The following is a 144,179-nucleotide window of genomic DNA, read 5'->3' on the forward strand; positions in this document are numbered from 1 at the left end:
AACTCTGAGATTAAGCGTTGGAGCTAAGAGTTCAGGCAGACCAAGGCAGTTAGAATTGATAGGACAGTAGACCCAAGAGGAGAATACATCAAAGAGAGAGAACAGGGGAGAACTTCAGAAGGTCCTCTTTGAATCTTTAGCAGATCACTCAGCAGTGCATGCACATGCTGGGAAATGTATCAGAAAACAATGTCTGGTCCTCTTGCGGGGCCAGGAACAGTGCTTCCTCACCCTAGCCAGACTAAAAAAACTCATGATTAACAGGGAATTAAGTTGAGTATGCAAGAAAATATTGCTCTAGTGGTGGAGAATAATTAGTTATAGACTGACCACTGCTCTGGACCTGCTAACAAGTCATAAAAGAAATACTTGAAAGGATCAAGCTGCTTCCAGGTAACTATAGCCCAGAATGAAGCTCAAGACAACTTACAGAAATTCAAAATTATCCAGCACCCACCTAAGTAAAAATCATTATATCAGACATCCAAAAGGAGATTATTAGGTATATACCAAGAAGCAATAAAATGTATCCCCACCAAGAGAAAAATCGATCAGACCCAACCCAGAAGACATACAGATGTTAGAATTTGCAGATGAGGATGTTAAAAGCTGTTGTAACTATATTCCTTCTATAGATATGGAAATTTATTTAAAAATTCATAGAAAACTTGTAAAGATGAAAACTACAATGTTTGAGAAGAAAAGTAACCAGGATGAGAGTTAGAAAAGATTACACATGGCAGAGAAAAATGAATAAACTTGAAGGTAGAGCAATAGGAATTCTCCAACAAATAAGAGAAAAAAAATTTTAATGTAAAGATGGGTGAGTTATGGAACAATGTCAAGGGGCCTAATGTAGAAATAATTGGAAAGCAGGATAAGGGCAGAGAGGAAGTCAAACTGAGATGCAGTTGCAATAGAATACTTAGTTGATTACACAGGAGTCAAAAGCTGGGATGGCTTTTCAGGGCTGTCACAGTGATCTGATGCAGGCTATCCCCAGGGAGGGAGCAGACTTGGAGCATTACCATGAGCAGTATCTCAGTGAGTCACTTTCCTTCAGCCTAGGGCAATTTGTGTGGAGGACCTTAACTATGAGACTTAAGCAGGCACCCACCCCAGCCAGTTCAGGGAATAGAAATCTTGGTCCTGAAGTGTGGTACCTGGATGGTACACCACAGCATCCATAGTAACATTGTAGGACCTTTAGCCCCAATAGAAACTTTGCTTAGTAATGACAGTTTCTAGGCCATCAGTATTCTCTGTGAAGTGTTCAGTTCAGTTTAGTCGCTCAATCGTGTCTGACTCTCTGAGACCCCATGAATCGCAGCATGCCAGGCTTCCCTGTCCATCACCAACTCCTGGAGTTTACTCAAACTCATGTCCATTGAATCAGTGATGCCATCCAGTCATCTCATCCTCTGTCATCCCCTTCTCCTCCTGCCCCCAAGCCCTCCCAGCATCAGAGTCTTTTCCAATGAGTCAACTCTTCACGTGAGGTGGCCAAAGTACTGGAGTTTCAGCTTTAGCATCATTCCTTCCAAAGAAATCCCAGGGCTGATCTCCTTTAGGATGGACTGGTTGGATCTCCTTGCAGTCCAAGGGACTCTCAAGAGTCTTCTCCAACACCACAGTTCAAAAGCATCAATTCCTTGGTGACCAGCTTTCTTCACAGTCCAACTCTCACATTCATACATGACTACTGGAAAAACCATAGCCTTGACTAGATGGACTTTTGTTGGCAAATGATGTCTCTGCTTTTGAATATGCTGTCTAGGTTGGTCATAACTTTCCTTTCAAAGAGTAAGTGTCTTTTAATTTCATGGCTGCAATCACCATCTGCAGTGATTTTGGAGCCCAGAAAAATAAAGTCTGACACTGTTTCCACTGTTTCTCCCTGTATTTGACATTAAGTGATGGGACTGGATGCCATGATCTTAGTTTTATGAATGTTGAGCTTTAAGTCAACTTTTTCACTCTCCTCTTTAACTTTTATCAAGAGGCTCTTTAGTTCCTCTTCACTTTCTGCCATAAGGGTGGTGTCATCTGCATGTCTGAGGTTATTGATATTTCTCCCAGTGATCTTGATTCCAGCCTGTGCTTCTTCCAGCCCAGCGTTTTTCATGATGTACTCTGCATATAAGTTAAATAAGCAGGGTGACAATATACAGCCTTGACGTACTTCTTTTCCTATTTGGAACCAGTCTGTTGTTCCATGTCCAGTTCTAACTCTTGCTTCCTGACCTGCATACAGATTTCTCAAGAGGCAAGTCAGGTGGTCTGGTATTCCCATCTCTTTCAGAATTTTCCACAGTTTATTGTGACCCACACAGTCAAAGGCTTTGGCATAGGCAACAAAGCAGAAATAGATGTTTTTCTGGAATTCTCTTGCTTTTTTGATGATCCAGCGGATGTTGGCAATTTGATCCCTATTCCTCTGCCTTTTCTAAAACCTACTTGAACATTTAGAAGTTCACTACCAGCTATAAATTCAGATATCATGCATCCAAGTTATCTTACACGTCTAGTATATAACGAAAGACTTAAAATTGTAATCTGGGGGCCAAATGCCTTGGTGAAATAAAAAGGGTGTCTGTCTGCCATTTCTCCATTGTCTCTGTGTATAAGCTACAGTGAGCAATACAATGTCATTAGTATGCATTAAGTTATCATAACTCAAACACTCTGGATCCTCCTAATTTCATCATGAACTATCTGTTGAATAATTTAGTCTGGATTTTGTTTTTTCCAGGAATCAGTCTCACCCTTGTTGATTCTCAATTTCCAGGATCCTGTCTCATCCTGTGTCTAAGCGGAGTGTTGTTAGTCGCTCAGTCTTGTCAGACTCTTTGTAATCCATTGACTGTAGCCCACCAGACTCCTCTGTCCATGGAATTTTCCAGGTAAGAATACTGGAGGGGGTAGCCATTCCCTTCTTCAAGGGATCTTCCGTACCTAGAGATCAAAGCTGGGTCTCCTGCAACTGCGGGCAGATTCTTTACTGTCTGAGCCATCAGGGAAGCTCAAGCAGAGTGTACTTTATTTCATTCACTTTTCTTCTTTAAAATTCCTTAACAAATTCTTTTGATGTCCTTATACCAGTGCCAAGACTTTCTTCCTTCTCTCTTCTTTTCATCAGCAGAGTCAAGTGTATTCTGTTAAAAGAGCTTCCCAGCATCCTCCACTTAGGCCAGGCTTCTCTCATTGCTTAACCAATTTTCAGTAGTGGGATTCTTACCATTCCTACTTAATATTTGGAAGAGAAAAAGGAAAGAACTTATCACTTATTGGGATATTGAAGTGATGCATCTTAACTCTGTTAGTAAAAAAGCCATTTATATTTTGTTATATTAGGATGAACACATGGAGGAAAGCAGATTATTTCCAGAAATGCCAATGGCAAGCCCAGTACTAATAGAGGACTCATCCTTGAGGAGGATGGGAAGTCGTAAACATACATCTATGCAGCAGTCATGAGAGATTTCTCTGAATGAGCACATTAAGAATTTGTGTGTTGTTTGGATATATAAATTATTATTAGCTTTTATTAATCCTTGAATTATGGTATGAATGTGAGAGTGATTACACTTCTGAAAAGTTTAGATAAAACATTATGAGAAATTAAGTGGCTAATAAACTAGAATATGTGATATGACAAAGCTCAGTGGGTCACACTTTTTATAAATGGCACTACTGAAAAATGATTATTTATGAAATTATGAGAAGTGCACCGTTTAACGTACCATTTCGTCCAAAGCTCTCGGGGGACTTAATATTATTTTGTGCACCAGACTGGTCTAATAGAATAATAAGCTTAGCCCCATAACATCTATTTAAAGATAATACTTATCAGCTAAAAATCAGCTACAAATTGTGAGTGTTTTATAACTATAATCATTTTCTTCCATTTTTAATTACTGACTTTGATAGGAGCTCTCAATGACATCTAAGTTACCTGGTATTTCTAGCTGTAGTCAGCAAGTCTACAGAGTTCCTGGACTTGTTCTAACAGAGCAAGGAAATTTGAGTCTCTCTCTTTCTTTACTCTGACTTCAGTCCTATAGGGACTAAAAAACCGCTTGAATTAGATGAATGTGTCTTGCATACAGCTGTGAAAATTTTCACACATCAGGAGAAATCAGCAACATGCACTGCTGAAAGAAGGGAAAAAAATGTTACTGCTAAGTGAAGCTTAAAGGAAACATAACTTGATGTTTGTGTAGGCAAATGAGTGGATGCAGATCCTAGAGTCCCTAACACATCACTTTTGTGAATTATTATGCATGATTTGTCCGTACAGGCAAAATGATTAACTGTTTTGCATCTGTAAATTCATGACCCCAAACAGATGGAAAGTAAAAATAAAAAGGTAAAATTTGTACTTGATTATATAATTCTGACATAAATAAAGGCATCATAAGAAAAAAAATCTGTGTAGGATAAATTCATGTCAATTTTCTTATCAGCCACCAGAACAACCTTGCTATTCTTTCAAAAACTGATGTTATGATATTAATTATCTGTGAAGATACATGAGGAAGATATTTAGGGGCAGAATTTTTGGTTGAAAGAAATGGGTAATAAGAAGTTATAGAGGGGCCCAGCCTCAGGAAAGAAGAGCTTTAAATAGAGCTCATCTAATCACCTACAAAGTGGGTGAGCAGGGAAATGATTCTTAATACTTAAGGGAACCTTCCAATATATTCTGGCTTTAAAGAAACTTGCAGGTTCTTCGCATTTTATGTTTCCGACCTCAGAGAGGAAAATATGGAATACAAAAATCTGAACTGATATTTCTCAAACAGATGCTACTATGAATAATTCCCTTTCTTATTTATCATTGTAGGCAAAACAAAAAAAATCCTAGGAAATTTATTTAAGGTGATATTTAAGATAGTGTAATTCTGGAAATGTGGGTAAATTTAAAACTGTAGAAACCTAGATGATAAAACTGAAAACAAACAGACAAACCTGAAAGGTAAGGACACATAGAGAATGGAGTGGCTCTTGCCTCAGCATCTTAGATGTGTTTTACCGACAACACCATAAACATTTTCTAAAGATAATAATAGAAATATGGAAATTCCAGGTTTAATACTTGATTCAAAAGTGATTATAGTATAGTTCTTAGTTCTAGTTATTTAAATGATATCCAGACCAGTGTCTCCCACTTTAGATGTATATAAGTGATTATCGAGGGTCTTGTGAGAAAGGACTTTCTAATTCAGTAGGACTGAGAGTCTGTATTTCTAACAAGTTCCCAGATGACACTGATGTGGAAAGTCCAAGGGCCTTGAGAGGCATAGATTTAGAAAATTACATTGTTCCTTGGAACAGTTCAGAAGAGCATCTAAGGGATGTGCTTTGCTGTACTATGTTTAGACAGTCATGTCTGAGTCTGCCACCCCATGAACTGTAGCCTGCCAGGCTCCTCTGTTTATGAGATTCTTCAGGCAAAAATACTGGAGTGGGTTGCCATGCCCTCCTCCAGGGCATCTTCCCAACCCAGGGATCGAACCCAGGCCTTCAACATTGCAGGCGAATTCTTTACTGGCTGAGGTAGCCGGGAAGCCCCATCTAAGGGATATTAATTAACAATTGATCAATTAGATCTCTGAGAAAAGGTGATGGCTTTTGGGAAAAATAATAAATGTATGAAAAGAAAGAATCATGAATAAGAGGGTCAAAGAAAATAAATGGCTGTTAGCAGAGTTTTCTTATTCTATAAGAAGCAGAATTACAAGTGAGTTTCCTGATAACAAGTCTATGCAATATCTGGAAAAAATATATGACAGCTAGAGGTGCTAAATATAAAATAGTTTACTCAGAAAGATCAATCTCCTACGAAGAGTTTGGGGTGATTTAAGAGTTGTTGTTCTTCCAGAAAGATGGATTTTCATCATTACTTTTGAAAAACCTCTTCCTGGTTAATGTGTGTAGAACAATCATATCAGTTTGGTAATTTTAATAAGACAGGTGTATTTAAAAGTGATTTGGAAGCCAATTCTAAATATCAGAACTAAGAGCAATTCTCATCTACAGAACGATGCTTGGTTATTTGATTTATGTTGGTGGTACTGGAAGATTTCTCTCGGAGGAAGGCATTTATTAGATCACTTTACATTGCATGGGAAAGTCTCTGCATTGGCTTCATTCTCTTGTTTTACCAATGGCTTACTAGAGGAAAAGTGAAAAGATATACTACTTGAATTTATATCATTTTTAAAATAGAACTGCACAATTGATGAATGAAAGATGCAAAAAAATAGTCTACATTTTAAAAAAAATGTAATAATAGAAGACAGAGTGGCAGACACAGAAAGAAGAAAGAAAAATAAAGATGAAAGAAAGGGAAAGAGAGAAAAAGAAAGGAAGGGCAATTTTGAGAGTGAATACTTGGTTAAATCGTTATGTTCATTTTCCCATCCTTCACAGAAAACCTTTTTCTGTTTTCAAAAAAGCTTTGTGTTCAAATGGTGCTTTGAGAGTTGTGAAAAGGAATAAGAAGTCATTATATTGTGTTTTTTTCATAATTTTTCACAGACATCTCTTATGATCTTTTCTAACACTAGGCTTCATGAGCTTAGTACTATAGTAGAAGGCCAAAAAGGAAAATATAGGTAATAAGAGCTAATGTTCAGCAACAAGGATAGACCTGGAGATTATCATACTAGGTGAAGTAAGTCAGACAGAGAAAGACATTATGATATGTCATTTATATGTGGAATCTAAAAAGATTAAGCAAATGGACTTATTTACAAAGCGGAAATAGAGACACAGAAACTATGGCTATCAAAGGGTCAGGGGGAGGGGATTATTTTAGGAGTTTGGGATGAAAAGATACACACTACTATACATAAAATATATAACCAACAAGGACCTACTGTGAGCACAGAGGGCTATACTCAATATCTTATACTAATTTTAATAGAAGAGAATATAAAGAAAGATAATATATATTAATACATGTATAACTGAATCACTTTACATGCATCTGAAACTAATACAACACTGTTAGTCAGTTATATTTCAATAAAAATTTAGAAACTAATGTATACAGTGCTCTTTTTGCTAGACCCTATTCTATGTGGTTCTTTTATATTAACTTGTTTAATAGATATAATGATATGGGCAAGCTTCAGTAACAAAAGAAAAAATAATCATATGCAACATAAATAAATATGTGCTTCAAAAAAATGGAAAAAAGAATGTGAGGAGTACTTGGGATAGCTTTTTATACATCTGATGAACTTCAATGACATTGGCAGCTAGAAGGAACTGAACACAGGGATGTGACAGAAGAACTGAAGGCAGAGGAGTCTGAAGTGAATTCAAGTGTTTCCAAGCACATTCCAGCAATGAATTATTAACATCTCTGACCACAGATCCCAAGGCAAATGCTGGCTGGCACACTGGACCTCACTAGAAACTTACTCAAATTATTCTGTGTATATTTCTACCTCTATGATTCAACAAAGGGATGAATATATTTTTGGAAAATTTAACAATGTCTGTTGACCCTTAGAGCAGAGAGTAACCCCTCTTTCTTGCCTTCGCTTTCTCCTGAACCCCAGTGTTACATACCACAGCAAATTATTAAAGGTTAAATTCTACTTGTGATACTTCTTATTCAAAGGTTTGTGAATAAGTCCTACACGATAAACCCATTTGAATGCAGAGTTCCGAAGAATAGCAAGGAGAGATAAGAAAACCTTCCTTAGCAAACAATGCAAAGAAATAGAGGAAAACAACAGAATGGGAAAGACTAGAGATCTCTTCAAGAAAATGAGAGATACCAAGGGAACATTTCATGCAAAGATGGGCTCAATAAAGGACAGAAATGGTATGGACCTAACAGAAGCAGAAGATATTAAGAAGAGGTGGCAAGAATACACAGAAGAACTGTACAAAACAGATCTTCATGACCCAGATAATCGTGATGGTATCATCACTCACACTCACCTAGAGCCAAACATCCTGGAATGTGAAGTCAAGTGGGCCTTACAAAGCATCACTATGAACAAAGCTAGTAGAGGTGATGGAATTCCAGTTGAGCTATTTCAAATCCTGAAAGATGATGCTGTGAAAGTGCTGCACTCACTATGCCAGCAAATTAGGAAAACTCAGCAGTGACCACAGGACTGGAAAAGGTCAGTTTTCATTCCAATCCCAAAGAAAGGCAATGCCAAAGAATGCTCAATCTACCACACAATTGCACTCATCTCACATGCCAGTAAAGTAATGCTCAAAATTCTCCAAGCCAGGCTTCAGCAAGACTTGAACCATGAACTTCCAGATGTTCAAGCTGGTTTTAGAAAAGGCAGAGGAACCAGAGATCAAATTGCCAACATCTGCTGGCTCATTGAAAAAGGAGAGTTTCAGAAAAACATCTGTTTCTGCTTTATGGACTATGCAAAAGATTTTGACTGTGTGGACCACAATAAACTGGAAAATTCTGAAAGAGATGGGAATACCAGACCACCTGACCTGCCTCTTGAGAAACCTGTCTGCAGGTCAGGAAGCAAGAGTTAGAACTGGACATGGAACAACAGACTGGTTCCAAATAGGAAAAGGAGTACGTCAAGGCTGTATATTGTCGTCCTGCTTATTTAACTTATATGCAAAATACATCTTGAGAAACACTGGGCTGGAAGAAGCACAAGCTGGAATCAAGATTGCCGGAAGAAATATCAATAACCTCAGATACGCAGATGACACCACTCATGGCAGAAAGTGAAAAAGAACTAAAGAGCCTCTTGATGAAAGTGAAAGTGGAGAGTGAAAAAGTTGGCTTAAAGCTCAACATTCAGAAAACTAAGATCATGGCATCCAGTTCCATCTCTTCATGGGAAATAGATGGGGAAACAGTGGAAACAGTGGCTGGCTTTATTTTTCTGGGCTCCAAAATCACTGCAGATGGTGATTGCAGCCTTGAAATTAAAAGACGCTTACTCCTTGGAAGGAAAGTTATGGGCAACCTAGACAGCATATTAAAAAGCAGAGACATTACTTTGTCTACAATGGTCCATCTAGTCAAGGCTATGGTTTTTCCAGTGGTCATGTATGGATGTGAGAGTTGGACTATAAAGAAACCTGAGCACCAAAGAATGGATGCTTTTGAACTGTGGTGTTGGAGAAGACTCTTGAGAGTTCTTTGGACTGCAAGGAGATCCAAGCAGTCCATCCTAAAGGAGATCAGTCTTGGGTGTTCATTAGAAGGATTGACATTGAAGCTGAAGCTCCAATACTTTGGCCACCTGATACAAAGAGCTGACTCATTTGAAAAGACCCTGATGCTGGGAAAGATTGAGGGCAGGAGGAGAAGGGGATGACAGAGGATGAGATGGTTGGATTGCATCACTGACTCAATGGACACAGGTTTGGGTAGACTCCAGCAGTTGGTGATGGATAGTGAGGCCTGGCATGTTGCAGTTCCTGGGGTTGCAAAGAGTCAGACATGACTGAGCGTCTGAACTGAACTGAACATGTATCCATGTGTGCTTAGTTGCTAAATCGTGTTTGACTCTTTGTGACCCCATGGACTATAGCCTGTCAGGATCCTCTGTCCTTGGAATTCTTCAGGCAAGAATGCTGGAGTGGGAGTTGCCATTTCCTCCTCCAGGGGATGTTCCCAACCCAGGGATCCAACCCAGCTCTCCCACATTGCAGGCAGATTCTTTACCATATGAGCCACCAGGGAAGCCCAAGAATACTGGAGTGAGTAGAACATCCCTTCTCCAGGGGAACTTCTCAACCCAGGGTTTGAGCCAGGGTCTCCTGCATTGCAGGTGAATTCTTTACCAGATGAGCTCCATGGGAAGTCCTCATATTTCCATATATATCTATAAAGCAAAGCTATACTATGGTTGGGTAAAAATTAAACTGATCAGAGAAAAATTCCATTGTCATGAAAAGTAGGAGTAAGAAGTATTGAGGAAGTACTTTGGGCCTTGTAAGTTGTCAAGAAAGGAAATCCATCACAACTTGGGGTTTTCAATTCTCTTTTAATGCCAGGGACAGTAGCACATATTCTCTTTTCAATGGAGTTAGAGATGTTGAGGGGAGGGGGATAGGCATGGAGAGACATCTGCTCTCAAAAGGCACTTGAAATGTACCCAGGCTAGAGTATGGGGGAGTTGGGGGAGGCATGTGTGCAAAGAGAGGCAGATGACAGACAGACATGCAGACAGCCTGACTGGAGGGAGATGGAGAACTAGTAATAAGTCAAAATCCAACAGCTTGGCTAGAGGTGCCCTGATCTCTGCTCTTTGGCTTTTTGCTTTTGGAAAGCTGGGAATGCAATTCAGAATTTAAAGAAATGCCAAAAGCCATCTCCTAGGTGTTAATATCCAGCCATCCCAGAGCATGCTGGGTGCTTAGATAAACATTTCAATTATAAGGCTCTATCTCTAATTTAGAACTATTCAATTTTAACATATAAAACATGAATTTCTAAACCAAATTAAAAAAAAAGATCCTGCTGAAAAAGCTTATTTGACAGGTTAGTAAATTAGTTCAAAACTCCCACTTTGGGAAGAAAAAGTAATTTCTCACAATTAACATTATTAATAATTCCTTAGCTGTGAGACTTCCATGCCTGCTCAATTAAAGGGATTCAGAATCTTCCAAATATATAGTCTCTGTGTTAAAAATAATAGAGACTACTTTGCCACCAGTATGTGGGTGGCAGGAGGAAGTGGAAAAAAATTCACAATGCCTAATGATTTATTAATGAGTTTCATCTTTTCTTTGGAATGTGGACCACTAATTACATGTGTGTCTAATTACCTAGTGGTGGATGGAAAGTTTTCAGTCATCAGCTCCAGAGACAGACACACTTCATTATTTGAAAAAGGGAAACTTTGCAAGTGACACCCCTTTATCCATGCTCAAGCCTCCACATTTGCAGTCATGCTGGCAAACAAAAATTGTCCTTCAGGCTTTCCATCTGGGCCCACTAACTTAGATGAGTAATTGAAAGCAGGGTTTGTTTGTTTGTTTGTTGCTTTAGAATTTAAGAGCAACCCAGTTTTATGCTAATAATGATGTATCATTATTTTGCTGAGTAAAAGGGTCCAGAATAAGCCCATTGCTATCTTATCATCATCCCAGAGATGAAGGGAAAAGTCCACCATCCCCTGAATTTCTAACCAATTAATTAAAGAATTTATTCATTCAATAAATGTGGAATTAATGAAGAACTGGATAATTTTAGCATTTAATATTGTAAGGATCCCCAAGAAGTAATCTTTTCTTCAAACAGGCCCATGCTTTACTGTCTGTGTCAATGGTTATGGACCTCCAAGAAATAATTTAAAGATATAGTTGCTCAGAAAAATTACACCAGTTCTTTCTTGTTGATGTTTTAAACCTCTTAACAAATTCTGTATTAGGTGCTTCAATCCCTTTCATTTCTCTTCCCCAATTATCTTCATTTTTTGTTACTGTCTAGTGGAATCATCACTGCTATTAGACATGTATATTTATTTGCCTATTCACCCAACTTTCAAACTGTTCCTCTGGAATGTAACCAGTAGCCCTCACTTCTGCAAGTACTTAAAAACATGTCAGGCACAGCTCTAGATGCTAGGGAGATTGTTGTTGTTCAGTCACTCAGTTATATCTGACTCTTTGCAACCCCATGGACTGCAGTATGCTATGCCAGGCTTCCCTGTCCTTCACCATCTCCCGGAGCTTGCTCAAACTTATGTCCATTAAGTTGGTGATGCCATCCAATCATCTCATCCTCTGTTATCCCCTTCTCCTCCTGTCTTCTGTCTTTCTTAGCATCAGGGTCTTTTCTAAAGAGTTGGCTCTTTGCATTAGGTGGCCAAAGTCTTGGAGCTTCAGCTTCAGCATCAGTCCTTCCAATGAATATTCAATGATTTTCTTTAAGACTGACTAGTTTGATCTCCTTGCAGTCCAAGGGACTCTCAGGAGTCTTCTCCAACACCACAGTTCCAAAGCATCTATCCTTTGGCACTCAGCCTTCTTTATGGCCCAGCTCTCATATCTCTACATGACTACTGGAAAAATCATAGCTCTGACCATACAGATGTTTGCTGGCAAAGCGATTTCTCTGCTTTTAATATACTGCGTAGATTTGTCATAGCTTTTCTTCCAAGGATCAAGCATCTTTCAACTTCATGGCTGCAATCACTGTCCACAGTGATTTCGGAGCCCAGGAAAATAGTCTCTCACTATTTCCATTGTTTCCCCATCTATTTGCCGTGAAGTGATGGGACTGGATGCCATGATGTTGATTTTTTGAATGTTGAGTTTTAAGCCAGCTTTTTCACTCTTCTGTTTCACCATCGTAGGATTGAATAAGACAAGGCTTTTGCCCTTGGCTATTTGGATTCTACTGTATGGAGCTTACAGTGTCCTGCTCTTCACCAAAATGGTTTAGTCTCTTCAGAATTCTGGTTGCCTTGTTCCTCCACTGAAGTCTTTCAGGATCAAGTCCAAACAGTGGACTACTGGATGGCAGAAGTCATTTGTTTTTGTATCCAGTGTGGGGGGGAAAAATGGTTGGCACATGGTAAGTGCTCTGTGTTTGTAGGAGGAATAAATGATTCTATCCAATCTAGCCACTCCCTGAGCTTGTGTATGTAGCTGTACCTTCTCTCATTTGACCCTCTTTATTTTTCTACTGAAGTAAGTGAAGCAGTTATAACCACCACAGAAACTGGAGCTCAGCAAGACTAAATAACTTGCCTAAGCTCACAAAGCTATTGAGCAAGGAAGCCAGGATTTTAGAACACTCCGTATCACGTGTCTTATTTGTGTAACTTTGTTAATATTTGTTGTTTTCTTTCCTCCAATCAGTGATTCTCACATTTTGTTCATTATAATCAGATTTTGGACCCCAACTCTAGAGTTTCTATTTGGTAGGTCTGGAGGGGGACCTGATGCTTTGCCTATTTTAACAAGCTCCCAGCTATCTTTGTGCTTTGAAAACCACTAGCTTAGGCTATAAACTCCTTTAAGAACAACCATTCTTTTCTCTTTTTTCAGTCAGCTGTCCTCACTCAGTTACTGTCACACAACTGCTTTGTTGTGCCACCTTTAACAACTAACTCAGTCAGGGAGTTCTTTTTTCAGTCTGGAACCATGTCTCATGCAGTTTAAATGGATTTCACTTGTTTTGTGGCAGAGATTCAGAACAGCTGTGTGGGCTCCTCTTATACTTATTTAGTAAGCATTTCTCAACTTGTTTTTCAACAAGTGTGGTCCAGGAACCACATGCAATAGCATCATCATGGTGCTTAACAGAATTATCCATTCCTGAGTCTGAATTCAGAACCACCGAGTCAGAGTGTGTGGAGTTGGAGTGTGTTAACAAGTGCCCAAGGTAAGTCGCTTCCATACCAGAGTTGCAAATCTCTGCATTAAAATGATTTTAAGATTCTCTTTTCACTTGTATCTCCTGCTAAATGAAAAACTTGGGTTTCTTTAAGTTTCCCTCCTAAAGTTAATTTTCCAGATTTTCTCTGAACCCTCTCCAACTTGTTTGAGTAGCAGGGGATGAATTTTTGGGCATGTTTTCAAAGAGTTCTGCATGCCGTTCCCATGTGTGGGTTTCTGCCCAGTATTTACAGAGAAGTTTTTTAATAGGCAGTGTTTGGAAAGTGACTACTGAAGATGTGAAATGGACTAGGCAAGGAAAATGAAAAAGTTGCTTTAACTTTCACATAAGACTCTTTTGAATTTTCTATTTAATCTTCAGCCTGAAACTTTGTTCTTCATAATAATTATCTGAATGAACCTGATTCTATAAATACTGCTTAAAAATATGTAATTTATTTATTCACTTTAGATCTCAAAGTCCTCCAAATTCCCTTCATTACTGACTATGATTCATGAATTTTAATTGGAAAAATAACATTGTTTCAGGGAATATATATGTACTTTCAGAGTAAGCCATTAGACATTAGACTAAGTCTATGAGTTTGTTTTATTGTTTTTCCAAGCCAATGTTTTCAAAAGTGTGGGAATTACCTACTTAGTGAGGAAACATTCTTTAAGGTGTCTTGGGAATTCCGAAGTGACTATAGTGAAAGATCATTAATTGGTCTGGAGTAGCTGATCTTACCAGTTTCTTCCTAGGACTTAAGACCTTGAAAGTAAAAATATTTTGGCTTATTCCAATGATAAATATTTTATTTGACTTAGTAGAGAGTTGGTAGACCTCTCATATGATCCTCTGCCTCCTTCTTCCACATTTAAGGACCCTTATGATTACATTGGACCCACCTGAATAATCCAGGCTAGTCTCCTTATCTCAAGGTCAGTTGACAAGCAACTTTAATTTCTTTTGCAACTTTAATTGCCCTGTACCTTGTATTATAACATATTCATAGGTTTCAGATCTTAGGATGTGGCCATCTTTCAGTTCAGTTCAGTCACTCAGTCATGTCTGACTCTTTGCAACCCCATGAATTGCAGCACGCCAGGCCTCCCTGTCCATCACCAACTCCTGGAGTTCACTCAAACTCACATCCATCGAGTTGGTGATGCCATCCAGTCATCTCATCCTGTCGTCCCTTTCTCCTCCTGCCCCAATCCCTCCCAGCATCAGAGTCTTTTCCAGTGAGTCAACTCTTAGCATGAGGTGGCCAAAGTACTGGAGTTTTCAGCTTTAGCATCATTCCTTCCAAAGAAGACCCAGGGACTGATCTTCTTTAGAATGGACTGGTTGGATCTCCTCGCAGTTCAAGGGACTCTCAAGAGTCTTCTCCAACACCACAGTTCAAAAGCATCAATTCTTTGGTGCTCAGCTTTCTTCACAGCCCAACTCTCACATCCATACATGACTACTGGAAAAACCATAGCCTTGACTTTAAGGGGTGGTTATTCTGCCTGCCATAGATCCTGTTAGAGAAACAGTTAATAATTATAACTTAACTTCTTAAAGTATGATCCCTGAGCTAGGAGCATCAACATTACCTGGGAACTTATTAGATATGCAAATCTCAGGTTGTACCTCAGATCAAAAACTGGGACTGAGGTCTGGCAATGTGTATTTTAATAAGCCCTTCAAATGTTTCTGGTGCACACCAATATTTGAGAATCACTGTTTTAAGTACTACCTGCTGGTGGCTCAGATGGTGAAGAATCTGCCTGCAGTGTGGGAGACCTGGGTTCGATTCTTGGGTTGGGAAGGTCCCCTGGAGGAGGGCATGGCAACCCACTCCAGTATTCTTGTTTGGAGAATCCCCATGGACAGAGGAGCTGGCAGGCTATAATCCATGGGGTTGCAAAGAATCGGACATGACTGAGTGACTAACACTTTCAGTTTTCACTAAAAAATTCAAGTGAACTCTTTATTGTGACTTAACACTGTCAGTTGATTAAGGACTTCACATTTTACTTAGTATTTTTTACTTGAGATTTAAGGTTCCAGGAACCCAAAGAATTCAGGAGATGACTTGGGATCTCTGAAGATGCATGCATGACATCTCCATCTTCTCCATACCACATTGATTTTTATTATTATTTTCTTCTTGGTGGAGGGTGAGGGCAATTGTATATAATTTCATTTGGAAAAAGTTAACATGGCAGATTTTTTTCTGAAAACAGCTAAATGTATTGAATGTTAGTTACAACTTCATGATTTAAGTCCAGCCGAGTTACTCTCACATTTTTTGCTGTTGACTTTTGCTGTAGGTCTAGCTGAATAAGATAAAACACAGAAGAACCTAGAACCTTTTATTAACATACTTAGATAAGGAAAAACAATTTGAGGAGCCATCAACTTATCATTTGTGGCAGATTGTGATATCTGAATGAAAAGATGATCCACTAAAAAAAAAAAAAAGAAACTCCAAACCCCAAAACACCCAAATAAACAAAAACCTTGTCCAACCACTGTTTGCCTGAAGCTGGCATCTGAGAAGAATTTTCCCAGGAACAGGCAGCACCTGAAATTACCAAGTGTAAATATGATGGGAAGAAATGAGCATGAAAGAAGTTTGAAAAATCCATGGTTTTCGTGTTTGCTTCCTACAGCTTTTCATGAGGGCCTGGTTTCCTCTTTAACCTGCAGAGCTCTTCAAAATAAAAGCAGTAAGTGGACCTCTCTAGGACTCTTATACCCTTCTCAGACTTCTTCTGTCCACTCCATATCTGCAAGGTGACTATCTTAAATTTGTTGAGTTTTTCTTCTTTCTGTTTATCATTTAGGCCTCTTTGACTTATATCAAGTCTTCAAAGTTTTCCTCAATTAAGTCAAAATTTAAAAAATATTAATTGAAATATTATGTGATGTTCTTAGCTCTATCCTGGGGTTATAGGGATGAGCCAAACGGACATAATTCCTGCTCTTACTAGGTTGAAATAAGGTCATCTATTTCCCTGTCATCTGCTATTGGATTATGCTCTCTGGTAGTCAGCTGCTCTAACCATTGTGTGTTGTAACATATTTGTTGTTTTCACATTTATCTCTGATGTACACACATTTTCAAAGCTCACATTATATTAGTCTGAAATTATATGGTATTTTAAGAAAGATTATTTACCTTATATTTCTGTCTTCAGGCTGTTTCCATTTTATGTGAGCTTCTTCCTTTCCTTTGTTTTCTGAACTGAATTAGGCTTGAGAAGCATCGTGAAATAGGTCAAATGGGTTTGGATTTGAGTCTCAGGTCTCTCTCATATATGTATATGTATATGTGTTTATATTTTGTTATATTTATGTTTATATGCATATATAAAAACAATTTTAATGTAATATTTCTCAGCTTCCATTTTCTCAGTTAAAATAGGGATTATGTATGACCCTGTAAGGTAGTTGTGAAGATTAAAATGTATGTACATGTGTAAAGTACATATATGTGTGTAGATATTGCTTCCCTGGTGGCTCAGTGGATAAAGTATCCACCTGCAATGCACGAGACACAGGTTCAATCCCTGGGTTGGGAAGGGCTATCCACTCTAGTATTCTTGCCTGGGAATTCCCATGGACAGAAGAGCCTGGTGGGCCCCAGTCCATGGGGTTTCAAGAGTTGGACATGACAATGACTAAACCACAATTGCCACCATATTGTACTTTAAAATGGAGAGAGATTTATGACTTATATATAATGTAATAAGCATCATTTCTCACATCCCCACTGCCTCCCAATTAATTATGAAATATGAACTCTTTTGGTTCTTTCTTCTCAATCCCATCACTATAAGTCAACTGTAGAGATCCCTACATTGACTTCCTATTCTTTTTCTTTCTAATCCTTCACCTGTAATTTTTCTAAAATGTTATTTTCACCACATTACTCCCTTGCTTCAGTGTACACTGTAAACACTGCCCCTTGAAGGACTCTGGTGTTCTTCATGCTTTACTTTCCTTTTATCGTTGATAAAACTGCTTTGTCATCTCCATTGCAAAAATCTGTTCACCCTGGTGATACTTGCTGCTTTTCGCCCCTTAAATGTACTATGCTGTTTTACCTCTGACTCTGCTTGTATTGTAGCTTCCCTAGTGGCTCAGACAGTAGAGAATCTGCCCATAATGCTGGAGACCTGGGTTCAATCCCTGGGCTGGAAAGATCCCCTGGAGAAGGGCAAGGCAACCCACTCCAGTATTTTTGCCTGGAGAATTCCATGGACAGAGGAGCCTGGAGAGCTACAATCCATGGGGTCACAAAGAGTCGGACACAGCTGAGCAACAAACACACACACACACTGCTTATATTGTGCTTGAAATTTAAATTGTATGTAAGTCCATCTGAAGTTTGAAAGAAAATACTTGAAAGTTCACTTACAGGCTACATATACTTAATAAGATTTATTAGGTCTCTTTGATTATAAGATATAGAAATCAAGCTAGGTTTAGGCCAGAAAGGTATTATTATTATTTCATGGAATCCAAGTACAATTTGTACAACTAAACTAGGAGAATGAGAATTCAACAGAGTCATAGGAGCAGCTAGAACCAGAGACCAGACATACCTCAGGACTCATTCTGTTTCTCATCACTGCTTCTCCTCTGCCTTTTGGTTTTACATACTCTCCTTGCAGGCTTGGTTCTTCCAAGTTTTTGGCCCCTCACCAAAGGCCCTTCCAAAGCAGGAAGCTGACTTTCTTTTAAGGACTCTGATTGGTCTAGCTAAGGTCGAGTGTCTACTCCTGGGTTATTTAACTCTAGCAGCAGAGTCATATAGAGGTACGGAAGTTCCCATACACTGTGTATGCATGTATATGATGGTGTATGCCTGGGAGCATTTCCCAGCTTCAGAGAGGAAAGAATGCTAGATGTCAGTACTATAGATGTATTATTATTAACAAAGCTCCTGGATACTTCAGGGTGGATTCACTGTGCTCTTTTGAGTTTGTCATCATGGAAGATGATGTTATCTTCCGCAACATCTCCTTTGATGTAAATGAGAGAGATGTTATACTGATCTTGATAGTCCACTGGCATGACTAAAAATACATTTATTATACCTCTGCTTGCAAGTGCTTTATGTGATGAGGTTGCAAATATAATTAATTATTATTGATTTTTTTAGATGTAATCATCGGGCTTCCTCCATGGCTCAGTGATGAAGAATCCCCCTGCCAATGCAGGAGGCACAGGAGGTGTGGGTTCGATCCCTGGGTCGGGAAGATCTCCTGGAGTAAGAAAGGGCAAACCACCCCAGTATTCTTGCCTGGAAAATTCCATGGACAGAGGAGCCTGACAGGCTACAGTCCATGGGGTCTCAAAGAGTTGGACATTACTGAAGAGACTTAATACACACCATTTCTATAATATTTATAATAGTGTCACATAGTTTAAACCTAAGGTTTCACTTGTTCTGAACATATACTTCTACAGCAAAGTAACATGTGAAGTCATCTATATTCTCTGTCAATTATACCTAGGCCACTGCTAAACACCAAATGACCCAATGAATAAATACAATATTTTAATAACTGCCAGTATTTTAAAAACTATATCAGTCTTTATTTTAGATAATGTCTTTTTTTTTTTAGAATTTTTGAAAAGCTTTTTACTTTATATTGAGGTATAGCTGATTAACAAACAGTGTTGTGATAGTTTAGGTGAAACAGCAAAGGGACTCAGCCATACATATACATGTATCCATTCTCCCCCAAACTCCCCTCCCATCCAGGCTGCCACATAACAGGATAATGTCTTTTGATACATTAAAAATATTGCAAAGAACAGGAGTGGTAGTTTGGGACCAAATATTTATTTTCCAAAATGGAATCATTCACTTGATAAAGTTGATTCTAGTCACATATGGAACTTTAATTTAGCTTTGCAATCTTTTTCATTTTGATGAGACCCTTGAAATTTAAGAAAATCTTTGTTTGCATCTGTCAAAATTAAAAAAGCAAACAAAAGAAATGTAGGCATCTAATATAAACTTTAGGTTTCTAATGATCCTGTCGTTTTTCTCTACCTGTAAGTAAGTTTGATAACTGAAATGAAATGTTAGTACTTAACAGTTGGAATCCTCTTTGATTTTGGTTACCTTACTAAATAAGCTGCTGACACAGCATGAGTGCTTGTAAAAGATAAAAAAAGATCGTCTCTGGTATGAACTGAAACACCCTCTCCTACTGCTTTGCCTTGCATATGTCTGTATGGGGCTAAACATCTGGTGGACCACTTATTATTTGTGAATGAGGGCAATTATCCATGGCACAGGTGTGTTATCCTCTGAAAGATCTTATTTCATTCTAATATAGACATGTCTGCAAATAATTTATGAGGTGCTCTTAATTTATAGTCATTTTTCCCATGGAGAATAATTGCTAAGCTGCTTTTCTTCACTTTACCTTTCATTTTTCTAAATGAAGGATTGGACTATGACATTTTTAAGCTAGGATGGTTATTGTAGCATATTTGATGAACACATAAGTGCTAAATAAGACACTGAATTTTCCATATAAACCTTAGAGGAGTTGCTATAATTTTCAAAATTATCTATGTCAAGATCACATTACCTTTGCAGTCAATAGGTTCTTGGTAGAAGCTCTTGGTAGCACTTTCCTGTAATTTTGGCCATTCTCTCTTTTTACTCTCAATATTGGATATAGAGATCTAGAGCCCAGCAATGCACTCATTCATTTTTTTTTAATATGTGCATATTCTGTTAGCTTCACTTTTGTTCCACTCTATTGTACATAGCTTGATTCTGTGACTGTTTCTTTGAAAGTCAAGGAGCTTCTAATTATTTGAAATTCAAAAATTATTATTTGTATTTCACGTGTTCACAAATAAATAATATTATTCATTAACAGACAGGGAAGACTTTTGACTCTTTCCCTAGCAGGCCACATTCTTCTTAAAGTCCATTCTGAATTACTTGAAATTAAAAACAATGGAATCTTTCCTCTCTACAGAAGCTGTGTTTTTCTATACAGAGTATCTTCAATAGATATTTATAAATGGAATCAGAAATTATGGGTCAAAACTGGTGCTTAGTAGCCAGATAACTCTGGACAAATAATCTTTCAGAATTTAGCAAGCTTTTTAAGCATATGGACTCTAAAAACACAGACCTGGGTTCAAATCCTGGCTCTGTTCCTTCACTCACTATGTGACCTCTCTTAAATGTCAGTTTTCTAAATATAAAATGGAGATAAAAATCATGCTAATGTAAGATTTGTCTACAATGCTTAGCATAGTGCTCTACAGAGGAAGTATCTGTGCTTACTAACCATTGCCATTAGGAAATACAAAACGAGAATACCTGCTCTGCCTGTCTCAGAGAGTCTTATAATTGTCAAATGGTGACATATGTATAAAGAATTACATAAATGTAAGATACTATTTTAATATTTTGTAAGATATATCTACCCTGTGTAAAAGAATCCTTGGTTTTAGCAGTGCCAAAATTTTGAAGATTCCGTCTTGTTCACTGTTGTATCCATGGCACTTAGCATGGTGCCAGGCACATTATATAGCAGTTCCAGAAATTCTTGTTGAATGAGTGATTGCGCTGCTTACTTTGCCACTTTCTGAAGCTTGAAACAAATTCTTATCCTCTCTTCTACCAGTGAGGTTTTTAAGTTTCACTTTGTTGGAAATCACTGGGAAAATTTTGAGGTTAAATCTTGGGTTTTTCTATTTGAAGGTCTGGAGAAGCAATATAATACAGTATCTTTGAAGGTGAAACAAAAGCAAATCGGAAGGCAGCTTCATTCTTACCTTCTCCAGCTTATCAATTAGTTTTGAGTGGACTTGACTGGTAAGGGGAATAAGAGTAGAGAGCCTTCTGTGACTGAGTAATCAGGTAGAACAGGAGAGCTGGCTAAGTCAGGCTTAAGGTAAAGACTTAAGCTGCTTTGTATTAGAAAACATTAAGAAGAAAGACATAACATTTTAAAGACTACCTTTCTCTCACTTTTACTGAATAGAGCACAAAAACGTTATTACAAAATCAAATGAAAATAGGTGACAGGAAAAGAGAGGAACCATTTTTGAATAGTTAAAGAACATATGATCTTTAATTTGTTGCAACAAGTTTAAACACGTTTGGTATTTGGTTTCTTATGGGCCTAGAATATTCTTCCAAAAATATGGTCACCCATCCTCTCCATAAATTTAAATTTTCCTCTATATCAAACCACAGCCATGTCTCCTATGATATTTATCTGGAGGGGCTGAATAGAGAGTGATACAATGACCATTTTTGGCTTCTCTATCGGGCATTGTTTTTGTTGAATGAAGAGATCACTGGAAGCCTAGAGATTGTCTAATTTAGATTAAATAACAATATTGATTAAGTAATCCAGTGGTTTTCAACCTGAGTTGGGCATCATAATTACTTGGGAAACTCCTTAAAAATAGATTCCTTTTCAGACTTCCTTATTCAGTAAGTTGAGGAGTTGAGAGTGAAAGAGGCATTGTATTTTGAAAAGATTCTAATGCAGGAGATTTTGATTGTGGAAACCAATGATCTAGCTCAATATAGCCTTTTTAAAAAACAAACAAACAAACAAACAAAGAATTTTGAACCAAGAGAAGGGAACTGATTTCTAAGAGTGTGTTGCCCAACTATTGAAGAGTTGCCAGTGCTCTAAAATAAGGTTAGGAGAATGCACAGCATAAAGAGGATGAATTTTTAAGGTCAATAAGAGATTTTGTCTCCTACCAGAGGCCAGAGTCACTAGCAGATAATGAGTAAATCCTCAAAACTGAACTTTTTCTCTCTTCATTCAGATTCCCAGCCATTGGCTCCCACCCAGCATGTGACAACATTGTTGGAATAGATAGGAGCTCAAGCATAGTGAAAAAGAAATTAATACCTCACCTGCTGGAAACAAATGCAGGAAACTGCGAGATTCTCATGTCTCCTTATGTAACCTGTGTTCTTATTAGTTAGGATTTTGAGGGCAAATCCAAATATTAGTTATCTTTCTCCCATTAATTATTGTCACACAGATTTAAAGGGTCAGAGACTTCGAAGTTAATGCCTGGTTCAGTGTGGGAAAAGTAACACTATGCACTTTGGCTGCTGTTTTTCTTTCTGGCTGACTGCAGGCCAATTGTTTCTGCCCCATCTCAGCTGGCTGGCAAAATGCTAATTTGTATAGAGCAGCAATTTTTGTGGTGGGAAGGGGCAACATCAAACTCACTCTTGATTTCAGGTGAGACTCTGGATCTCAGAACTTATACGCAAAGTATCCATCATGTTTTATGCCCACCCTTTTTCTCTATAGAAGACATCTCTGGGTGTTCCTTTACTATGGCTATTCTAGATTTCTTTTATGGCAAACAATTTTCTTTCCTGCAAACTAATTAAAGAAGTCCAAAGTACTTGTGTCATTTTATTTAGAGGCAGGTGATACAGCATGGGGTTAGGAAGTTAAAACAAACAAACAAAAAACTAGGCTGCAGTGTTAGTTAGCAGTGAGTTTTGAGCCTATTGATTATGCTTTCATTGTCTTGGATTCCTCATAGAATGAGAACAATAGTAGCTGCTTCTCTTATCACATAGATTAACTGAGGATTTTGAAGGTGAAATGGTAAAGCAAGCAATTTTCTGTGCTAAAAACTCTGTACTCAATCTTGATCATCCCGTCATTGATTGCTCTTCACAATGGGATTGAATTTTCCTAAGGATTCCTTTAGAGAAATGACACTTCTATGCAGCACATTAAAATCCAGTTCAAAGTGAAGAATACACTTGAAAGAGTTGAGGAGTCAGTTCTTAACAGGTGGTAAGATCTTATGAAGATACCACCAAACATGTGGACAGATCAGCAGGAGAGCATCATCTGGCAGTCAGGAGGAACAGTGGCTGGATATGCTCACCTGGCAGGAGACAGGTGGAGAGGCAGCAGGAGAGCCACACCATTGGCTCCAATGCTTGACATTAATCACATTCCTATGGAAATGCTGTGATTTTTATAGTATGCTCATGGAAGAAAACTGTCAAGTTCTATTGGATGTTCACTTACACTTTATCTAAGAATAAGACAAACAAATACGTTAAATCACCAAATAAGTTTGTCCCAGCAAAATACTGAAACAGAATGGAAATAATATTAAGTTTATCACGGTGGCCAAACCTTGAGAATCCTATAACGTTTTGAAGGCATAGACTTCTCTTTTGTGGTAAAAAAAGATTTTTGCCAGAAAAATACTGGCTAGTATGCAGTTTATTTCTTTCTTTGAATGCCCTCTTAGTTGCAGGATGGAGTTTAATATCCCCTAGAAGCACTGGACAGTGTTGCTTCTAGCCAACAGGATTTTACTTCTTTGCCTGTTGAGGGAGCAAAGTGGTAACCGTGAATAGAATGACAGAATAATTTGCTCAGGCAGTGCAACTCCTTGGTTTGCTCCTACACCTCTTGGTTCACATTTTACCGTAAAATAAAGATAGATTCATTTGACTATGGAGGTTGCCTGGATACATGTTTAATAAAAGTTTATTACTGAATGAAGGAATGAGTAGTATTTCTATTGCCTACTTACTGATACAACCATTTGCTTTAGACTTCTATCCCAGTAGTCTTAACACCTTGTTAGTGAATGACAAGTCTTCAGCAGAAGGGCCTAGATTTGCTTTGCAATTCAATGAAACCACCAAGGATCTGAGCTTCTTGCTTTGTCATACTCAGTGAGTTGATAGTATCTCCCCTCGTAGTCTCAAGATGAACTATTGCAGCTCCAAGCATAATTTTGGAGCAGAAAACAAGGTTGGAGGAAGAGAGGCTGTTCTTATCATGGAAGAAAATTGTTCCCAGAAGTCTTCCAAGGCTACTTAAATCTCACTATCATGAGATTCCATGTCTATCTCAGGAGTCATTGGCAAAGGGGAATGGGATTCTTAACCATTGTCTTACATAGTCATGATTCATACTGGGGTTAGGTAAATTCTCTCTTCCATAAAAAATTGAGATTTTATTCAAAACGAAGAAGTAGAAAATAGCTACCATCACTGTCTATCATATTTCTAGATGGTAGAATCTGCATCATATTGTCTAGCTATACGTAAGCATCTACCATAGTGTTTGGTCAATAGTAGAGTTTCAAGAAGTCAAGTAAATAGTAAATGGATGAATCCAGAAAGTGAAAGTGAAGTTGCTCAGTCATGTCCAACTCTTTGTGACCCCATGGACTGTAGCCTACCAGGCTTCTCCATCCATGGGATTTTCCAGGCAAGAATGAGAGCTAATCAATTAAAAAAAAAAAAAGTCCAATAATATGTTGTGTTTATTGAGCAACTAGTATATTCTAGGCAGTAAGATATATAATATCTAATTTTTATAGATATTCTATAAGGTGGATTTTAAAATCTTCATTTTATTTACAGAGAAACTAAGGCAAAGAGAGCTTGAATAATTTGCCTAAGTTCATATAGCTAGAAAGTTGTGAGTCTATGTGGTTCTAAAATCCAGTCTTCTTCCATAATATCATAGTGTCTATATTTGGATATAATTTTTGGTTCTTGGCCTGCCTGATATAATTATCTCTAAGACTAGAGAATCTCTGATAGAAACTGAAGTCTTAGCTTATATCTTCTCTAAGCAACCATATCTGTAAATCAAGCTGAATGGGAAAGTAGTAGGCAAAAATGAAATATAGGTAATATACCAGTTTCTAGAGTAATTTTCCTATTCACCTTTTCAATTTGTTCAACTCAGCTGCTTAGTTGAAAAACAAGCCACCTTAGTTAGGAGAGAGAATATATAGAATAAGACTTCTTATTCCTGGCCAATAGAGATATGAGTAATTTTGGATTTCATGAGAAAACTAGTCAGTTCTTACTTAGACCACTGCAAGGGCTGGGCTGTGTAATTGGTACTCTATATCCACTTGGGTCTTTTTCCAAATGGCAGCCTAAATGATTTTTCAATCAATGTGCCACTCACTAGCTTAAAATTTTCAGTGGCTTCTTAGTGCACTTAGAATTAAAACTATAAGTCATGTCCAACTCTTGTGATCCCATGGACTGTAGCCTGCCAAGCTCCTCTGTCCATGGGATCTCCCAGCAAGAATACTGACATACATTGCCATTTCCTTCTCCAGGGAATCTTTCCAACCCAGAGGTGAAACCCAGGTCTCCTGCATGGCAGGCAGATTCTTTACCACTGAGCCATCAGGGAAGCCCTAATGAGACTTTAATTCTCTGATGCTCCATTAGAACTGGCCTCACCTTGCACTACTCCTTCCTTTTTGCCTTTCAGCCACTTCAGTCTCAGTTTATTCCCCACACTCACCAGACTTCCTCCTCCCAAAGAGTTTTCATACACTGATCCCTGACTGGAAAGTTCTTCCCTGATGCCACGTTAAGTTACACTCAGGTTTCATGGCTTAAGTGACATTTCTCTGACAGCTAACCCCTCCACCCCCAACCCCAAGGTAAGACTTCTTTATCCTGTGTTCTCTTTGAACTCCATTTCCTTTCTTTTCTAGCAGTTATCTCACTTTGTGATTATACACTGATTTACATAATCATAGGATTGATGTCTGCCTCTCCTCATAATGCACTAAGGGTGAAGAGCATGGGTGATGGAGCCAAGTGACCTGTGTTCAAAGTGCAGTTCTAACATTTAAACTAGCTATCTGACATTGAACAAGTTACTTTCCATGCCTCAGTTTCCTTAACTGTAAGATGGGGACTATAATATCTACTTCTCAAAAGTAGTGAGGATTTAATAGCTTAAAGTGAAAGTATTAGTTGCTTAGCCATGTCTGACTTTTTGTGACCCCAGGGACTATAGCCCACCAGGCTCCTCTGTCCATGGAATTCTCCAGACAAGAATACTGGAGTGGGTTACCTTCTCCAGGGTATCTTCCCAACTAAGGGACTTTAACCCAGGTCTCCTGCATTGCAGGTAGATTCTTTAATGTCTGAGCCACTGGGGAAGCCTGTAATAGCTTAATACATATATAGAGTATTTAGAGCAGTACCTACTACATTTTAAGTATTATTTAACATGATTAGCTCTGTAAGAAAAGAACCTTGTCCACCCAGCTCACCATTGTAACCTTACTATATAATCTCACCAGAAAGCACAGTGTCTTCATATAGTAAATGCACAGCAACCATTTGTTAGGTGAATGGATGAAGATAGGGACAGCTACTTAAACACAAATATCACTTCATTTTTTTCAGTCATCCTTACAGCTTTTCCATAGGGTGTAATAAAAAAGACATGTTATTTTTTGTTGTTTGAGAATGCCAGACCTTAATATCCATCCATCCAGGCTATTTGGAACCCAATTAAATCTTTAAAATTTGCCTCACTACTGAAATACATTGGTGTTTGAAATGGGATAGGCTTCCAGTCCATGTGGACAAGGTTATCTCTGAACTCCCTTACAGTTCTAAAATAGGGCCGATTTACTTTGCTATATTTTAACAGACTTGTCAATAACATTTGACTTTCTAGGTGAATCTCTTACTTTTCTGTTGGAGAGCCCCCAAATTTGCATGGTCTAATTGGTTGACCTTCAGAAATTTACTGAATTTTCTGGCAAGACTGTTGATGAAGCAAGATAGATTTTTTTCCCAGCATTTTCATTTACTTCATCTTTGACTTTATTCTTTTCCTTTATAATATGTATGGTCTCTACCCACAGACCCTTTTAGCATCTGTATAAAGGGGATGGGTCACTAACGTCATCGATTTGCCTATCAATCAGCAGGTAGAATGGATTGGGCTGTTGGTTCATTTGTTGTTCATTCATTCGTTTTAATTTTATCCATATGGAAACCACTAAACGTAGGAATCCTGAGATGAAGGTCATGAATATTATTGCAATAGCTGAGATACAAAAGGTTGTTGATTGAACCCTGATAGGATAAGATTCAGGGAGTCACATGGTCAGGTAGGAGGGCAAGGTAGGAAAGAAAAAGAGAATGAGACTGAGAAGAAATCGGCCAGTGAATGAGTAAAATTAAAAAAAGAAAAAGTAAACTCTTTAGAAACGTCCTTTAAAAATGTCAGCCTGTACAGACAAGCTTTTCTTTTACAGGCAGCAATGGATCTGAAATGCATTATTCAGAGAAGACAATATTACTGAAGTCAACATGTATGGTGACAACTTTGCCTTGTTGCAGAAAGGAAAAAAATAGTGATGTGGAAGGGCTTCAAGTAAATGAAAATGAATCCAGTTCATAATCAAGTAAAAATGTTATGGGTCCAGAGCCAGAGAATATTCTTATAGTGGGCTTTTTTCAGCACCCTAAATTTAACCAGATGGAATGCTTTTTAAAGCACCACCCTATTCAAACTTTGGAAGTGAAGAATTTGTCTTTTAATGGTAAATTTGCATTCCATCAGAAGATGGAACACATCATCCTCAGCTTACTTTATTGCCCAGAAATAAATTATAATTTATTTTACTTTATGGTCTATGATGAATACCTAGATTTCAGAAAATTTATTTAAGACATGATCCAGTAGAGGTATACAAACAACATGGGTTGAGAATATTAAAAATGTGAACTCCATTCCTGGTATACTGAAAACCATGTAACCACAAATTCTTGTTGGTTTTAATATGAATATCCTATTTCACAAACCCCAAATAGTGAGGTTAGAGAGAGAATACTACCCTGAATATGGAAAAATTAATGTAGCTGAATTATTAGCAAGGGAGGATCTAGTTGCCGAAATGCAAATGGGTCAACAGCAAGTTAACACAATCCAACAGGGAAGCGTGGGGACTGTCAAAAATTCTTGGTTTGGAAATAGTCCCATATGCTACTGAAACAGCATCTTGATTTTCTGATAGCTACAACAAGTGGAAGCTATAGTGGTGGAATTAGTGCCCATGTTGTTCTGATTTTTATACAATGGGCTACGCCTTTATCAGTTTAGCAGGTTCATTTAGACATCTGTTGGTGCAAGGAATGTAAAAGCAATTTTAGGTCAACAAATTTTGATTGAGTGTCAAATATTAGGGTCTGTAATAGACCCTAAGATCATGAGAGGTGGTAGATACAAAGGGAATTGAGACACTTGCTTATTCTTGTAGAATTAACAAACCCAGAGAAGGATCCAGACATGGAAACAAGTCATCATATTGTGATTCAGGCTTTACTTGAGATTTGCATGCAATGCAAGGGGGCTCAGAAGGCAGCCACTACTGCTTCTGGGGTGAAGGAGGGAGCTTTAGCCAGAGAAGTTTACATTTACATGGGCCTTTTCAAGTGGCTAGGACATTGCCGAGCCAAGAAGGAGAAGGCAGAGTGTACAGGTAAGCACATTGGATAACTCATCTGGGAATGGCAGACTAGTTGATGTGGCTGGATCAGAGTTTATGAGAGGGATAACATCATTACTTTTGAGCCTCAAGATAATCCTGGGAAGTAGATGGCTATTAACATCTTTAGTTCACAGATGAGGAAGCTGAAGCCCTGAAAGCCTGAGTGACTTACCCGACCTTGCCCAGCTGAGGGTTGTTTCACAGCTTCAGCTTCATAATCTTGAGAAGTAGTTTCATAGATAGAACACAACTGAATTTGTTCAGTGATATTAGTGGGAGAACATTGATATTAAAATGCTAAAATGGGAGAACATTTTATTATGATGTCTTAATAAAAATAATGCTAAACAGGGTAAACCATCAAATGCTTGAGAATGAATTGTTCATTACATAGAAGCCTGTCTTTGGAGAAGGAACTGGCAATCCACTGCAGTATTCTTGCCTGGAGAATCTCATGGACAGAGGAGCCTGGCAGGCTATAGTTCATGGGGTTGCAAGAGTTGGACATGACTTAGCGACTAACCCCCCCCCACCCCCGCCCCACAAGCCTCTTACATCACCAGGTATATTTTTGCTTGCCTACTTTCATCAGATAATGATCTTTCTTGGAACACATTAGATGAGAGGGTTCTTCCGAGATCTCCTTCAGATATAGTTGGTTCACTTAAATTCATTTGAATGGTCTACTAAAGCATACTGTTGTACCTTAAAAGGAAATTTAACCTTTGTGATAGAAGAAGGAGATTGAGAGATGGGGAGTGGTTCCTGGTCTGGGGGCATGAAAAATAATTCCTCACAGTTAATAGGAAAGGATGAAGGAAAGTTTAATGTGTGGGAAAAAATAAAAGACAAAGTCTTAATTTATCATCTAGGAAATGGAGTCAGAAAATAAAGCTCAGGAATATATAGTCAAGGGAATATCAATTATAATGAACTCTTAAGTGGCTTATTGGAGTCCAGGCAGAAGAGGGGACAAAAGGGAAAACACATTAGGAGAATGGGCTTTATTATATTGCTATTGTAAAGAAAAAAATACAAGTGGGAAAAATTGGCCTGTTTAGGAAGAAGAGAGATAAGCAGGCTCAATTCTGGGATAGGTTGCACTCCAGTGCTCTGTGACAATCTAGAGCGATGGGATGGGGTGGGAGGTGGGAGGGAGTTTCAAGAGGGAGGGACATATATAGACCTATAGCTGATTCATGTTGATGTATGGCAGAGACCAATACAATATTTTAAAGCAATTATTTTCCAATTAAATTTTCTAAAAATTGCAAATATTCAGATTTATCTCTTTGAAAATAAATTTTAGTGATTTACTGCAAGTTGTGTCCAACTCTTTGCAACCTCATGGACTATACAGTCCATGCTATCCTCCAGGCCAGAATATTGGAGTGGGTAGCCATTTCTTTCTCTGGGGATCATCCCACCCCAGGGATCAAACCCAGGTCCCCCATATTGCAGGTGGATTCTTTACCAGCTGAACCACCAGGGAAGTCCAAGAATACTGGAGTGGGTATCCTATCCCTTTTCCAGGGGATCTTCCTGATCCAGGAATTGAACTGGGGCCTCCTGAATCGCAGGCAAATTCTTTACCAACTGAGCTAACAGGCAAACCCCTTAAGCCCAGGTAAAAATACAGAGCTTCTCAAGTCTTTAATTGTGACTTCTAGGTGTGGTAAATTTTTCTCAAGTCTAACTTCAAGATCTCTAAATTCTTTTTAAATAAAGCTAAGGTTTTAAAAAACTTGATGTCTTATCACCAGAAAAGACAGTTGTCTGCTGCTGGTTTATTGTTTCTACTTAAATAACAATTTTTAACAATAATAAGAGGGTGGAACAAATTGAGAGCATAGCATTGAAACATTTACCATTACCATATGTAAAATTAGACAGCCAATGGAAATTTGCTGTATGATGCAGGGAGCTCAAATCCAGTGTTCTGTAACAACCTAGAGGAGTGTGATGAAGTGGGAGATGGGAGGAAGGTTGAAGAGGGAGGGGACTTACATATACCTATGGCCAATTTGTGTTAATATATGGCAGAAACCAACACAATATTATAAAGCAATTATTCTGCAATTAAAAATAAATTTTAAAATAATAATGAAACTATGGTTCTACTGCTGCTGCTGCTGCTAAGTCACTTCAGTTGTGTCCGACTCTGTACGACCCCAGAGACGGCAGCCCATCAGGCTCCCCCATCCCTGGAATTCTCCAGGCAAGAACACTGGAGTGGGTTGCCATTTAAGCCACCATTTTTTTGGTAGAAATCTGTATGTACCTGGATTTGGTCTGATCCCCTAACAGTACTGCTATCACCTGGCACAGCATCTTCAGTATCATCAAAACACAACATCATGGCCATAAATGGAGACTTCATGATTTTCAAGGCCACTCTGATCTGGCTCAGGTTTGGCAGAACTGTTCTGGTAACAACAGATTTCAGAGAACACTGGTGAGTAATCCACCCAAAACCAAGCCAGTACCTGACATATAGGGAATACAGTAAAATATTGGTTAGTGATCCCCTTTTATTGAGTAACTTTTTTCATCCTGTGCCCTTGAAGATCTTGTCCTAGTCTCCTGCTCACTGGATAAGAGGCAGGGGAAAATGGATAGAGCTCTCACAATGGCAGTTGGGTGACTTGAGCTCCTCCTGAAAAGTAAACAATGTACTTCTACATAACTAAGGGCCAAAGATGAAATTAAAAGATGTTTGCTCCTTGGAAGAAAAGTTATGACCAACCTAGACAGCATATTAAAAAGCAGAGACATTACTTTGGCAACAAAGGTCCATTTCGTCAAAGCTACGGTTTTTCCAGTATTCATGTATGGATGTGAGAGTTGGACTGTAAAGAAAGCTGAGTGCCAAAGAATTGATGCTTTTGAACTGTGGTATTGGAGAAGACTCTTGAGAGTCCCTTGGACTGCAAGGAGATCCAACCAGTCCATCCTAAAAGAGATTGATCCTGAATATTCATTGGAAGGACTGATGCTAAAGTTGAAACTCCAATACTTTGGCCTACCTGATGTGAAAAAATGACTCATTGGAAAAGACTCTGATGCTGGGAAAGATTGAAGGTGGGAGGAGAAGGGGATGACCAAGGATGAGATGGTTGGATGGCATCACCGATTCAATGGACATGAGTTGATTAAACTCTAGGAGCTGGTGATGGACAGGGAGGCCTAGTATGCTGCAGTCCAAGGGGTTGCAAAGAGTTGGACATGACTGAGTGACTGAACTGAACTGAAGGAAAAAAAATCACAGGATAAATTAGAAGATATTTCTAAGTATATGATAATGAGAGCACAACATAACAAAATGCAGGGGTATTAGATAAAAGAATGCCTATAGGGAAGTAAGTAATACGTAAAGCTTGTATGGAAAGGAACAAAGGTTAAAATCAATATTCTAAGTTGCCACCTCAAAAATAAAGAACAGATTAGATAGGTCTGGAAAACAGAATAATAGTAGACAAAATTAAGAAAGCTAAAAGTTGGTTCCTTACATTATGAAATTTAATAAGTATCTGGCAAAGAATGATCAATTTAAAAACACAGAAACTATATAAAATTTCAATATCAGGAACAAAATAGTAAATGTCACTGTAAATCCTATAGATAATAAAACAATGAGCAAGAAATATTATGAACAATTTTAGGTCTATAAATTTTGCAATTTAGATATAATGGACAAATTTTCTAAAACATCAACTTATTAAAATTGACATAAGAAATAGAATATCTGAATATCCCTGAATCTCTTAAAGAAGTTGAATTCATTATTCAAACCTTCCCCCCCCAAATAAAAATTGAGGTCTAGTTATTTTCATTACATATTGAAAGGACAAATAAGACCACTCTTTATAAATTGTATCAGAAAATAGAGGAGGAAAAAATATATCCCAGTTCATTTTTTGAGATCAGGGTAGCACAAAAACTCAAGAAAATAAAATTACAGAGAAATGCCACTTATGACATCCTTATAAAAATACTAGCAAACTGAGTCTAGTAATATAAGAATTATAGGCCAAGATGACCAAATGGAACTTATTCTCAGAATACAGTTATTTTCACATTCAAAAACCAGTAAAATTAATGGGAACTAAAAAGACATATAATCATCATAAGAGAGGCAGGGAAAACATTTGTCAAAAGTTAGCTCCCACTTGTTGATATAACCTCTCAGTGAACTAGAAATAGATGAGAAATACCTTAATCAGATAAATCTTATTTATGATGAAATGATGAATGCTTTCTTCTTAATATTAGAAACAAGATAGGGATGCCTCTTATCACTTTTGAAAGTAAAAGTGAAAGTCACTCAGTTGTGTTGGACTCTTTGGGAGCCCACGTGCTGTAACCTGCCAGGCTCCTCTGTCCATGGAATTCTCCAGACCAGAATACTGGAGTGGGTCTTCCCAACCCAGAAATCAAACCCATGTCTCCCGCATTGCAGGCAGATTCTTTATCACCTGAGCCACCAGGGAAGCCCAAAAATACTGGAGTGGGTAGCCTATCCCTTCTCCAGGGGATCTTCCTGACCCAAAAATCAAACCGGGTCTCCTGCATTACAGGCGGATTCTTTACCAGCTGAGCTTCACTTTTAGCCAATATTATATGCCCAAACTCATATATTAAGACAAGAAAAGATCATGAAGACTGGAAAGAAGGAAATAAAACTATATTTTTGGATGAAATAATTATGTAGAATTCACAAATTACCATTAAAGGTGTGAAGTTAGAAAACTTACAGGGGACAAGGTCAATATACAAAAACAAGTGTATTTTTATACTAACAGAAAATAATTGATAAACACAAAACTCAGTGCTATTTATAATGCCTCCATAAATTAAAAAAATGATTTTGGATTAAATTTAGTAGGAGATGTATAAGACTTCCACACTTAAAATGGAAAATTATTGCTGAGAGAAATTAAAGAAGACCTAAAGAAAGAAATATCTTTTTCATGAATTTGAAATCTGAAGAATGTTATGACATCACCTCTCCTCAACTGATATTTAAATTCAATGCAATTCCAATAAAAATTCCAACAAACTATTCCTTGTAGAAAATGACACTTGACTAAAATAGATATGAAAAAAAAAAAAAAGGATTTAGAGTAGCTCAACAATTTTGAAAAAAGAGCCAAGCATGAGGACGTTAAGAATTACCATAAATCCATAGTATCAAGAGAGTGTGATATTCTTGTAAGAATGTGCAACTACGTCAATGGAACAAAACAGATTCCATCATTAAACCTGCATTTCAATGGTCCATTGGTTTTTAAAAAAATAGTTGCCAAAGATATTCAATGGGAAAAGAAAGTTTTTTATTAAATGATTCTTGAATAACTGCATATGCACATGGAAATGCATGTAGAAAAAATGAACTTTGACTTATACCTCACATAATACAAAAATTAATTTAACCTGGATCATCAGCACAAATACAAAAACTCAAGCTTTTTGGAGGAAAAGTTAGAATATCTGTGACTTAGGGAGAGTGAAGGGGCTTCTCTTGCGTTTCAGCTGGTAGAGAATCCGCTGCAATGTGGGAGACTTGGGTTTGAAATATTCCCTGGATAAGGGAAAGACTACCTATTCCAGTATTCTGGGCTGGAGAATTCCATGGACTATGTAGTCCATGGGGTCACAAAGAGTCAGGCATGACTGAGCAACTTTCACTTTCAGGGAGAGTGAAGAGCTTTTTAGACCGTTCATAGAAAGCAATAGAATAGAAAAACATCAGTAAAATGAACTTCAACTTTTGAAGTTCATATTCTGAAGTTATGAACTTCAGTTTCTCAAAACGCCTTCCAAAGAAAATGAAAAGATAAGGTATGTGTTGGAAGAGAATAGTCTCAATATGCATGTCTGACAAAGGACTTGTGTCTGGAATATATAATGAATTCACACAAATAAATAAGAATAACTTGAAATCACTGGTAGACATGAATAGGAACTTTGCAAAATAATATGTACAATGATCTATAAGAAAGGTACTCAATATCGTTAGTCACCAGAAAAATGCATATTAAAACCACAATGAGATATCATTTTATATCTATTAGAATGACTAAAACTAAGAAGATTAAATTATCCAAATGTTATTTAGAATGTGAAACAATTGGTGCTTCCATATATTGTTGGTGAGAATGGTACAACCACTTTAGAAAACTGGAAGTTTTAAACAATAGATTAGCCATCCTAGGAATTTATTCGCAAGAAAGGAATACACATGTCCATAGAAAGACTTGCACAAGACTACTCATAGGAGTTGTATGTGTTATTATTCCCAAATAGAAAGCTGAAAATGTTTGATCCTGAGGAATGAATAGATAACTTTCTATGTGTTTCATACAAGGAAATGTTCATTAGCAGGTTAAAAAAAAAAAAAAGAATGAGCTACTGTTTCATGCCACAACACAGATGATTCTCAAAAGCTTTGTGTTGGAGAGAAGCCAGACACAAGAGTATATTTGTATGATTCAATGTATAGGAAACTCAATAATAGGCAAAACTAATCTGTAATAGTAGATATCACCATGGTGGTGATATCTAGAGGGGTGTGGTGGTTGAATAGGAGCCCAGCAGAGATTACTGGGGTAAAGAAACAGTCTATAACTTTGTTGTGGTTATATACATTTTTACATTTTCTTCAGTTCTCATTGAATTGTACATTTCTACATTTCACTTACTAAAAACAAAACAAAACTGGACAAGGATTACCTTTGAGTGAAATAAAAGCATTCTAAAACCATGTAACTACTTCTGAATGCTAACTGGCTTCTTAAGAATCCTTTGATGTCTTAGGAAGAGCAATTGAGACTATATTAACAGAGATTGCACACTTTTACTTTCAGTAAACAGGATTGTTAACAACTTTCAATTGCTCTTCTTCCACCTTCAAGGCATCTTCTGCTGCTACTCAAAACCAAGATTTAAAGAGGGGAAGTTGTGTGGGACAGTCTCAAATTCCCCCAAATTAAGGTCCCATGGGAGTGGGTGGTAGAGGAAACAGTACCAAAGGAGAAATGGGAGCAAATTTGGTATTCAGCCTAAGGGGGGAAAAATGTGTCCAAACAAACAGAGATTTTGCTTAGCATTGAAACAGCTTGTAAAGTCCAGATATGGAGCATGAGTGAACCAAGGAATTAGAAGCAGGGAGCTACTCACTAGCAAGTAAAAAATGTTAACTATAAGCATCCTTCATGATCTTCTGATATTTAATAGATGGCAGATGTTATAAAAATACCTGATATTTGTCAAACTCCAGGTGAAATAGCCTTTTCTGTTTTTAAAATGTCAATAGTTCCACATATTGTATGGTGATGTTCTGAAATTGATTGTATTAGTCTGAATATACTAAACACTGTTGAATTGTACATTTTAAATGGGTGAATTACTTGGTATGAGAATGATATCTCAATAAAGCTATTAAACATTCCAGCTTAGTCAGCAATTACTTTTAATTGTTGTTAAAAATTTTTTTCACCAGCTAAAAATATTTGCTTTTGACAACCTCAGTCACATCACCAGAAATGATCATTGATAGACTCTTAGATTATCTCATCCTTTGAGGGATTAAGGAAAAGGGAGAACAGTCAGGGTTTAAGTTGCTTTTCTCTCACCTGAAAAGGCTTTTGCAGCCCCACTGTAGTTTTACATTTCTCCCAGAGGTCTTCTTGGAGCTTCCAGGATTACACTAGAAAGAGTGAGCCGAGGTACCTGAGCAAAAGTGTCCATCACATACTGGAAGTAAGAGAACCTGTGTTTGAAATCTTTCTGGCAGTTTTAAAATCTGCTAGTAAGCAATTGAACTGCAAACATGCAATTCCTGTTGTACCCCTATTCTAAAAAATGGAGGTGAGAACATACATAGTGTAGCTCACAGAGGGACTTATTACATTTTATGCCTTATCAATGGTCATCACACTTGTTCAATAAAAAGTTGAAAGACCATGTGCTATGAAAAATTATAAATTGCCATTAAAAATGTAACATATTAGGACTGTTTCATAGCTCTTTATATCATTCACAGTGACTTTAAATGTCATGTGTAGGACCCAAGGGACTTAGTAGAAAGAGCGAAGGTTTGGGTACTAGACATGTCTGAATTTGAATCCCCTCTGTCCCAACTCTACCAAATTACTTAATGTTTTAAGCCTCTATTTCTTCATTAAATGGAAAGCTTGTAACTCATAAAGTTATTTATGTATTTAATGGATGGAAAACATTACTATCCTATTCAAAATATAGGTATAAATTATTTCTAAATCAAGCATTTAATTAAGTTGTATATTATCTATGGAAGTGTTATGATAAAATTATTCTTAAAAATATTTGGTATGATCAAATTTTAAATGTAAACATGCAATGATAAAAATTCTAGAAAAATATACATAATTTAATGAAGACATACAGAAGATCTTTATAAATATGACAGGAAAACAAAGATGCAAAGGGAAATATTGATAAAATACCTGGAATTTAAATTTGTATATGCAAAAACCATAGTAATCAATATTGAGAGAATAACTACAAACGTGGGAAAATATTTGACAAAGGCTTCATATTCCTAGGGCTTCCTTGGTAGCTCAGATGGTAAAGAATCCGCCTGTAGTGTGGGAGACCTGGGTTCAATCCCTGGGTTGGGAAGATCCCCTGGAGAAGGGAAAGGCTACCCACTCCAGTATTCTGGCCTGGAGAATCCCATGGACTGTATAGTACATGTGTTCACAAAAAGTCAGACACGACTGAGCAACTTTCACATATCAGTCCCCTGCACAGCAATAAAGAGTCAATCAACTAGTTTTTGACAAAATTCAACATCCATTTATGATAAAAACCCTCCAGAAAGCAGACATAGAGGGAATATACCTCAACATAATAAAAGCCATATATAATAAACCCACAGCAAACATTATCCTCAATGGTGAAAAATTGATAGCATTTCCCCTAAAGTCAGGAACAAGAAAAGGGTGCCCACTCTCACCAGTACTATTCAACATAGTTTTGGAAGTTTTATCCACAGCAATCAGAGAAGAGAAAGAAATAAAAGGAATCCAGATTGGAAAAGAAGAAGTAAAACTGTCACTGTTTGCAGATGACATGATCCTCTACATATAAAACCCTAAAGACCGCACTAGAAAATTACTAGAGATAATCAATGAATATAGTAAAGTTGCAGGCTATAAAATTAGCACACAGAAATCCCTTGCATTCCTATATACTAACAATGAGAAAACAGAAAGAGAAATTAAGGTAACAGTTCCATTCACCAATGCAATAAAATACTTAGTAATAAATCTACCTAAAGAAACAAAAGACCTATGTATAGAAAACTATAAAATACTGATGAAGAAATCAAGATGACATAAATAGATGGAGAAATATACCATGTTCATGGGTTGGAAGAATCAATATAGTGAAAATGATACTACCCAAAGCAATCTATAGATTCAATGCAATCCCTATCAAGCTAGTTTTCAGAGAACTAGAACAAATAATTTCAAAATTTGTATGGAAATACAAAAAAAAACCTTGAATAGCCAAAGCAATCTTGAGAAAGAAGAATGGAACTGGAGGAGTCAACCTGCCTGACTTCAGACTATACTAGAAAGCCACAGTCATCAAGACAGTATGGTACTGGCACAAAGAAATACAGATCAATGGAACAAATTAGAAAGCCCAGAGATAAATCCATGCACCTCTGGACACCTTATCTTTGACAAAGGAGGCAGGAATATACAATGGAGAAAAGACAATCTCTTTAACAAGTGGTGCTGGGAAAACTGGTCACCCATTTGTTAAAGAATGAAACTAGAACACTTTCTAATACCATACACAAGAATAAACTCAAAGTGGATTAAAGATCTAAACGTAAGACCAGAAACTATAAAACTCCTAGAGGAAAACATAGGCAAAACACTCTGACATAAATCACAGCAGGATCCTTAATGACCCACCTCCCAGAGTAATGGAAATGAATGCAAAAATATACAAATGGGACTAATTAAACTTAAAAGCTTTTGCACAATGAAGGAAACTATAAGCAAGGTGAAAAGATGGCCTTCAGAATGGGAGAAAATAATAGCAAATAAAGCAATGGACAAAGAATTAATCTCAAAAATATACAAGTAGCTCACACAGCTCAATTCCAGAAAAATAAATGACCCTTTCAAAAATGGGCCAAAGAACTAAACAGACATATCTCCAAAGAAGACATACAGATGACTAACAAACACATGAAAACATGTTCAACATCACTCATTATCAGAGAAATGCAAATCAAAACCACAATGATGTACCATCTCACACCAGTCAGAATGGCTGCTGTCCAAAAATCTACAAACAAGTGCTGGAGAGGGTGTGGAGAAAAAGGAACCCTCTTACACTATTGGTGGGAATGCAAACTAGTACAGCCACTATGGAGAACAGTGTGGAACTAGGGGGGAAAATAGGAGTGTTAGTAGGACTGGACCTGCCCTCGGCACGTGGGGGAACTGAAGCAGGGGTCCGATCCCCACATTGGGGCAAAGGTCTGAGTCAGAGAAGAAACATTTAAGACTGAGAGTCAAACTGCTGATCTGTGGCAGCCTAAATGGAATGAGAATCAGACAGTCGTTGCCGCAGCCATACATATCCCAAACAGGAATGCAGGTCTCCTGGAAGGTGCAGCGGCTGGGATCTGAAGTTTAGGGATTGTGGAGCAATCCCAGGGCGAGGGCTGCTGTTGACTGAGGAAAGGTGGATGGAGGGGAGGTGACAGAAGAGATTGTGGTGGGAAATGCCTGTGGAGGAAAGCCCGGCAGCCACAGAAGCAAGGTGATACTGCTGAATCACACGGAAGGCCATCACCATAGCCTCTTTCTCCCCACATGCCAGCATTGGCAGCTGAACAATAGAGAGGCTGACCCATCAAACACATGACGCACTGAACTACAGAGTAGGACCCCACCCAGGGGAGCCCTTGAAGTTCCTGACGTGCCGATCTCCAGAGTAGGACCCTTCTATGTGCCTGACTTGCCAAGAAACAGAGAAGGACCCCAGGCAAGGGAGCCCTCTAAGTGCCTGAACAGCGGAGCTACTGAGAAAGACTGGCCAAAGAGGCCTTCTGATTACCAGCTACAAGAGGCTTGAAAAAAGGACTCTGATAGGGCCTTAACTCCTGTGGTGGAGTCAGTCCATGTCCCTGCACACTTGGCACCGCCAGGGTCCCCACAAGCCAAGCAGCTGAGCCACCTTCATGCTCAACTCTCACTGGGGCAGAGCTGCCACAGGCAAAAAAAGGCCTGTGTCTATGCATGCAGGGTCACTTCGGTAGTGTCTGACTGTTTGCGACCCTGTATAACTTCAGATATGTAGATAACACCACCCTTATAGCAGAAAGTGAAAAAGAACTAAAAAGCCTCTTGATGAAAGTGAAAGCGGAGAGTGAAAAAGTTGGCTTAAAGCTCAACATTCAGACAATAAATATCATGGCATCCAGTCCCATCACTTCATGGCAATAGATGGAGAAAGAGTGGAAACAGTGGCAGACTTTATTTTTGGAGGCTCCAAAATCACTGCAGATGGTGACTGCAGCCATGAAATAAAAAGACGCTTATACTCCTTGGAAGAAAAGTTATGACCAACCTAGATGGCATATTAAAAAGCAGAGACGTTTTCCAGTAGTCATGTATGGATGTGATAATTGGATTATAAAGAAATCTGAGTGCCAAAGAACTGATGCTTTTGAACTGTGGTGTTGGAGAAGACTCTTGAGAGTTCCTTGGACTGCAAGGAGATCCAACCAGTCCATCCTAAAGGAGATCAGTCCTGGGTGTTCATTGGAAGGACTGATGTTGAAGCTGAAACTTCAATACTTTGGCCACCTGATGCGGAGAACTGACTTATTTGAAAAGATCCTGATGCTGGGAAAGATTGAAGGCTAGAGGAGAAGGGGATGACAGAAGATGAGATGGTTGGATGGCATCACTGACTCAATGGACATGAGTTTGAATAAACTCCAGGAGTTGGTGATGGACAGGGAGGCCTGGTGTGCTGTGGTCCATGGGGTCACAAAGAGTCAGACACAATTGAGCAACTGAACTGAACTGAATTGAACTGAACTGAGACTGTGGCCTGCCAGCCTTCTCTGTAAGGGAGGGGTGTTCTCCAGGCAAAAATACTGGAGTGTATTGGTCAATACTGGTTGCCATACCCTTCTAGAGTGCTATATTTCCTGATGCCCTAGCTGCCAACTCCCCTGAGTACCTGGTGCTGCCAGAACCCCTGTGACCTGAGCAGCTGCACCACCTCCACACCTGGCCCTCACAGGGGCAAACCCAGGTCATCCACGGCAGCCTCAGGAGCAAACCCCAGTGGACAACCCACATACAGAGGTGGAAATAAAACCACAATTGAAACTCAGGGGCAATGTGGCTAAGGAAGAAGACCCAAAACCTTCCCACCAGCTATATAAGCTGCAGATTAAATCCACATGATCAGCTAGGCAGACTCTGTGTCATTGAGAGCTCCCACAAAAGAAAATGCACTAGTTCTGATAGCTGTGGACATTGGAGGCAAGAACAGATAGGAGTAGGACCAGATTAGAATCTGATCTACCCCCACAGTAGATCGAGATCAGCACAGTGTTAGAGGGCATCCTAGGGAGGTGAGGTGGACTGTGACTCCCAGCGAGGGAAAGGATTCTAACAGCAGTGACTCAAGAAAAACATTTATTATTCTTATGTTTTGACTTGTTCTGTAGATTCTTTTGGATTTTTTTTCCTTCCCCCCCCCGCCTTTGTTGTAGTTGTTGATTTTATTGGCACTATGAAATCTAATTAACCTCTTGAGCTCTTTTTTCCTTTTTATTAATCACATTTTTTTTATTGTTGTTATAAACCTCTGCCTTTGTTGGACTTTCATAGTTCTGTGGCGTTTTCCTTTTTTTCTTCTCTTTTTTAATTTTAATTTTGTAAACCTATTATTATTTTTTCTACATTTATTCTTTTGTTGGATTTTCCTACTGTTCTTTCCCCCTTGTAGTTAATCTTTAATGTATATAAATCTTCTTTATCTATCTCTATTTAACTTTGCTTATCTATTCTTTCTTTCTTTTCTTTCATTCCTTTCCTCTCAACATACTTGTTAGTTTTGTTACCATTGTTTATTCCCCAATTGGCCCCTTTCTTTAGTTTTGTTGTCCAGTTTGTGCTTTAGTTAGTTTTGTTCTGGTAGAAATAATTTTTGGTTTCCTTTGTTCACTGCGTCAATCTATTGTACTTTATTTTTGTTGGACAGTTTTGATTTTGCTTGTGGGTGTATATGTATATGTGTATATTCAGTCACAGTTTTTATTGTTGTTATTTACCTCTGCCTCTGTGTTGGGCTTTTGAAGTTCTGTGGGGTTTTTCTTTTTTTTCCTTCTTTTTCTTTCTTCCTTTTTTTAAAAATCATTTTTTTATAATTTTAATTTTTTAAACCTACTATAATTTTCTACATTTATTCCTTTGTTTGCCTCTCCTACTGTTCTTTTCCCTTGCAGTTAACCTTTAATGTATATACTTCATCTACCTCTATTTAACTTTGCATATCTATTCTTTCTTTCCTTTCCTATCAACGTATTTGTAAGCTTCATTTTCATTACTTTATTTCCCACTTAGCAACTGTCTTTAGTTTTGTTTTCCAGTTTACACTTAGTTAGTCTTCTTCCTAACTGGTAAATATAATTTTTGATTTCCTTTGTTCACCAGGTCAATCTACTCTTCTTTATTTTTGTTGGACTGTTTTGACTTTGCTCATGGGTGTATATGTATATATGCATATTCCATTATTTTAATTATTATTCACCTAATTTAGTAACTGCCATTTGTCTTGGGTTCATCTTTGGTTTCTCAAATTTGGATATTTGTTTTTTTCTCACATGCCGTAACAAATCACTTGTCGAATCTTCATTCCTGACCAGAGATCAAGCCTTGATCCTTTGAAGTGGGAGCACTGACTCCAAGACTCTAGACTATCAGAGAACTAACCCTAGGGAGTATCAAATAGTGAGAACTCACACAAAGGGAACCACTTGAATACAAGACCTGGTGTCACCCAACCACCAGTAGCATCCTGTGCAGGACACCTCATCTAAACAAACAAACAACAACAAAAAAAAAACCCCACAAAAATACAAACCCAATCATCAGCAGACAGGATTACCACCTCAATCAGCCTTGCCCATCAGAGGAAAAACAAACAGAAAGTCCCCACAAATCTCACCCTATAGGAATCTTACATAAACCACTGGACCAACCTTAGGAGGGCAGAAAACAAAAGGAAGAAAGAATTCAAACTTCTTCAAGGAAAGAATTCAACTTTCCTTGAAACCTGGGAAAAGGAGACCTCAAACACAATAAGTTAAAAAAAAATAATGAAAAGGCAGAGAAATACTACACAAATGAAGGAACAAACTAGAAACAAAGAAGTCCAAATAAATGAAGAGGAAATAGGCAAACTACCTGAAAAAGAATTCAGAATAATGATACCAAAGATTATCAAAACCCTCAAAAACAAAATGGAGAAAATGCAAGAATCAATTAACAAAGACCTAGAAGATTAAACCTACAAACAACACAATTGCTGAAATTAAAAATACCCTCGAAGGAGTCAATAGCAGAATATCTGAAGCAGAGGAACGAATCAGTGAGCTGGAAGATAAAATGGTCGGAAATAACTTCTGAAGAGCAGAATAAAGTAAAAAGAATGAGAAGAACTGAGGACAGTTTCAGAGACCTTTAGGACAATGTGAAACACACCAACATTTGAATTATAGGGGTCCCAGAAGAAGAAGAGAAAAAATAAAAGGTATGAGAAAATTTTTGAAGAGATTATAGTTGAAAATTTCCCCAACATGGAAAAGGAAATAGTCAATCAAGTCCAAGAGGCACAAAGAATACCGTAGAGGATAAACCCAAGGAGAAACACTCTAAGACATATACTAGTTAAACTAACAAGTCAAACTAACAAAGACTAAACACAAACAAAGAATATTAAAAGCAGCAAGGGAAAAGCAAGAAGTAACATACAAGGGAAACCCCATATGTTTAACAGCTGATCTTTCAGTGGAAACTCAGCAGGCCAGAAGGGAATGGCAGGATATATTTAAAGTACTGAAATGGAAAAATCTAGAGCCAAGATTACAGTACCTGACGAGGATCTCACTGATGGAGAAATAGCTTTTCAGACAAACAAAAGTTAAGAGAATTCAGTACCACCAAAGCAGCTTTATAATAAATGTTAAAAGGACTTATATAGTCAAGAAATACAGGAGAAGAAAAAAGATCTACAAAATCAACCCCAAACAATTAAGAAAATGGCAATAGGAACCTATATATCAGGTTATATATTATTATTAATTGTTATATATCAACAATTACTTTAAATGTAAATGGATTTAATGCTCCAACCAAAAGACACAGACTGACTGAATGGATAGGAACACAAGACCCATATATATGCTCTCTACAAGAAACCCACCTCAGACCTAAAGACACATACAGACTGAAAGTGAGAGGATGGAAAAATATATTCCATGCAAATGGGAAGCAAAGAAAGCTACAGTAGCAATCATCATGTCAGACAAAATAGAACTTAAATATTACAAGAGATAAGGAAGGACACTATATATTGATCAAGGGATCAATCCAAGAAGAAGACACAACAATTGTAAATATCTATGCACCCAACATAGGGGCATCTCAATGCATAAGAAAAACACTAACAGACATAAGAAGAGAAATTGACAGTAATGCAATAGCAGTAGGAGTCTTTAACACCCCACTCACACAAATGGACAGATCATCAAAACAGAAAAATAATAAGGAAACACAAGTCTTAAAGGATACATTAGATGAGGTGGATCTCATTGATCTCTTCAGGACATTCCATCCAAATGCAGAAGAATACACCTTCTTCTCAAGTGCACATGGAACATTCACCAAGACACACCACATCTTGGGTCACAAATAAAACCTCAGTAAATTTAATGAAATTGTATCAAGCATCTTTTCTGACCACAATGCTATTAGACTAGATATTAATTACAAGAAAAAAAACTGTAAGAAACACAAATGTGTGGAGATTAAACAATATGTTTCTAAATAACCAGCAGGTTACTGAAGAAATCAAAAGGGAAATAACAAAATTTCTAGAAACAAATGACAATGAAAACACAACAACTCAAAACCTATGAGATGAAGCAAAAGCAGTTGTAAGAGGTAAGTTTATAGCAATGCAATCCTACCTTAAGAAACAAGAAAAACATTGAATAGATAACCTAACTTTATACTTAAAACAACAGGAAAAAGAACAACCCCCTGCCCCCCAAATTAGTAGAAGGATATAATAAATATTTGAGCAGAAATAAATGAAAAAGAAATGAAAGAAACAATAGTAAAGATTAATAAAACTAAAAGTTGGTTATTTGAGAAGATATACAAAATTGACAAGCCTTTAGCCAGACTCATCAAGAAAAAAGAGAGAAGAATCAAATCAACAAAATTAGAAATTAAAAAGGAGAGGTTACAACAGAAAATGCAGAAATGCAAAGGATTATAAGAGACTATTATGAACAACTATATGGCAATAAAATGGATAATGTGGAAGAAATGGACAGATTCTTAGAAAAGTTCAATCTTCTAAGACTGATCCAGGAAGAAATAGAAATTATGAACAACCCAATAACAAGCACTGAAATTGAAGCTGTGATTAAAAATGTCCCAGAAAACAAAAGCCCAGCACCAGATGGCTTCACAGGAGAATTCTATCAAACATTTAGAGAAGAGCTAATACCTATCCTTCTAAAACTCTTTCAAAGAGTTGTAGAGGAAGGAACACTTCCAAACTCATTCCAGGAGACCACCATCACCCTCGTACCAAAACCAGACAAAGACAACACAAAAAAAGAAAACTACAGGCCAATATCACTGATGAAAATAGATGCAAAAATCATCAACAAAATTTTAGCAAACAGAATTTAGCAACAAGTCCAAAAGCTCATACACCATGATCAAGCTGAGTTTATCCTGGGAATGCAAGGATTCTTCAATATACACAAATCAATCAATGTGATACACCATATTAACAAATTGAAAGATAAAAACCATATGATAATCTCAATAGATGAAGAAAAAGCCTGTGACAAAATTCAGCACCCATTTATGATTAAAACTCTGCAAAAAATGGGCATAGAAGGAACCTACCTCAACAAAGTAAAGGGCATATATGATAAGCCTATAGCAAACATTATTCTCAATGGTGAAAAACTGAAAGCATTCCCCCTAAGATCAGGAACAAGACAGGGTGTCCACTTTTGCCACTGTTATTAAAAATAGTTCTGGAAGTCCTAGCTACAGCAATCAGAAGAGAAAAAGAAATGAAAGGAATCCAGATTGGAAAAGAAGTAAAGCTCTCACTGTTTGCAGATGACGTGATACTATACATAGGAAATGCTAGAGATAGTATCAGAAAATTATTACAGCTAATCAGTGAATTTAGCAAAGTTGTAGGATACAAAATCAATACACAGAAATCATTTGCATTTCTATATACTAACAATGAAAAGTCAGAAAGAGAAATTAAGGAGTCAATCCCATTCACCATTGCAACGAAAAGAATTAAATATCTAGGAATAAACTTGCCTAAGGAGACAAAAGAAATGTACGCAGAAAATTATTAGACATTAATGAAAGATGACATAAACAGGTGGAGAGATATTCCATGTTCCTGGGTAGGAAAAAACAATATTCTGAAAATGACTATACTACCAAATGCAATGTACAGATTCAATGTGATCCCTACCAAATTAGCAATGGCATTTTTCAGATAACTAAAACGAAAAATTTCACAATTCATATGGAAACACAAACGACTCCAAATAGCCAAAGAAGTCTTGAGAAAGAAGAATGGAGCTGGAGGAATCAACTTTCCTGATTTCAGATTATGCTACAAAGCTACAGTCATCAAGACAGTACGGTACTGGCACAAAACCAGAAATATAGACCAATGGAACAAGATAGAAAGCCCAGAAATAAACCCATGCACCTTTGGGTACCCTATTTTCGACAAAGGAGGCAAGAATATACAATGGGGCAAAGGCAGCCTCTTCAATAAATGGTGCTGGGAAAACTGGACAGCTACATGTAAAAGAATGAAATTAGATTACGTCCTAACACCATACACAAAGATAAACTCAATGGATTAAAAACCTAAATGCAAGACCAGAAATAATAAAACTCTTGGTGGCTCAGATGGTAAAGTGTCTGCCTACAATGTGGGAGTCCCAGGTTCGATCCCTGGGTTGGAAAGATCCTCTGGAGAAGGAAATTGCAACCCACTCTAGTACTCTTGCTTGGAAAATCCCATGGATGGAGGAGTGTGGTAGGCTGCAGCCCGTGGGGTCGCAAAGAGTTGGACACGACTGAGCAACTTCACTTTCACTTTTATAGGAAAGCATAGGCAGAGCACTCAATGGCATAAATCAAAGCAAGATCCTCTATGACCCACCTCCTAGAGTAATGGAAATAAAAACAAAAGTAAACAAGTGGGACCTGATTAAACTTAAAAGCTTTTGCACAGCAAAGTAAACTATAGGCAAGGTGAAAAGACAAGCCTCAGAATGGGAGAAAATAATAGCAAATGAAACAACTGACAAAGGATTAATTTCCAAAATATACAAGGAGCTCATACAACTCAATGCCAGAAAAACAAACAATCCAATCAAAAAGTGGTGAAAAGATCTAAACAGACATCTCTCCAAAGAAGACATACAGATGGCAAACAAATGAAAAAGACATACAGATGGCTAACAGATGAAAAAATACTTAACAGCACTTATTAGTAGAGAAATGCAAATCAAAACTACATTGAGATATCCCCTCACACTGGTCAGAGTGGCCATCAACAAAAAGTCTACAAACAATAAACGCTGGAGACGATGTGGAGAAAGGGAACACTCTTGCATTGTTTGTAGGAATGTAAGTTGACGCAGCCACTATGGAAGACAGTATGGAGGTTCCTTAGGAAAACTAGGAGTAAAACTACTATATGACCTAGCAATCCCATTCCTAGGCATATACCCTGAGGAAACCAAAGCTGAAAGACACATGTATTGCATTGTTCATTGCAGCACTATTTACAATAGCTAGAAGATGGAAGTAACCTAGATGTCCGTCGACAGATGAATGGATAAAGAAGTTGTGGTACAAATACACAATGGAATATTATTCAGTCATAAGAAGGAACACATTTGAGTCAATTCTGATGAGGTAGATTAACCTAGAACCTACTATACAAAGTGAAGTGAGTCAGAAAGAGAAAGATAAATATTGTGTTCTAACACCTATATACACAATCTAGAAAAATGGTACTGAAGAATTTATTTTTAGGGAAGCAACGAAGAAACAGACATAGAGAATAGACTTATGGACATGGGGAAAAGGGAGGAGAGGGTGAGCTGTATGGAAAGAGTAATATGGAAACTTACATATGTAAATGGATAGCCAATGGATATTTGCTGTATGGCTCATGAAACTGAAACAGGACCTCTGTATCAATCTAGAGGGGTGGGATGGGGTGTGAGATGGGAGGGAGATGAAAAGGGAGGGGATATATCTATGACTGATTCATGTTGAGGTTTGACAGAAAATAAAAGAATTCTGTAAAGCAATTATCCTTCAGTTAAAAAAAAAAAAAAGCAGAGACTTCATCACTTTGCTGACAAAGATTCAGGTAGTCAAAGCTATGGTTTTTCCAGTAGTCATGTACAGACATGAGAGTTGGACCATAAAGATAGCTGAGTGCTGAAGAACTGATGCCTTCAAATTCTGGTGCTGGAGAAGACTGTTGAGAATCCCTTGAACAGCAAGGAGATCAAGCCAGTCAATCCTAAAAGAAATCAACCCTGAATATTCACTAGGACTGATGCCGAAGCTGAAACTCCAATACTTTGGCCTCCTGATGTGAAGATACAACTCATTGCAGTGGACCCTGATGCTGGGAAAGATTGAGGGCAGGAAGAGAAGGGGGAAACAGAAGATGAGATGGTTGGATGACATCACTGACTCAATGGACATGAGCTTGAGCAAAGTCTGGGAGTTAGTGAAGGATAGGGAAGCCTGGTGTGCTGCAGTTCATGGGGTCACAAAGAGTCAGACATGACTTAGCAACTGAACAACCAAAGAAACAAGCATCCAACAGAAAAATTATTTTAAAAAGCTAATAATCATAAAAATGGTATTTACTAATAATTTTAAAATATCAATTTAAATTTGAGATTCATTTTTACCTATGTATTTTGCAAGATTAAACAGTGCTGTCGGGAATATATACCAAACTAGACTATATTCTAGGTCACTAAACAAATATTAACAAATCTGGCACCATTAAAATTGTGTCTTTTCCTTTTTTAAAAAAAATTTTATTTTTACTTTATTTTACTTTACAATACTGTATTGGTTTTGCCATACATTGACATGTGTCTTTTTCTGATCAAAATAGAATTAAATTAGAAATCAATAATAGAAAGATAATAGAAATGTTTCAAACACTTGGGAAGTAAAACAATGCATGGCTAAATAACCCAGAAATCAAAGAATAAGTCCCAAATAAAATTTAAGAATTACATCAATTGAATGAAAATGCAACATACCAAAATTTGTGGGACTCAGCTAAATTTCACTCTGTACCTAGGGTGAAATTTATAGCATGAAGTGCATACATTAGAAAAGATGAAAAGTCTCAATTCAACAATCTAAGTGCCCCTCTCAAGAAGCCAGAGAAAGACGAAAAATAAACTCAAAGTGGATAGAAGGAAGGAAATTATATATATATATATATATAAAGCAAAAATGACTGGTCCTAACCAATGAATATGATAAATTTTCAGGATAAAAAATTAATGGACAGAAATCCTCTGCATTTCTATACATTAATTATGAGAGATCAGAAAGAGAAATTTAGGAAACAATCTCAATTACCATTGCAATAAAAAAAATACCTAGGAAAAATCCTACCCAAGGAGGTAAAAGACCTGTACTTAGAAAACTATAAGATGCTGATGAAAGAAATCAAAGATGGTACAAACAGATGGAGAGATATACCATGTCCTTGAATTAGAAGAATCAATACTGTGAAAATGGCTGCTGCTGCTGCTGCTGCTAAGTCGCTTCAGTCATGTGTGACTCTTTGCGACCCCATAGACGGCAGCCCACCAGACTCCCCTGTCCCTGGGATTCTCCAGGCAAGAACACTGGAGTGGGTTGCCATTTCCTTCTCCAATGCATGAAAGTGAAAAGTGACAGTGAAGTTGCTCAGTCGTGTCCGACTCTTCACGACCCCATGGACTGCAGCCTACCAGGCTCCTCTGTCCATGGGATTTTCCAGGCAAGAGTACTGGAGTGGGTTGCCATTGCCTTCTCCCATGAAAATGGCTTTGTACCCAAAGTAATCTAAAGATTTGATATAATCCCTGTCAAATTACCAACAGCATTTTTCATAGAATTAGAACAAAAATTTTTACAATTTGTGTGGAAACATGAAAAGCCCTCAATAGTCAAAGCAAGCTTGAGAAAGAAAAATGGAGCTGAAAAATCAGGCTTTCTTACTTCAAAGTATACTGCAAAGCTACAATTATCAAGATAGTATGGAACTGGTACAAAAACAAAAATGCAGATCAATGGAATAGGATAGAAAGTCAAGAGATAAACCCACTCATCTGTGGCCACGTAACTGAAGACAAAGAAGGAAAGAATATATAATGGAGAAAAGATAGTCTTTTCAGTAAGTGGTGTTGGGAAAAATGGATAGTTACAGGGAAAAGAATGAAATTAGAACACTCTCTAAACCATATACAAAAATAAACTCAAAATGGATTAAATACCTAAATGTAAGGCTGAACACTAGAAGACTATTGAAGGAAAAGAATGGCAGAACATTCTATGACATAAATCAAAGCAAGATCTTTTTTGACCCACCTCCTAGAATACAAAAAAGATCTTCACGACCCAGATAATCATGATGGTGTGATTAGTCACCTAGAGCCAGACATCCTGGAATGTGAAGTCAAGTGGGCCTTAGAAAGCATCACTATGAACAAAGCTAGTGGAGGTGATACAATTCCAGTTGAGCTATTTCCAATTCTAAAAGATGATGCTGTGAAAGTGCTGCACTCAATATGCCAGCCAATTTGGAAAACTCAGCAGTGGCCACAGGACTGGAAAAGGTCAGTTTTCATTCCAATCCCAAGGAAAAGCAATGCCAAAGAATGCCCAAACTACCTCACAATTGCACTCATCTCACACGCTAGTAAAATAATGCTCAAAATTCTCCAAGCCAGGCTTCAGCAAGAAGTGAACTGTGAACTTCCAGATGTTCAAGCTGGTTTTAGAAAACTCAGAGGAACCAGAGATCAAATTGCCAACATCCACTGGATCATCAAAAAGCAAGAGAGTTCCAGAAAAACACCTATTTCTGCTTTATTGACTATGCCAAAGCCTTTGACTGTGTGGATCACAAGAAACTGTGGAAAATTTTGAAAGAGATGGGCATACCAGACCACCGACCTACCTCTTGAGAAACCTGTATGCAGGTCAGGAAGCAACAGTTAGAACTGGACATGGAACAACAGACTGGTTCCAAATAGGAAAAAGAGTACATCAAGGCTGTATATTGTCGTCCTGCTTATTTAACTTATATGCAGAGTACATCATGAGAAATGCTGGGCTGGAGGAAGCACAAGCTGGACTCAAGATTGCTGGGAGAAATATCAATAATCTCAGGTATGCAGATTATACCTCCCTTATGGCAGAAAGTGAAGAGGAACTAAAAAGCCTCTTGATGAAAGTGAAAGAAGAGAATGAGATAGTTGGCTTAAAGCTCAACATTCAGAAAATGAAGATCATGGCATCTGGTCCCATCACTTCATGGGAAATAGATGGGGAAACAGTGGAAACAGTGTCAGACTTTATATTTTTGGGCTCCAAAATCACTGCAGATGGTGATTGCAGCCATGAAATTAAAAGATACTTACTCCTTGGAAGGAAAGTTATGAGCAACCTAGACAGCATATTAAAAAGCAGAGACATTACTTTGCCAACAAAGATCCATCTAGTCAAGGCTAGGGTTTTTCCAGTGGTTATGTATGGATGTGAGAGTTGGAGTATAAAGAAAGCTGAGGTCTGAAGAATTGATGCTTTTGAACTGTGGTGTTTGAGAAGTCTCTTGAGAGTTTCTTGGACTGCAAGGAGATCCAACCAGTTCATTGGAAGGGTATTCATTGGAAGGGCTGATGTTGCAGCTGAAACTCCAATACTTTGGCCACCTGATGCAAAGAGCTGATTCATTTGAAAAGACCCTGATGCTGGGAAAGATTGAGGGCAGGAGAAGAAGGGGACAACAGAAGATGAGATGGTTGGATGCCATCACTGACTCAATGGACATGGGTTTAGGTGGACTCCAGGAGTTGGTGATGGACAGGGAGGCCTGGCATGCTGCAGTTCATGGGGTCACAAAGAGTCAGACATGACTGAGTGACTGAACTGAACTGAGCTAGAGTAATTAAAATAAAAACAAAAACAAATGGGACCTAATCAAACTTAAAATCTTTTGCACAGCAAAGTACGTGATAAACAAGACTGATGCAAAACTGACAAAGGATTAATCTACAAAATATATAAGCAACTTACATAGCTCAATGAAAGAAAAGAAGAACACAAACAACCCAATCAAAAAATGGGCCAAAGACCTAAATAGATATTTCTCCAAAGAAGACATACAGATTGCCAACAAAAACATGAAAAGATGCTCAACATCACAATTATTAGAGAAATGCAAATCAAAACTACAGAGAGGCATCACCTCACATTGGTCTAAATGGCTATCATTAAAAAAAGAAATCTGCAAACAATAAATATTGGAGAGGGCGTGGAGAAAAGGGAAACCTCACACACGGCTGATGAGGTATAAACTGATACAGCCACCATGGAGAACTTTAAAAACTAAAAATAGTGTAAATTGAAACAGCCACAATGAGTGTACCTTAAAAACTAAAATTACAACTATCATATAACTCAGCAATCCCACTACTGGGGATATATCCTGAGAAAACCATAGTTTCCTGTACCCCAATATTCATTGTAGCACTATTTACAATAGCCAGGATGTGGAAACAACCTAAATGTCCAATGACAGATGAATGGATAAAGAAGATTTGGGTGCTCGCTTCGGCAGCACATATACTAAAATTGGAACGATACAGAGAAGATTAGCATGGCCCCTGCGCAAGGATGACATGCAAATTCGTGAAGCATTCCATATTTTTTTTTTTTTAAAGAAGATTTGGTGCATATATACAATGGAATATTACTCAGCCATAAAAAGGAATGAAACTGGGTCAGTTGTAGAGATGTGAATTGACCTAGATAATCATGCATAGTGAAGTAAGTTAGAAAGAGAAAAACAAGTATTGTCCATTAATGCATATATGTTGAATCTATAAAAATGGTACAGATGAATCTATTTGTAAAGTTGAAATAGAGACACAGATGTAGAGAACATGCATGTCAACACCCAGTTGGGAAAGGGAAGGATGGGATGAATTGGGAGATTGGGATTGATATACATACACTATCAGACTGTAAAGCGTCTTCCTGCAGTGCAGGAGACCCGGGTTCGATCCCTGGGTTGGGAAGATCCCCTGGAGAAGGAAATGGCAACCCACTCCAGTACTCTTGTCTGGAAAATTCCATGGGCTGAGGAGCCTGGTAGGCTACAGTCCATGGGATCACAAAGAGTCAGACATGACTGAGCGACTTCCTCCTCCTCACATATAAAGATAGCTAATGAGAAACTACTGTATAGCACAGAGAACTCTACTCAATGCTCTGTGGTGACCTAAATGGGAAGGAAATTTAAAAAAAAAAAAAGGAGGGGCTTCCCTGGTGGCTTGGTGGTAAAGAATCTGCCTGCCAATTCAGATGACATGGGTTTGATCCCTGGTATGGGAGAATCCCACATGGCATGGAACAGATAATTTGTGTCCCTCTTCACACCCCAGCGCCCAAGGACCCAGATCTGGGGTGGGAGACAGACTCTCCTGGTGAAAAGGTCACCATTGCCCAGCTTTTAGGCATGCTGCTTGGGTACAACTGGGCTTCTGCAGGCCTCTTCTCTACCATGGGCACAACATACTCTGGAACCTATGAAACCCCACCCTGGGGTGCTGCCTGCCCACTTCTCCAAGGGAGCCTCCACCCCACTGTTGGGCTTGCAGATGGCTCCTGGGCAGTCTGTGCTGACCAAGGCAGCCTAGCCGAAGGCTGCCTGCTCCTCTCCATCCAGCTCTGGGCCCTGGTGGCTTCTACCCCTGCCTCTACTACATGACTGAGCTTTACATGTTCCACTAACCCAGGCAAGCGGTGGGTGGAGGCGCCAGCCTTAGGCTGCCTCCAAGGGTAGAACCTGATAGCCTGATATCACTAACCTGATAGCCTGACCTTGGCAGGCTTGCCATGCTTGCCCCAAAGGAAGAAATTCTAACCTTGAAAGAAAGAAAAAGAGGAAGGAAGGAAGGAAGGAAGGAAGGAAGGAAGGAAGGAAGAAGGAGAAGGAATGGAGAAGGTATTTGATAAGATCTACACTCAATGTTGATAAAAACTTTCAGTAAGTTAATATTAAAGAGGAATGACCTCAACTTGAGAAAAAATACTGGTGCACTACAAAAAGCTACAGCTAACATTCTGCTTAATTGTAAAGGAGGTTATAGTTTCCATCTAAGATGAGAACAAGGCAAGAATGTCTGCTCTTACTGCTCTTATTTAACATACTTTTAGAAGTGCTTTATTTATAATAGCACAAAATTGGTGACAACTGAAATAGGGCAATGGTTGAACAGTGGTATTTCATTCTGTGGAATACTGTGCAGCAATAAAAAGGGGGGAAAGCTATTAATGTGACAACTTAGATGAATTTAAGGCTATTAAGGCTGAATGAAAAAGAAGTCTTAAAATGTTCCATACTATATGATTCCATTTATGTAACATTTTTGTAATCACAAACTATAGAGATGGAAAACAGGTTTCTGGTTTTCAGAGATTGAAGAGGGGATTGGAGGTAGAAGGGAAATAGATGTGGCTATAAAAGGGCAGCATAAAGAATCCTATGTTGATAGAAATGTATCTTCACTGTCAGTGCCAATATCCTGGTTGTGACAGTATACTGTTGCTTTATGGTACCATTGGGGAAAATTGGGTGAAGGTTATAGGGAGTCTCTGTGTATTTTTAGTAGGACATGTGAATCTATTAAGATAAAAAGTTTAATTAAAGATAATAAAAAATAATGCTATGAAAAAAATGGGCATTATCATATACTTTTGGATGAAAGATTGGTTCAACATTTTAAAGGAATGTTGCATATTTTAAAAACTGCATATCTTAAATAAGAATTCTACTTTTAGGACTTTATCTTAAGAAATTCCTTCATAAAATGCTTATTTTAGCATTTAATGCACATAATGCTATAAATTATATATATATATATATATATATATATATATATATATATATACTTATTCCTGGCATTGCTTTCCTTTTTCATTAGATATGTTTCTATTTATGAAATAAGCAATAAATATCCACATACGATTTTAACATTAGAAGAGACATATTTTTAGGTGTACAATGTCATTTAATAATCAAACAGCCAATCAAGACTGTGTCCTTTTGAAAGCCTATGAAAGTGAAAGTGAAGTCACTCAGTCGTTTCTGACTCTTTGCAACCCCATGGACTGAAAATCCATAGGATTTTCTTTTTTTTTCTATTTTCTTTTTTTAAAAAATTTTTATTTTTACTTTATTTTACTTTACAATACTGTATTGGTTTTGCCATATATTGACATGAATCTGCCACTGGTGTACATGAGTTCCCAATCATGAACCCCCCTCCCACCTCCCATCCCATATCATCTCTCTGGGTCATCCCTATGCACCAGGCCCAAGCATCCTGTATCCTGTATCGAACATAGACTGGCAATTAGTTTCTTACATGATAGTATACATATTTCAATGCCACTCTCCCAAATCATCCCACCCTCTCCCTCTCCCTCAGAGTCCAAAAGTCCGTTCTACACATCTGTGTCTCTTTTAAGCGATCTTGAGAAAGAAGAATGGAACTGGAGGAATTAGCTTGCCTGAATTCAGGCTCTACTACAAAGCCACAGTCATCAAAACAGTATGGTACTGGCACAAAGACAGAAATATAGATCAATGGAACAAAATAAAAAGCCCAGAGAGAAATCCACACACATATGGACACTGTATCTTTGACAAAGGAGGCAAGAATATACAATGGAGTAAAGACAATCTCTTTAACAAGTGGTGCTGGGAAAACTGGTCAACTACTTGTAAAAGAATGAAACTAGGTCACTTTCTAACACCACACACAAAAATAAACTCAAAATGGATTAAAGATCTAAACATAAGACCAGAAACTATAAAACTCCTAGAGGAGAACATAGGCAAAACACTCTCCGACATGGGATTTTCAAGGCAAGAGTCCTGGAGTGGGTTGCCATTGCCTTCTCCAGGGGATCTTCCTGACCCAGGGATCAAACCCGGGAATCCTGAGTTGTGGGCAGATGCTTTTACTGTCTGAGCCCCCAGGGAAGTCCCTTGAAAGCCTATAGAGTAGGAATAAACGCCTACCACTCCTTCAGCAGGTGTCCTTTAAGGGCTGCACTACACAGTTCAATCTCGAATGGCTTGCGTTGCATTCAGGATGTGTTTACACACTACTACATTTTCTTCAGGGTGAGTCTCGTATATACTCAGGGAGAGTTTGTGATATTGAAGGCAGGGCCATAGAGAGAGTTTCTTTTTTTGTCTCTCCATTGATGGGAGATGAAGTCTTCAGCTGAAAACAAGCCTTAGTTCAGTTCAGTTCAGTTGCTCAGTTGTGTCCGACTCTTTGTGACCCCATGAATTGCAGCACGCCTGGCCTCCCTGTCCATCATCAACTCCCGGAGTTCACTCAAACTCACATCCATCGAGTCAGTGATGCCATCCAGCCATCTCATCCTCTGTCGTCCCCTTCTCCTTCTGCCTGCAATCCCTCCCAGCATCAGAGACTTTTCCAATGAGTCAACTCTTTGCATGAGGTGGCCAATCAGCTTTAGCATCATTCCTTCCAAAGAAGACCCAGGACTGATCTCCTTCAGAATGGACTGGTTGGATCTTCTTGCAGTCCAAGGGACTTTCAAGAGTCTTCTCCAACACCACAGTTCAAAAGCATCAATTCTTCAGCGCTCAGCCTTCTTCACAGTCCAACTCTCATATCCATATATGACTACTGAAAAACCATAGCCTTGACTAGATGGACCTTTGTTGGCAAAGTAATGTCTCTGCTTTTGAATATACTATCTAGGTTGGTCATAACTTTCCTTCCAAGGAGTAAGCCTGAAGGAGTTCACTATCTGGTTTAACATCATCTTTCAAATTAGCATGCAATAGCAGCTCACCAAGAACACAGTGTTCTTTTCAATTGCCTAATAATGAAAGTAAGAGAGGAGAATCACAAAAAGCCCCCAAACTGATAAAGGTTAATATGGAATTCTTGCACCCCTAAACTGAAAGCCATTTTTCTCTGGAAGTGTAATGACATGGCTTAAACCAGCTAGCATCTCATTACTAACATGTTTTTTATTTAAAGATAAAACACTTTTGTCAGCAGCCACATCTATGCTGCATCTTCTATTCATGTTGAGCTTACTTGGCTGCTGTTCAAGTGGGAATTGGACTCTGTCGATAACTTGTCTGACCCTGAAACTGTAAAAGTTCAACTCTTTTACTGTTGGTTTGACCCCTCATTAAAGATTTTGGCTCCTGCCTGCTTCTGGTTATGTTAACCATGGGGTGGGTTTTTCTATGCAGTTATAGGATCAAGACCAAAGTTTTGAAATCTGATCAACATTCATAGTCTTGTTTATGATCTCTTACCACAAATGATCTGTTAGGCTGTCTCTTACTAATCATCGCTTATAAAGGAGGAGGGAGGCACTTTGCCTTATCTTTTGTTCATAGAAAGATTCTCCTTCATTTAACCTTACTGGAGGGGACTATAATAATTATTTCTTTTGCCGATGGGTGGCCATTGTTTTGTTTGCTCTCTCATTCAGGTGGATGGGAGGCATTTACAGTGTGAGCACTCCATTTTACTTGTGGTTGAGGAGTTGAGGATTGGGGTGGGGGAGAGCTAAAGCTAAGGAGGCAAAAGTTACCTCCAGGATGAGATTCCAAAATAAGCTGAAAGGGTTCCATCCTAGCAACCCTCAAAAAATACATAGAAACACATCTGTCCCTTATTTTTTCAGCTTGCTTTATAGTGAGTCATTCAAGTTCTTAAAACCATACAATTACACATGCTAACAGCAGGGGAAAAGAGTAGATAATAAACCTGGCAGGGGTAATTTAACCAAACCATGCGTATCAGTGGTTTATACCAATAAGCGAGATTTAAGAATATTTTTCAAGACATATATACAATTCCCTCCATATATATATATATATATATATATATATACACCTCTCTCTAAATATATATTTATATATAAATATATACATAGATACATGTATATATAAAAATAAAATAGAATTATACAAACATGTATAAACACAAATACACATTTGTATGTATACACACACATATGGACATATATGTATCACATATAATATCTCTGATATGTTCAGAGGAGATAGTATATGGGATATTCTATTGGAGAAATGCAGGGTAAAATAAAAGTGGTTAGACGGTTAAAACAACAAACAAAATTCACTCCTGTATGCTAAATTATCATACTCCTGCAATTTGGCAAAGAAATGTCCCTTCCTAGGAAATTATAATGAAATAAACAATAGTTTAAGCACTAAAAAACAACTAAGTGCGTACAGATCGATTTCTTTAAGGAAATGAGTAGGGCACACAAGCTTCCTATGCACACATAATTTGTGCTAACACTATCGTATTTGTTAAACTCCCACTGTGGGTGTGTATATATACACAAATACACACATACATATATGTGAGTGTTTATACATATAGGTATGTATATATACATACACTTAACGTTGTTCTAAAATCATTTAAAAAATCTGGAGAGTAATACCTCATGGAATGTTATTAATATGCTGTAAACAAATGAAGAACCAGAACTAGTTATAGTTAGGACATTGCTCAAGGAAAGAAATCTAACAGGTCACTGGGTCCCAGGTCATCTCTTCAATATATTCAATATAACTTTATAGGTGTTAATAGTAGTGCCTTAGAAGTTCAGGGAAAGACTCTAATTACTTAAAGTTATCCATGAGAGTAGTGAACCTTCAGTTCAGTTCAGTTCAGTCGCTCAGTCGTGTCTGACTCTTTGCGACCCCACGAATCGCAGCACGCCAGGCCTCCCTGTCCATCACCAACTCCCGGAGTTCACTCAGACTCACGTCCATCGAGTCAGTGATGCCATCCAGCCATTTCATCCTCTGTTATCTCTTCTCCTCCTGGCCCCAATCCCTCCCATCATCAGAGTCTTTTCCAATGAGTCAATTCTTTGCATGAGGTGGCCAAAGTACTGGAGCTTCAGCTTTAGCATCATTCCTTCCAAAGAAATCCCAGGGCTGATCTCCTTCAGAATGGACTGGTTGGATCTCCTTGCAGTCCAAGGGACTCTCAAGAGTCTTCTCCAACACCACAGTTCAAAAGCATCAATTCTTCGGCATTCAGCCTTCTTCACAGTCCAACTCTCACATCCATACATGACCACAGGAAAAACCATAGCCTTGACTAGACGGACCTTAGTCGCCAAAGTAATGTCTCTGCTTTTGAATATGCTATCTAGGTTGGTCATAACTTTTCTTCCAAGGAGTAAGCGTCTTTCAATTTCATGGCTGCAATCACCATCTGCAGTGATTAGACTTTAACATTTATTCTTACAAAACAATTCTAAGTATGAATAGTTTTTGCTTAAATCATGATTTACCACGGACTTAGAAAGTAAAATTCTTGATGTTTTCAATGCTTATAATTATTTTAGCCTTTTATAGATGTTTATTTAGAAGGTATATTTTTGAGAATAGCTGATAAAATGTTACAAAGACCTATATTTACTCCCTGAAATTTGCTTTACCTCTACTTACTAGTTCTTCAGATCTTTAGCTTTCCTATCTCAGCTTCTTGTCCAGAGTAATAAAAGGTAGTGCTAAATGTGTTTCTTACCTGGGATTATTTTCGGTATGGTTAACCGGCTCATAGGAGATATCTATATCTCTATATCTATGTCTCACATATGTATGTACACACCATACTTATTTTTAGTAATCCTAAGGATAATTTAATTCAGGTCCTGAGGTTGCCATTTGTCTATAATGTATAACCATTTATTATATACATTTATTATATGTTGTACTATATATTGTCATGATGTAATTAATGGCTTTTATGCATTTGACTGCATATGATATTGGTTCTAAGAGTATTTCAAGGTACATTTTTTTTGGAGCTGAATATGAAAGCCATCTGAATTTCAGTAGCATACTTCAAATTAGAAGCAGTTTTACTCATTTTCCCAATTAAGAGTACTTTGAATGTTATGTGTGTATGTGTTCTGAGAAAAGAATTTATGCATGAATCTGAATTCAGGGCACATTAAAAATATATCTACCCTAGAGCATTTTTACCTTAAATGTATTTCTCTTTGTACATATGGCATCATTTCAAAAACTTCTTTATGTAGTGCATTTAAGTGGTAGTTTTCCTTTGAAACAAAAAATGAGTAAAATTTGTTTTGTTCATGCTTAATATACTTATAATTGAAATTTAGAGATTATTTTAAAAAATGTTTCCTATAAGAATTTTCATGACATAAAAATTTAGGAGTGTCAAATATATATACTTTTTATTATTGTGAATTCCTTATTATTGATGAATGAAGGAGAGTTACAAACTGAACTCCTTGAGTAATTTGTTACTCACCCTCCATTTTACCCAGAGCCCAGTAAAAGTCTATCTGGAGACTTTCCTGTTGAACACGTAGCTAGGACTTCACACTCGCAATGCAGGGGGCCCAGGTTTGATCCCTGGTTGAGGAGCTAGATCCCACATTCCACAACTTATTAAAAAAAAAAAAGATGCTGCAACTAAGACTTGGCACAGCCGAAATAAATAAATATTAAGATATACCGGACTTGTAAGTTTTTTATTTTGTGGTGTATGATATCTCGGTGTATTTGGGTCAAGTAACTAACTTAACTGGATTGCTGAGTTAACATCACACTTGCATCAAATGGTTTATAAATGCAAAGCAATAGTCATGTGTGTAGCAAATAACCAGAGGATGTCAATGGCATCCAATAATAAGCATTTATTCTCATACTCATGGGTCAGCTGGGGTGGCTCTTCTTTAGTCTTGGATCTATGAGACAGCTGGGAGAGCTTTGCTTCATGTATCTAATTTGGGAACCCAGAAACTGTTAATACTGGGGCAAGTTTTTCTCAGGGCAGAGGCTGAAAGGGAGCTAAGAGAACCCACGCTTCCTAAGGACTGGAGCATTGTCACTTCTACCCATATTCCCAGGTCATATAGCTAGTATCAATGGAATGGGAAAAATAATTTGCCTAATAGTAGGTAGGACCAAATGTTTGCTAAATTATAATCTGCTACAGATTGTACGTGGGCTTCCCAGGTGGCGCTAGTTGTAAAGAATCCACTTGGCAATTTAGGAAACTCAAAAGACCTGGGTTCAATCCCTGGTTTGGAAAGATCCCCTGAAGTAGGAAATGGCAACCCACTCCAGTAATCTTGCCTTGAAAATTCCATGGGCAGAGGAGCCTGGCAGGCTACAGTCTGCAAAGGAGCCTGGCAATCGTGTCTGAAAGAGTCAGACACTACTGAGCAACTGAGCACAATAGCACAAAATACTGCAGTTTGTAAGTAATTTTGTATTTCTTCATCATAATTTGATAATTGTACACTTTTTTCTATTCACTGAATTTTCATTAGGACTAGAACCCCTAGCTCTTCATAAATGGTTTGTCTTCAATGTAGTGATCTTGGGTTTCAGATTCATGAAAGAGTATGCGTCCTTCCTTCATGGAATTCTTGGCCAGAATACCGTGTGTCTGATGCTATTTGTCACCTGCTCATGGTCTTGCTCTTAATATGTACATCTGACAAACTATTTCACAAACATCACACCCAACATCTATGGATTCATTTTTAATATTTACGTTTACATCTTTACAAAATATAATTTTGATTTGAAATGACTCACATAGGAAAATTATTTAATCTTGTCTTGGGTGTATTTATTTTCTATTGCTAAATAACAATTACTGCAAATTTTTCTATACAAAATAATATACATTTCAGTTTCCCTGGGTTAGGAGTCCAGGCACATCATAGCTGGGTCTTCTTCTTAGATGTGATGCCTACAAATAAGGCATCAGCCAGACAGATCCTTTCAGAAGCTTGGCATTCTCTTCTGATTTCATGTAGTGTTTGCAACATTGTTTCTTGCAGTTATTGACTGAGATCCCTAGCTCCCAGGGGGCTACTCTGAGCTCCCAGAGACACCTGAAGTCCCTCCTCACAATCTCATCACAGGCCTCCTCACAACATGACAACTTACTTCAAAACAAGCAGAAGAATCTCTTGCTTCAGTCTGTTGACCTGGAGGTTTATATAATGCAATGTAATCACAGAAGTTATTACCTATCACCTTTGCCATGTTGTTCAGTCGCTAAGTCATGTCTAACTCTTTGTGACCCCATGGACTGCAGCACGCCAGGCTGCCCTGTCCTTCACTAGCTCCTGAAGTTTGTTCAAATTCATGTCCATTGGGTCAGTGATGCCATCTAACCATCTCATTCTTGGCCACCCTAGTCTCCTCTTGCCCTCAATCTTTCCCAACATCAGGGTCTTTTCTAGTGAGTCATCTCTTTGCATCAGATGGCCAAAGTATTGGAGCTTCAGCTTCAGCATTAGTCCTTCCAATGAATATTTCAGGTTGATTTCCTTTTAGATTGACTGGTTAGATCTCCTTGCAGTTCAAGGGCTCTCAAGTGTCTTATCCAGCACCACAGTTGCCATATACTGTAACCTCATTAAAGGAGAGATTATTTCACCACTTTTGCCATATTCTTTTAGATAGAAGAAATCAGCAAGTCCCTTTCCCAGTCAAAGAGTGAAGCTTATACAAAGGTTTGAGTCATTTAGAGAGGTCATGTTAGAATTCTTCCTGCTAAGTTGCTTCATTCATGTCTGACTCTTTGTAACACTACGGACTGTAGCCTACCAGGCTCTTCTGTCCATGGGATTCTCCAGGTGAGAATATTGGAGTGGTTTGCCATTTCCTATTCCAGGGAATCTTCACAACCCAGGGATTGAACCCATGTCCCCTGTGTCTCCTGAATAGGCAGGTGGTTTCTTTATGACTAGTGCAACCTGGGAAGCCCAGAGATTCTGCCTACCACACATCATAATCTACCAAACAAAGGCCACAGATCTAGCACTTGGAAGAATCATATTTATCTTGAGAAATTCCAGTTCCTCTAACCAGTATCCAGCACCGAGGCATTGAAAACAGTAGGTGATTAGTGGCTCCAAAGCTAATCTAACCTTCCTAAGGACTAACTCCCAGAATCTTAATCTGAACTGAAGAAATATTATCAATGGTGGAATGGGCATAGAAGTGGGTAGATTCTTCTTCAAAAAATAGGAAAAAGAGAATAAAACAGCTAACAGTAACACCTAGGTTTTAAAATCATGCCTAGCTTGTGTTTGACAATCCTTCTGATAGCCCAAATACTATAAATTTAGTTGACGATAACAGAACAGATGGAAAAAACATATGGCTTGTAGGTAGTGTGTGGTGGTTGATATTTGCGGTACATTAGGGGAATTTATTTTGTCTCTTTCCTTGTGTAACTTTATGATACTTTATCAAGTAAATTTTATAAACGCTTTTTGACTTATCTATGTTATAGCTATTAAACTCTCTTTGTGACTTGAACATTACATTAAAAAAAAAGATTAGTTTTATAATTATTTCACAGCAGGCATTTAGATACACTGGCAGGAAGACTGTTTCATTCAGGAAAGCATATATGTAGCCCCTTGGTATCATGTAGAATCCTTTGATAGAAATTATACAGGTAAAAGAGGTGAAAGTTTGAGGAGATTAATTCATTGAAGAACTATTGATGAAGGTCAGATTAGCCAACATTCAGGTTAGATGTTCTCTAAAATACCATTAAAACCCAATAGCTCTTCATTTAATGCTGATTGCTATAGCTTCACGTTTTCTAAAGAAAACTTATTCAACAAAGCAGGGGGTACTGACAATGCTGCTTTTTGATGTTGTAAATAGTAAGAAAATTTTAATGTATAGAAAGTGGCATAAACACACTTGTTGAAATATGACTCTCAATTTGATTTCTGGGGCTAGACAGCAGCCCTGGAAGCCCTGTATCTCTTTGAGAGTTATCTGAATTGAAATGCAACTTTCTGATATTTGCCTATTAGTAATATTGTTATTTAAAAATAATCTAAGAATTTATATTTTTTAAAGGCTTTTCAAAGGACAATATGAGAAGAGAAAACTTTTCTTTAGAGGGAGTAGGGATAAAGGTAGACTTGGGCAATTTAATATAAATGAGCGTGTGTGAGAATTCCTACTGATCTTGACTATTTAACACTAATGAGGCCACATCAAAAATAAAAATTGAACTCTTGGCAATCGTTCTTCTCTAGGATTCATTCAGTTTCTTGACATGGCTCTTTCCTTTGCCTTATCTCTTACATCAATATATTGACAGTGTATTCTTGGTTATCTTAGTAAATGAAGCACTTTCTGTTAATCTCATCTATATTCCTTTTCCTTAAGTAGATGAATTTATGGATTCTCCTTGTTTCCCTGCTTTTGAACACTCTGATACACAGGCACACAAACCACTGGAATAGAATGAAAAGAGATGCTTGAGACTATCTCATTCTCTAACAAAATATCCATTTATTGTGTAAATATATCTTGCCCCCTAAAACAAACATGTGAAATAATGTATTTAGGCACATTTTAAACTTTTGTATATATAAAAATATGTTCAGGTTTAACTAGTCAGTAGTATTCATTTTGAAATATTATTAAAAGAACCAAATACATTTTCATCTTCTTTAAATTCTAAAATTTTACAATAGCATATTTAATCATATTCACAAGTAAGTGGAAAGACTGACTGGAAAAGACCCTGATGATGGGAAAGACTGAGGGCGGGAGGAGAAGGGGATAACAGAGGATGAAATAGTTGGATAGCATCACTTACTCTATGAACGTAAGTTGAGCAAACTCCTGGAGGTACTGAAGGGCAGGGAATCCTGGTGTGCTGTAGTCCATGGGATTGCAAAGAGTCGGAAAGGACTTAGCAATTAAACAACAATGGCAAGACAAGGTTTCTTTTTTAATCAAATAAAAATGGCACAAAACTTAAGCAGAGTAACTTGAGAATCATAAAGTACATTTTGGATCAAAAGTCAACATTAGTCTCTATTTTGTGAATATTAACATCCTCCCAAGCTCCACGGTAGTCATTTTCTCTTAAGAAATTTTATGTTTTAACATGCCTTAATGAATTTCACTGTGGCTTCAAATCAAGGTAAATGAATAATGTATTGTTTTGAAAAGATTGCATAATCTTGCTATTCCAGTGTTTACTTCTTATTTTCCAGGATATTCTTTACCTTTAGTTTGATCTAGTTTCCTTTTTGTTTTCCATTTCTTCCTATTCAGCAAAGAGAAATGGGTTAAATAATTTTCTAGTCACTCCCAGGCTTATGAAAATGTGTCTTAAATCCAGTTTCTTTATCTCCTTAATCTATTCATAAAATAGGTTCGTTATAAGTAACAGTCCAAATGGATCAAATAAATGAATACTAGTTACCTCATTGATTGATACATACAGTGATCCTCACACAGCCTTGAGAGGAGTGCCTAAGTTTACTTACTCATGAAGTTTTCATCATTTTAAGCTTTTTTTTTTTTTTTTTCTGGGAAACATAATGCTACCAAGTATCCTTATTTGCTGAGCTCAGCCACTTCCTTCCTGGTCTGATCCATTGTTGCCAAAACCAAATCTCTTTCCTACAACAAACTGAAATTTCTGTCAGTGCAATGACAGCATACTGTGCCACTCTACTTGTCTTAAAATATAAACTAAAAGGATGGATGGTCAAAGTTTTCTACTTTGTGCTAAGATCATTTGAAATGAATCCTTTTTCTCTGTACTTGTGTCACAAGGATGGTAAAATTAGATTCATTCATTTAAAACTGTTTCTGATATTTGGAGATTGTTTTTTTTTTTAATTTATACTTTTGGATACATCAATTTGTATGATTCCAAAGTCAAGATTCTGTAACAAAGTATATTCTTAAAAGTCACACTTTTTAGAAAACTCCCTGCCATACCTTACACTCCAAAGGTTACAATTTTTATTAGTTTTTGGTTATGCTGCCAGTTTCTTCTTTTCCTTTGCAAATGTAATTAAATATGTGTGTATACATATCTTTTTATCTATTTCTACTGATATATGTGTGTGTATATGCATACGTGCTCAGCCACTTAAGTCATGTCCAGCTCTTTGTGACTCTATGGCTTGCAGCCCACCAGGCTCCTCTGGCCATGGGATTTTCCAGGCAAGAATATTAGAGTGGGTTTCCATGACCTTCTCTAGGGGATCTTCCCCACGCAGGGGTAGAAAGCGCATTTCCTGCATTACAGTCAGGTTCTTTACCCATTGAGCCACCTGGGAAGCCTGTGTATATGTATACACATGTACACAGATTTTATGCATATGTTTAATATATATGTGTGTGTATGTATGTGTATATATGTATATATACCCGTTATTTCTGTATCTTGGCCTTTTTCACTTTGCTGCTGCTGCTGCTGCTGCTAAGTCGCTTCAGTCGTGTCCGACTCTGTGCGACCCCATAGACGGCAGCCCACCAGACTCCCCTGTCCCTGGGATTCTCCAGGCAAGAACACTGGAGTGGGTTGCCATTTCCTTCTCAATGCATGAAAGTGAAAATTCAAAGTAAAGTCGCTCAGTCGTGTCCGACTCTTCGCGACCCCATGGACTGCAGCCTACCAGGCTCCTCCGTCCATGGGATTTTCCAGGCAAGAGTACTTTGTAGTGTAGCCTAAATATCACCAATATTAATATACGATGTTTTAATTATTCCTTTATGAAGCTATATAATATTCCATTGCATAATATGCTATAGTTTATTAAACGATTCTATCAATGGATAATAAGGTAGTTTCCAATATTTTGCTATCATAAATAATATTAAAATAAATACTGTAAACACTATAGCTCTGCTTATTTTTTAAAGTCCACAAACTCTAGAATACTTTCCTCTGAGTAAATCCATTGATTTTTTTAAATTTATTTTTTAATTGGTGGCTTATTGTTTTACAATATTGTGTAGGTTTCTGCCATATATCAACATGAATCAGCCATAGGTATATATATATCCCCTCCCTCTTGAGGCTTCTCCCACTTCCCATCCCATCCCACCCCTTTAAGTTGTCACAGAGCACCAGATTTGAGTTCCCTGCATCATACAGCAAATATCCACTGGCTATCTATTTTACACATGGTAAGGTATGTGTTTCAATGCTACTCACTCAGTCCCACCTTCTCCTTCCCTTCCATGTCCACAAGTCTTTTCTTAAGTCTGTTCTCTATGTCTGCATCTCCATTGCTGTCCTGATAGGTTCATCATTACTATCATTCTAGATTCCATATATATGCATTAATTTAGAGTATTTGTCTTTCTCTTTCTGGTTTATGTTCTAGGTTCATCCAGTCATTAGAACTGACTGAAATGCATCCTTTTTATGGCTGAGTAATATTCCATTGTGTATACTTACTACAACTTCCTTATCCATTCATCTGTGGATAGACATCTAGGTTGCTTCCATGTCCTAACTAGTGTAAATAGTGCTGCAATGAACAGTGGGGTACATATGTCTTTTTCAATTATTGTTTTCTCAGGGTATATATCCAGTAGCAGGATTGCTGGGTGATATGGTAGTCTTATACCTAGTATTTTTTTGAAAACGAATTGCTATTCTATTCTCCATAGTGGCTGTATCAATTTGAATTCTGACCAACAGTGCAAGAGGGTCCCCTTAGCTCCAGACTCTCTCCAGCATTTATTGTTTGTAGATGTTTGATGATGGCCATTCTGACTGCTGTGAGGTTATACCTCATTGTAGTTGTAATTTGCATTTCTCTAATAATGAGTGATATCGAGCATTTTTTCATGTATTTACTAGATATCTGTCTTCTTTGGAGAAATGTCTGTTTAGGTCTTCTGCCCACTTTTTTATTTCAGTTCAGTTCAGTTCAGTCGCTCAGTCTTGTCTGACTCTTTGCAACCCCATAAATCGCAACACGCCAGGCCTCCCTGTCCATCACCATCTCCCGGAGTTCACTCAGACTCATATCCATCGAGTCCGTGATGACATCCAGCCATCTCATCCTCTGTCGTCCCCTTCTTCTCCTGCCCTCAATCCCTCCCAGCATCAGAGTCTTTTCCAATGAGTCAACTCTTCACATCAGGTGGCCAAAGCACTGGAGCTTCAGCTTTAGCATCATTCCTTCCAAAGAAAGCCCAGGGTTGATCTCCTTCAGAATGGACTGGTTGGATCTCCTTGCAGTCCAAGGGACTCTCAAGAGTCTTCTCCAACACCACAGTTCAAAAGCATCAATTCTTTGGCACTCAGCCTTCTTCACAGTCCAACTCTCACATCCATACATGACTCCTAGAAAAACCATAGCCTTGACTAGACGGACCTTTGTTGGCAAAGTAATGTCTCTGCTTTTGAATATGCTATCTAGGTTGGTCATAACTTTTCTTCCAAGGAGTAAGCGTCTTTTAATTTATGGCTGCAGTAACCATCTGCAGTGATTTTGGAGCCCCAAAAAATAAAGTCTGACACTGTTTCCACTGTTTCCCCATCTATTTCTCATGAAGTGATGGGACCAGATGCCATGATCTTCGTTTTCTGAATGTAGAGCTTTAAGCCAACTTTTTCGCTCTCCTCTTTCACTTTTATCAAGAGGCTTTTTAGCTCTTCTTCACTATCTGCCATAAGGTGTCATCTGCATATCTGAGGTTATTGATATTACTCCCAGCAATCTTGATTCTAGCTTGTGTTTCTTCCAGTCCAGCGTTTCTCATGATGTACTCTGCATATAAGTTAAATAAGCAGGACGACAATATACAGCCTTGACGTACTCCTTTTCCTATTTGGAACTAGTCTGTTGTTCCATGTCCAGTTCTAACTGTGGCTTCCTGACCTGCATATAGATTTCTCAAGAGTCAGATTAGGTGGTCTGGGATTCCCATCTCTTTCAGAATTTTCCAGTTTCTTGTGATCCACACAGTCAAAGGCTTTGGCATAGTCAATAAAGCAGAAATAGATGTTTTTCTGGAACTCTCTTGCTTTTTTGATGATCCAGCAGATGTTGACAATTTGATCTCTGGTTCCTCTGCCTTTTCTAAAACCACCTTGAACATCAGGGAGTTCACGGTTCACGTATTGCTGAAGCCTGGCTTGGAGAATTTTGAGCATTACTTTACTAGCATGTGAGATGAGTGCAATTGTGCGGTAGTTTGAGCATTCTTTTGCATTGCCTTTCTTTGGGATTGGAATGAAAACTGACCTTTTCCAGTCCTGTGACCACTGCTGAGTTTTCCAAACTTGCTGGCATATTGAATGCAGCACTTTCACAGCATCATCTTTCAGGAATTGAAGCAGCTCCACTGGAATTCCATCACCTCCACTAGCTTTGTTTGTAGTGATGCTTTCTAAGGCCCACTTGACTTCACATTCCAGGATGTCTGGCTCTAGATTAGTGATCACACCATCATGATTATCTGGGTCATGAAGATCTTCTTTGTACAGTTCTTCTGTGTATTCTTGCCACCTCTTCTTAATATCTTCTGCTTCTGTTAGGTCCATACCATTTCTGTCCTTTTTCGAGCCCATCTTTGCATGAAATGTTCCTTTGGTATCTCTCATTTTCTTGAAGAGATCTCTAGTCTTTCCCATTCTGTTGTTTTCCTCTATTTCTTTGCATTGATCACTGAAGAAGGCTTTCTTATCTCTTCTTGCTATTCTTTGGAACTCTGCATTCAGATGTTTATATCTTTCCATTTCTCCTTTGCTTTTCGCCTCTCTTCTTTTCACAGCTATTTGTAAGGCCTCCCCAGACAGCCATTTTGCTTTTTTGCATTTCTTTTCCATGGGGATGGTCTTGATCCCTGTCTCCTGCACAATGTCACGAACCTCATTCCATAGTTCATCAGGCACTCTATCTGTCAGATCTAGGCCCTTAAATCTATTTCTCACTTCCACTGTATAATCGTAAGGGATTTGATTTAGGTCATACCTGAATGGTCTAGCGGTTTTCCCTACTTTCTTCAATTTGAGCCTGAATTTGGTAATAAGGAGTTCATGATCTGAGCCACAGTCAGCTCCTGGTCTTGTTTTTGTTGACTATATAGAGCTTCTCCATCTTTGGCTGCGAAGGATATAATCAGTCTGATTTCGATGTTGACCATCTGGTGATGTCCATGTGTAGTGTCTTCTTTTGTGTTGTTGGAAGAGGGTGTTTGCTATGACCAGTGCATTTTCTTGGCAAAACTCTATTAGTCTTTGCCCTGCTTCAGTCCACATTCCAAGGCCAAAATGCCTGTTACTCTGGGTGTTTCCTGACTTCCTACTTTTGCATTCCAGTCCCCTATAATGAAAAGGACATCTTTTTTGGGTGTTAGTTCTAAAAGATCTTGTAGGTCTTCATAGAACCATTCAACTTCAGCTTCTTCAGCGTTACTGGTTGGGGCATAGACTTGGATAACTGTGATACTGAATGGTTTGCCTTGGAGATGAACAGAGATCTTCCTGTCATTTTTGAGATTGCATCCAAGTACTGCATTTTGGACTCTTTTGTTGACCACGATGGCTACTCCATTTCTTCTGGGGGATTCCTGCCCGCAGTAGTAGATATAATGGTCATCTGAGTTAAATTCACCCATTCCAGTCCATTTTAGTTCGCTGATTCCTAGAATGTCGATGTTCACCCTTGCCATCTCTTGTTTGACCACTTCCAACTTGCCTTGATTCATGGACCTGATATTCCAGGTTCCTATGCAATATTGCTCTTTACAGCACTGAATCTTGCTTCTATCACCAGTCACATTCCCAACTGGGTATTGTTTTTGCTTTGGCTTCATCCCTTCATTCTTTCTGGAGTTATTTCTCCACTGATCTCCAGTAGCATATTGGGCACCTAATGACCTGGGGAGTTCCTCTTTTGGTATCCTATCATTTTGGCTTTTCATACTGTTTTTGGGGTTCTCAAGACAAGAATACTGAAGTGGCTTGCCATTCCCTTCTCCAGTGGACCACATTCTGTCAGACCTCTCCACCATGCCCTGCCTGTCTTGGGTTGCCCCGCAGGCATGGCTTGGTTTCATTAAGTTAGACAAGGCTGTGGTCCTAGTGTTATTAGATTGACTAGTTTTCTGTGAGTATGGTTTCAGTGTGTCTGCCCTGTGATGCCCTCTTGTAACACCTACCATCTTACTTGGGTTTCTCTTACCTTGGGCATGGGGTATCTCTTCATGGCTGCTCCAGCAAAGCACAGCCGCTCCTCCTTACCTTGGATGAGGGGTATCTCCTTACCGCCACCGTTCCTGACCTTCAATGTGAGATAGCTCCTCTAGGCCCTCCTGTGCCCGTGCAGCCACCGCTCCTCGGGTTATCCTCCCGGCCTCCGGCGTGGGTGGCTTCTCCCAGCTGCAGCCCCAGGCCTCGGGCTCTGGGTGGCTCCTCAGGGTCACTGCCCCTGGCATCGGGTGCAAGGTGGCTTCTCCCGGCCGCCCCGACCTTGGACGCGGGGTAGCTCCTCTCGGCCGTTCCTGCGCCGTTGCAGCCTGGCACTCTAGGCTGGTGCCCCTGACCTGGGACGTGGGGTATCTCCTTTCGGCCGCGCTTAGTGCGCCGGCCCGCTGCCGCTGCCGCCTGCGCTTTTTATTAGGTTGCTTGTTTTTCAGGTATTGAGCCAGATAAGCTGCTCACATATTTTGAAGATTACTCCTTTATCAGTTGTTTCAGCTGCTATTATTTTTATCCCTTTCTGATGGTTGTCTTTTCACCTTGTTTATAGTTTCCTTTGCTGTGCAAAAGCTTTTAAGTTTAATTAAGTTCCATTTGTTTAGTTTTATTTCCTTACTCTTGGAGGTTGGTCATAGAGAATCTTGCTGTGATTTATGTCAAAGTGTGTTTTGTCTAAGTTTTCCTGTAAGAGTTTTATAGTTTCTGGTCTTACATTTAGGTCTTTAATTCATTTTGAGTTTATTTTTGTGTATGGTATTAGGAAGTGTTCTAATTTCATTCTTTTACATGCAGCTGTCTGCTTTTCCCAGCACCATTTATTGAAGTGATTATCTTTTCTCTGTTGTGTATTCTTTCCTCCTTGGTCAAAGATAAGGTGCCCATAGGTGTGTGGGTTTATCTCTGGGCTTTCTATCTATTTCCATTGGTCTATGTTTCCGTTTTTGTGCCAGTACCATACTCTCTTGATGACTATAGCTTTGTAGTATAGTCTGAATTCAAGCAGGTTGATTCTTCCATCACCATTCTTCTTTCTCAAGATTGCTTTGGCTATTCAGGGTTTTTTTGTGTTTCCATAAAAATTGTGATTTTTTTTTTTTCCAGTTCTTTGAAAAAGACCATTGGTAGTTTGATAGGAATTGCATGGACTCTGTTGTTTTGGGTACAGTTGTTGTTTTTACAATACTTATTCTTCCAATCCAGGATCATGCTGTATCTCTCCATCTGTTTGCATCTTCTTTGATTTCTTTTCCAATATTTTGCTATTATAGATGATACTGCAATAAATACTATAAATCCTTTAGCATCGCTTATTTTTAAATTCCACAAATTCTAGGAAACTTCCTTCTGTGTAAATCCTTGGCTTTTTTAAAGAGGTAAGAGTAATTACTGATTCTTTTCATGACTATTTTGGATTATTGTATTTGCATATATATTTTAAGGTATCTTGCATTTTTTGTCTTTCCTACATACCACAAGTGTCTTGAGTTCATACATAACATCTGGTTATGTTATTTGTTTTATTTATATTGTATGTATTAAGTGTGAGATGGTGTGACTTGTGCATTCTGATCTTTCTTAGCTATAAGCTTTTTCTACTATTCATACTTATGAATCAATATGTGTGTCAGTGTACAGGTTCCTTTGCTTGTTAATTAAGAGAATATGAAATGCCTGCTATATGTGTGTCTGTGTATGATTTAAAACTAGAAAAAGTCCTCCATGGAGCTTATGCTTTACCTGTGATTAGCCTTGTGACTTGAAGTAAGCCAACTTAACTTTTTGAATCTCAGTGTTTTTATCTGAAAAATGGGAACTATAATCCTATTTTGATTGGTTAGTGGTATTCCTTAAAGAACCCATTGCAACAATGAATGTGAAATAACTTGCTAAAATATTGAGCTATAAAATATATAAAATAGTTATTGTTATTTTAGTACTATAAGTTCTCAAATGTTTTGCAATTATCTTCCCCAACAGACTTAGCTGTTTGAGAAACATCAGTACAGTTATTGCTTGTTTTATATTTCCTCAAAGCAGCTGGTATAGAGGGAATAGACATTGAATTTATAATACTGAGTCACTGTATTTTATACCAGGGGCCTCAAATCTAATTCCTACAGGGGCTACATGAAAGACATAAAGTGGATCATGGTAAGAAGTGCTGAGAAATATGGCCAAGCTGGAGAGTGAATTCTAGACCTAAAGGCGTTCAAATTCGACTTTAAAAACAGTACTGTGTGAAGTATACAGTTGAAGGCCACATTTAGCAGTCTTTATGCCTGTTTGTGAGCTGTGGTTTATATAAATGTTACATTAGGGAGAAAAAGCATATTTCTTTCCTCATTCATGTCCTGGATGACCATAAAGATGTGGGATATTGACAAACACAGCCAAATCATTATAATAATTATTAGTAAGCCTGAAAATAACAGTAAAAATATTTGTGATGTATACATGTGAGATTTTAGTAAAAGATATAGTAAGCTACAGGCTTACAGTTTTATGCTATGGTAGAGATGCTTTCTGTTGCTTTCTGTACTACATTATATATTCCCTGAGGACTCATGGGCCAGATATTACTGTGCTTCTTCTCATGACATATTTTGCTTTTAACTTGTAGATACTATGTATCACACCATTGATTATATTTCTTTTTTTGCATGTTTCCTGGAATGTTCAGAGCCAAATTTGTCACTGAGTTCTAGAAAAGCATACCAGATCTCCTGTCAAATATTGGATTCTAATTTTGTTTTTAGCTTTATCAACTCCTTCTTTGCCCTTTCTCCTGACTTATTCTTCCTTATTCTACTTTACTAAAGTGAAAATGTTAGTCACTCAGTCATGTCTGACTCTTTGCCTCCTCATTAACTGTAGCCCATCAGGCTTCTCTGTTCATGTAGTTCTCCAGGCAAGAAAACTGCAGTGGCTTGCCATGCTTTTCTCCTGGGTATCTTCTTGACCCAGGGATTGAACCCAAATCTCCCACATTGCAGGCAGATTCCTTACCATCTGAGCCAAAATTTTGCTAAGGTGAGATGTAAATGACAGAAGTCCCAAAGTACATTTGGAGATAAGAGACTAATAGCTCCCATGTTGTTATTTACAAAGAAATCATGCATACAGCTGGTGGAACATTACTTTTTATAAACAGACTCTTAACAATGAAAAATTGTGTTTTTCTTTGTTGTTTGTTAAAAATTGTGTGTTACTTTGCTATCTGTTTGCTGCTGCTGCTACTAAGTTGCTGCTACAGTCATGTCCAACTCTGTGTGACCCCATAGATGGCAGCCCACCAGGCTCCCCCATCCCTGGGATTCTCTGGGCAAGAACATTGGAGTGGGTTGCCATTTCCTTCTCCAATGCTTATGTTTAGGGTTTCTCAATTTTCTCTATATTTTTGAAAGAAAAAAAATAGTTCTTTTACAGGATTGGGATGGTCCTTATTGCTATACCTCAACTATTTCTTGTTCTTTGCCTTCAGAGACATGTTAGGATTGTATGTCTTGGTCTCTTTTTGTAAAGCATCATATGTTTAGCTCTAGTCAGTAATTTGTGAATAGAAGTGACTGAAGCATGTCATCTCTGGTCCAGAGCATTGAGTTGAATTCATAAGACCCTTGAGCACATCTTTTTTCTTAAGCATGTTGACCAGCCATGTTTGAGGTGATGGCTGATCTATCTGCCAGGGTCCCTTGAGTGGTGAGCACTATTAAGTTGGATTTAGTCACTGAGAGTTTGGAGTGATTTAGGACCAAAACATGACCTAGGAACTATCTTGAAAGATTCAAAGACAATCCATAACAAAATGAAGAGGACCATGGATTGCTTATCAATTATGCTTACTCTTTGCTGGGTAATGAGGATATAAGCAAGGATCCAAGAGTAGGTCATATAAGAACAGATTTCTGAATTTGCCATGTAATTCAAAGAATCAAATCATTCCGGATAAGAAATATTATCTTTCACAAAGAAAAATCTCTATTTTCATCTGAACATTTTCACTGCCTAGCTTTGCTTATATTAAAATCAAAAACAAAAACCACTCCCTGCGACAACTTGAATATCTGGCTACTACGTTTATACACTTTTCATCAGTCTTGTGTTTGTGATGCTTTCTACAACTAGAGATGAATGAGAGTCTAGAAGGAAATAATGAATGGATTTAGCTCTCATTTGCCTTGACTCTACAGGCAATTTTTACATTTTCAGAGACTCAGGGTGTTATTTGGAGAAATTACTCAGGAATAAAGACATCCCACCAGGCAAAAGAGGATTTTATGTTTTTGAGACACCTCATTCTTCAATTTTCAGTTTGCAAGTGGAATTGGGGGTGGCAAAGGGAGTTAAAATGTATAGGGGATACTGTTACTAAGACCAGCAAGCACCGCCCCCCCCCCCTCCCTAAGCTCAGCAGTGAGTGAGCTCTTAAAGGAGCCAGATTGCCCATGTGTCTTTATTGTTGTTGCTAGGAAAATATTTTGGAGAAAAGCACCAAAGAGGGGGTGTATCTTTCTCCAAAAGAATGGCTTTCGTCAGGTACCTCTGTTTTTTTCTGAGGCACATCCTTGGAGTGCTGTTTTCAAAAATGTAATATTGGAAACAGGATTCTCTTTGGATTTTAGGAAAAAAGTGCTTGTATATATTACAAATGATGATATGAACAAATAAACTGAGACCAGGGATAGAGAATGTGTGGATGGAGACACGAGAGAGCTAGGACTCCAGAACCAAAACGTGCTCATACCTCATTAATAATCTTTAGACACTGTGACTTTTTTCCCCCCAGTCTCATTGAGAAATAATTGACATATTATTGACATGTCATAAAGAGTATGACAGGCTGTCACCCTGTTTGTTTAACGTATATGCTGAGCACATATCATGAGAAGTGCTGGGCTAGATGAGTTACAAGCTGGAATCAAGATAGGAAGAAGAAATATCAACAAACTCAGATATATGGATGATACCACTCTAATGGCAGAAAGTGAAGAGGAACTAAAGAGCCTCTTGATGAGGGTGGAGGAAAGTAAAAGAACTGGCTTAAGACTAAATATGGAAAAAACTAAGAGCATAGCACCTGGCCTCATTACTGCATGGCAAATAGAAAAGGAAACGATGGAAATAGTGACAGATTTCCTCTTTTGGGCTCCAAAATCACCGTGGATGTGACTGCAGCCACGAAAACAGAAGACGATTGCTTCATGGCAGGAAAGCGATGACAGCCTAGACAGTGTTGAAAAGCAGAGGCATTAGTCTGCCCACAAAGGTCTGTATAGCCAAGGGTATGGTCTTCCCAGTGGTCACACATGGTTGTGAGAGCTGGACCATAAAGAAAGCAGAAAGCCAAAGAATTGATGCCTTCAAGCTGGGGTGCTGGAGTAGACTCCCAAAGGTGCCTGGACAGCAAGGAGATCAAACCAGTCAATCTGAAGGGAGATCAACCCTGAATATTCACTGGAATGACTGATGTTGAAGCTGAAGCTCCAGTATTTTGGTCATTTGATGTGCACAGATGACTCAGTGGTAATGAACATGAACTTGGGCAGACTCCAGAAGATGGTGAGGGACAGGAAGGCCTGTGTGCTGCAGTCCATGGTGTCGCAAACAGTCAGACATGACTGCGCAACTGAACAACAACAACAACAATTGACACATATCATTGTATAAGTTTAAGGTACACAGCATGATAGCTTGATTTACATACACTGTGAAATGATTGCCACAATAAATTTAGTTAACATCCATCATTTCATATAGATACACTAAAAGAAACAAAACTTCTAATCATGAGACAACTCCTAGGATCTCCTCTATTAACAACCTAAAAATATGGAAGACCGTATGCACTTCCATGTCATATTTGTGCAGGGGCCATGCCAATCTTTTCTGCAATTTTCATGTACATATTACCAAAGGAAGCACCACCCTGACATGTTGACAGGGTCTTTATTGTGGACTAAAAGAGAAGAAAGGTAGGTGATCTAATGGAATATATATATATATATATCTTTACTCTTTAGAAACTACATCTTCCGATATACTAAGAAGTCTTCATTCCTAATGTTGAAATTGATATATGTATTTCTACTTGCAGTTTTAGAACATTTAACATTTCATGCAAAATCCGAAACTTTCTTTATCATGGTTTGCAAAAGAAATTAATTCATGTTCTCCATTTTTTGACACTAAATGATGTTCACTCATGATCTCTCCCTCAGTATCCAGGGGTGGCTTTTCAACACATCAAACCAGGAGAAGCTCAATATCCCACCATGATTTACAGAGGCCTGACTATCTGTCCTTGCCTTCATCCCAGCTTCATCTGGTACCTTAGTCTCTCTTGTTCACAATTCTTTGGCCACTCTAATCTACTTTACTCCTTGGAGCACTTCTCACCAGCAATTTCTCACCTTCAGTTCAGTTCAGTTCAGTTGCTCAGTCATTTCTCACCTTAGGTCATTTGTAGAAGCTTTGCTTTATTCTTGGAGTGCTTTTAATCACTTTGCATGCTTAATTCAGATTCACTTTTAGGTAATACTCATTTTTCTTTATCACAGTATCAGTACTTGAACTGCTATGTGTCTACTGTCTATTACTCCCACTAGAATGAATGCTTCATGCGGGCAGAGGTTTAATTATTGCTAGTTGCCCTATCCTTAATGCTTCATACAATTCCTTGGCTCAATACTAAATATTATTTGAACAAATCGCTACATGAATAGATGTATAACTGTGCCGTTTCAGTACTAAAATATTCAAAATTGTCTATTCTTAGACTGCAATATAGTTGACTTTTTATAAATTTCTTTTTTCATTTTTGGCCAGATAAACACTTAGAAATAAAGTAATATTTTCTTCACTTTTTTACTCTACAGAAAAGTGATAGTAATTTTATATTCAGATTGACAGCAAAAATTAATAGGAATTTTAATAAAAGTATATTGTTAACAACCTCCAACTTTTGAAATGTAAAGCATGCTGGGCTACATGGTATTTCATTGTGATCCATAGGAGTTTAACAGTATTAAACTACCTGCAGGCATACTCCCTATTATTCTGTGAATGTAATAGAAGCATACTGAGAATTACAAGTTAAAGTTAAATGTTCTACAGAGCTCAGACAAAACCTATTCTCTAGTTCAGGAAAATTAGAATTAAATTTTTATCCTGATATATGCATCAGATGTGAGCAAAATTATATTAGCTATTTAAAAAATAATGGGGTTATATATGATGGGATAAATAACATTTGAATTATATAAATGAATGTTGAGAGGTTATAACTTTCCATTTGATAACCATAGAGAATAGTGAAAACTTTACGTAGAAATTCAACTGCTAACAGATTTAAAGCTCGTTCTTATAAATTTGCAGGTTCTAATGGCATAGATTTTAAGTCTGTATTTCACTAGATATCACACCATCCAGTTTTAACATTCCCTATATTTCTTTTAATAGACTTTTAAAATATGTGTGAATACATGTTATAGACATCATCTAAATATAACCTTTAACTGTCAATCCTAAGCAAATTGTTGCATAAGATGACATCTTTTAAAATCTCAGTTTACCTTGTTGCAAACCTATTTGCCACAGCAAAACACCATGGTATATGGGCTTAAAAAAGTGAGTAAATTATTTATTTTTATAAAAATATAAGCATTATTTATTATTTTAATCATTAATAAATGCATCTGGAGGGGTTTCAAATGATAGTATAAATAAGTGATATATTAACTAAAAGTAAATATATTAATCAGACTGTATGTGTACATATATGTGAAAATTCTTAATATCTTCAGATATATCAGTCAGTCAGTCAGTCAGTTCAGTCGCTCAGTTGTGTCCGAATCTTTGCGACCCCATGAATTGCAGAACACTAGGCTTTCCTGTCCATCACCATCTCCCGGAGTTCACTCAGACTCACGTCCATCGAGTCGGTGATGCCATCCAGACATATCATCCTCTGTCGTCCCCTTCTCCTCCTGCCCCCAATCCCTCCCAGCATCAGAGTCTTTTCCAATGAATCAACTCTTCGCATGACATGGCCAAAATACTGGAGTTTCAGCTTATCATCATTCCTTCCAAAGAACACCCAGGACTGATCTCCTTTAGAATGGACTAGTTGGAACTCCTTGCAGTCCAAGGGACTCTCAAGAGTTTTCTCCAACACCACAGTTCAAAAGCATCAATTCTTCAGGACTCAACTTTCTTCACAGTACAACTCTCACATCCATACATGATTACTGGAAAAACCATAGCCTTGACTAGATGGACCTTTGTTGGCAAAGTAATGTATCTGGTTTTCAATATGCTATCTAGGTTGGTCATAACATTTCTTCCAAGGAGTAAGCGTCTTTGAATTTCATGGCTGCAATCACCATCTGTAGTGATTTTGGAGCCCCAAAATAAAAAAATCTGACACTGTTTCCCCATCTATTTGCCATGAAGTGATGGGACCTGACACCACGATCTTCGTTTTCTGAATGTTGAGCTTTAAGTCAACTTTTTCACTCTCTTCTTTCACTTTCATCAAGAGGCTCTTTAGTTCCTCTTCACTTTCTGCCATAAGGGTGGTGTTATCTGCATATCTGAGGTTATTGATATTTTTCCCAGCAATCTTGATTCCAGCTTGTGCTTCTTCCAGCCCAGGGTTTCTCATGATGTACTCTGCATAGACGTTAAATAAGCAGGGTGACAATATACAGCCTTGATGTACTCCTTTTCCTATTTGGAACCAGTCTGTTGTTCCATGTCCAGTTCTAACTGTTGCTTCCTGACCTGCGTACAGGTTTCTCAAGAGGCAGGTCAGGTGGTCTTGGATTCCCATCTCTTGCAGAATTTTCCACAGTTTCTCGTGATCCACACAGTCAAAGGCTTTGGCATAGTCAATAAAGCAGAAATAGATGTTTTTCTGGAACTCTCTTGCTTTTTGATGATCCAGCGGATGTTGGCAATTTGACCTCTGGTTCCTCTGCCTTTTCTAAAACCAGGATATCACTTATATACAACTTTAAATTATGCCATTTTCTTGTAGTATAATATTAATGTTATATTCCCACATAACTTAACTTTTCATCCTGTATTTGCTTCATTATTTATATCACCATTTTTTTTTAAGATTCATGAAGACATTTAGGGTGAGTCAAGACTTTTATTTCTTAACTATGATCCTACAGTGAGTATCCTTGAGGCTTTCTAATAATTTATCTAGAACCGTTGTTTACTGAGCTTTAGTGTTAGAATCCAGAGAAGGCAATTGCAACCCACTCTGGTGTTCTTGCCTGGAGAATCCCAGGGAGGGCAGAACCTGGTGAGCTGCTGTCTATGGAGTCGCACAGAGTTGGACCCGACTGAAGCGACTTAGCAGCAGCAGCAGCAGCAGTGTTAGAATCATCTGTTGACTTGGTAAGCCATGGATTGTTTATTCCCATCCTCAAAACTTCTGATTGAGTAGGTTTGAGGTAGCTGCTGCTGCTGCTGCTAAGTTGCTTCTGTAGTGTCCGACTCTGTGCAACCCCATAGATGGCGGCCCACCAGGTTCCCCCGTCCTTGGGATTCTCCATGCAATAACACTGGAGTGGGTTGCCATTTCCTTTTCCAATGCATGAAAGTAGAAAGTGAAAAGCGAAAGGGAAGTTGCTCAGTCGTGTCTGGCTCTTACTGACCCCATGGACTGCAGCCTCCTCCATCCATGGGATTTTCCAGGCAAGAGTACTGGAGTGGGGTGCCATTGCCTTCTCGGACTTAAAAGATAGCAACTTTCAATAAATGCCATTGCCTTCTCCGGTTTGAGGTAGAGCTCTGAGGATTTGCTTGTGCTGATGCTGCTGGTCTGGGGACCACAGTTTGAGAACCGCTGAATAGTATATTAGAAGTAACATAATAAGGTTAATGAGTATGCATATTTTTTAAGGTCTTGGGACATGTTGCCAAACGGTTTTCCAGAGAGATGGTATCAACTTGTATCCTACCAGTAATCCTCTTCATCATGGAGTATTTTAATTTAAAATCTCTTGTCCTTTGGAGACATGAAAAATATTATCTCTATTGAAGAATTTTGTGTAATAATAAAATATTGGAAACACTGCCATTAAGGAAAATAGATAAGTAAGCAGGGGTATAGCCACACAAGGCTACATTTAGCAGTTTAAATGAATGAATTAAATCTATGTGTTTTAACATGGAAAAATAGCCAACCATAAATTTGGCTAAAAAATGTTTATAACATGGGCTTTCCTAGTGACTCAGTAGTAAAGAATCTGATTGCCAGTGCAGGAAATGTGAGTTCTATCCCTGGGTCAGATAGATTCCCTGGAGAAGGAAATGGCAACTCACTCCAGTATTCTTGGCTGGGAAATCGCATGAACAGAGAAGCCTAGTGGGCTACAGTCCATGGGGTCACAAGTCAGACACCACTTACTGACTAAATAATGGCAACAACGTGCTAAAATATTTCAGTCATTTTTTAAGAATATTAAATGCTATCTCAAAACATGATTTTTTTAAAAGTTATTTTTGGTTTAAAACAGAAAGTATACAGGAAAATGACCAAAATTTTTTCATTTATCTCTTAAAGCTTAAATGACACAATCTTTTATCATATGAATTGGTTTGAAACTATCATGGAATTCACTGTAAAAATGCTTCAAAGGGAAAAAGTGTGACACTTTCATGTCACCTCCAAATGACTTCCTAACCTTCATAGATTTTTAAAAATGATGTAATAGTCAAGGCTATGGTTTTTCCAGTAGTCATGTATGGATGTGAGAGTTGGACTGTGAAGAAGGCTGAGCACCGAAGAACTGATGCGTTTGAACTGTGGTGTTAGAGAAGACTCTTGAGAGTCCCTTGGACTGCAAGGAGATCCAACCAGTCCATTTTAAAGGAGATCAGCCCTGGGTGTTTTTTGGAAGGAATGATGCTAAAGCTGAAACTCCAGTACTTTGGCCACCTCATGCGAAGAGTTGACTCATTGGAAAAGACTCTGTAGCTGGGAGGGATTGGGGACAGGAGGAAAGGGGGACGACAGAGGATGAGATGGCTGGATGGCATCACCGACTCGATGGACGTGAGTCTGAGTGAACTCCGGGAGTTGGTGATGGACAGTGAGGCCTGGCGTGCTGCGATTCATGGGGTCACAAAGAGTCAGACACGACTGAGTGACTGAACTGAACTGAACTGAACTGAATGTAAATTAAGATATTCCAATCACCCAGGTTATATAAAATGAAGCTGTTTATAACATAGACAAATCAACTAAAATTATTCTTTAAAAATTCACAACATGTTTAAGGAAGAAAAGATTAAAGATAAATGAAATTAGATTATGGACTTATACAAGTATGTGACCAAGTTTGTTTATTTCATTACTAATAAGAAAGTGGTATATGATAACTTTAAAAACATTATGCTGTTGTAAAATAATATTCTGGAGGATCTGCATTTGGCTTTGACTTTGCATGCATCTTAGACTCTTGATATGTTTCATTTATTTCTTAATTATTTAATTAATTAAAATAATATAGTTTTAATTTTTTAAATTAAATAATTAAAAATAATTTAATGTATTAAAAAATAATTTTAAATTAAATAATTTAAATAATTATTATTAAAGTAAAAAACACTTTACTTTAAAATATGTATATATTCATAGGAATGTGCAAAGAAATTTACAGGGAAATCCAAGGCACGCTTTACCCAGCCTTTCCAAATGTTAATATTTTGCACAACTGTAGTAGTATAATATCAAACCCAGGAAGTTCAATCCATTGAGATTATTCAGATTTTGCCAGTTATACATGCAGTCTTGTGTGTGTATGTGTATGTATGTATGTTTGAATAGCTCTGGCAATTTCATCATATGTAGCTTCATATAACCACAACTGCAATACTTAACCATCACTGCAAGTTTTCCTCATGCTACCCTTGTCAAAAGGATGAGCTCGACTTATCCTTCCTGCCATTTCTTTAATCTGCATTAATTACTACTAAGTTCTCCATATTTACATTTGTGTTATTTTATGAATGTTATATAAATGAAATCTACATTATACATATTTAAGATGCTGGTTTCTTTTACTTCACATAATTTCCTTGAGATACATCCAAGTTGTTGTATTTATCAATAGTTTATTCCTTTTTATTGTCAACTGGTAATCCATGGTATTATGGATTCCTTTTTATTGTCAACTGGTAATCCACTCAATATGCCAACAAATTTGGAAAACTCAGCAGTGGCCACAGGACGGGAAAAGGTCAGTTTTCATTCCAATCCCAAAGAAAGGCAATGCCAAAGAATGCTCAAACTACCACACAACTGCACTCATTTCACATGCTAGTAAAGTAATGCTCAAAATTCTCCAAGCCAGGCTTCAGCAGTACATGAACCATGAACTTCCAGATGTTCAAGCTGGTTTTAGAAAATGCAGAGGAACCAGAGATCAAATTGCCAACATCTGCTGGATCATCGAAAAAGCAAGAGAGTTTCAGAAAAACATCTATTTCTGCTTTAATAACTATGCCAAAGCCTTTGACTGTGTGGACCACAATAAACTGTGGAAAATTCTGAAAGAGATGGGAATCCAAGACCACCTGACCTACCACTTGAGAAACGTGTATGCAGGTCAGGAAGCAACAGTTAGAACTGGACATGGAAAAATAGACTGGTTCCAAATAGGAAAAGGAGTACATCAAGGCTGTATGTTGTCACCGTGCTCTTTTAACTTCTATGCAGAGTACATCATGAGAAACCCTGGGCTGGAAGAAGCACAAGCTGGAATCAAGATTGCGGGGAGAAATATCAATAACCTCAGATATGCAGATGACACCACCCTTATGGCAGAAAGTGAAGAGGAGCTAAAAAGCCTCTTGATGAAAGTGAAAGAGGAGACTAAAAAGGTTGGCTTAAAGCTCAACATTCAGAAAATAAAGATCATGGCATCCGATCCCATCACTTCATGGGAAATAGAAATAGATGGGGAAACAGTGTCAGACTTTATTTTGGGGGCTTCAAAATCACTGCAGATGGTGATTGCAGTCATGAAATTAAAGGACATTTACTCCTTGGAAGGAAAGTTATGACCAACTTAGATAGCATATTGAAAAGCAGATACATTACTTTGCCAACAAAGGTCCATCTAGTTAAGGCTATGGTTTTTTCAGTAGTCATATATGGATGTGAGAGTTGGACTTTGAAGAAAGCTGAGCACCGAAGAATTGATGCTTTTGAACTGTGGTGTTGGAGAAGACTCTTGAGAGTCCCTTGGACTGCAAGGAGATCCACCCAGTCCATTCTATAGGAGATCAGCCCTGGGTGTTCTTTGAAAGGAATGATGCTAAAGCTGAAACTCCAGTACCTCATGCAAAGAGTTGACTCATTGGAAAAGACTCTGATGCTGGGAGGGATTGGGGGCAGGAGGAGAAGGGGACGACAGAGGATGAGATGGCTAGATGGCATCACCGACTCGATGGACAGGAGTCTGAGTGAACTCCAGGAGTTGGTGATGGACAGGGAGGCCTGGCATGCTGCAATTCATGGGGTCGCAGAGTGGACACCACTGAACAACTGAACTGAACTGAATCCATGGTATGGATTTGCTACAATTTATTTAACCATTAATAATTGAAGGACATTTGGGTATTTTCCAGATTTTAGCTATTATTATTTAAGCTATAATGAATGTTGTTTACAAGTTTCTCCATGAACATAAGTTTTCATTTCTTTGGAATACATGCCCAGGAATGTAATTACTTGGTGAGATGATAAGTTACATTTTAATTTCAGAAGGAAATGCAAAGCTATTTTCCAAACTAACTGTGTCATTAGAAAATCATGCCAGCAATGTATATGTGATCTGGTTTATCCAAACTCTAGTGACTATATGATTTTATCACAGTATCTGGTTTTTTATTTTGGCCATTTTGATAGGTATAAAGAGACATCTCATTGTAGTTTTAATTTGTATTGTCCTAATAACTTATAATGCCGAAATCTTTTCAAGTGCTTATTTATACATCATCCATGTATCCTTATTATAAAATATCTTGCATGTTTTTTATAGTTTCTAATTGGGTAGTTTATTTTTGAATGTGGAATTTTGAGAGTTCTTTATATATTTTAGATACTAGTTCTTATTGGATATGTGATTTGTAAATATTTTCTCCCAGTTTGTAGTTTATTTTTCATTCTCTTAAGTGAGTCTTTCACAGAGCAAAAGGTTTTTAATTTTGATGAGGTATGATTCATTTTTTCTTCTTTTTGATTGTGTTTTTGGGATCAAGTTTTGAGTTCAAGTTTAGAAAATGGAATTAAAAGACGCTTGCTCCTTAGAAGAAAAGCTGTGACCAACCTAGACAGCTTATTAAGAAGCAGAGGCATTACTTTGCCAACAAAGGTCCATCTAGTCAAAGCTGTGGTTTTTCCAGTAGTAATGTATGGATGTGAGAGTTGAACTATAAAGAAAGCTGAGCACTGAAGAACTGATGCTTTTGAAGTGTAATATTGGAGAAGACTCTTGAGAGTCCCTTGGACTGCAAGGAGATCCAACCAGTCAATCCTAAAGGAAACTAGTCCTCCTGAATATTCTTTGGAAGGACTGATGCTGAAGCTGAAACTTCAATACTTTGGCCACCTGATGTGAACAACTGACTTGTTGGAAAAGACCCTGATGCTGGGCAAGATCGAAGGCAGGAGGAGAAGGGGATGACAGCAGATGAGATGGTTGGATGGCATCACTGACTTGATGGACATGAGTTTGAGCAAGCTCTGGGAGTTAGTGATGTACAGGGATGCCTGGCATGCTGCAGTACACACAAAGTTGGACATGACTGAGCAACTGAACTGAACTGAACTGACCTGAGTTCTAGGTCCTGAATATTTTCTCCCTCTCTCTCTCTTTATTTATTTTTTGAGATCTTTTACAGTTTAATGTTTTAAACTGAGTTAATTTTTGTATAAAATGTGAAGTTTAAGTTGAGGTTCAAATGTAGATTGTAGCCTGCTAGGCTCCTCTGTCCATGAAATTCTCCAGGCAAGAATATTGGAATGGGTTGCCATTCCGTTCTCCAGGGGATCTTCCCAATGCAGGGGCTGAACCCTGGTCTCCTGCATTTCAGGCAGATTCTTGATCATCTGAGCCACCAGAGAAGTCCCATATTTGTCACTGTATGCTCAGCTGATCCAGCACTATTTATGGAAAAGGCTATCCTTCCTTGTTGTATTGCTTTTGCACCTTTGCCAAAAATTAATTGGGCATATTTCTGTGGATCTGTTTCTGAGTTTTTCATTCTATTCCATTGGTAGATGTATATGTCATTTCACCATTACCAATTTGTCTTGGTTATTATAGCTAAATTGTATATCTTGACATTGGGAAAAGAATTCCTCCCACTGTCTTCTTTTCAAAACTGTTTTGACTATTCTAGAGCCTTTTAATTTCTATAGTTTAAGTAAGTTTGTCTATGTTTATAAAAGCCTTGCAGAGATTTAGATAGGAATTTCATTAAAACCGTATATCATTTTAGGAAGAGTTGATAGTTTTATTATGTTGAGCCTTCTAATCCATGAATATTATGTTTCTAAGTATTCGTCTTCTTTATTTCTTTGATTAGCATTTTATAATTTTTGTTATATATATTCTATACATATATTTTAGATTTATGCCTAACTTAAACTTTTTCTTTGAAGAATTTGTAAATGGTGTTACACTTTTGAATTTGGTTTCTGTGATCTTTCTGAGCTCAGTTATTAGTTTCTGAATGTTTTTGAGGTTTCTTTTCTCCTTCCTTCTTTCCTTTTGGATTCCTTGGTATTTCTATGTAGACAATCATAGCATCTGCAAATATAGTATTTTTCTTTTCCATTTTATATAGGACATTTTATTGTAATTGCTAGAATTTTCAGTAATTGGTTGAATAAGAATGGTGAGAAAAAACACCTTTTTCTCATTCTCATTAATAGAGGAAGAACATAATCTTCCACCTTTAAGTATTATGTGAGCTCTGGGTTTTCTTGTAAATGATTTTTATGAGGTTTAAGAATTGCCCCGCCCATTTTTATTCAAAATGCAGTTGACTTACTATATTATATAAATTTCTGTTGTGCAACATAATGGTTCTATATTTAATCAGTTTAGTTGCCCAGTGATGTCTGACTCTTTGCAACCCCATGGATTACAGCATGCCAGGCATCCCTGTCCTTCACCAACTCCCGGAGCTTGCTCAGACTCAAATCCATTGAGTCTGTGATACCATCCAACCATCTCATCCTCTGTTGTCCCCCTCCTCCTCCTTCCCTCAATCTTTCCCAGCATCAGGGTCTTTTCCAGTGAATCAGTTCTTTGCATCAGGTGGCCAAATTTTGGAGCTTTAGCTTCAGTATCAGTCCTTCCAATGAATATTCAGGACTGATTTCTTTTATGATTGACTGGTTGGATCTCCTTGCAGTCCAAGGGACTCTCAAGAGTCTTCTCTAACACCACAGTTCAAAAGCATCAATTCTTCAGCACTCAGACTTCTTTATGGCCCAACTCCCACATCCATGCATGACTACTGGAAAAACCATAACTTTGGCTAGATGGACCTTTGTTGGCAAAGCAATATCTCTGCTTCTTAATAATCTGTCTAGGTTGGTCATAGCTTTTCTTCCAAGGAGCAAGCATCTTTTAATTTCATGACTGCAGTTACCATCTGCAGTGATTTTGGAGAGTAAGAAAATAAAGTCTCTCACTGTTTCCATTGTTTCCCCATCTATTTGCCATGAAGTGATGGGACTGGATGTCAAGATCTTAGTTTTTTGAATGTTTAGTTTTAAGCCAGCTTTTTCACTCTCCTCTTTCACTTTCATCAAGAGACTCTTCAGTTCCTCTTTGCTTTTTGCCATAAGGGTGGTATTATCTGAGTATCTGAGGTTATTGCTATTTAATAGATTTATATATTATAAAATATTGGCTATATAGGAAGTGCCCCTTTATTCTTAGGATTCTCTGCATTAATGAGTGTTAAATGTTGTCAAATGCTTTATATGCATCAATTGATTTGATCATGTGATTTTTTCCCTTTAGTAGTTGATATTTTGTCTTGCATTTATTGATTTTCAAATATTGAACCACTTTTTAATTTCTAAAATAAACTCCATTTAGTTATGGTATATGAATCTTTACATTGCTTGATCTGGTTTACTAATATATTTTTGAAAATTTTTGCATTTAAATTTGAGAGATATTGCTCTGTCATTTTTGTTTTCTTCATTTGGTTTATGTATCAGGATAATACTAGTCTCATAAAATGAGTTTGAAAGTGTTTCTTCTTTTTCCTAATTTTGTGGAAGAGATTGTATAAAATTAGACTTAATTCTTCTTCAAATAGTTCATAAAAATCTCCAGTGAAACCATCTGGGCATGAAGATACCATTTTTTTGCGTGTGTGTGTGTGAGCTTTTTAAACTGTGAACTTAATTTAGTTAATTAGTTATGGAGCTATTCAGGTTGTTTATTTCATCTTGACTGAGTTATGATAGTTCGTAGTTTTTGAGGAATTGGTTCATTTCTTCTAAGTTGCTAAATTTGTGAGAATAAAGTTGTAATTATCCTGTAGTGCTGCAGGTTGTTTTGTTTCAATTGACATTGGTGATTTGTGTTTTCTCTCTTTTTATCTTTGTTAATCTTGCTAGAAAGTTATCAGTCATAAGTTTGTTTTTAAGAACAAGGATTTGCTTTATTAATTTGTTTATTTTACTGTTTTAAATTTTATTGATTTCTGTTCTTACATTTATTATTTATTTTTCTACTTTCTTTGGATTTAGTTTGCTCTTCTTTTTCCTATTCAGATAGAAACTTAAATTATTGATTTGAAGCATTTCTTTGTTTGTAAGCATTTAGCACTGTGACCTTCCCTCTCAGTGCTGCTTTAGGTGTATCTTAAGACTTACTTGCTGCATTTTCACTTTCATTTAATTCTCCGTATTTTTATAGCTATTTCCTCTTTGACCATGGACTACTTAAGCATGTGTTTGTAGTTGCAAATGTTTGAAGATTTTTCTTTTATCTTTCTGTTATTAAGTTCTAGTTTAAATCCAGTATAATCAGAGAAATATTCAGCTCTTTATATATGTTAACATTTGTTTTTGACCAAGGATATGATCTATCTTGGGGGCTTCCCTGGTGGCTCAGAGGATAAAGCGTCTGCCTGCAACGCAGGAGACCTGGATTCAATCTCTGGGTTTGGAAGATCCTCTGGAGAAGGAAATGGCAACCCACTCCAGTATTCTTGCCTGGAGAATCCCATGGACAGAGGAGCCTGGCGGGCTACAGTCCACGGGGTCGCAAAGAGTCGGACACGACTGAGCGACTTCACTTTCACTTTCACTTTCATGATCTCTCTTAGTGAATGTTCCTTGAACATTTGAAAATAAAGCTTATTCTGTGCTTATTAGGTAGAGAGTTCTATATATGTCAATTAGACCCTGTGGTTGATATATTCATTTCTATATTCTTGCCAATTTTCTGGTATCAATTATTGGAGTAATTATTAGAGTAAGGCTATAATTTTGACTTTCCTCAGAGAAGTATGATAAATCATGAATAAAAAATCGTTTTAAAAATTCTTGCAATTAAAAATTTTATATTAAAAAGTTTACATTAAACATTGAAACTCACTTGTAAATCATTTAACTTTTGAATAAGAAAAGAAGTTACATTTTTGTAGCCTTTTATATCTGTTGGCAGTTTGACAAAAGTGAAATATTGTTGGGAGGCCTTTAACCTGAATTTTTCAGTTCAATATCATCAATAATGTCATTAAAATATAACATGAAAGCAGAAAATATGAATAGAAAAATGTTAATTTTATTGATGGATTATTTATAGTGCTATTTTATGCAGAGGAAAACAGCCCCAAGTGCCTTGCAGACCCAGGCTTATTAATGGTCACTTTATTTGTTGAAATGAGAAGAGGTGGGAAGCATTTTCAATTTCATTTTATGAATAGATTGACTTAGATCCATGAAATATGTGCAAGTGGGCTATTTTTACAATATAAAAAGAATTGGTAATTCTCACAATGTTCAGTGCTTCTCTATAATTAATTTTTACAAACTATTGATAGATTATAAACATTAAGAAAATAAAAAATATAGAACAGTGTAAGGAAATGGAACACTGAATTGTTCAATCAAGTATTTCAGCCACTTGCTCCACTCCTATGATTCCAGTTTAATGCTCTTTAGTATTGTGACCTAACACAAAACTTTAAGAGAAGTCAGTTTTTTTCTTGAAATGAGAAGTCTTCAGAATTACTATATACACTGAAGAATAGCTTGTTGATTTTCCTGTACTGTGTTTTTAAGCAAAATATTTTTCCAACTTAAAAGCAAAGCAATAGAACAACAAAGGCTAAGAAAGGAAACCAAATAAAAAGGCAGTTACCATGGAACCTTCAACATTAAGCTCAAAAAATAAAGAGGGTTTTCGATTCTGTCAAAAGAAAAAAAAAAAACCATGATAGAGAAACCGTTGCTAAACACAGTACTTTATAAATCTGCCATTAGAACTGTAAACACATGTTTAACAGTGGATTTTGTACTTTTACAGCTGCTCTTTGATAATGTAAGAGAAAAATTAATCCTTTATAGCCCCTAATTATCTGGTTATGGCTTATTAAAGATATCAACTCAAGCTATTTTAATGCCTGTGTATTAAGTTGTCCTTGAGAAAAATGCAGTTTTATTTAAAATAGACCTAATCAAAAATACCTTTACAAGGCAAATAATGGTGAAGATCATAATTAAAGCAAATATTAGTCTTTCAGGAAATAGAAACAACCATTTTTTAAAGATTCAGGTATAATTTTTTTAATAGCAATGAAGATGAAAATAAATTTATACTACCAAGCTTTATGAGCTCAGGAATCTAGGTAAAGATTACAGCTGAGTAAATCCTTTATGTTATCAGCAGTCTTGGTTAACATTTCAACTGTATATATGATAACGTCTATTATAAACTGATAATCATAAGTACACTAATTAATAATGATTGAATTATTCTTCATATAGTGAATGAACTGTCTAATATTATATGAGGATTATAGCTTATATTTTGAAAGCTCACCACTTTACAACATTGCAACCTTGGCAGAAAGGCAAGTGTGAAAGGCAAGAGTGAGGAGGTACAAAACCTTGTCACTGGACTGGTGATGAAGGCATAGTTTATGTTTACTTTTGTCTCCAACTAGTTGGGCTGCAGTGTCTTCTGAATTCCATGGTCAGAAGGGGCTATAGAAAGAATCAGCTGCAAAGTTTAGAGTTTTCATGGCGTATTCTTAATTACGATAGAACAGAGGGTTCATTTCTTACAAATCCTTGTCTACTTTAAAAAATAAGGTTTTCTCAAGATAACTTGATTTTATCACAGAGGGAAAAGACCACAAATTTTCAGCATCATAATAAAACATTTGTTATAGTCTTTCTTGAAGTACTAGAGAATGAATCAATTGTCTTTTAGCTTCCCAATGACCAAGCACTCTGTCTGCTTTCTGTTTCTCTACTCACTTTCTCTGTCATTCTCTTTCCAACAAAACGAAAGCTCATGGTATCTCATGAGTGAAAGGATGGGAAGGAGGAAGGAATAATTAATTGGATTCCTACTATACATAGCCACTGTGAGATTTGATTGACTCCTTCTGATAACTACAAATACTCTGTTCTGACAGGTGGGAAATTGGGGCTAAGAGAGTTTTGTTAGGAAGGGATGTAAATGGAACTTACTTCTCTTTCTTCAGTTCTCCAAGTTTTGCATATGACCACACACCAACTATATCCTCTTAGAAGCCCATTCTGTCAAGATGTTACTTAGAAAAATTTTGGAGCCCCATTTTCTGTGAAAAACGATGTTCAAAGCACACAATATTATGTTGTTTTCTGCCATGCAGATGCTAAAAGGTGTGAAGAGTTCTTGTTTTCCCTAAAGGATCACAAAGTCAAACTCTATACGATGTTGACTTTGCAGGTACTGCTGTGGTTTCCCTGAGCAACAGAACCTGCAAATGGAGTGTAATGACTCTGCGCTAGAGAATAAAACCATCTTTTCATGTTTCCCATTCATATAAGGCTCTAAATTTAGGAGCAAATTATGTTCTGTGAGTTCTTCTGCAAATAAGTAGCTTGGTACTCACAATTCCATTCTTCATTTAAACAACATGAGAAGTGTTGGTTCAGCTCCCTATAAAAGCCAACACACTATTTAAGCCAGAAAGTAGCATTACCACAGAACTAACAGTGTTCTTTGGAAGTACTTATTCAAACACAATTTCTAGTAGGAAATACATGTTTTTAAGTCTTGGAACAAAGGGGAAATTCTGACTCACTGACCGGTCTTCGTAATCCATTTCTTCTCTGAGTCAGTCTTCCCAACCTACTTCTCCACCTTCCCAGATGGCACCTGCGTGGCTTCATTTTCCACTGAACTGATTGAATCCACATGCCTTCCACCTTGTTGCACCTAGAATGGACTTCCCAGGTAGGTGTACCATTTCTACGATGGGATTTCAGAAGGTGTTGGTATTGACGGAAGAACCTGGTAAAATTCCATGACTAATTATGATTTAAAGTGAAATTTCTTTATTTCCTTGTTGCAGGATCTCAGCATGCAAAAAAGAGGCTAGTGAGATTTTCAAGAACAGATATTAAAACTACTCAGGTTTAGGACTTTCATACATTCAATGGCAAAAATAATAGTATTATTTAGGAAATTCTCAATTTATATGAGTGGTGAGCAAAATACTATACTTCCTAAAAGTCAGTTTGGTAGAAAATTTATATCATAAAGTTTAAACAGTGTTTTTATGAATGACTTGAAACAGTGATTCTTAATGTGGGTAGTGGGGCATTTGGCAATGTCTTTAGACACTTTGCTTCATCATGGTTGGGGAGGAGGTGCTGCCGGCATTTGGCAGGTAGAAGCCAGAGGTGTTATCCTTCAATGCACAGGAAAATCCCTTACAACAAAGTATTAGCCCATCCAAATGTCAATAATACTAGGGCTGAGAAACCCTGGCCAATGGAAAGCAATGTGCTAACATTTTATTTCAAGAGCTCAGACCAAATTAGTCTAGTTATAGAACTAACATAAATGATTTACAGTTTAACTGAAGTAGAAGAGTTCAGTTTGAAAAATAAGTTGCTTACCTTTCATTCTTAGATCTGTATTTCTTTTCACAGCTCTCAGAACTGAATACAGATGTAGGAGCATAAAAGCAACACACCATTTTTTTAAAGCTATGCTTCTTGTGAGAAAAGAGCCATCTTCTACATGGTGCTTTTTAAAACCATGGCTTAGAATGATCACTGTGAGCTAGAACACTGTTGCTTTATTGATTATGAGAGAGGGGTACAAAATTGTGGAGGCAACTGATGTTTCAGTTTGCCCTAGAGCCATGACTACTGTATTCAGGCCCTTTATCCAAGAGATCAGGATGTCATTTCTTTGTCAAAAAATATTTTGGAATCTCTATAATTAGGAATAATAAATCAGGTAAAGTGACTCCTGGTTGAAGGGACAGGGATAGTCTACTAGAGGAGAGCATCCTTGGGGACCAGTAGATGGAGACTTTGAATATATTATATACTTAAAAAGGATATATGTTTGTTCTCTGATGCCCTATGGGGTAAAATAATCAGCAATAGATTTAAATTGCAAAGTAACATTTTTCATTCAATGCAAAGAAAATTTCATAAAAATGTTAATTATACTTAACAAATTTTCCCTTTTGGAACACAACTGCCATCTGTTATCAGTGAAGTATATAAATCGTGGCTTCCCAGGTGGCACTAGTGGTAAAGAACCCACCTGCCAGTCTACACGTGCCAGTGCAGGAGACGCAAGAGACTTGGGTTTGATCCCTGGGTTGGGAATATCTCTGGAGAAGGAAATGGCAACCCACTCCAGTATTCTTGCCTGGATAATTCCATGGACAGAGGAGCCCGTTGGGCTACAGTCCATGAGGTCTCGAAGAGCCTGACACATCTGAGCACACACCCAGTCATACAAATTGTAATCGTACTGCTCAAAGAATTTTTACATACATGTGCATCTCTGAAACTACCACCCAGATAAAGAAAAGAAACATTTCCAAAATCAATACCCTTACCCAAAGATAACTGCTATTCTGACTTCTATCATCATAGATGAATCCGGCCTTTTTCTTAAGTGTCACATGAAAGGAATCATGCTATGTGTAATATTCATTTCATGTTCTTTTGTTCAACATTATGTCAGTGAGATTTAGCCTTGTGGCTGTGTAGTTTGTTTATATTCAGTGTTATGTAGTATTTCATTCATTCTTCTACATGAATTTAGGTGAACATGAGCTGTACTTTTGATATCCATTTAGCTATGCAAAAAGTGTTTATTGAACCTCTACTGGGTGCTAGATCTTGTGCTAAGTTCTCGGGTTCTAGCAGTTTTGCTCATAGCCAACCTGAGTCATCAGAGATGTATTTCTTTACAGAGTAGTCTCAGTTCTTAAGGTAGTTCTGTCCTAGGTTTTTGAGGTTTTGACTCACCTGTTGGTAAGATCTTTCCTAAACCTAAATCTATGATGTCCTTTGTGATAAAAAATTTCCTTTAATCCCTACAAAGTTGGCCCAGACCCTATTTCTAAAGTACTGCTGTGGTTAACTGACCCCTGATGAGACATGCTGTTCTGAACTCCATCCATTTAGTTAGACTCCTGATACTCTGTCTGGTCTGTTTTCTCTCTCTGCTTTCAGTCCCTCTAATATCTTCTCAAGGCATCTCTATTATCTTAACTATGGAATCAGGCCCTGATCATGACAAGGATGACTTGCTTGATATCAAATAAAGCCTGCTGTTCCTACTCAGCCCCTGGACACCAGCCTCTGAATTAGACATTTTGAATATCACTGGCAGGCCAAAGCATGGAAAAGTATGCCAAACTTTGAGTATGGACAACTGACTGCCAATTCAGAGATGTATTACAGTTGATCAGTTTTCCACTGACTTCTTTTTTTCCCCTCTGTTCACTTACCTTGTCTACTGAATTCCCCGGGTTCCTGAAGATCAAGCTCCCATGTGCATTATGACCTGTTTAAACATGGACTGAGCTATCTTGGGAATTAGTTTTTATAATAAGTATTTACAATAGTGTTTTACAATAAGTGTTTAGGCACAGATTGGATATTTTCTTGAGTGCTTGTTATTCAAGAAATCAGATGTGTGATTTACCCCAAGAATACCAAGTGTAGAGTACTCTGAGTGACTTACAAGCTCTATGATTCTTCAAATATAACTTTAATTTCCCAGAAGATGTTTTTCATCTGCAAAATGAGAGAATTAATAACTCCAAAGTAGCATATGCCATATAGGTAATTTGAGATATGTGGGAACCTACTATAAAAATTAGTTATTATCTCTTTTCCATTTTTTCCTCTGTTTATACCCTTCTTGGCACTCAGAATCAAGGTATGTCATGGTTATAGACAAGAGGAGAAATAAGTTTGACCACAGTCCCCTCACAAAGATTTCTCTGCTACTCTTTGCAACCTACAGGTTTACATTTCTGCTAACTGATTTGTTTCACTTGTCAGAAGACACATCTTAGCACTTAAGAGCCCACAGTTGATTAGAGAAAGTTCTGGTCCTGGAAGAACAATCTTATTCACTGGGGAATTTTCAGTGTTCTTCACTGATGTGTGTGTGTGTGTTGCTTAGCCATGTCCAACTCTTTATGACCCTAGGGACTGTAGCCTGCCAGCTTCCTCCATCCATGGCATTTTCCAGGCAAGAATACTGAAGTGGGTTGCCAATTCCTGCTCCACGTTTTTCTCTGATAGTAGTGTCCTGTTCTGTAGGAGGATGCGAAGGCCATGTAGAGAATTTGGATTATCTGCAAATACATGGTGGCCTCTTCGGGAATAATGAATTTGTCTTTGGCATCTTTTGCTTCCATGGTCATGATATCTTACATTTGGATATATGGAGATTGTTAGCCTTATAAACTCAGAAAGATGGGATCTAATACTTTTGTTTATAGAAAAAATAAAGCAAGGTAATAATTGAATCAGCCTGGGGAGGGCAGGTCATAGGTATCTAAGGGAGTGGTAGAAAGAATGGCTGGTGGCTCAGATAGTAGAGTCTGCCTGCAATATGGAAGAGCTGGGTTCCATCCCTGGGTCATGAAGATCCCCTGGAGAGGGGAAGAACAACCCACTCCAGTATTCTTACCTAGAGAATTCCATGGACTAGAGTGCCTGAAAGGCTACAGTCCATGTGCAAAGAGCTGGACATGACTGAGGAACTAACAGAACAAGAAAGAGTACAAATTAGGAAAATGTTTATTTATCCCTTATTGGAATATAAGGAAATTTAGATCAGCATTTTATAAGTAAAGAACAGTACTTTCACAGAATGTTCATGCCATGTTTTAGAGAACTTAAGATATTATCAATTATAAGATGAACATTATTTTTTTTTATTTTTCATCTAATACATTTATTTTTTTAAATATACCATGTTTTTTTAATTTTAATTTTAATTTTTTTACATCTTTTTTTTGAACATTATTTTATGTGACTATAGGTGGAAAAAAAAATGATAGCAATTTAACTATGATTTCAGTGTCAACACAAACAATAGTTCTGTGAGACAGGACCCCTTTTTCTTGAAATTTCTTTGATCTATTTTGAGAAATTTAGCAATTTCTCTAGTTTTCAATCAAACTGTTTTGTATGTCATAAGCAATATTTATCTATTTCTCAGTAACAAAACAACTCATCTGTGTGAATATAGTTCTTTCCTATGGTCCCATAAAGCAAACTGGTTAATGTTTTAAAAGAAAACTAAGCAATTTCAGTTATTTCTGATGACATATTTCCTTTGCAAAAATCAGTTTGTACTCTACGGCTCTATCGTCTTTCTGTTTACAAAATGAATTTTTTGTTTCAATACTGAATTACAGTGTAATATTTTTGGATACATTTTACGTGGCAATAAAAACTAGCTATGTAGTACCAACAAAACATACAACTCAATTGCTATGATGAAAACATGAACAGTTATGACCACGTTTGTTTATACTCAGGAAATGACCATTATCTACTACATCATGACTGTTACCAGCCAGCAGTGATTTAAAGTGTTATTGGTAATTAAATACAGGCTGCTATCAAAAATATTAAAATATGATAAACATGTATTTCTAGACATGATGAGATAAGATATGTGTTTTGATGAAAGGGATTCCATTAGTCCAAAAAGTTTGTAAATCATGTAATCACCACAGTTGTACAAGTTTCCCTTACTATCAGACTTCACAGAGATCTTAATATGCTAATAAGGATTATGGATCTTCCAAGGGAGCAGTGTTTGGCAAAATTAATTTCCTAAAAATATTCTTTTGAAATTCATCTTTTTGGACCACTGACTTGAAGAAAACACTTTAGAAAATGCCAATGTAGAGAGACTAAAAATAAGAGTGGAAAGAACGTCAGGGAGGAATTTTCAACAATGATATGTTGCCAGGAAGTCACAGAGAGTAAAGGCCTCAAAATAAGCCATTGGTTTGGTTAGAAAGTCATTGTTGAGCTTTTGAGGGTATTGTTGGAACAGGACAGTATAGATTAAAGACAAATTATAGGGGGCTAAAGGAAAAGGTGAAGTAGAGTTAAATAATATAAACAATATTTTTGAGAAATTTTGGCAGTGAGAAGTGGTAGGCCGTAGCTCAAGTTCCCAGTGTCTGATAGGTTTTTATAGTGTATTCTGTGGGACTGAATAGTGTATTTCTATCCTCTCTGCTGGGTTCTCTGAATCTGACACCAGGCAAAGAACATGAAAAACTATTATCTCAGATCTGTGCTGCTTTCAGCCTCTCTTCTATTTCTACTCTGACTCATTCAAACTCAGCACGCAGCAACTGCATGATACAGGATCTATGTATCTTGCTTCTTTCTTGAACGTTGTGAATGAGCAATATGTAACTGAAGAGCTATAGAAAGGGAGCATCTAATTTATAGTGTGACATGGGTGATAATGGAGGTTTGGGAGGTAAAAGTCTAAGAAGACCCTGACTGCCCACAAAACCAGTATCCACAAAGTGGAGTGCTGAACTTTTAATTCTGGGACATGTGGTAATACTGAACTTAGAGCTCAGTATTAGACCTAGTAATAGCTTTGATTTATGAAAGAGAGTTAAGGTGAAGACTAGGTTAATAGCCAGAAATGCTGAATGTTAATGAACAGTTACCATTTTGGTGAGGGTTTAAAAATAAATATTATTGTAGGTCAGAAATAAAAACATACACAGAGTGAGAAAATAAGAATTCTGTTTTTGTTTTGTTTTCAGTACTGCCTCACTAATCACAGTAGACACTCCACCGCTCCACTCTCCTGCCCTCATATTTGACAAAAGGTTATAGCCTCAGTTTTTAGAAGCATTGTGAATAGCATTTGACAGTGAATAGGATTTTCAGAGGACATTTTGACTGATAAAATCAAACCAAATCTGCTGGAACTCAGAAGGCCTCAGGATGCAATTTTTTTTTTTTTTTTTAGCAAAAGATAAATTAGGAGAATTTTCAGTAGAACAGGGTTGGGGAACATGAGCCTAAGGAAAATAAAGCTTTGTCTTTAGAAATCCAAGCTGGAAAATCAACAAGGAATATATAAAACACTAACTGAGCAATAGTGCATGTGTGCATGCACACTGTCACGTCTGACTCTTTGTGACCCCATGGACTGTAGCCCACCAGGCTCCTCTGTCCATGGAAGTTCCCAGGCAAAATACTGGAGTATGTTGCCAACCCAGGGATCAAATCCTTACATCTCCTGCACTGGCAGCCAGGTTCGTTACCTGCTAAGCCACAGGAGAAACCCAAGAAACAGTAAGGAGATGAAATTTGACAGCACAAATTTATAGTAACCATTTCACTCTAACAGGGAGGGAACACAGCCCCACCCATCAACAGAAAATTGGACTAAAGTTTTACTGAGCATCGCCCTGCCCACCAAAATAAGACCCAGTTTCCTGCACCAACACCAACCCCCGCCCCTCCGCCCCAAGTCAGTCTCTCATGTCAGGAAGCTTCCATAAGCCTCTTATGCAACAGAGGGTGGACAGGATGAAAACCACAATCACAGAAAGCTAATTAAACTGGTCATATGGACCACAGCCTTGTCTAACTCAATGAAACTATGAGCCATGCTGTGTAGGACCACCCACAGGTCATGGTGGAGAGTTCTGACAAAACGTGGTCCACTGGAGAAGGGAATGGCAAACCAGTTCAGTATTCTTGCCTTGAGAACCCCATGAGCAGTATGAAAAGGCAAAGAATAGGACACTGAAAGATGAACTCCCCAGGTCAGCAGGTGCCCAATATGTTACTGGAGAAGAGTGGAGAAATAACTCCAGATAGAGACAAAGCAAAAACAATGCCCAGTTGTTAATGTGACTGGTGATGGAAGTAAAGTCTGATGCTGTAAAGAGCAATATTGCATAGGAACCTGGAATGTTAGGTCCCTGGATCAAGGTAAATTGGAAGTAGTCAAACAGGAGATGGCAAGAGTGAACATCAACATTTTAGGAATCAGTGAACTAAAATAACTGGAATGAGTGAATTTAACTCAGATGACCATTATATATACTACTGTGGGCAAGAATCCCTTAGAAGAAATGGAGTAGCCCTCATACTCAACAAAAGAGTCCAAAATGCAGTTCTTGGGTGCAATCTCAAAAATGACAGAATTATCTTTGTTTATTTCCAAGGCAAACCGTTCACTATCACAGTAATCCAAGTCTATGCCCCAGCCAGTAATGCTGAAGAAGCTGAAGTTGAGCAGTTCTGTGAAGACCTACAAGACCTTTTAGAACTAACACCCAAAAAAGATGTCCTTATCATTATAGGGGACTGGAATGCAAAAGTAGGAAATCAAGGAGTAACAGGCAAATTTGACCTTGGAGTACAAAATGAAGCAGGGAAAAGCCTAACAGAGTTTTGCCAAGAGCACACACTGGTCATAGCAAACACCCTCTTCCAACAACACAATAGAAGACTCTACACGTGGACATCACCAGATGGTCAATACAGAAATCAGATTGATTATATTCTTTGCAGCCAAAGATGGACAAGCTCTATGCAGTCAGAAAAAACAAGACCAGGAGCTGACTGTGGATCAGATCTTGAATTCCTTATTGCCAAATTCAGACTTAAATTGAAGAAAGTAGGGAAAACCACTAGACCCTTCAGGTATGATCTAAATCAAATCCCTTACAAATATACAATGGAAGTGACAAATAGATTAAAGGGATTAGGTCTGACAGACAGAGTGCCTGAAGAACTATGGACAGAGGTTTGTGACATTGGACAGAAGACAGTGATCAAGACCATCCCCAGGAAAAAGAAATGCAAAAAAGCAAAATGATTATCTGAGGAAGCCTTACAAATAGCTGAGAAATAAAAGAGAAGCTAAAGGCAAAGGAAAAAGGAGATATACCCATTTGAGTGCAGAGTTCCAAAGAATAGCAAGGAGAGATAAGAAAGCCTTTTTCAGTGATCAATGCAAAGAAATAGAGGAAAACAATAGAATGGGAAAGACTAGAGATCTCTTAAAGAAAATTAGAGATATCAAGGAAACATTTCATGCAAAGATGGGCACAATAGAGGACATAAGTGTATGGATCTAACAGTAGCAGAAGATACTAAGAAAAGTGGCAAGAATACACAAAAAGATCTTTCGGACCCAGATCACCACAATGGTGTGATCACTCACCTAGAGCCAGACATCCTGGAGTGTGAAGTCAAGTGGACCATAGGAAGCATCACTATGAACAAAGGTAGTGGAGGTGATGGAATTCAAGTTGAGCTATTTCCAATCCTAAAAGATAATGCTGTGAAAGTGATGCACTCAATATGACAGCAAATTTGGAAAACTCAGCAGTGGCCACGGGTCTGGAAAATGTGTTTTCATTCCAATCCCAAAGAAAAGCAATGCCAACGAATGCTCAAACTACTGCACAATTGCACTCATCTTACATACTAGCAAAGTAACGCTCAAAATTCTCCAAGCCAGGCTTCAACAAAACATGAACTGTGAACTTCCAGATGTTGAAGATGGATTTAGAAAAGGCAAAGGAATCAGAGATTAAATTGCCAGCATCTGTTGGATCATCAAAAAAGCAAGAGTTCCAGAAAAACATATATTTCTGCTTTATGCCAAAGCCTTTGACTGAATGGATCACAACAAACTATGGAGAATTCTTAAAGAGAAGGGAATACCAGAGCACCTGACCTGCCTCCTGAGAAATCTGTATGCAGGTCATGAAGCAACCAACAGTTAGTACTGGACATGGGACAACAGATTGGTTCCAAATAGAAAAAGGAGTACATCAAGGCTGTATATTGTCACCCTGCTTATATAGCTTATACCCAGAGTACATCATGAGAAACTCTGGGCTGGATGAAGGATAAGCTGGAATCAAGGTTGCTGGGAGAAATATCGGAAACCTCAGATATGCAGATGACACCACCCTTATGGTAGAAAGCAAAGAATTAAAGAGCCTCTTGATGAAAGTGAAAGAGGAGAGTGAAAGTTGGCTTAAAACTCAACATTCAGAAAACTAAGATCATGGCATCTGGTGCCATCACTTCATGGCAAATAGATGGGGAAACAGTGGCAGACTATTTTTGGGGGCTCCAAAATCCCTGCAGATGGTGACTGCAGCCATGAAATTAAAAGACACTAGCTCTTTGGAAGAAAAGACCAACCTACACAGCATATTAAAATTCAGAGACATTACTTTGCCAACAAAGGTCTGCCTAGTCAAAGCTATGGTTTTTCCAGTAGTCATGTATGGATGTGAGAGTTGATCTATAAAAAAAGCTGAGTGCTAAAAAACTGAAGCATTTGAGCTGCGATGTTGGAGAAGACACTTGAGAGTCCCTTGGACAGCAAGGAGATCCTACCAGTCCATCCTAAAGGAAATCAGTCCTGAATATTCATTGGAAGGACTGATGCTGAAGCTAAAAGTCCAATACTTTGGCCACATGATGGAAAGAACTGACTCATTGGAAAAGACCCTGATGCTGGGAAAGACTGAAGGTGTGAGGAGAAGGGACAACTGAGGATGAGATGGTTGGATGTCATCACCGACTCAATGGACATGAGTTTGAGTACACTCTGGGAGTTGGTGATGGACAGGAAGGCCTGGTGTGTTGGGCCCCATGGGGTTGCAAAGAGCTGGACTCCACTGAGCGACTGAACTAACTGAGCTGAACTGATGACTTTGAGTCAATGTATGAACCCTACTGTACATAACTTGGGTCTGTGCTGAGGTCTCCATGGGGGTATGTTTACTAAATGCATTAAATAATCTCAGGCACTTCTGGGTCAATATTGACGCTCTCCTGGCCCTTCTTATTTGCCTCATTTAATCTGTGACTCACAGGGAAATAAGATTACTACAGTAGTTAGAATTATAACTGAAATAATAGTGAATATGCTCTAAGTGACAGTCTGAGGCTTTCAGTGAAAATATGCATTTGATTAGATGAGATTAGGTCAAATCTATTCTGATTGAGTGTATGACCTTTTTTTTTTAAATTTTCTGGTTCAATGCCATAAAGTAGATAAATAAGTTCTACATATGAGACATGCTAATTTATTGATAATTTGCACCTGCATTTTGTGAGCTTCCCTTGTGGCTCACTGGTAAAGATACTGCCTGCAATTTAGGAGATCTGGGTTTGGTCCCTGGGTTGGGAAAATGCCCTGGAGAAGGGAAAGGCTACTCACTCCAATATCTGGCCTGGAGAATTCCATGTACTGTATAGTCCATGGGGTCACAAAGAGTTGTACTTGACTGACTGACTTTCACTCTCACTTTGTGTGCTCTTGGTTAGTATGCATACTCTCCAATCCCTCAAAAAGGCTTTAATGGTATAGTAAATGAAGAGGACATTGCGAGATTTGCAATGAGGAAAATTATCACAAGTTTTCTAATTAATTTGGGAAATTCAAAGTAAAAGAGCTTATATATATATAGAATATCTGTATCTAGGTATATATAGATTCTATATATCTATCTAGATATATATGACAAAACCATCATCAATGTTCATATCTTGTGTTTGTATTTTATATTTACATTATTTTTAATTCATGTATGCTTATCATTGGATTTTGAACTGGACAGCCAAGCTTTTTGTATATTAATATTGACTGGCTGTTGGGTAATAGCCTGCATTGCATACCTCATGCCATAAAATAATGAAAAGTGATCATGAAAAGTGCTTCGGTTTTGAGACAGGTGAATAAAAAAATACCATTTCAATTTTCCCACTGGGAGATCTCTGTTGGTATCTTAATTTGTGTATGAACTAAATGCATGAAAAGAGAAGGAAAATAAGGTGATAGAAGTCTTAGGGAGCTTAATAATGTTTAACATGAAGAAGAAATATTTCACCCATGATTCCTTCTAACATTATGAGGCATCAGGGAACAAATAAATGATCTTTGTACAGAATATTACAATTTATAATCACAGATAGCATATATAAATTAAAAAATTTAAATAGCATTTAATAGAAGTAGTATTTTTGATCCAATTATTAAACTTCAAAGAGTTTATCTTAGAAAATAACAATGAATGAAGACAAAGAACTAAGATTAAGGATTTAATAACAGCATAATTTATAACATTAAAAATGTAAAACTTTAAAAAACAGTAAATTAAAAATTAAATACAGTTGTGACATATTTAATTTTCATGAGAAAAATATCTAATGACATGGTTAGAATGCTAAGAATTAATTTAATGTGAAAATAAGTGTACATAAAATAGTACATATAGAATGACCACAATTTCATAAAACAACTCTAAAATAAACATAAGTAAATATAAAAATGAAGCAAATGTCAACAGATGTTGTCCATGGATGGTAGAAATCTGAATGGTTTTTACTGTGATTTTGTACTTCTCTGTATTCTTTTTACATTGTATCTACATTATAATTTCTAAAATGTCTTTTACTAAAAGCAGTTCTAAAAGCAGAAGAAAAACTTATGCAAATATTAAAAATGTAGCACATAAGAGATTTTTAAAAAGGAATTCACTTGAACTAAACTATGAATCATAATAAAAATGATGACTTGAGTTTAATATTGGTTTGATCAAAGAATGCATATACCAAACAAAATTCATGTGGAAAGCCATTTAAAGAACACTGTCCTTTGAATGTATTATGTATGATCCCAATCTCTATCCTTAAGTTCTTCTGCTAAAATAAATTTACTTTCAGAGATGTGAGTTTCAACTAAAACTAAATTAAACTAAAATTTAAAAAAATATTAAGCTAAGACATCACGAAAAGTTTTGCATGCAATTAAAAAATTGTCATATATCTCCTTAATGTGCTTGCTGCAAATATTTAGAATGCAATGAAAAATCTCAAACTTTGTGCCAAGGAGTCAGTTGTTTTATACTCCACCACAGTCTTGGTGTCACTGCAAGAAAGTATCACCTTCTGAAAATAGTCCCCAAGATGTTTACCTTCTGTGTTTCTGCTTCACCTGCCCTAGCAACGCAGTCTCTTCTTTCTCTTTCATTGTGGTTGTAAGAGGAGTTCTAATCAGCCACAAAGAATTAGCACTTATGGCAAATATTCTAATTGTTTGATTCTAAACAAATGCTATGTTTTAGGGCCTTTGTAATGTTTCCTGCAATAAATAAAGCAATAATCTGTTATGATAATGTGAATTGTTTTTGATTTGTCATTTAAAAAACACTGGTTAAGTGAATTGGATAAAACAACATTGTAGAGGCTCAAAATTATATCAGCCTGCATGTATGGGCCCTGAGAATCTGTGGATAAATTGACTTGAGGAAAACAGCTCTGTTCCACAGTCACAACTTTTCTTTTTAACATCTGGTCAATCATCTTGCAAAGGTGTTACAGGTAAAAAATGTCACTGAATCAGCAGAGATTCATGCCCATACTAAAAATACCTTTTTAAATGTTCATTTCTGCATATTATGTGTTAGACATTCAGAGAAACCATGTCAGTTATAGCAAAACTAATGATGAAATAAATTAAAATAATATTTTACAATAGTAGCCACATTGGCCCCCCAAAAGGGAAATCTTCAGAGGTCAGAAATTCTATATAAATATACATCATTGGAATTAGTGGATCCTGGAGCTGGCACTTGACTCATGGGCATCTGCTATTGTTAACAGTAGAACACTGGGTCATATGGGTCATAGGAAGGTGTAGTAAATTATGTTACACCAGACACTCTCTCATAAAGCTAGGCTTACCTAAGAATGAGATTTTCAAGAAAGTATACTTGGAAGGAAACATTCCTTGAAAAGAAACACTGAAGTATATACCTGTTTAAGCCTGGCTTTGAGAAATAAGAATGTTCAGAGGAGACTTTTCTAGTTCTGAATTTGTACTGAAATTGGGGTTGAAATTTGTATTGTTGTGTGATAAAAAATTAAAGCAAAACATGGAGCTGAAATCCAATTTAAATGTCTCAGGTTGGTTATGCCCTCAGATACATGAAAGAAACAAATGCAAATCTTCTGTTGGAGGAACATCAGTTCAGTTCAGTCACTCAGTCGTGTCTAACTCTTTGCAACCCCATGAATCGCAGCGCACCAGGCCTCCCTGTCCATCACCAGCTCCCAGAGTTCACTCAAACTCATGTCCATCGAGTCCGTGATGACATCCAGCCATCTCATCCTCTCTCGTCCCCTTCTCCTCCTGCCCCCAATCCCTCCCAGCATCAGAGTCTTTTCCAATGAGTCAACTCTTCACATGAGGTGGCCAAAGTACTGGAGTTTCAGCTTTAGCATCATTCCTTCCAAAGAACACCCAGAGCTGATCTCCTTCAGAATGAACTGGGTGGATCTCCTTTCAGTCTAAGGGATTCTCAAGAGTCTTCTCCAACACCACAGTTCAAAAGCATCAATTCTTTGGTGCTCAGCCTTCTTCACAGTCCAACTCTCACATCCATACATGACCCCAGGAAAAATCATAGCCTTGACTAGATGGACCTTAGTCGGCAAAGAAATCTCTGCTTTTGAATATGCTTTCTAGGTTGGTCATAACTTTCCTTCCAAGGAGTAAGCGTCTTTTAATTTCATGGCTGCAATCACCATCTGCAGTGATTTTGGAGCCCCCCAAAATAAAGTCTGACACTGTTTCCCCATCTGTTTCTATTTCCCATGAAGTGATGCGTCCAGATGCCATGATCTTAGTTTTCTGAATGTTGAGCTTTAAGCCAACTTTTTCAGTCTCCTCTTTCACTTTCATCAAGAGGCTTTTTAGTTCCTCTTCACTTTCTGCCATAAGGATGGTGTCATCTACATATCTGAGGTTACTGATATTTCTCCCAGAAATCTTGATTTCAGCTTGTGTTTCTTCCAGTCCATCGTTTCTCATGATGTACTCTGTATGTAAGTTAAATAAGCAGGGTGACAATATACAGACTTGACGTACTCCTTTTCCTATTTGAAACCAGTCTGTTGTTCCATGTCCAGTTCTAACTGTGGCTTCCTGACCTGCAGACAGGTTTCTCAAGAGGCAGGTCAGGTGGTCTGGTATTCCCATCTCTTTCAGAATTTTCCACAGTTTCTTGTGATCCACTCAGTCAAAGGCTTTGGCATAGTCAATAAAGCAGAAATAGATGTTTTCTGGAACTCTCTTGCTTTTTCCATGATCCAGCGGATGTTGGCAATTTGATCTCTGGTTCCTCTGCCTTTTCTAAAACCAGCTTGAACATCAGGAAGTTCATGGTTCACATATTGCTGAAGTCTGGCTTGGAGAATTTTGAGCATTACTTTACTAGCATGTGAGATGAGTGCAACTGTGCGGTAGTTGAAACATTCTTTGGCATTGCCTTTCTTTGGGACTGGAATGAAAACTGACCGTTTCCAGTCCTGTGGCCACTGCTGAGTTTTCCAAATTTGCTGGCATATTGAATGCAGCACTTTCACAGCATCATCTTTCAGGATTTGAAATAGCTCCACTGGAATTCCATCACCTCCACTAGCTTTGTTTGTAGTGATGCTTTCTAAGGCCCACTTGACTTCACATTCCTGGATGTCTGGCTCTAGGTGAGTGATCACACCATCGTGATTATCTGGGTCATGAAGATCTTTTTTGTACAGTTCTTCTGTGTATTCTTGTCCCCTCTTCTTAATATCTTCTGCTACTGGAGATCAGTGGAGAAATAACTCCAGAAAGAATGAAGGCATGGAGCCAAAGCAAAAACAATACCCAGCTGTGAATGTGACTGGTGATAGAAGCAAGGTCCAATGCTGTAAAGAGCAATATTGCATAGGAACCTAGAATGTCAGGTCCAGGAATCAAGGCAAATTGGAAGTGGTCAAACAAGAGATGGCAAGAGTGAACATCGACATTCTAGGAATCAGCAAACTAAAATGAACTGGAATGGGTGAATTTAACTCAGATGACCATTATATCTACTACTGCGGGCAGGAATCCCTCAGAAGAAATGGAGTAGCCATCATGGTCAACAAAAGAGTCCAAAATGCAGTACTTGGATGCAATCTCAAAAATGACAGAATGATCTCTGTTTGTTTCCAAGGCAAACCATTCAATATCACTGTAATCCAAGTCTATGCCCCAACCAGTAATGCTGAAGAAGCTGAAGTTGAATGGTTTTATGAAGACCTACAAGACCTTTTAAAACTAACACCCAAAAAAGATGTTCTTTTCATTATAGGGGACTGGAATACAAAAGTAGGAAGTCAAGAAACACCTGAAGTAACAGGCAAATTTGGCCTTGGAATGTGGAATGAAGCAGGGCAAAGACTAATAGAGTTTTGCCAAGAAAATGCACTGGTCATAGCAAACACCCTCTTCCAACAACACAAGAGAAGACTCTACACATGGACATCACCAGATGGTCAACACCGAAATCAGATTGATTATATTCTTTGTAGCCAAAGATGGAGAAGCTCTATACAGTCAACCAAAACAAGACCAGGAGCTAACTGTGACTTAGATCATGAATTCCTTATTACCAAATTCAGACTTCAATTGAAGAAAGTAGGGAAAACCACTAGACCATTCAGGTATGACCTAAATCAAATCCCTTATGATTATACAGTGGAAGTGAGAAATAGATTTAAGGGCCTAGATCTGGTAGACAGAGCGCCTGATGAACTATGGAATGAGGTTCGTGACATTGCAAAGGAGACAGGGATCAAGACCATCCCCATGGAAAAGAAATGCAAAAAAAGCAAAATGGCTGTCTGGGGAGTCCTTACAAATAGCTGTGAAAAAAAAGAGAGGTGAAAAGCAAAGGAGAAAAGGAAAGATATAAGCATCTGAATGTAGAGTTCCAAAGAATAGCAAGGAGATATAAGAAAGCCTTCCTCAGTGATCAATGCAAAGAAAGGAAAAGAGCAAGTGCATAGAGAGGAAAAGAACAGAATGGAGGAACATACTACATTTTAAACACACGATGCAGATATTTTCCACAGATAAAATTTCCAAGAACATAAACTAATATGACATATACACAGAACAAAAATTAAATATATAAAGCAATGAATTTCTATCAGAGAGTCAACAGAAATAGCAAGTGGAAGAATCAAAGATAGGAAGTATTAAATAAATCTGTAAATATGTTTTAAATAATTTTATGAATGAAAAAAGCAGGTGTAGTAAAGAAGCAAAAGACTATGAAAATTGACCAGGAAGACTTGAAAATGGACAAAATGAACTTCTAAAATAATATATAATTATTATATATAATAATATATATAAATGATATATAAATAATAATATAATATTTGAATTTATGAACGCAACAGATAGGATATAGTAGAAGATCGATCTGAGACTTGTAACTTAGTTGTGGCTTGTTAAATAATTTGGACTAATTAATGTATTTTTAAAAACTAGAAAAGCTGATAGGTTTTTTTTTTTTTTTTTCAAACAATGCCTAGAATAAGATTAATCACTCAAAAATTAGAAGAAAACAAGACTCCAAAGGTGTGATGAATATTTGGGGCTGGCTTAGCCTACGGTATTTTTATTACAGACTACATATGAATATGATAGCATGTATGACAAAATGTAGATATATCACAATAGTAGTATTGATGTAAAATGAGCTAGATACAAAATAATGCTTGCTGTATGATTCAATTTACATAAAATTCAGTAGCAGGCAAAACTAAATCCAGTGCTTATGGATGTGTATTTAGAAGATTCTAAACAAAACAAAACAAAACAGAAACAAAGAAGTCTGGAGAGCAGTTGTCATTAGAGAACACAGAGGAGGTATGATTGAGGAGAAATACATGGCGTAGAAGGAGGTATTCTAGGGTGCTACCAATATTATATGTTTTGTCATCTGTGGGGGTTCAAGCTTTATAATTGTTCATTGTCTTTTATATACTTTGTTGTATGTGTATAATATTTGGTAATAAAATTGGATTAATACAGATAATTAGTATATCAGATGATAGGTCAGAATTACGTAGACTGCAATACGAGGGGGAAAAATCCTGATAAATGCAGAAATTTAGGGAACTTGAAAGACAGAGTTAGAAGTTCCAACATATATGTACTCCAGAATCCCTTCAAAAGAGAATATTGGTTACTGATATTCAAAGAGATAATGTCTGAAAAATACCCAGAATTTCATTAAATTTCTTAGATTCAAGAAACCAAATAAACCCTAAGTTGTGTAATGAAAAGAAATTTGAACATAATCTTTTTATAGTAAATATATATGATACTAAGTATAAAGGAGATCTATCCTGGGTGTTCATTGAAAGGACTGATGCTAAAGCTGAAACTCCAGTACTTTGGCCACCTCATGCGAACAGTTGACTCATTGGAAAAGATCCTGATGCTGGGAGGGATTAGGGGCAGGGGGAGAAGGGGACGACAGAGGATGAGATGGCTGGATGGCATCACCGACTCGATGGACGTGAGTCTGAGTGAACTCCGGGAGTTGGTGATGGACAGGGAGGCCTGGCGTGCTGCGGTTCATGGGGTCACAAAGAGTCAGATACGACTGAGCAACTGAACTGACTGAAGTATTAAAAAAAAAAATCTTAAATGCAACCAGAACAAAAAAGATAAATATTAACACATGAGTGAGGTTGATATTGACAACTGACTTTTCAACGCATCAATGGATGTTAGAAATCAGTGGGGTAATATCTTCAAATACTGAGAGAAATAAATATTATACTTGAATTATATAACCAGTAGAATAATATTTTAGTAATGAAAGCAAAATAAATATTTTAATTTAAAATATGAGATCAAGAATATTTATTTTAAAAATATCTTCAGTTAAGAAATTTCAACAGCAGACTCAAAAGAAAAATAATCCCCTAATGAAAATTAGATACAAGGATCGGTGAGTAAAGAAAATGATAGATATGTAATAAAAAATAATTGACTTTATTAAACAATAAAAACTAATATCTAATGTTGAGAGAGTTAATTCTTAGGTAGGTTGATAAGGAGTCTGGGGCTCTCAAGGAGGAGAAAGCGGTCCAGGGTTCTCAAGGAGGAGAAAAGGACAAACATTTTTTTTTCTACATTTCTTTGTCTTAGTCACATAAGACTTACTTTTTTTCTTTCTTTAAGCCCAGAGCTAATGATTACCCCACAAAACAACTCATTTTGCTCAAGGATATGTTTTTCCTTAAATTCTGTACTAATAATTATATGACAACAGTGTACCTTGCTCAAGGAACATGTTTCTCCTTCATAACAAGAACCTTCTGACTAATCCTAGGAGTGGGTCTGGTAAGACCTTTCTATTGTTACTAGTAACCAACTGAAATAGTATATAAGGCTTTGCTAAGATTAGCAAGTGGGGCACTCCACCCTCTTCTGATGTCCATGTCAGAAAATTTCTCTGTCTCTTTTTCACTGTAATATAACTCTGCTACACAGAAGCTCTGAGTGATCAAGCCTTGTTTCTAGCTCTGGATCGAAATTCTCTCCTCTGAAGTCTATGAATCTGACACTGTTCACTGCAAGTTATCAATGTGTAGAGATGCAGCTCAAGATGAAAAGCTCGCATGGTGAATGACAATTGCATATAAAATAAGAACAGGAGATCCTCTGGAGTTTTTTTTTTTTTTTTAACTTTTTATTTTATATTTGGAGATGGAAATAGCAACCCACTCCAGTATTCTTGCCTGGAGAATGCCATGGACCGCTGGTGGGCTGCAATCCATAAGGTCTCACAAAGTCAAACACAATGGAAGTGATTTAGCACATACATATACATGTATCTATTCTCCCACAAACTCCCTTCCCATCCAGGCTGCCACGTAACACTGAGCAAAGTTCCCTGTGCTATACAGCAGGTCCTTGTTGGTTATCCATTTTAAATATAGTAGTGTGAGTAGGTACATGTATACCCCAGATTCCCTAAGATCTCTTTCCCCATCCTTCCCTGCCCTAGCAACCATAAATTCCTTTAGCGTTCTAAAGTTTTTATTGTTTACCAGGAAAATAATAAAAATAATTAAATTTAGAGTTCACTAAAGTAAAAATGTCAAATGCAAATGTTAAAAGTAGTAAGGTAATCATTAGAGGAAGATAAATAAGAGCCTATAACATTCAAGCTAAATAATAATCCAGTAAAAATGAAGAAATTTTAATCTAAAAGAAACTAAAAAATCCAGAGAAAAGTCAAATAGAATGAAGGAGGATACATGATAAATTGAGAGAAATTATTTCAAACAGAACAGTAATAATAGTCAAAATAAGCGGACTAAATATTCTAGTTAACAAACAAAGTTTGTCAAATTGAATAAAAAGAACAAACCAGCTGCATTCTGTTTAACAAGAAAGATGCTTAAAACATAGCAGCACAGTGAGGTAGAATGGAAAAGGATGGAAGAAATCTCTGCTAGGTAAATACTAGTCAAAAGAAAACTGGTATAGCTACATTGTTGTTGATCAGTTGCTAAGTCCCGCCTAATTATTTGCAACCCCATGAACTGCAGCATACCAGACTTCCCTTTCCTCCACTATCTCTCAGAGTTTGTTCAACTCATGTCCATTGAATTGGTGATGCCATTCAACCATCTCATCCTCTGTCACCATTAATATGAAACAATTAGGATTTTGAAGGGGGAGAAATATTGCTAGAGCTAATGTTGATTAAATATTGATTAAAGTGTGAATTCATGAGTAAGATCACACAATTAATTAATTATAGTATCAAACATATTAAGAAAAGTTAAGAGAACCAGGATAAAATGACAAATGTACCCTCATGATGAGATTTTAACACATCCATGTCAGAAGTTGATAGATCATGTTGATAAAAAATTATGATAAATGCTTAATTTAATGCTTATATTTAGAAGGTTTCCCTGACAAACAATACACATCATTTTCAAGTACATGGAGGTTAAAAAAAGAAAGTACTAATTACATATCAAAGCAAATCTCAAAAACTTACAGAAAATCAGTTTCTTACCTATCATTTTCACTGATCATTATCATTATTCAGTAAAGTTAGGAACCAATTGCACACTTCTGAAAATATTTGGAAATTCAAGAATATATTTCTACATAGCTTATGTATAAAAAATCATTATGAAATTAGAAAAAAAATATTTGGATTCTTTAGCAATGAAGATATTATGTATCAGAACTCATGAGATAGTTAAGGTAATACTTTGCAAGAAATTAATAGATTTAATATTTTTATTTAAAAAAAGCAATCTGAAAGTAAACTGAGCATTCAAACACAAAATACTTCAATATAATTTCAGAGAATATATATGAAAGAAAGAGACAAGACAGAAGCAAAAATTTATGATGTAAAGAAAAAATATATAAAATGCAAACTCAACAAGATTGAAGATTATTTGGATAGGAAAACATAGTTAACTCTTTTCAGGAAGACAGAGCTTAAAAAGAAAAGAAATAGCAATACTATGAATAATAAAACAGATGCAACTATAAATGTACACTATATTTAAAAGGAAGAGAGTACTACGGAAAACTTTATAATACATTTGGAACATAGGTAAAATAGGTAAATTTCTAGAATAGTAAAAAATTAACAAAACTGATTCAAGGATAAGTGGAAACTTAGTAGTCTATGACCATTGACATTTTCAATTGGAAATCAAATATCATCTTATAGAGAAAACATCAGTTCCAGATAATTTAACCTGGAGGTCTTGGAGCAATCAAAATCAGGTTATTTTTATTTTATACAAATTAATATTATATGCCTAGTATAACCTTGATATCAAAACCAGAAATGAATGTATGAATAAAGAAAATTACAGGTTGACATCAACTTGAACATTGATGGTAAAATTCTAAATAAAATATTTAAAACATGAAACCAGACATGATTAAAACCTAACCTTTGAATTTATGTAAGTTAGTTTGACTTAGAAAATCTATTACTAAATTCACAATATTAACAGACTAAAGAAAAAAATTAACATTTCATTAAATATTGACACAGCAATCAAATAGGTTCAACAACCTTAAAGATTTTAAAATTTAAAAAAAATAATAAATAAAATATTTTAAATCTTAAAAAAATAACATTCATAGGAAATTAAAAATAAAAGGGAATTTCTCAATCTCCTAATGATATATATATAAAACCTAGAATAAATATCACACTAATAAGGAACATGAAAAGCATTCTCTTTGAAAGCAGAAACAAGACCAGATGACTACTATTACATTACACCTGAGGTCCTTTCAGCATTGTCCTTGAGGTTCTAGTTTATACAATAAAGTTTGCACAATATGCTTAACCAATCGTTAAGCATAACGACTGGTAAGAAACAAACAAAACAATGATGCATTCTCTCACAGATGAGATAGTTGTCCACCACACTGGAAACCCTAAAGAATCCACAATCTATTAGTGTTAATAAGTTTAATAAATTCATGTAGATCAATTGCATTCCTACACATCATAAACAAACCCAAGTTCCAAGAAGATTTTCTACCAAACTTGTCAAGCCAATTCTAAAACTCCCATGAAGGAGCAAAGGGCCAAGATTACTAAGACACTCACACAAATGAGACAACTTCTCTACCAAATGTGAAAAATTACTACTACAGTAATTAATCAATTTGATATTGTCACAGGGATAATCAAGTCAACCAGGCTAGTACAGGGAGCCCAGAAACAGAGTCATGTACCTATGGAAACCTGATACTTGGGAGAACTGGCATTTTAGATCACTGGGGTAAACCGCAATCTAACACATGGTGTTCGGACAAGTGTTTTTTTTCTTGGTTAAAAAACATTCCTGCATCAAACCATGTCAAAATGAGTGAATAAATAAGCAAATTTGAGGTAGATCAAGAGTTAAATATCAAAGGCAAAACTTCAGAGTGCAGAGCAGAAAATATAGGAGATTGTTTTTATGAGCTTAGGTTATAGAAGAATTCCTTGAAGTAGAAGAAGCATGAACTTTGAAAGAAAGACTGATAGATTTGACTACAATAAAACTTCATCAAAAGAAAATATAAAGAAAGGGAAAGGTCAAGGCACAAATTGAGGAAAGATCTTTATAGTACATGCAACATATAAAGGACTGGTGTCCCATAATATTATATAACAGACTCCTATGAATGATTAACATCAAAGCAAACAACAAAATAGAAAAATGAGCACAAATAATGAACAAGAAATTCAGTGAAGTGTGGGCCTGAACAGTAACAAACATGTGAAAAGGAGCTTAACCTCATATTAAGAAGAATGCATTGTTGTTGCTGTTTTAGTCGCAAAATCATACCCGGGTGTTTGAGTCCTCGTGGGCTGTAGCTTGCCAGACTCCTCTGTGTATTAAAACCCAAACAAGGTAGCATTTCCCAGCAGTCAGACTGTCAAAAGCTAAAAGGATAATGTAAAGGAAGTTGAAGAATGTAGAAGAACGTGCTAGAAGAAATGCTTAGAACATGACACTCCATAAATATCTCTGATTGTCTTGCTATGTAATAAGTTCACCCCAAAACTGGTGGCTTTATATAACAATTATTTTCTTATACTCATGACCTATTAGTCAAGAATTTAGGCATGACTTTGTGGTAGTTATGCTGGCCACATGGCATAGATTGAGTGATTTGGTGACTGGCTGATAGTCCAGCTGTGGAGGGACCAAAACTGCTTCCCTGGTGCTTTTTTGATGATGGCTAGAAGCTGGAGTGAGTTGGGCTGATTTCCCTCTCCATGTTAGGGTATATAGGATATAACTGTCAGGTAGTTGGACTTCTTATCTGATGGCTCAAGGTGTCAAGCATGAGTGTTTCCTGATAAAGGAAGTGAAAGATGCCAGCCTCTTAAGATCTGGGCCCAGAAACTAGCATAACCTCTCTTCTGTCATATTCTATCAGTCAAAGCATTCATAGAGCCTTATAGATTTGTGAGGAGGGAAGATAGACTGTACCACTCAACTGGAGGAGTTTCCAATAATTTGTGGCCATCTATAATCTGCCATGATAATTATCTTCCAATTAAATGAAGAAAGATCATATGTGTTTCTTGAGTGCTCGTGTATGCTGTGGTATTAGAGGCAGTGGAATTTCATTAAATTCTAATTAATCTGAGTTTTTGCCCTTGAAAGGCTTCTGATCTAGATGTGAGAGGAGCAGAATATGTGTCAATATAAATCACTAACATATTTACATATTCAAGTGGTTTAAAAAGAAGTGACCATGGGGTGATTAACATTATAAAGACTGTGAAAATTCTACTTTAGATTTGAGAGGTCATTTTAGAACTCAAGGAGATAGAATATGAATTTGGCTGAAAAATCATAGATAATTAAAAGGCAGAGAAACTCATGACCATATAGTGGCATTGTTTGTTTAGTTGGTTATGGATGGGGGAAGGTTGATATAGAGTAGTAGTGGGAAATAATGATAAATCTGGGGACCAGTTTCCAATTGGTGAGTCCTGTCATTTAAGTATTTATGCACTCAAGGAATATTATCAAGGACATGCTTTGTGTCAGGCACTGTAAATAGTGTACTGGGGATGCAAGAAAGCACTTTCCCTAAAACAGCTTATAATCTGGAGGGGTGTGGAGAAGGGAGGTGACAAATAATTAGAACACACAGTAAGGTATATTGTCACCCTGCTTATTTAACTTATATGCAGAGTACATTATGAGAAATGCTGGACTGGATGAAGTACAAGCTGGAATCAAGATTGCTGGGAGAAATCTCAATAACCTCAGCTATGTAGATGACACTACCCTTATGGCAGAAAGCGAAGAACTAAAGAGCCTCTTGATGAAAGTGAAAGAGGAGAGTGAAAAAGTTGGCTTAAAACTCAACATTCAGAAAACTAAGATCATGGTATCTGGTCCCATCACTTCATGGGAAATAGATGGGGAAACAGTGGAAACAGTGAGAGACTTTATTTTCTTGGGCTCCAGAATCACTGCAGATGGTGACTAAAGCCATAAAATTAAAAGACATTTGCTCCTTGGCTGAAAAGTTATGACCAATCTAGACAGCATATTAAAAAGCAAAGACATTACTTTACCAACAAAGGTCTGTCTAGTCAAAGCTATGGTTTTTCCAGTAGTCTTATGGATGTGAGAGTTGGACTATAAAGAAAGCTGAGTGCTGAAGAATTGATACTTTTGAACTGTGGCATTGGAGAAGACTCTTGAGAGTTACTTGGACAGCAAGAAGATCCAACCAATCCATCCTAAAGGAAATCAGTCCTGAATATTCATTGGAAGGATTGATGCTGAAACTGAAACTCCAACACTTTGGCCACCTGATGCAAAGAACTGACTCACTGGAAAAGACCTTGATTCTGGGAAAGATTGAAGGTGGGAGGAGAAGGGGACAACAGAGGATGAGATGGTTGGATGGCATCATCAACTCAATGGACATAAGTTTGAGTAAACTCTGGTAGTTGGTGATGGACAGGGAGGCCTGGCCTGCTGAAGTACATGGGGTTGCAAAAAGTCAGACACGACTGAGTGACTGAACTGAATTGAAGGTAAGAGCTATTATGTCGTAGGCCTAGGGAGATATGCAAGTTCACAGGAAAAACAGCTAACCTGGGTTGGAAAGGAAATGGTAAGCAAAGGGAACAGGTGGCGTCCAAGTAAAAGAAGAGAGGCTAGTGAGAAGAAAGTGAAAGACAGGCGATTCCAACAGAGGAGCAGCATGCATTGCCTTGAACAACAAAGGGAACTGTCATGCTGATGAATTTGCAAGTAGCTTAGCACAGCCTGGATGGACAGTGGAGTCAAAGGAGGAGATGAGGTTGGGGAGTTAAATCTGGTTTGGTTCATTGAGGGTCTAATATAAAAGGCTAGGTAATTTATAATTTATTATGAGGGCACAAGGCTTCCACTGAAGCATTTCCAAGAGGGTGGTAACTTGATCTTAGAAATATTGTGTGTTTTAGAAAGATTTTCCTCATTGCAGTATAAAGGATGAATAGAGATTAAGCAAAAGGAGAAACAAAAAGATTAGTCTATTGCTGTCTTTCAGGAGAGAGAGGACAGTATTCTAGATACAGTGGTAAAAAAAAGAAATAAATGGGTTCAGGAGGTATTTAAAAGATAGGAACAGTAATATATTGATGAAGACGATCAAAATAGGAAATGCAGGGAGCACAGAAGGTATGGTGTGGGAAATAATGATGACTGGGAATTACTAACTGTTGCCATGGGAATGGTGAATTATTTGTCAAGATGGGTTGTACAGAAGAGGACTAAAGATCAAACTCAGGAACAGGTGGAGGATGAAACACTTGAAAATTAGACTGAAGGAGGAGCCAAGGAACTAGCATGGAAATCATGAGGGTGTGTTGTCATAGAAACCAAGTGAAGAGTTGGTTTCCGAGTTTAAGTGAATAAACAATAGTGAGAAATAAGAGGTCAAGTGGAAGGAGTCCATTGGTTTCTGACAACAAAAATTTCTGGTGACCTTTGTTTTCTGTAGAGTTCTGAAGATGTGGGTACAGTGAGTATAAGCCTTTATCGTAAAGATTTTAGCTTTAGATAGGAAAAAAGAACTAAAGAGAGGGGCTGGAGGACATGGGGTCACAAGATTGAGGAAAATTTTTATTTTTAATAAGTTGGTAGAGACTTGAACCTGTTGACATGCTGAAAGGAAGTCCTAGTAGATAAAGTTGAAATATATAGGAGATAGAGTGAATCATTATATTTCAATAGAAAGAAAAGGATGTCATACACAAGTGGAAGAATTATTTAGAAACTGCCTCTTCATATCAGTATTTTACAGATGTTGTAATGTTTATGAATACAGCTTTTCTATTTAGATTGCATGAAATATTTTCATCCTGAACTCAGCTAAATATTGGGGACTTGATCTTAAACTCATTATTTCATTATAATGAGCTAACTGCTGATAGCCCAGATGAACATCTCATATGAAGTGTTAGTTAGCACATCTCTTAGAATGACTGAAGTGTCAGAGCATCTCAGGTATACTGCTGCAGAGACCAGCTGCACTGGAGGAGTGTGGCCCACAAACATCTGGAATATTATTCAGTACGTGAGACAGTAAATATGTTTATGAAGAAGGCATTGGCATATTCTGTGATCAGGTTCTTTCAAACATTCCAAATTCCGTATACTTTCTTATCAACTTTTTTTTGTGTGTGAAACTCTTGATCAGTTCAGTTCAGTCACTCAGTTGTGTCCGACTTCTTGCGACCCCATGAACCGCAGCACACCAGGCCTCCCTCTCCATCACCACCTCCCAGAGTCCACCCAAACCCATGTCCATTGAATCGGAGATGCCATCCAACCATCTCATCCTCTGTTGTCCCCTCCTCCTCCTGCCGTCAATCTTTCCCAGCATCAGGGTCTTTTCAAATGAGTCAGCTCTTCACATCCAATAGCCAAAGTATTGGAGTTTCAGCTTCAACATCAGTCCTTTCAATGAATACCCAGGACTGATCTCCTTTAGGATGGACTGGTTGGATTTCCTTGCAGTCCAAGGGACTCTCAAGAGTCTTCTCCAATACCAGAGTTCAAAAGCATCAATTTTTTGGCACTCAGCTTTCTTTATAGTTCAACTCTCACATCCATACATGACCACTGGAAAAACCATAGCCTTGACTAGATGGACCTTTGTTGACAAAGCAGTGTCTCTGCTTTTTAATATGCTGTCTAGGTTGGTCATAACTTTCCTTCCAAGGAGTAAGCATCTTTTACTTTCATGGCTGCAGTCACCATCTGCAGTGATTTTGGAGCCCCCGAAAATAAAGTCTGACACTGTTTCCCCATCTATTTGCCATGAAGTGATGGGACTGGATGCCATGATCTTAGTTTTCTGAATGTTGAGCTTTAAGCCAACTTTTTCACTCTCCTCTTTTACTTTCATCAAGAGGCTCTTTAGTTCTTCTTCACTTTCTGCCATAAGGGTGGTGTCATCTGCCTATCTGAGGTTATTGCTATTTCTCCTGGCAATCTTGATTCCAGCTTGTGCTTCCTCCAGCCCAGTGTTTCTCATGATGTACTCTGCATATAAGGTAAACAAGTAGGGTGACAATATACAGCCTTGACATACTCCTTCCTATAATTATAGTTTGTTGATTAGGTAATTTGATCAATAGAAAAAGATAATATCTTGGAGGTTAGACTTGAATAATGTACCAAGTAAAACACTATGAAGAATAAGTTTTAAGAATTGACCTGTAACCTGAGTCAGGAGAATTTAATGCATGTTGCTTTCTTTCTATATATTTTTTTTAAGGATTTGCAGGAGGAAGAAAGTTTAATTGACCTTCTAGGAAAGGAGAGGGATAAGATAAAGTTTCATGGGCTAACTTTTCAGAAGTATTATAATGGTGGTTAATGTTTATTGAGCACCCAATCTGAGCTGGACATATATAGACGCTTCACATATGTTGTTATTTCTGTTCCTTGTAACAATCCTTGTTTTTCTTTTTCTTTCATATTTTTGATGGGAAAACTACTCTACTTAGAGAGTGAGTAATTTACCTATGATTATACCACTGGTAGATTAGGAACCAGATTTTTAGATCCACTTTAGACTGAAATGTTTCCTCTTTTCACACATTCTACCCCTATCCAAAGAAACTGGAGAAGAATTTTGAAATAATAATAATAATAATATGAGTATTTCAGCTATTACTTTATTTGATTGGAGAAGGTGATCAGCATTCTGTTCCTTTCATGTGTATGTATCTACTCACATGCACCTATAAATAAAATCATGTAAAGAGAGCAAAGAATGTCTGCTTTATAATATACTGCTTACAAATTTTGGATAAATATGAATGATTTAGTTCTATTGTAACTGAAGATACAAAGGTTATTTTCTAATTAATTAATTTGCTTTCTCACTTTGATTCATTTTCATTCAGAAGATAATGTATTTAGCAGTTTACTAACCAGGGTAAATATGGAAGGCAGAAATGCTATTACATGATTTTCAAGACTGGTCTAGACACACTTGTTAACTAAGGTAACACCCTTATGTATTTTATTAGTGATTTTATTTGTTTGAAGTCTCAAAATGCCAACTTTGTGCAAATTTTCTTTAGTCAGGTTACCTATTTAGTTGGAGTATGGTGGCTCAGATGGTAAAGGATTTGTCTGCAATGCAGGAGACCCAGGTTCGATCCCTGGATGGGGAAAGACTGCTGGAGAAGGGAATGGCAACCCACTCTAGTATTCTTGCTTGGAGAATTCCATGGAGCCTGGTGGGCTACAGTTCATGGGCTTGCAAAGAGTCAGATATGACTGAGTGATTAACATAGAGGGAAGAAGCAGCCCCTTTCAAGGGGCTTATTATTTATGTCTTATTTATTTATTATTTAGACAATGGTAAATATGGATCTCTTCCTACCTCACCTTTTCATGAGGTAGATACAATCCAATCTGGTCATTATCCTTTTTGAAAATCCTTGTCTTTTTTGTTTCAGTAACTTCTTCAGAATGTTCTTTTATACCTCAAGCTACTCCTTTGTAAAGATGAGACACTGAGATACTCAATATGTCAGCAAATTAGGAAAACTCAGCAGTGGCCACAGGACTGGAAAAGGTCAGTTTTCATTCTAATCCCAAAGAAGGACAATACCAAAGATTATTCAAAGTACCATACAATTGTGTTCATTTCACATACTAATGGGTTATACTCAAAATCATTCAATCTAGGCCTCAGCAGTACCTGAACCAAGAACTTTCAGAAGTATAAGCTGGGTTTAGAAAAGGCAATGAAACATTTGCCAAGAGATCAAATTGCCAACATTCATTGAATCATGGAGAAAGCAAGGAAATTCCAGAAAAACATCTACTTCTGCTTCATTGACTATGCTAAAATTTTTGACTGTGTGGATCACAACGAACTGTGAAAAATTTTTAAAGAGATGGTAATAGCAGATTACCTTACCTGTCTCTTGAGAAACCTGTGTGTCAGTCAAGAAGTTAACAGGTAGACACAGACATGGAAAAACTGACTGGTTCAAAATCAGGAAAGGAGTACGACAAGGCTATATATCGTCAGCTTGCTGATTTAACATCTGTGCAGAATGCATCATGTGAAATGCCAGCCTGGATTAATCACAAGCTGGAATCAAGTTTGCCTGCTGAGAGAAACATCAACAACCTCACTTAGGCAGATGATACCACTCTAATGGCAGACAGTAAAGAGGAACTAAAGCGCCTCTTCATGAGGGTGAAAGAGGAGAGTGAAAAGCTGTTTGAAACTCAATATTAAAAAAACTAAGACCACGGCATCTGGTTCCATCACTTTACAGCAAATAGAAGGGGGAAAAGTGGAAGCAGTGACAGATTTTATTTTCTTGGGCTCCAAATTAACTGCAGACAGGGACTTCAGCCATGAAATGAAAAGACGCATGCTCCTTGGAATGGAGCTATGACAAGCCCAGACAGCATATTCAAAAGCAGAAATATCACTTTGCTGACAATGGTCCATATAGTCAAATCTATGGTTTTTCCAGTTGTCATGTATGGATGTGAGAGTTGGGCTATGAGGAAGGCTGAATGCCAAGAAATCGATGCTTTCAAATTGTGGTATTGGAGAAGACTCGAGAGTCCCTTGGACAGCAAAAAGATCAAACCAGTCAATCCTAAAGGAAATCAACCCTAAATATTCATTGGAAGGACTGATGCTGAAGCTCCAATACTTAGACCTTCTGATGTAAAGAGCTGAGACATTGGTAAAGACCCTGATGTTAGGAAAGATTAAAGGTAAAAGGAGAAGTGGGCAGCAGAGGATGAGATGGTTAGATAACATCGCCATCTCAAGTGACATGAGTTTGAGCAAACTTGGAGACAGTGGAGGGCAGAGGAGCCCGGTGTGTTCCCCTGGGGTCTACAGGGTAAAAAAGGGTTGGACACAAGTTAGCAACTGAACAAGTGTCAGAATCTCTTGAGATTAGGTTACACGTGAAGCTAATGTGGTAATACTTGACCCAGTAAATGCTCAGAAAGCATCACTATGATTAATCTGAATCAGAAAATTCATGTGATTACTTTCACATCATCATGATCACTCCTTTGTTTTGATATCTGTGAACTTCTGATTTTGATTTCATTCATTCCAGAAGTATTTGAAGGAATATGAGTCATTGATTTAAGTATTGGGGATATGAATAGACAAAACAGATATGATTTTTCACCTTCCCTGAATTATATACTTTAGTAGGAGAGACAAAAAGTAAAGAAGATAAATAGGAAAATATATGGTATGGGAAAGACTGAAGGTGGGAGGAGAAGTCAGAAGGAGAAGGGGACGACAGGGGATGAGATAGTTAGATGGCATCACCAACTCAATGGACATGAGTTTGAGTAGGCTCCAGGAGTTGGTGATGGACAGGGAAGCCTGGTGTGCTGAAGTCCGTGAAATTGCAAAGAGTCAGAAACTACTGAGCAGCTGAACTGAACTGAATGGGTGGGCAGGAAACTGCCCAGAGAAATAATATCTAAGTAAGAACATATGAATAAAGGTCAAAACCATAAGGATGCGTTTGGAGGAGATGCAGCCATAGGGAAGAGCAAGTGCAATAGCTCTGAGACAGGAGAATGCTTAGCAAGTTCAGGACAAACAACGTGGAGGGTGTTGTGAAATGTTTTTATATCCACAGAAACCTGCAAGTTTTATCAGGTAGATCTATTTCACAAATCCTCAGGGATTCAGCCTTCTTCTTGTTCATTGCTGTTTCTAGGGAATAGCCTTTATCCTCAGAATCTAAGACAACCCTACTTGTATTCTAGAGCCCAGGGTTAGCGGAAGAGAAAAAATGCGGCAAAGGATGCGCAGTGATTGTACCACAGGGAAAGTTCACAGAGGCTGCCACAGCAAATGTCTGCTTGCTGCTAAGCTGCTAAGTTGCTTCAGTCATGTCCGACTGTGTAACCCCATAGATGGCAGCCCACCAGGCTCCTCCATCCATGGGATTTTCCAGGCAAGAGTACTGGAGTGGGGTGCCATTGCCTTCTCCAAATGTCTGCTTCAGTTCAGTTCAGGTCAGTTGCTCAGTCGTGTCCGACTCTTTGTGACCCCATGAATCGCAGCACGCCAGGCCTCCCTATCTATTCACCAACTCCTGGAGTTCACTCAGACTCACATCCATCGAATCAGTGATGTCACGCAGCCAGCTCATCCTCTGTCATCCCCTTCTCCTCCTGCCCTCAATCCCTCCCAACATCAGAGCCTTTTCCAATGAGTCAAATGTCTGCTTACGTGCCACTAAATAATGCTTAGTAACCTTCCTGCACTTCATTACAAGGGAGGCTGGGAAATCCACTCTTCTTTTATGGGAAACTATTTGCATGGCTAAGACTTCAATCATTATGGAAGAAGGGGTGAAATATTTGGGGGACAACAAGTAGTCTCTGCTGCCTTCCACCTCACTTCCTTAAGAACAGAGAACAGGATGATGAACTTTAAAAGATACAGGTGATGTTTTCTTTTAAGTCATCTGTGTGTAACAAATAAGATCACCAACTCAAGAAAAGTTAAGACAATGCAACAATATTTGAAAATTAGAAAACATAGTTTGATTTTTACAAGTGATGTCTATATTTATGGGCTTAGCTCAGTTCTTCTGCCACTGAGAGAGATACCTCCTTGTGCCTCCTACACAATTTTTTTGCCCTACCAGTCAACTAAAGAAATAGAAAAATCACTCCACAGAATTCACTAAAGTAAGTGAAGCTTTGTCATATATATAAAAATGGATTTGTTAGAATAAAGTGAAGAAAAAAATGCTATCTTCTCATTATAGCTCCTTTTAAAGAAAGAAAATAAAAGGAGCATAGAAAGCACATAATCAGCTTCAAGTATTCTAGGAAATTAATTTTAGATATCAACTGAGTACTTTCCTAGAAAGTAGGGCTTTTGACATTCATTAAAATATGTGACAAAATTAAAAAGGAATACTGTTTCTTCTTTCTTTTATAAGTGTGAGTGAAATACAATAAACTGAGAGGTCTCTTCAAGACCTTTCAATTTAATAAAACAAAGTATTGTACAAGTTTCTCTTTTAGTTGAAAACTGTTGAAGTGAATAGTTTTGACTTCTGGTTTCTGATGAAGAGGGGCACCCAGAGAAGCCATCAGATAAGCTCAGATTTGGTAGTGCTGCCTGGATGAGAGGTAGAAGAACCAGCCATCTCCTAAGAAAGCTATTATATTTGACAGATGCTCATTCTCAATTTTGTAAATTCAAATGGTGTATAGAAGATTCAGATAAGCATCTAAACTTCTGTTTCATTTCTTAAATCTACTGAGCCTGAACTCTGAACTTCTTTGAGATTTACCCATTCACAACTCATTTTTTTTTCCCTTCATTGTATTTTAGAAAAAGAGATTGGCCTTTTCATGACCTAGTTGACTTCCCAGTCTCCAACTCAAGTCTTATTCTCCATTTAATTCCATCAAACCTAACAGAACCCTGAAACTCATGTTTTGAATGCTCCACTAGTGTTTAAACATTTTCTGTTCATTTCCCCAGTTGTTGGTAATTCTTTTTCTAGAAGGTCTATAATTTGGGGGTGAAGTGAAATTGTTTGTTTTTTCTAAAAACATTCTCAGCTCTTAAGAGTCCTATAATTGAATAAGTCTTGCAATAGAATCAATTCTTGGAAAGGTTTTTTTTTAATGACTTGCTTTATTGCTCTTGTTTTGCTGTTGATGTAAAAGACCCAAACCCCAAATTTAGGTTCAATAATGTTCAATTGTCACAGATTATATTGTAATAGCTCTGCACAAAAAAACCTATAAAACAAAGTGTATTCTTGTACAATGCTTAGTCAGCCACCCTGTTAGTAGTTACCAGACCTTTTTTCTTTTCTTTTCCATTAGCATGAAGATTTTATCTTTATCACATTATCACATTGAGAGTTACATAGAGTTAGCATTAAGTTAGTCTTTTTGACCATAGCAGACTCCCCCCACCCTCACACATCTTTTGACATTTTTTCTTTTTTTAAAAAATATAAATTTATTTATTTTAATTGGAAGTTAACTACTTTACAATATTGTATTGGTTTTGCCATACATCAACATGAGTCCCCCACAGGTACACACATATTCCCCATCCTGAACCCCCCTCCCTCCTCCCTTCCCATACCATCCCTCTGGGTCATGCCAGTGCACCAGCCCCAAGCATCCACTTTTGACATTTTTTCAATCATTCTTTGTCAATTTGATTAAAGTGTCTTTTAAGGACTGTTGAACCACAATGCGGTATTTCCAATAAATGTTGTTATTAGAATTTGTGCCTGGTTGAGATGAGTGTAATGTGCATTGTTTAAACGTAGCACACTTAAGTTGATGGCTATTTACAGAAAGCTTGTTGATCAACAGTGTTTGTCTTTAGAGAGAATTGCATTTAAGTGCATCAGTTGACGTAGCTCTGAATGCATCAATGGTTGGATGTTAACATTTATGGAGAGTAAAATGTTGTGCTCCCTCAACCAAATGTTTTACACACTTGTCATTGTGAGCAATTACCTTTTTCCCATTTTGGTATTAGTGGTAGTGTAATTTTATGAAATATTTTCTCTTTCTTATTACCGGAGTAGTGCATATCCATCAAGGGGATTTTGGAGAATTCAGTAAAGTTCAAAGAAGAAAATAATAGGTTCTTACCACTCAGAAAAAAATATGGCTAAGATTAATGAAATACTGTAATTTTTAGGACATATTTGCACTTCTGAATCACTTTATGTTTGTCTTTGTTTAAAAATACCATTTCTCTTATTATACAGTTTTTTGTTCCATAGAATCAAGCAGACTACTTTGGTTTAAATCCTGACTCTGACACTTACCATCTCTATTCATTTGAGCAAGCTTCCTACCACCTCTATTAATTTGAGTGTTTCCTGAACTCTGTGATTTTGTAAATGGGAATAAAATAGACCCATTTTATAGTTATTATAAAAATATGTGAATTATTACATCATTAAATGCTACAAATAACTAATTAGAATATTGTTTGATGTGCTAAACGCTTACTTGTTTGCTTTTAAAACAACTGTAGTTATAATTTTATATTCTATGAGGCAAAAGGATATAATTAATCTTTGTTTCCAACACTGGTGTTATATAAAGGACTATTCAATATCCATTCACTCTTTCTAATCTTGGACAATTGAAACACTACTCACCTAGCTGTTCTTGTTGATAGGCATGAACAATGAAATATCAGTGAAAGTTGTTAGGTGGGGTTTCTGGGGAAAATCTCTGTCCCTAGCTATCTGCCTTTCTTCTCTTTCCTGGGATATGGTCGTGATGACTAGAGCTCCAGCAGTCCTCCTGGATCCGAAGGCAAGACGGTGGAGGAGAAAGACTTAAGGCTCTAGGCTCAGGACTGTAGAACCTCCACACTGGCTTTGTCTACCAGCTTCTGGACTCCTTTTATGTAAGAGAGAAATGAGCCTGGATTTCAGTTACTAACTTTAGAAAGTAATCTCTAGATGACCCACAGAGATGTTATGGGGAGGGAGGTGGGAGGGGGGTTCATGTTTGGGAACACATGTAAGAATTAAAGATTTTAAAATTAAAAAAAAAAAAAAAAAAGAACAACAACAACAAAAAAAAGAAAGTAATCTCTAACGAATACATCGGATAGCCTGTGCATGAGATTTTAAATCCTTTTTCATAACCTTTTAAACTGTTTCTCTGACAATAGTTAGTACCCCTTACAGAGTGCCATAGGAAGAAAGCTACCTATGATGTCTGAAATTGTCATCTATTAGCATTGTGTTATTGTCATTTTGTCTCAAGTTCTAACAGGAATTCATAGTGGAAAGAATTAATCCTGTCTTACTAGCAGTAAGTACTGCTATTTGCCTCAGCTCTTAGATCTTAAATTAAAATTTTTCACAAAAGTCTTTTTTAATTATTGAACGTTTCCAAAGAAAATTTGTGAAATCATCATGTATCTTGAAATCTGATAGTGATGAGTATCTCATTAAAAGGGGATTTATTTTAGAGAAAACATTTGATGAACATCTATTCACTTCATTTCTAAAGTGTACAGTATATTATTATTGAGTATCAGTCAGTCAGTCAGTTCAGTAGCTCAGTCGTGTCCGACTCTTTGTAACTCCATGAATTGCAGCACTCCAGGCCTCCTTGTCCATCACCAACTCCTGGAGTTCACTCAGACTCACGTCCATCAAGTAGGTGATGCCATCCAGCCATCTCATCCTCTGTTGTCCCCTTCTCCTCCTGCCCCCAATCCCTCCCAGCATCAGGGTGTTTTCCAATGAGTCAACTCTTCCCATGAGGTGGCCAGAGTATTGGAGTTTCAGCTTTAGCATCAGTCCTTCCAATGAACACCCAGGACTGGTCTCCTTTAGAATGGACTGGTTGGATCTCCTTGCAGTCCAAGGGACTCTCAAGAGTCTTCTCCAACACCACAGTTCAAAAGCATCAATTCTTCGGCACTCAGCTTTCTTCACAGTCCAACTTTCACATCCATACATGACCACTGGAAAAACCATAGCGTTGACTAGATGGACCTTTGTTGCCAAAGTAATGTCTCTGCTTTTCAATATGCTATCTAGGTTGGCCATAACTTTCCTTCCAAGGAGTAAGCGTCTTTTAATTTCATGGCTTCAGTCACCATCTGCAGTGATTTTGGAGCCCCCAAAAATAAAGTCTGACACTGTTTCCACTGTTTCCCCATCTATTTCCCATGAAGTGATGGGACCAGATGCCATGATCTTCGTTTTCTGAATGTTGCACTTTAAGCCAACTTTTCCACTCTCCTCTTTCACTTTCTTTTCTTTTTTTTTAAACTGTGTATGGATGATGATTCAACATCATCATTTATTTTATTTTATTTTTTTACTTTATTTTACTTTACAATACTGTATTGGTTTTGCCATACATTGACATGAATCCACCATGGGTGTACATGCGTTCCCAAACATGAACCCCCCTCCCACCTCCCTCCCCATAACATCTCTCTGGGTCATCACCATGCACCAGCCCCAAGCATGCTGTATCCTGCGTCGGACATAGACTGGCGATTCGATTCTTACATGATAGTATACATGTTTCAATGCCATTCTCCCAAATCATCCCACCCTCTCCCTCTCCCTCTGAGTCCAAAAGTCTGTTATACACATCTGTGTCTTTTTTGCTGTCTTGCATACAGGGTTGTCATTGCCATCTTTCTAAATTCCATATATATGTGTTAGTATACTGTATTGGTGTTTTTCTTTCTGACTTACTTCACTCTGTATAATCGGCTCCAGTTTCATCCATCTCATCAGAACTGATTCAAATGCATTCTTTTTAATGGCTGAGTAATACTCCATTGTGTATATGTACCACAGCTTTCTTATCCATTCATCTGCTGATGGACATCTACGTTGTTTCCACTCATTATTAGAGAAATGCAAATCAAAACCACAGTGAGGTACCACTTCACACCAGTCAGAATGGCTGCGATCCAAAAATCTGCAAGCAATAAATGCTGGAGAGGGTGTGGAGAAAAGGGAACCCTCCTACACTGTTGGTGGGAATGCAAACTAGTACAGCCACTTTGGAGAACAGTGTGGAGATTCCTTAAAAAATTGCAAATAGAACTACCTTATGACCCAGCAATCCCACCGCTGGGCATACACACTGAGGAAACCAGAATTGAAAGAGACACATGTACCCCAATGTTCATTGCAGCACTGTTTATAATAGCCAGGACATGGAAACAACCTAGATATCCTCTTTTCACTTTCATCAAGAGGCTCTTTAGTTCCTCTTCACTTTCTGCCATAAGGATGGTGTCATCTGCATATCTGAGGTTATTGGTATTTCTCCTGGCAATCTTGATTCCAGCTGGTGCTTGGTATAGGTACTGTGTTATGCAACAGATTTCTAGAGCTTAATCATCTTGCTTGACTGACACTTTATTCCCATTGATTAACGACTTCCCATTTCCTCTTCTACTCCCTAGCAATTACCATTTCATTCCTTGATTCTATGAACTTGACTGCTTTAGAGATCTCACATAAGTTGGAATCTCATATAAGTGGAATCATACACTATTTTGTCTTTCTGTAATTAGCTTGTTTCGCTAAGCATAAGGTCCTCAAGATTTATGCATGTTGTAGCATATTGTAAAGTTTCCTTTTTTTTCTTTAAAAAAAAAAGGCTGAATAGTTAGTATTCCATTGTAGGTGTATACCATAGTTTCTTTACCCATTTGTTTGTCAGTGGACATTTAGGTTATTTCAGTATCTTGGGTATTGTGAACACTGTTGTAATGAACACGGAAGTGCTGATATCTCTTCAAGATCCTGATTGTAATTCATTTGGAAAAATATCTAGAAGTAAGATTGCTAGCTCATGTGGCATTTCTAATTTTATTTATTTATTTTTTGAGTAAACTGCATGGTGTTTGGGTTCCAACACCTGATGTGGTTCAGTTCAGTTAGTTCAGTTCAGTCGCTCAGTCATGTCCGACTCTTTGCGACCCCATGAATTGTAGCACGCCAGGCCTCCCTGTCTATCACCAACTCCTGGCATTCACCCAAACTCACATCCATCAAGTTGGTGATGCCATCCAGCCATCTCATCCTCTGTCGTCCCCTTCTCCTCCTGCCCCCAATCCCTCCCTGCATTAGAGTCTTTTCCAATGAGTCAACTCTTCGCATGAGGTGGCCAAAGTACTGGACTTTCAGCTTTAGCATCAGTCCTTCCAAAGAACACCCAGGGCTTATCTCCTTTCACATCAATTGATTTGTTAATGTTGAACCATCATTGAATCTCAAGGATAAATACCACTTAGTCATGGTACATAATTTTTTTTAATATGCTTAGATTTAGCTTTCCAGTATTTTTTTGGTAGATTTTTGCATGTATATTCATCAGGGATATTTACCTGTGTTTTTCTTTTCTTGTGGTATCTTTATCTGGCATTGGTATCAGGGTAATGATGGCCTCAAAAAACGAGTTTGGAAATATACTTTTCTCTTAAATTTTTGGAAGAGTGTTTTTCTACCATTTTATTTTCATCAGGTTTCCATTTTATATCTTTGTCTCTCATTATACACGTAGAGACACACATTCCTGTTCCTTTTGACTGCATGGAAACTTGCTGAGTAGTATGTGTGTGTGTGTGTGAAAAGCAATACATTTGCTGTGGTACTGAATCAAATCGCAGATATATGTTTTTGAGTTCTTATAATAAAAGTTAATGGTCTTGGCAGTTGAATGTTCAGCCTATCTGAGAGGACAATAGCACATGGAGAGAACAAATAAGCATGACCATTATAGCTACCTTTGGATTCCTCTGCCAGAAATATGATTTTTCGGAAGTTCTTTGTCATATGAACTATTGTAACCATTGTTGACCATCTATAAATGGGAATGTGTAAATAATTTAATATCTAAAGATTTTTGCCTAAAGTGTTCTCTTTTAAGAAAAGTGATTCTTCACTTAGTCAACTTATATTACTCTTGCACCATCAGTATTACCACTATAAAATGCATTTCCTATGTAGTATTTATCTTTAAGTGAAACTACTGCAAATGGGACTTATAGGTTGCTCACCTTATGTGATATGAGCAAATTAAGGTCACTTTCCATCTCCATTTTTGTTCCTTTTTGCAATTGCCATATAGCAGGCCAAAATGAAAAGGAAAGAAGGAAAGCAAAGAAAAAGCCAGTGAAAGTGCCCTTTTGGGACATAAGCTTGATTTACTTAGGGAACTATTTGATATGCCTTAATGCTACCATTAATATCATGTTTATTCATTTAGAGGAAGAAACAACAACAGCTCTAGGTTAAAAGTATATTCATATTTATTTCCTTCTATGACAAACTAAAAAAGTGTACCTTTTTAAAATGGAGAAAAATTGTTTTCAACCTTTAGGGGATATTTATCAATTCTCTGAGAAAAGTTATTAACTTTTTAAAAGAAAAAACATGCATAAATGTTTAAAAAATTCCTGTATTGTGATGTTAACTTTGTTTAAAATTTCCTCTTCATTTAGAAGAAATACTTATATCTATATATTTCACAGAAGTTTATGAAAAGGTTCTGTGAGAAAAGCATGGGTATATTTTCAGGAAAATTTCCCCCCAAATAGCTTTCCTCTTTGTCGATGGAATTCTCCAGGCAAGAATACTGGCATGCGTAGCCATTCCCTTTTCCAGAGAATCTTCCCAACCCAGGGATCAAATCTGATCTGCACTGCAAATTCTTTACTGTCTAAGCCAACAGGGAAGCCCAGAAATACCTTCAGTTCAGTTCAGTCACTCAGTCGTGTCTAACTCTTTGCAACCCCATGAATTGCAGCACGCCCGGACCCCCTGTCCATCACCAACTCCCGGAGTTCACCCAAACCCATGTGCATTGAGTCGGTGATGTCATCAAGCCGTCTCATCTTCTGTTGTCCCCTTCTCCTCCTGCCCCCAATCCCTCCCAGCATCAGGGTTTTTCCAATGAGTCAACTCTTTGCATGAGGTGGCCAAAGTACTGGAGTTTCAGCTTTAGCATCAGTCCTTCCAATGAACACCCAGGACTGGTCTCCTTTAGGATGGACTGGTTGGATCTTCTTGCAGTCCAAGGGACTTGCAAGAGTCTTCTCCAACACCGCAGTTCAAAAGCATCAATTCTTCGGCACTCAGCTTTCTTCACAGTCCAAATTTCACATCCATACATGACAACTGGAAAAACCATAGCCTTGACTAGATGGACCTTTGTTGCCAAAGTAATGTCTCTGCTTTTCAATATGCTATCTAGGTTGGTCATAACTTTCCTTCCAAGGAGTAAGTGTCTTTTAATTTCATGGCTTCAGTCACCATCTGCAGTGATTTTGGAGCCCCCGAAAATAAAGTCTGACACTGTTTCCACTGTTTCCCCATCTATTTCCTATGAAGTGATGGGACCAGATGGCATGATCTTTGTTTTCTGAATGTTGAGCTTTAAGCCAACTTTTTCACTCTCCTCTTTCACTTTCATCAAGAGGCTTTTTAGTTTCTCTTCACTTTCTGCCATAAGGATGATGTCATTTGCATATCTGAGGTTATTGATATTTCTCCCGGCAATCTTGACTCCAGCTTGTGCTTCTTCCAGTCCAGCGTTTTTCATGATGTACTCTGCATATAAGTTAAATAAGCAGGGTGACAATATACAGTCTTGACGTACTCCTTTTCCAATTTGAAACCAGTCTGTTGTTCCATGTCCAGTTCTAACTGTTGCTTCCTGACCTGCATACAGGTTTCTCAAGAGGCCGGTCAGGTAGTCTGGGATTCCCATCTCTTTCAGAATTTTCCACAGTTTCTTGTGATCCACACAGTCAAAGGTTTTACCTTGCATGATTTAAAGAAGGAGAATTGGATAGTAATGATATTATATCTTACTAGAAAAAAAAGTCAAGATAAAATTTAATGGAACAAGGTGGATCTCTATTGGTTGCCTAATATAAAGAGAAGTAGTGAATCAGGACTGTATTTGGTTGCAAGAAGAAGTAAGCTTGGAGTTTTCCTTGTGACTCAGGTAGTAAAGAATCTGCCTGCATTGCAAGAGACCTGGATTTGATCTCTGGGTTGAAAAGACCCCCTGGAGAAGGGAATGGAAACCCATTCCAGTATTCCAGCCTGTTAAAGTCCCATGGACAGAGGAACCTGGTGGGGTACCGTCCATGGGGTCGCGAAGAGTCAGACACTACTGAGTGACTAACTCTTTCACTGTTTCATTTTTTTGCAAGTAAACTTGACTACTATGGCTTAAATATGTTTTAATTTTTTCTCATAAAATAGGATATCTGGAGGTTGATAGCTCATATTAGTACTTCTTGATAATTTTTTCAGAGGTGCATATTATTTTCATCTGTGTGTTCTCCATGTGTTGTGTTTTGTTCTCATAATTATTACCCTTGTGCCAAGTTGCTTCAGTCATGTCCAACTCTTTGTGATTCTATGGGCCATAGCTACTCTGTCCATGGAATTCTCCAGGCATGAGAACTAGAGTGGGTTGCCATTTCCTCCTCCAGGGGATCTTCCTGACCCATGGATTGAACCTGTGTCTCTTACATCTCCTACATTGGCAGGTAGACTCTTTACCACCAGTGCCAACTGGGAAGCCCATAGTTATTACATTATAATCCCCAAATGGCTGCTGGACCTCAAAGCATTTTTATCCACATTTTAGGCACGGATGAAGGGGGAAAACAATGGTGAAAGGGGGAAAAGAGAGAGAGAGATACATTAGCTGAGAGTGTCCCTTTTACTGGGGAAACAAAAATCTTTCTGGAAACCTTACCCAGGAGTTTTCTTTAGATTTTATTGGTTAGGACTATGAACTGTGGTGTTGGAGAAGACTCTTGAGAGTCCCTTGGACTGCAAGGAGATCCAACTAGTCCATTCTGAAGGAGATCAACCCTGGGATTTCTTTGGAAGGAATGATGCTAAAGCTGAAACTCCAGTACTTTGGCCACCTCATGCGAAGAGTTGACTCATTGGAAAAGAGTTTGATGCTGGGAGGGGTTGGGGGCAGGAGGAGAAGGGGACAACAGAGGATGAGATGGCTGGATGGTATCACTGACTTGATGGACGTGAATCTGAGTGAACTCTGGGAGTTGGTGATGGACAGGGAGGCCTGGTGTTCTGCGATTCATGGGGTCGCGAAGAGTCAGACACTACTGAGCGACTGAACTGAACTGAACTGATGCCATGTTTTACTTTTAGCTGCAATAGAAGGTTCTGTAGTAGGGAAGTTAAGAGAAGAGATGATTGGGATGATATTTAGTGAGCCTACTGAACAGATTAACTTTCACCCTTGATACCAAGCAAAATTATATACTAAAGAAGAAATGTTCCTGAACCTAAATTCAAATCTTGTAAATATCACTTATATAAATAAATACTCAATATAACTTTTAATCCAACAATAAATATCTATTATTTGTCCTTTCTCAATAACTAACTTGATTCTGAAATTAAAATAATTAATATATTACTAGCGTAAGTTAGAAAATTTGACTCTATGTCAAATGATAATCACAACTATTACTAGGTACCTAAAATATGCCAGATATTTTAAATTATTAAATAAATAAAATTATTAAAATAAGAACTTAAGGGGGTATTTGTATATCTAGTTGTAATACAAAGAAAATTGATCTAGAGACGTTAAATAACTTGCTTAACACCCATAGCTTAAAGAAGTGGACTTTGGATTTCAACCTAGTGCTGACTCAGAGCTAACAGCTGACTTCCATATCAATTTTATTGAGTAATGAACACTACAAATTAGTGATACATTTAACACAATTTGATTGCATAAAGATTATTTTGTTTCAGACCATCACTTATACTTAGACCCAGTTCTGAACTGGACCTTTTAAAATTTCTACATCTCATTTAAGCTGTATCTTTTAAAACTTTATCCTCTTTTATAGAGAGATGTCATTTTACTCTACCTTAAAATCATGTATTAGTAAAGATCAATAAGAAACATGGAGTTTACATTTAATTTGATTCAAAGACTCAAGTTATAAGAATAACACTTCTGTGAAAGAATTTCAGAGGTCCTATGACACAAGGAAAGGGTTTTTATTTGTTTTATTCTTAGCTGCAGAAGAATGCTATAATTTCCCCTTGTCAAATGGGTATAATTCCATTAATATGACAAGGACTTAACGCAAACTGGGAATATTGGGAATCAATATCCTCTTTTTTGTTTTTTTTTTGCTTAGTCCGAAAACTTTGCATTAATCTTTGACTTTTTTTTTCACAGTTCGTATATTTGATCTGCCAACAAATCTTAACTCTACTTTCAAAATATATTAAAACTCAATCATTTATCTCCACTATCCAGTGCTTCCATCCTGTTCCAAGTTACTGCTTTCTCTATCTGAATTACTGCAGTAGCCTCTTAAAATGACTTTCCTGTTTTTACCCTTGACCCTCACCCTTCTGTCCTCAAAAGAGAAACTAGAAGGATCTAGTTAAAATGGAAATGAGACCATGTCACCCCTCTGCTTTCAACCTTCAGCAGCCCCATCCCAAGCACTATAAAAACCGATCTTTACAGCCTGAAAAGCCCTGTGTAATCTAGCCCACAGTAATTCTTTGATCTTACCTTCTCCCTTTCTTTCCTTCTCTTTGCTTTAGCTGTAAGGGCTGTTTTCAACGTCTTAAACTAGTCAGGTATTGTTCCATCTCAGGGCCTTTGCATTGCTTTTCCTTCTATCTGGGCTGTTCTTTCCCAGGTGTTGGCATTTCTAACTCTGTTATTTCTTTTAGGTCCTTACTCAAAATCCATGTCTACCAGTAGGCTTTTCCTGTACCTTATTAAAAATTTCAATACTCTTCCTTTAATTTTATATTTACCTTTGTACGTTTGGTACAATATCAAACATTCTATCTCATGGTGAAAAGTGGACATTTTAATCTGTTTGTCTTCTACCTAGTCCAGGTTCTTAGCACCTTCTAAGAACATAAAAGATTCCCAATAAATATTTGTTGATAGAATGAACAAACAAGTGAATGAATGAATGTGCAAGTCAATAAAAAATCAATCTGTTAGTATTTAAGTTTTTCTCAGCTTGTTAGTTAAAATCTCTGTGGCTATTAAACCATTTACATGATTTTAAAAAAATTGTTGCATCTGTTATACCTCAATATCAATATTAACTGTCTAGAGAGGATGTAGTATGTTATTTTAGATCCTTGATCCTGAGATTTCATTTTGACCTTGAAATCTTTTAGTTAGTGAAACTGGAAGGATGTTCTAGAACTTTTATATGACTTTTGAAAACTCTGCCATGGATTACATTTCTGCTTTTTTTCAGGATTTATTTTAGCTTGTTAAAATATTTTGTGTTAATTATTTTATACTTTCATTTTTATTATGCAAAATTATTCAGAATAAAACATGCATATTCTAAAAAAAAGGGTAACATGCGGACAGTGTTGCAAAACTCCAGGTGGGAGCTGTGACTGTCATGTAAAAATGACATATGTAAAAGTTATAAAATATACAACTGAAGTGTTTGAAGGAGAAAGGTGTCATTTGGGGGAGATTTATTCTCAAAGTCATAAGGAAAAAAATGGGAAGGGATCCCACCTGTTTCTTCTAGAGGTTCTCATTGCATTGCCATGTTTAATGGCAATTTATGTGCTGTATTACAAACAATTTAAATTTTTTAAAAAAAGGCAAGCACTTACCTTCTGGAAAATAGACCAGTTAGAGAAATGATGCACAGTTGCAGAGTTAAATCCGTTCATTTTGCCATTAAAACCACTTAAGTTCACAAACAGTGAAATGGGAAGGCACATAAAAGAAGTCCTTCTTTTGATTTGCCTGACATATGTAAAAAAAAAATCTTTAAAAATATACATTTATTCTTTTTCAAGATAAAATTAATCACCAGTAAAAATGCACACATTTTAAGTGTACAATTTCATGACTTTTGACAAATGCACACAGCCACCCATGTGAAGAACAGACATTGCCATCATCCCAGGAAGTATCTTCAAGTCTTTTCCCTATGAATCTTCTCCTTTATCCAGAGACAAACACTTTTTGATTTTTAAAGCTGTTGATTTAGTTTTATATAATATTGTCCTTTGCGTTAATGGAACTGTGTTTTATTTTCAGTTTATTCTGCTAAGCATAACGTTTGTTAGACTTATTCATGTTGTGTCTATCAATGTATTTTTTATTGCCAAATAATACTCCACTGCATAAACGTACTAAAATTTGTCCATTCCCTTCTTGATGGAATTTGAGTTTCCAGTTTTTGCTACTTATGAGTAAAGCTTAGTGAATATGTGTTTTTATTTTTTGATAAAAGTCTAGGGACAGAATTTCTAAAACAGAGAACAAGGTCATATTTATAATTTTATAAGAAAGTGTCAAAACTTTCTACAAAGTCGGGTTATTATTTTATACTTCAAACTATCTATTTATTATCGTTTTTAAAACCATATAGACTTGTGCTGTTTTTAACAGAAGGTCATTTGAGGAGCTTAGATTAGGTGCCAATGTCATGCTTTACATACATTAAGTGGTGTCTGAATACCTACAGTATTTATTTTCTCCTGAGAAAGAAAATTGCAATGTTTCTGATTTTCTGATGATCAGCTATGACACAGAATGTTTTAAAAGTCTGCATATCAAAAGAGTAGCTTAATAAGTAAGCTACTTATTAAGTAAATAATAAAACCACCCACTTCATAAATAAGAAGATAAGAAAGTTCTAGGGGCTTCCCTGGTGGCTCAGTGATAAAGAATCCACTTGCCAATGCAAGGGACACAGTTTCCATCCTTGGTTAGGGAAGACCCCACATGCCTCAGGACAGCTAAACCCGAGCACCACAACAACTGAACCAGTGCTCTGGATTAGGTGCACCCTGCTGCACAACAAGAGAATCCACCACAAGGAGAAACCCACACACTGGAGCTGGAGAGTAAGCCCTGATCTCCACACCTGGAGAAGGTCTGCGTGCAGCACCAAAGATCCAGAGCAACCAGAAATAAATAAATAAATCTTTTAAAAATAAATAAAAATACAACTTTACCGGAAAAAGGAAGAAAGTTATAAACTATGGCTATCATAGAAATTAGTAAGTCTGCTTATAATTTGAGCTCACCATTTCAATTTTTCCCCCAACTTGTGTGTGTGTCTAAATAGATCTATATAACAGTCTTTATTATTTGTGCTTCTAGGCACTTCTCAAAATTCATTACAGGGTGGATATCACATCCATTCCCTGAATAAACAAAACTCTTCTCCAGTAGGATGTAAGCAGCAGTCTTAAAACCATCTTAATTACATATATGTAAAAAAAAAAAAATCCTTAAATAATCTGCTTGTCCCCCTTGTGCAGGGGCCAGGCTAATCTTCTCTGTACTGTTTCAGTTTTAGTATATGTGCTCCCTACTAAACTTTTAAAATTCATCAAGCCCAAAATATATTGTGACAAACCACCTTTAATTTTTCCCACCCACATTTTATAGATTTTAATATTCTAGGTTTTTCACTCATTAAAATTTTTTTAAGAGTTTTATTTAACATCTTAAAGAGCATAAAAATTTCTGAAACCCCTCTACCTCTTTGAAAAAAGGAGTTATATTTTGAAAGAAGTTTAAAAGGAGCTCCATTCTGGAAGAACTTAAAATCAGTTCTGAATTTACTGTCTAGAATACCAGGCAAAAATCCATCATCCTCAACCTTTACAGTAGGTTGTGAAGCTAAAAGTAAGCTTCCTAAAATGCATGTACTTTCACAATCCTATTCTTATTGAAAATGTTTTTCCTCAGAAACATACTTGTGTTTGAGAAAAAACAACTACAGGGCAAAAATTTTTTAGAGGAAGTTGAAAACAGGTACCATGGAAAATATTATTATTGATTTTCTCTTTTATAAATGTGTTTGGCAGTGAATGTGAACTGAGCTGTCCAGTGTAAGCATCCAGAAAATTTTCCCCCATTGGTAATATAGTAGAGTTCTCTTTCAGTAAACATTTGCTTTCGAAAATCATAAAACGTCAGTTTTGGCCAACTGCATCAGTCCTTATTTTGCCATCTGTAAAAAATTTAGTCTTTGCCTTTTTGAATGACCCTTTAAAAATATACAAGACCTAATTCTATCCTTTACTCTCATAAAACTTCCATTGGACTCCAGCGGGAACATTTTAAAGTTAAGTTCTGAGGAATAAGGACATTTCATAATGCCTTCTTGTGAGAACTTCCCCGGCAGAACTTGGCCAACTCATTCCTCCTGTGAGTGTTCTATGATATTACAAATTTTAGAGCTTCAAAATAGACTCCATCCTATAAAGCAATTATGCTTGTTGCAGATAGATATACACGCACATACAACCACACACACACGCATATGTATACATATTTATCTATCTCAATGTGACCATAAAACTCTAATGTGATGAACATCCCAAGTGGTTGACTCTTGGTACAACTTTGTCCGTCATTCATTGATCAGTAGGTAGGTTTGTTCTTGCTACCTTACCTGTGCTTTTCTAGTGCTTTATTGTAAAAACGAACAAACAAAAAATATTTTATGGATAGTTAGTGTGTGCCAGAGCTAACCTAAAATTCTACATACATTATTTCACTTACTTTGTGAAGTAGGAATTATCATTCCTGATTCACTGAGGAGAAATAGGATGGCTAAAAATCTACTGAGACTCAAACAGCAGAGCTAGTATCTCTGACTGCAAAGCCGTGGGTCTTAACTGCTGCCTACTTTGCATTATATTGTACTCCTGTTCTTTATACACCCTTTTTAAAACAAACAAAGGGAAGGTCATTGTTTTGAGGGGACTTGTTTACTTACCTGTCTCTCTAATGAGGACTGACCAGCTTGAGACAGGGTTCTTGTCTTCTTTATCTTTATATTGCTAAAGCAAGATCCATAGAAATTTTTTTTTTTTAGTTTTTTATTTTTTTAATTTTAAAAACTTTAATTCTTACATGCGTTCCCAAACATGAACCCTCCTCCCACCTCCCTCCCCACAACATCTCTCTGGGTCATCCCCATGCACCAGCCCCAAGCATGCTGCACCCTGCGTCAGACATAGACTGGCGATTCAATTCTTACATGATAGTATACATGTTAGAATTCCCATTCTCCCAAATCATCCCACCCTCTCCCTCTCCCTCTGAGTCCAAAAGTCCGTTATACACATCTGTGTCTTTTTTCCTGTCTTGCATACAGGGTCATCATTGCCATCTTCCTAAATTCCATATATACGTGTTAATATACTGTATTGGTGTTTTTCTTTCTGGCTTACTTCACTCTGTATAATTGGCTCCAATTTCATCCATCTCATCAGAACTGATTCAAATGAATTCTTTTTAACGGCTGAGTAATACTCCATTGTGTATATGTACCACAGCTTTCTTATCCATTCATCTGCTGATGGACATTTAGGTTGTTTCCATGTCCTGGCTATTTAATAAATACATCTTAAATTTAAAAGTTATCTTTCTGATTTAGATTTCATGCCCTGGTGGTGCAGATGTTAAAGCATCTGCCTGCCATGTGGGAGACTTGGGTTCGATCCCTGGGTTGGGAAGATCCACTGGAGAAGGAAATGGCAACCCACTCCAGTATTCTTGCCTGGAGAATCCCATGGACGGAGGAGCTTGGTGGGCTACAGTCCACAGGTTGCAAAGAGTCGGACACGACTGAGCGACTTCACTTTCACTTTCACTATGATAGAAAATATAACCCCCTAAATGTCATTCTCAAATCCCAGCATTCAGAAATAACTGAATAAATATTTGATAAATGAGTGAAATCCAAAAAAATATTAGAAACACTTATAATCTACTTTTGTTTCTAATACATTTGTATAACAATGACACACTGTAAGTATTTAATTACTTGATATTAATTAAGCATGGTTAGGGCAGGATGGTTGAAGACTATCATAAAGCTGGTAGATGAAAAAGAGGGAAACAACAAATGTTTCAACGATAAAAGTATTTTAATATTACAATATAAACTTCCAGAAATAGTATTTTATTTGAGAATATACATATTTAAGTAAATTCATTTGGAACTGTTAAACTGATCAGAGATATATCAATAGATGAATGGATAAAGAAGTTGTACCATATATACAGACAAACACACTGGAATATTACTTAGCCATAAAAAATGAAATTTTGTTATTTGTGACAGCCTGGATGAACCTAGAGGGTATTATGTTAAGTGAAAGAAGATAAAGACAAATAGCATATGATCTCATATATATGTGGAATATGAAAAACAAGACAAAAAAAACAGACTCATAGATACAGAAAACAAACCAGTGATTGCCAGAGGGGAGGGGGCTGAGGGATATATGGAATAGGTAAATGAGATTGAGATACAAACTTCCATCCTTACAATAAGTAAGTCACAGGAATGTAATGTACAACACAGGAAATACAGTCAATAATATAGTAATTTAGTAGGTGGGCAGATTGTAAGTAGATCTATCATGGTGATCTCTTTGTAATGCATAAAAAAATTAAATCACTATGTTGTATTCCTGAAACTAACGTGATATTGTATGTCAATTATGACTCAACAAAATTACCTCAGATGAGAAACACATCTCAGGACTAACAATAAAACAAAAAACAAAAAACTTTTTGTCTGTATGCTGCTTAAATAGGACCTTATGTAAGTGCTGTAATTAAAAACAGTTTATTGGTGAAAGTCTAGCCCCTAGTGGACAGGACTGACTGGTACACACCCACATACCAAACTAGTTACAAGCAGCATGAAGAGACACCTGCTTAAAGCTCAAGGGTTTCAGAATGAAATAGTCTTCAAGACTCTTGATGTTCATATTTTGTTCTTTTATCTTTTATTCATAAAAGTGGCCAAAATTTTATATCTGGCTTATTAGCGCTTCATAGTATTTCAATGAATACTAAGACTTTTCGACTCCAGTCTCAATTATTTTTTTCAAGCAGTGGTTTTCTTGGCTTCTTGGAGAGTGAAAGAATAAAATTTCTTTCCTTCCCTTCCCTTCCTCCCCTTGTTCTGTCCTTTTCACTATTAATAGCCAACATTTAGGCAAAATTCCACGGATGGAGGAGCCTGGTAGGCTGCAGTCCATGGGGTCGCTGAGGGTCCGACACGACTGAGCGACTTCCCTTTCACTTTTCACTTTCCTGCATTGGAGAAGGAAATGGCAACCCCCTCCAGTGTTCCTGCCTGGAGAATCCCAGAGACGGGGGAGCCTGGTGGGCTGCCGTCTGTGGGGTCGCACAGAGTGGGACATGACTGAAGTGACTTAGCAGTAGCAGTAGCAGCAATAGGCAACATTACTCTTTTCTTTGAGGATAGATTTAGGTTACACTTATAACTTTATACCCAACACACACACACAGACACATACCCACACATCATAAGTCGTCTATTTCTTTAAAAATTAAAAGTACTCTATAGTTACTTTTCTCTTTTATGAGTAAGTATGAAATGTGATAAGAGATAAGAATACAAAAATTAAACACTCAAATAAAATAGAGATGAACATACTTTTGTGAATGAAATAACACCTGATATATAGTATCCAGTCAGAAAGCTGTGTTTCTTAAGCTTACAAAATGCTTTTCATTGTAAGTCTTGTCACTAAACACATTCTATGATTCAGGGAAGCTATAATTAGATTTCTCTAATCATCCTGATGATCTTAGATGTTTGCTTAGTTTTAAAAACTAAACCCAGAAAGACTGAATTTACATTTCAAATATATATTTCAGTATAGCCAATTCTGCTCTGTGTGTTCCAGGGCTTATGGAAGAAATCAGTTAGCTGTATAACACTCAGAACTTTTGTCAATGACACACAAAAAATTAGAAATCTGATAAAATGGTAGCACTGTTTCATACATATTAAGTGGTTAAGAAATACATAAATGCTTCACCTTGAAATAAAACCTGATGTTTGCTTGTGGGTGTCAGAAGGGTTGTAGCTGGCGAGTTACTGTGAAGTGGTAGAATGAGAATTATCTGAAATCAGATGGCAAGTTCTAATAACAGATGTGAATGGGTGTGGCTCATAACCCAGGCTGGTGAACCGAGGTAGCTGGCAGATGTTTGAGTGTGTTTATGTATTTCTGTGTAGTTTGGATCAACTGGGTGTGTTTTCTGCATTCATCCAGTGTGATTCATAGACAAAATGGTGGAGAAGCAAACATTAAATTTTCCTTGTCTTCAAATTGTCCCTACTATATCAAATGTATCAGAACAAATCCCCATTTTCCAAACAATAGCAGAGCTGACTGTATTCTTGAAGACCTAAAATAGAAGAAAAATGACTCATTTGAAATGAAAACTATTTAATGTTTAAGAAATGGTATGAGTCTCATACAGAGTGAAGTAAATGGACACGTGGACTCAGTAGGAGGGAGGGTGGGATGAACTGGAAGAGTCGCATTAACATATATACACTACCATGTGTGAAATAGATAGCTAATGGGAAGCTTCTGTGTAGCCCAAGATTTCTGCTTGGTGCTCTGTGATGACCTAGAGGGGTCAGATGGGGTGGGCTGAGAGGGAGGCTCAAGAGGGAGGGGTATATGTGTACATATAGTTGATTCATGTTGCTGTACAGCAGAAACTAACACAACATTGTAAAACAATTATACTCCAATAATAAAAAAGAATTTGTATGAAACATAGTTTATAAGCAGTTGTAGATTTTATTAGCTCCTGCGTAGGTATAGGTTTTGGAT

The sequence above is a fragment of the Capra hircus genome, chromosome 2 (genome assembly GCF_001704415.2).
Source record: "Capra hircus breed San Clemente chromosome 2, ASM170441v1, whole genome shotgun sequence".
Taxonomy (NCBI): Eukaryota; Metazoa; Chordata; class Mammalia; order Artiodactyla; family Bovidae; genus Capra; species Capra hircus.